Source organism: Telmatherina bonti, assembly GCF_933228915.1.
Source record: "Telmatherina bonti genome assembly, chromosome: 19".
Taxonomy (NCBI): domain Eukaryota; kingdom Metazoa; phylum Chordata; class Actinopteri; order Atheriniformes; family Telmatherinidae; genus Telmatherina; species Telmatherina bonti.
In genome coordinates this window covers 28,988,855-29,133,033 of record NC_136617.1, presented here as the reverse complement: position 1 = coordinate 29,133,033, position 144,179 = coordinate 28,988,855, and the positions used below count along the sequence as shown (strand labels likewise).

At 41.1% G+C, this 144,179-nt stretch overlaps 5 protein-coding genes across 5 annotated transcripts; 3 read left to right on the top strand and 2 right to left on the bottom strand.

The window, feature by feature from the left end:
* Window positions 1-48,506: 48,506 nt before the first annotated feature.
* On the top strand, window positions 48,507-65,067 carry kpna6 (karyopherin alpha 6 (importin alpha 7)). The gene is made up of 14 exons (XM_079258661.1): window positions 48,507-48,610; window positions 51,147-51,280; window positions 52,282-52,374; window positions 52,526-52,625; window positions 52,762-52,856; window positions 55,249-55,380; window positions 55,498-55,586; window positions 55,675-55,774; window positions 56,261-56,424; window positions 56,509-56,587; window positions 56,830-56,955; window positions 59,065-59,192; window positions 59,493-59,674; window positions 60,447-65,067. The coding sequence occupies exons 1-14, from the start codon at window positions 48,607-48,609 to the stop codon at window positions 60,632-60,634; spliced, it is 1,614 nt and encodes a 537-aa protein (XP_079114787.1). The 5' UTR covers window positions 48,507-48,606; the 3' UTR covers window positions 60,635-65,067.
* A 1,027-nt stretch (window positions 65,068-66,094) lies between these two features.
* On the top strand, window positions 66,095-81,243 carry txlna (taxilin alpha). The gene is made up of 11 exons (XM_079259093.1): window positions 66,095-66,184; window positions 66,610-66,804; window positions 69,528-69,791; window positions 69,864-69,955; window positions 70,317-70,487; window positions 72,951-73,145; window positions 73,233-73,352; window positions 73,422-73,496; window positions 73,592-73,684; window positions 73,765-73,860; window positions 79,398-81,243. The coding sequence occupies exons 2-11, from the start codon at window positions 66,618-66,620 to the stop codon at window positions 79,725-79,727; spliced, it is 1,623 nt and encodes a 540-aa protein (XP_079115219.1). The 5' UTR covers window positions 66,095-66,184; window positions 66,610-66,617; the 3' UTR covers window positions 79,728-81,243.
* Window positions 81,244-81,595: 352 nt separating this feature from the next.
* Window positions 81,596-90,060, top strand: eif3i (eukaryotic translation initiation factor 3, subunit I). The gene is made up of 11 exons (XM_079259104.1): window positions 81,596-81,700; window positions 83,028-83,120; window positions 83,209-83,296; window positions 83,397-83,462; window positions 83,578-83,727; window positions 84,527-84,654; window positions 84,730-84,840; window positions 89,116-89,205; window positions 89,275-89,348; window positions 89,445-89,537; window positions 89,650-90,060. Exons 1-11 carry the CDS (start codon window positions 81,698-81,700, stop codon window positions 89,729-89,731), a joined length of 978 nt encoding a protein of 325 aa, XP_079115230.1. The 5' UTR covers window positions 81,596-81,697; the 3' UTR covers window positions 89,732-90,060.
* A 1,751-nt stretch (window positions 90,061-91,811) lies between these two features.
* On the bottom strand, window positions 91,812-103,685 carry hdac1 (histone deacetylase 1). Its single transcript, XM_079259311.1, has 12 exons — window positions 103,608-103,685; window positions 102,638-102,750; window positions 98,951-99,068; window positions 98,793-98,867; window positions 96,908-97,046; window positions 96,521-96,662; window positions 96,348-96,440; window positions 96,027-96,135; window positions 95,147-95,527; window positions 94,890-95,045; window positions 94,767-94,812; window positions 91,812-92,538 (listed from the first exon to the last, which is right to left on the bottom strand). Exons 1-12 carry the CDS (start codon window positions 103,654-103,656, stop codon window positions 92,511-92,513), a joined length of 1,449 nt encoding a protein of 482 aa, XP_079115437.1. The 5' UTR covers window positions 103,657-103,685; the 3' UTR covers window positions 91,812-92,510.
* A 4,491-nt stretch (window positions 103,686-108,176) lies between these two features.
* marcksl1b (MARCKS-like 1b) lies at window positions 108,177-110,821 on the bottom strand. Its single transcript, XM_079258378.1, has 2 exons — window positions 110,581-110,821; window positions 108,177-109,615 (listed from the first exon to the last, which is right to left on the bottom strand). The coding sequence occupies exons 1-2, from the start codon at window positions 110,665-110,667 to the stop codon at window positions 109,064-109,066; spliced, it is 639 nt and encodes a 212-aa protein (XP_079114504.1). The 5' UTR covers window positions 110,668-110,821; the 3' UTR covers window positions 108,177-109,063.
* Between the last annotated feature and the right edge of the window lie 33,358 nt (window positions 110,822-144,179).

Genomic DNA, 144,179 nt, shown 5'->3' with positions numbered 1-144,179 from the left:
TTTTTTTAATAATGTCCTTTTGGTTGCTCTTTTCAAGCAGTCGCTTTGTATTCAACACAGCCAGTGCTTTGATATCCAGTTGCTAGCGGTGCCATAAAGCAGAATGCTGGTGTAAAGTAATGTGGCAATTCGTGGTGCAGAAAGTAACAGTCCTGTCCCGCAGCTGTTGTTTGGTGACTGGTTGGAACTGAATTTAATGAGCAGAGTCTATTTGACAGATAAACAAGCCTGTTAGTGAAAACACCTGTTCTAAATGTACAGGTAGATCCAAAAACATGGCAGGACTTTTACTTTCTGGACCAGGAATTGCCACCTCTGTGTACCGGATATTTTGGTAAAGTTTCCTTAGGAAACTGCTGGGCAACGTCGATTCCAGGAACGTACATAATAAGTATCACTGGTCTAAAAATGAGTCAGAAACATGTGATTTTAAATTCACAAGGTTACTTTAACCCTTTTACAGCCCTGTGTGATGCGATGCATTGTAAAAGAAATAACCGAATACCTTGCTCTTTATGTCTTAGTATAGATCAGGGGTGTCCAAACTAATGCTTTGAGAGCCGCTGTCCTGCAGTTCTTGGATGTTTCAGGCTGCAGCCCAGCTGAAACAGATTGCTAGCTCAACATCATTGGGTAGAACTAGACAACTAGCTGTTCAGAAGAAACATCTCATTTCAATCAGGTGTTTGATCCAGAAACAACTAAAACCTGCAGGACTGTTGGCCTTGAGGACCGGAGCTGGACACCCCTGCTGTAGATTAATCAGAACATTGTCTCTCTTAAAGGTAAAAAACAGCTCAGTTTTCTTCCTTATATATATTCAGAATGGCATCCTGAGGTCATGATCCATCTGGCAATACCCTGAAACAAAAGAAAAAAGGGATGAGTAGAAAATAAAAAGGCAGTCCAGGCAGGTTAGATGAGGGGAGGGGGGGGATTGCTGCTGTCAATGCAGTAAGGAATTCAGGGGTAGGTCAAGGGTTGGAAGCAGGAGCTGCAGGGTGTCCTAAATAGTGGTGCCAAATTAGCTTGAGGCCCTACAGAGGTGGCACACCTCCTTCCAGCCTCAGTTGATCCCTCTCCCTTCCAGGATGACACCTTGCCAGAATTAGCCCGTGTTAGCAGTCCAACCTCTGGACTAGCAGCTCCAGGTGGAAACCCTGAAAGTAGCATGGACTACAGGATCCCACTGTACAAACAAGATGGTGCATATACTTTACAGTATTTTAGTAGAATCATTTTTAAAGAAAGAAAATCCTTTGGAATTCAACATAAATGAGTGGAAAGATTAATAAGATGCTTAATGTTTCACTGTGATGTAAGCCGTGACAGCAGAGTTATTGGTATCATTTTTCCACAGCAAACTATGTCATGAAAAATTACTTTTAGAACTGTTTATCCAGATTTATATTCTGCATACAAGTAATTTAGCTCCTTTTCCAGAATGTTTTCTTTCTGCTTTACAGATGCAATTTCTCTCCATCAACACGGAGCTGCTGTTTAAGAGTCAACGTTAAGTAAAAACGATGAGAGGGAAGATCTTAAGTGATTCTCTTCTGTTCCCTCTCTAAAAGGTTCATTATAAAAGATACTGAACAGTAATATAAGAGCAAAGCAGTTTGGAGAGATGCAGGAGTATAACAGCACTGAGAGGAGAGAATGAATGTCGTCTGTGTAAAGTGGACTTTTGTTATTTGAGTTTCTCAGGTCAAGAAAGTTTATCCAGCCATATTTAGGTTTATACATTTGAGTCATTTTCAAAATCCTTTGAATGGGAAGTATGCAAAGCCTGCTAAGAGAAAAATTCACTTAAAAATGTCATTTTTATTGGAGATGTGCAAAATTATCGGTATGCCTATTATCGGCATACTGATAATATTGTCCGATAATGAAATTATCTTTAACGGTTTTTACTTTTTAATAATGACATAATTCGGTTTGGTGGCCTCAGGATTGGGTCCCTGCTTTTTGCAGATGACGTGGTCCTGTTGGCTTCATCTGGTCGTGATCTCCAGCTCTCACTTGAGCGATTCGCGGCCGAGTGTGAAGCGGCTGGGATGAGAATTAGCACGTCCAAATCTGAGACCATGGTCCTCAGCCAGGAGGAGTTTAAATATCTCGGGGTCTTGTTCACGAGTGAGGGAAGGATGGAGCGCGAGATCGACAGACGGATCGGTGCGGCGTCTGCAGTAATGCGGACTCTGCGCCGGTCTGTCGTGGTGAAGAAGGAGCTGAACCAGAAGGCGAAGCTCTCGATTTATCAGTGGATCTACGTTCCTACCCTCACCTATGGTCATGAGCTGTGGGTCGTGACCGAAAGAACGAGATCTCGTATACAGGCGGCTGAAATGAGTTTCCTCCGCAGGGTGGCCGGGCTCTCCCTTAGAGATAGGGTGAGGAGCTCGGTCATCCGGGAGGAGCTCAGAGTAGAGCCGCTGCTCCTCCACATCGAGAGGAACCAGTTGAGGTGGCTCGGGCATCTGGTCAGGATGCCTCTTGGACACCTCCCTGGTGAGGTGTTCCAGGCACGTCCCTCTGGGAGGAGACCCCGGGGAAGACCCAGGACGTACGCTTGAGGGATTAAATCTCTCGGCTGGCCTGGGAATGACTTGGGATCCCTCCCCCACAAAGTTGGCAAATGTGGCTGGGGAGAAGGAAGTCTGGGCTTCCCTGCTTAGGCTGCTGCCCCCGCGACCTGACGGCAGAAGATGAATGGATGGAATAATGACATAACCTTTACACAACATGCACAAATGTCAAACTCTTAAACTAAGTCACTTTTCACTTAAAATGACAAAATATATAAGATGTCATGTTAGTTTTCCGCCCTGCGATGGACTGGCGAGCTGTCCAGGGTGTACCCTGCCTGTCGCCCAAAGCCAGCTGGGATAGGCTCCAGCTTCCCCGCGACCCTGAATTGGAATAAGCGGTTCGGAAAATGAATGAATGAATGAATGTTAGTTTTCCAGATATTTTTCTTTGTTTGGCACAACTCACTCCAAACAAATCCGTATCGGTTGATATAGGAAATTAAGAGTTGGACAAAACCAGTCAAAATCGAATAACTGTAATTAAGCTAATGTCCAACATCCCTAATTTTATTTATTTATTTTATTTAACCTTTAGTTATCCAGTTCCTTGTGATCACTGACTTTTTTTCAAAGGGCAATAGGCTAAAGCAGATGACACATATCAAACCAAACACAGGTGAGTAAAAACAATTTAACAAATAATATGTAATACACATGAATCTTTACATTGACAGGAAGAGACTAAGTTGCTGCACTTTAAGGTGTCCTGGAGAGGACTCCAAGAACAGGGTGTGGAAAAAGTATCATTTTTGGTGTTAAACAGCAGCAGCCTGGATGTTATGAAAGCAGTTTTATAAAAGTTATTGACTGTTTAAGAAATACAGATGATGAAGTGTGCATATGAAAACTTTCACTTTGGTTGCTTATCTTTTAATAAAAATAATGTTGAAACAAGACTTATTTTAATAATAAATTACAAGCCAGATTATCAGGTTGTCTTTATTTGTTTGTTTTTTAAATCATGTTTCATATAGCCAGAAAATAAAGTTATTTTCCACTCAGATGCCAAAATATTTTTAACATAGCACCTTTTAATTGTTACCCAGATAACGTAACAATAGAGGATGTGAGCTGACTGAGCCTTAGAGAAGACAATAAAAGTTAGTTTTCTTTGAGAACTAAATTTGTTTTAAACAGAAAAACAAGCAGCTAATTAAATGCAGTCTGTAGATCATCAATAGCCATACGGCAGGGGGCAACTGAGTAGAGAATGCTGTAGAGGATGCCAAAGAGGTAGGGTGGCCCATGACACAAGGAAATTAATATTCATCCACTGTTTCCATGATGAAGGCAGTGCAGTGATAAACGCGTCCCAGACAACAATGGACTTCTGCAGGAACTTTTACAGACGATGCAGTTTGGACTGACTGTGGTTTGAAGATAAAGGACAGTTTTATGTGAGCAGAAGTAAAGATGGCTGCATTTTCAATGTGTCGGCACTATACTGTAAGGCTGTACAAGGATTAAATATCCTGTAATTATCTTATCATCTGTACAGGATGATGAGAGAACAGGGGAAAATCTGATCATTCATGTAGAAAGAATTAAAAGGAATATCAATATATATATATATATATATATATATATATATATATATATATATATACTTTCATACTTTTACTGCTCCTTTTGCTAAAAGAAGATGTACTACATTAATTAGTTATACATTCATTTATTCATTCATTTTCTGAACCGCTTATTCCAATTCAGGGTCACGGGGAAGCTGGAGCCTATCCCAGCTGGCTTTGGGTGACAGGCAGGGTACACCCTGGACAGCTCGCCAGTCCATCGCAGGGCCACACAGAGAGATGAACAACCACTCACGCTCACTCCTAGGGACAATTTAGAGTGACCAATTAACCTATCATGCATGTGTTTGGAAGCTGGAGTACCTGGAGAGAACCCATGCACACACAGGGAGAACATGCAAACTCCACACAGAAAGGGCACTGAACCAGCCAAGGATTGAACCAGCAACCTTCTTGCTGTGACGCCACAGTGCTAACCACTGCGCCACCGTGCAGCCTAATCCTATACAGTACCAGTCAAAAGTTTGGAATCACTTTTCCATTAGATTTAATGGGAAAGTGTGTACGATACCTTTGTGTATAGTTAGACATCTGATTTCCTCGGTTTTTATACATGCATTTTTCAGAAATGAATCCACGTAAATGAGCAGATAATGTATTTATATGATGTACAAAGGTGGTTTAATGAATAGTTTCTACATTCATGACAGATGTAGGAACTAACAGCAAACAGAAGGTAAAGACAGATGTTTGAGTCTGGAACAGGCAACGCATCCAAATATTCAGCAGATTGTCTTGACTTAAATTAATAATAATTTGTGCTTCTGTATCTTTATGAATCTTATTTTTTAGCTTATCACCGTTGTTTTTCAGTATGTTTGACATCTTTTTGAATATAGTTTACTAGTGAGAAACCTGAAAGTGCAGCAGAGTTCCCCAAGAAATGACTGCTGTCTACATTTCTGCTGCACTGGCAGCTACGGTTACAGAACTATGGCAGGACTCTTTATCAGCACTACCTCATTTATATACATTCCTACTTTTGCTGTGCCATTTCACACAGTTTACATGCAAAATTATTAAAGGTACAGGAAAAGTACAGTGTGTGCTTCTCATCCTCCAACAGTGCATATTAGGAACTCCTTTATTTCTCTGAAGCTGGACTTATACTCGCCGTCTGTGTGCGGTTGGGATGCTGATCAACTTGTGATTGCTGCGTCATGTTTACAACCCAACCGGAAACACGTAATAACAAACTGACCAATCTCAGGGGAGTACTTCTGTGTTATCGCGCTGTAAGCAGGTGTGTGCGTCGGGCCTTGGAGCATACAGCAGTGCTGCCCTTACCGACCTTACACAAACCTTACCTAAAATGAGTATAAATCCAGCTTTATTCTTGTTAATTTGTACTCCTGTGAAGATGCTATTGTGAAAAATGATCCTGCTGATATTCAGCAGCTTCCAGTACTTCCCTTCTTATCATAAGGTGTGTTTCCTTTACACTTGGAATTGCACAAAAACTAAATATTGCAATAAAATAAACGCTAATGGAAACGCCTGCATTTAAAAAATAAGTCTAAAATATTGCTAAAGAAGTTTTTACGCTCATGAGGTGGTTTTTCAGATGTTTCAGTAGAGAAATATATGGCAAAAGTTGAATGGAAATGCCTTTTTTTGCATTTACGTGTCCCCAGACGTGACGTGGGGGTCATGACCAGTTAATTTCTGGTAAAGATGGCGCAGTGTGGAACAAACAACAGCAAATTTCAGAGTTTTAGAAAATAAAATAAGGAAGAAAAGCTTCGAAAAGCCGTAGAAAATTCTTCACAGCAAATAGAAAACCCCAAAACAACGCCACGTGGCTACCTTGCATAAGCTGCAGTTCTTGTAAAATCTTGTGAGTCGGACAAGATTTTACTAGAACTGAGGCTTATGTGCTAAACACTGTTCAATGGAAACACCTGGAAATTGCAATTGTTACAAATACTGCTTTTATTTTGCGAAAAAATGTAATGGAAACGTAGTTAAAGGGAACTTTTATGAAAGTTAAAAGACTACTAACCTTTTGCCATTTTCCCCATCACTCGCCCCCTATTGACGGCTAATCCAGCATCCATCTTGTGTCCTGTTAGCTTGAGACCTGTTAGCTCTCTCCAAATAGAAAAAGGCAATCTTATGAGCTTGTTTTGTCCCTTTTTCTCTGGTAATCTTCTTGTGTTTCTTTGCTGAATTAGCAACATTGTGTGTTTAAAGCAGCTAGCATGTTTTCTAGTGTGTGAAGCAAAACTCTGCTGCAACGTCACACAGTGTCCCATATGAAAAAGTTGTTGTTTCTCAGCCTTAAAGTGCTGCTGGGCATTGAACAAGTCTGGAAGATAAAATTCTAAAGTCAGAAAGTCACATAAAGCGCCTTTAAAGCATAAGAAAAAATAAAATAGTAAATTATTATATAAATCATATATGTGTCTCATAAATTCAGAAAATGTTTTTTTTTTTCCAAGAAAAATTTTGGCAAATCAGGAAAACAGGAGAAAAATTATTTGTTCTATATAAATGTCTTTATTTCTCAGTAAACATGTTCCAATAGATTTAATATCATTCAAAAGGATTTTCTGTTCTCACAGCTAAGGTTTAGTGTGGAGGCTTTCACAGAAGGAAGCAGGATTGCTTTGTGTGTAAATGAGTCCTGTTTAGTTTTTATTACTGCCGTTCCTGAAAGTGTTTCTGGAATGCTTAAGATATAGTTCACAGCCTCAATTATCATGATTGTCCTGTAGCTGGTGAATGATGGAAAGATGGGTTGTAACATTCTGTTTCATCAACCTTACACATGAAAGCTGCGGTTGTAATGAGATGACGGTGGTTCTTTGAAACGTCCAAGCAGCCGTCCTGCTTTGATCTGCACCGTCTGCAGCGCTGATGTATTTCACTAGCGAATGCTCACCCCACATTTTACCCTTTCCTGCGAGCTCATCTAAAGAGGAAAGAATGTGAAGTCTCACCTTTCCTCTTCTACCTGTTCACCACTTGGGGGGTTTAAAGCGCTTAAGTGCTCTTGTAAAAAAGCGTATGGCCAACTAAAGCACAGTGTAGTGTATTGCTATTACCCTAAACAGGTTTTTGAGCTTAAATGATAAGCTAATGTATCTTTCTGTGTATGTGTGTTAATGGGAAAGTGCATGCGGGTGGCATAGCAGGTGAGGAAACACTCAGTTTCGTTTATAATTCAACCAGTAAATGAGCACTCCGAAGAAAGTGTCCATACCTGAGGCCCCGGAAACTGCCAAACAAAGACTCCAAGCATTGGCTGTGTGACTGAAGAGATACACAAGAGAAGTTGAGGCCAGAGGAATGAACTGGCTTTTCCTAATTAACCCAGCTAAAGTGTACTCCCAGTGGCATGGTAATACGACACAAGCTGACCCACCAAGGCTGGAGCCCGAACATTACAGGAAAGATATGGGAGAAGGAGGCATCACATAACAGCAAAGCACAGTGGTTAAAAGACCTCAGACTAGACCACAGCTACCTCCATGAACAAGGTCCAGTTACCATCACAGTGGTAGATATCGAGCATAGACTCTCAGGTATGAAGAACTGGTCAGCGCCTGGCCCTGATATGATCTATGCCTACTGGCTAAAAAGGCTGACTTCACTCCATGAACGCCTGGCAGCACAAATGAACCAACTCCTGAGGGATGGGACTCACCCTGAATGGCTGACCAAGAGACAAACAGTCCTGATACTGAAAGACCCCCACAAGGGATCAGTCCCATCCTACTACTGGCGAATAACCTGCCTCTCCACGACATGGAAGCTCTTGTCGTCATAGCGCCTAAGGTAAGTGGGCACATGGATCAATACCTTGCAGAGACACAAAATACACTATCAGCCACCTCCTGTACATGGATGGCATCAAGCTGTACACTAAGGGTGAGCAGGACATTGACTCACTGATCCACACAACCGGGATCTACAGCAGAGACATCGGAATGTCATTCGGACTGGAGAAATGTGGGCAGATGATAACAAAGAGAGGGAAGGTAATCCATACAGAGGGCAGGATAACAGATGTGGAGGAAAGCTACAAGTACCTGGGCATCCCACAGGCAAATGGCAATAATGAAGAAGCCACAAGGAAAGCTGCCACAGCCAAATACTGGCAACGAGTGAGGCAAGCACTGAGAAGTCAGCTCAATGGCAAGAACAAGATCCGGGCAATTAACAGTACGCCCTGCCAGTGATCTGATACCCTGCTGGGATAATAGGCTGGCCAAAGGAGGAAGCTCAGACCACGGATGTCAAAACACGGAAGCTGCTCACCATGCATGGAGGGTTCCACCCCAAGTCCAGTGCCACTATCCAAGATGAAACATCCAAGCTCCACAAATACATCAGGAAGAGGGCACCAAGGGATGAAGCACTTATTGAATGTCTCAGACAATGGAGTCTGGAGGAACACAAGATGGAAGAACCATCATGGGAAGAAAAACCTCCTGCATGGGATGTACCATCGGCAGATCATCCAAGTTGGCGACGTAAAAAAGTCCTATCAATGGCTGGAGAGGGCTGGACTGAAGGACAGCACAGAGGCACTAATGGCAGCACAGGAACATCCAGCACAGCAGGGTGCAAAATACTGGCAGGCAAAGAATACATGGAGCGCCATAACCAAGTAGCTGGCATAGAGTACAGGAACATCTGTGCAGAATATGGACTGGAGACCCCTAAGTCCCAGTGGGAAACTCCCCCCAAGGTGGTGGCGAAGGAGAGGACTAAGATCCTCTGGGACTTCCAGATCCAGACAGATAAAATGGTGGTGGCCAACCAACCGGACATAGTGATCATGGATAAGCAGCAGAGGAAAGCCGTAGTGATCAATGTATCCATCCCCAATGATGGATATATCAGGAAAAAGGAGCATGAGAAACTGGAGAAGTACCAAGGCCTCAAGGAAGAACTGAAGAAGGCCTGGAGGGTGAAAGCAACAGCTGTACCTACAGTGATCGGAGCACTGGGGGCTGTGTCCCACACACTGGAGAAGTGGCTCCAACAGATACCTGGTAAAACATCAGACATTTCCGTCCAGAAAAGCGCAATCCTAGGAACAGCTAAGATACTGCGTAGGACCCTCAAGCTCCCAGGTCTCTGGTAGACCTTCTCTGGAAGAGAACCCAAGCTTGTGAGATGAACAGCCACCCGCCCTACCAGGTGTGTGTATGTATTGTGTATATATATATATATATATATATATATATATATACATATATATAACCACTGCGCCACCGTGCAGCCATATATATATATATATATATATATATATATATATATATATATATATATATATATATATATATATATATATACATATATATATATATATATATATATATATATGAATGAATGATGAATAAAGGATTTAATGTAAAGCACGGGCTGCACGGTGGTTAGCACTGTGGCCTCACAGCAAGAAGGTCACTGGTTCGATCCTTGGCTGGTTTGGTCAGTGGCCTTTCTGTGTGGAGTTTGCATGTTCTCCCCGTGTATGCGTGGGTTCTCTCCGGGTACTCCGGCTTCCTCCCACCGTCCAAAGACATGCATGATAGGTTAATTGGTTACTCTAAATTGCCCCTAGGAATGAGTGAGCATGTGTGGTTGTTCATCTCTCTGTGTGGCCCTGCGATGGACTGGCGAGCTGTCCGGGGTGTACCCTGCCTGTTGCCCAAAGCCAGCTGGGATAGGCTCCAGCTTCCCCGCGACCCTGAATTGGAATAAGCGGTTCGGAAAATGAATGAATGAATATATATATATATATACATTAGATAGATAGATTTGCTGTGTCCTCTGGATTTATCAGGAATACAGAAAATGTTTTTTCTCATTGTTATTCAGGATTCACACTTGACATTTCCCTCATTCATTCTAAATGTGACTGAATCGTGTGCTTTGGAGCCTCAGCTGTAATGTAAAGATCAAGTTGGTCATTTGCTGGCATAAAATCTCCTTTTCTCATCCAGGGCACATGAAAAAAAAATAATTTCACTCATAAATATGTCCACATTATCTTATCAGAAGTGTGTGATTTCACCTAATAACCCTCAGATTTACATGCTGTACAAATGAGAGAGCTTGGTGATGTATGGGGAGAAAACAGTTTGTATGTGTTTTTAAAGTGCAGTTTGCCTTTTCTCTGACCTTGGATAAGGATCAGAGAAAGCATTGTATCAGTTTGCATACGGGAAATTTTATCTTGCTAGAATAACAACTGAGATGAGACATTTGGATTGATGCACATCGGTTTGCAATCTAATGATCAAAAACATAAAATGAGTACATCATAATACAAATTACCCACTATTGTTAGTCACATTTTCCTTAATTATTTAATACTCATGTTCTGGGTGAGTTCTGTTGGTGAATGCTTGATAAGTTTCATCAAGATTTATTTGATCAGATGTAGTTGCAGTAGGCTCATTGTAATTCTTCTGAATTTTAATGAATATGAAAGAACATGATTAAGTCAAATCTGTCACCAACGTTCCTTTTTTATTTTTATTATATCCTGTGAAGCATTATGACAGAATGACTTGCTTTGCCACGAGAATATAAAGCACCCCTTGATACTTATATTCTTTATGCGTTAAATATGTTGATTGATGAATTTGCATGTTAATGCTGCATCTACTGTGATGGACTGACTGTCTGAGGTGTATCCTGCCTCTCGCCTGCTACTTGCTGGGACAGAGTCCAGCTTCCCTGTGACCCTGAATTAGACAAGAGATGAAGAAAAAAAAGCAAAAAAGCAACAGCAATAACTGTACAATCAAACAGAAAAAAACGACAACCCCCTGTTACACAAGTAAAGACACTAAACAGGACAAATCCTAAGATATATACTCAGCACAACAGACAATCATCAGGAGCACCTGTTGGAACACCGATTGAAAGACAAGAACGTCAACAATGACAAGTAGATGTGTGTGTGTGTGAGTACAAGAGACAAGGAATGAAGCTTGTTACAAACACCATGAAAAGCAAGAACATGAAAAAAATATTTTTTTATCTTGTTCTTTTATACTCCACTAGCAGTTTTGTGTGCAATGGGGCAGGGATCACTTCTGGTGGTGATCTTTACCTTTATGTGCAATGAACTTGGTTCTTTTATATTTAACAAGAAACTTAATCTGCAGTACAGTGGGCAAGGGAACATTTATCCCTATGGTCGTGATCAGCAGAGGGGTCTCCGATGTTGATTACCTCCGCCAAGGAGGTTATGTTTTACCTGATGTTTATCTGTTTGTCTGTTCATGTTCAAGATAACTCAAAAGGTTGGACAGATTTTCATTAAATTTTCAGGAGCTTTTGTAAATCTGAAAAGGAAGAACTGATTTAATTTTGGTGGTGATCTGGATCAGCGTTTGGATGCAGGAATTTTTTAAAGGATTCTTTTACATTGTGAGGTAGAGCCATTGGCCCTTGGCGGAGGTTTGCACTCTTCGAGTGCCATTCTAAAACCTAACCTAATCCTGGAAAAGCACAGCTACTCGCAGAGAGATACACATTGTGGGTAAAGTTCTTGTGCTTTTACCTGTTGTTGATTCCACATTATCACCCAAATAGACTGAGGGTCTATGTATTTTGGAATACATAAGAGATTACAACTATGTAACCAGAACGGACGACACAAGTCTTGTGTATGCCATGTAAACATGTTCAAGTTGTATATCAAAGAGGATGTGCAAGCCTTGGCTACCATAGAACCGATCCTAGAAACCCCTGAAGATGGTCATAAAGACAATGGCCTAACTATTTCGAAAACCTGTTGTTTGAAAGCATGTCTTCCAAACTCAGAGATGCTAAACCCCTTGCCTAGTTTACCTAGTCATTTATCTGTGGAACAGAAAAGTGACCTCATCTTTTTCTTGGAGATGTTTGTTGAAGATGTACCATTGCGTACGACTGTTTTGGCACATGATACTGATGTACAGAACGCTAAACCTCCAAAACAACTTCTGTACAGAGCAAATCCTTTTAAACATACTTTTATGAAACATGAAATTGAATACTTGATATAGAATGATTTAGCAAGGCCTAGTCAAAGTCTGTGGAGTTCTTTGTGCTCAGTTGAAGAAAAATTTGTTGGCACACCCGGATTTATTACTGATAACCAAAAAAAACAGCTCAGTCACTGTTGGATTTGTTTCCCCAGGATTGAGGATTGTGTAGACAATGTTGGTGCTGCTACTTATGTCAGCCAGTTGGAATCATAAGTAGGATATTTGCAGGTTCCTTTACTGGACCATACCTCTGACATATCTGCTTTTGTGACTCCAGCAAAATTCTTGCAATACTCGGTTATGGCCATACACGGCATGTGTAATGCACCCGCCACCTTTCTGAGGTAAGTCAACAGAGTATTGTCTGGTCTGCCTAGCTGCTCAGCTTATTTACATTACCTTGTTGTGTTCACCAGTACTTGGCCCACCCAAAAACAAGCCTTAAAACAGGTATTTGACATTGTAGCTTAGGCATCGCTCACACTAAACCTCGCCAAAAGTGATTTCGCCAAAGCCACTTGTAACCAAGTTCTACCTGTACTGATGGTGTAAGGATACAGTAAAGTGCACCAGCCTAAGTCACCATCAGTCAAAACCTGGAACTGATTATGTGAGCAGGTAGGTGTGACAACTGAAGTAACAGGATCAAGATAATAGTAGTAAAATATGTTCTATTTAACAAACCATATTTAAAAATACTTTTTAATAATGTAACAGTTCTTTGAAAAAAATAGTACTCAATTCTTCAAAGCATATAGCACCAGACAGACCTAAATCAAATTAACTGTGACCCAAGAAAATAAGATAACACAACAAACCAAAATTCGTAGCAAAACAAATCAAAAATGTTAGTAAAGAAATAAATGGTACACTTAAAGGTGGAGTATGTAAGATTTTCAATATTTTCAAAATAAATTATCTAATAAAATAACTACAATCATTTTTTGAACATGTAGGTTCCAGTCTGTTTATATTTGATGCGTTATTAAATTGCAAGTTTAATTAATGACAAATGACAAAAAGCACATTTTTTTACTGGTAGGCAAACATTTAAGAAGGGTCTTTGTCATTAATTGAACTTGTAATTTATTAACATCAAATATGGACTGACTGGAACCTACATGGTTAAAAAAAATTATCTAATTATGATTGTAGTTATTTTTTAGTTCTTTTTTTTTTTTTAAATATTGAAAATCTTACATACTCCACCTTTAACCCAACAAAAGGCCTGACTGCAATATGAGCCCAAAACAATACAATTAACTAAAGTTTGCAAGCAGCAACACTGAAAAAAAGTGAGGACTGTTGAAAGCATAAACTAAACAGCAGCTGCAAATAGAAAAAAATGCACACATTAACCTCATGCCAGCATCAACCATCTCACACAGCAACATGTGTTTAGCTACTCACTCGATTAGCAGCTCAAACCGGAGCTCAGGACACCATCACCGACCCTCGTTCCTCTCAAACACACCATCGTTTCCAGCAGTGGCATAACCACATCACCTTTTCTGTGCACACCTTTTTGCATTACTAATAATGGGCTGCCAGAAGTAACAGGGAAGGAGCGGGTGTGTCGCCGAGGGTGTGTTCACGTACATCACCCTAATGGGAGATCCGACCACCAGCCACACATGGAATCCATAACCTGGTGACACACTATTTTACTACTCTCTTTCACACCTCGGTTGTGGACAAGTGCGTCCTATTAACAGTAAGATCAGTGCTATTGTGGAGTATCCTGCACCTGCCAACAGACGTGAGCTGTGGTGCTTTTTGGGTATGGTGGGGTACTTCTCCTGCAACTTTTCATCTGTTGTAAAGCCCCTCACTGACCTACTTAAGCCGAAAATGCTTTTAGGTGAACTGTCCAGTGCCAGCAAGCATTTGATGTCACAAAAGTTCTCTTGTGTAATGCACCTGTACTGGCTGCTCCAGACATGTTCCATCTGTTATAGACTGCGTGGCCACAATGGCTAACAGATGGCAGAAAGTAGAGGTCCTATAATATGATGAGAATTTATTGTACAACGGTGCATCTTGGAAGAAAACATAGAAAATCAGAAAGGAAAGATAATATAACTTAATAATTATCTTTAACCAGGCAAACAAATCAAATCAAATAGACCTAAAGTAATCGAACATGCACCTAGCCACATCAGTATCGTTCCTCATGGACAGACAAAATGCCGGCTTTAAATATCCTCACACCCTAATCCCAAAATGGCCATCCTCAGTACCTACCACTTTCCAGGTAAGCACATTCAATGAAGTCATTCTTCCCTAGAAACCCCAGACAACCCTTTAAACAGTTTTCCCATGCACTGACATGCAGTTAAACAATTCCTGTAACACAATACAACTCTTCCCCCTCCCCATACTTAATTGAATCCAGTGACGTCACTAATCGGATAAACCCTATAAATACAGGAAATGAACTGCTTTTCCTCCCTTTGGTCCTGGATCACAATGAAACCATGGTGAGTAACTCAATAAAGCTAAATTCTTAGTTAACAAAACACTAAACAGAATATTAAACAAAATTAATTATTACTATTGGTTTGAGTCTTTATTTTACCAGGAAGTTATTATGTATTTTAACTCAAATAGAAAGAAAACACAAACAAACCCAGGATATTTGGTGTGTGCTGACCACTGTGCACAGATGAAGATGACAAGGATATATCAAACAAGGATATAATTAGCTGTTTTTCTGTTGTGCAATGGTGACAAATGGTGGCACCTTACCCACTTTGTCACACCGTCCCTTTACACTCGAAATTGATGCAATCACTGTAGGAGCTGATTTTTTTTTCTTTTGCAAGAAAGTGCTCAAGGTGTCAACAATCCTATTTGTTACTTCTCAAGGAAACTTCACAAACACCAACAATTGAGCAGGAAACCTCAGCCTTTCAGCTAGCTGTTCAGCTTTGTAAAGTACACCTCAGGTCAGCCCCTTCATCGATTGTAGTCTATACAGATCACAACCTATTTGTTTATCTACTCCACATGTAAAATATAACCAGTGTCTCCTGCAGTGGGCTTTGTTACTGCAATTACAAATACAGTTTCACAAGTCCTCAGAGTTTAAACCTGGATTTTCTGAAAATTTACAATTTAATGACATTTACAAAAGCTGTATTGAGAGTGATCAGAATCTGTATTCTGTACAGAAGTTGGCAATTTAAAGAACAATATTCATATAAAATGATTTAAAAAGAATTAAACACTGAAATCTGGAAAAATGCTACTATTTATATGTATGTGGTAAAAAGTGGATGTATAGACATTTAACAATATTCTTTAGTATATAAACATTGGATTAAACAGACCATTCTGCCAAACCACTAAAATAGTGCTTCTCAATGGGGGTGGGGCGTTCAGAGACCGTCAGGGGGCGCTGGAAGCATGGGGACTCTGAATATAAGATAGGGGGGTGCTGGCACAAAATAAATTGACAAGCACTGCTCTAAAGGAATAATGTCTCAACTACATTGTGATCTGTAACATTCCATTCCATTCATTTCTGAACCGCTTAATCCAATTCAGGGTCGCGGGGAAGCTGGAGCCTATCCCAGCTGGCTTTGGGCGACAGGCAGGGTACACCCCGGACAGCTCGCCAGTCCATCGCAGGGCGATCTGTAACATGTAATTTCTAAAAAAAAAATGCAATCAAAAGTGACGTAGTGACAATATTTATTCAAAGAATTGCTTATGTTACGTATATTAAAGAAAACATTTGCCGTAAGTCTTGTTAAAGAAAAACTTTAAGCAGGAAAATATTGGAAGACTTCTGTAATAACCAAGTGAAACACACATGACATTCATCACAGCTAACACAATATTACTGGCACTGATTTGTGCTGATGCCACAGCTCATAAAACAGAGTCCCTATTGGCGAAATACACCAACTCAAGAAGAGGGAATGCGGCAAAAACCTGCACTGAATTCTCCAGTTTTGCCTTTGTGACTCAGATAAAGCGGAGAGAAGTTCCGCAAAGCCATTACGTTGTTTTGCAGTTTCAGTGATAAAAATCGAGATTATATTCAGTACGGTACCTTCTGATCTTCAAAGAAAATCCACTAAAACATCAACACTTTCCTAGGTTTTTTTCTCTTTTCCATCATGAAGTCTTGACACTTTTACTGGAAAGGTATTGGTTTTGAAAAGGAATGTATGGATGAACAGACTTTAATTTATTTTTTGCTCAAAGCGTGAGATGTGGCTGTGATTGACCATCAGTCTGCACTGTTATTGCTTGGATAACCAGACCAGGGGAAATTGCCGTCTCCTCATGGGGCAAAAGGAGAGTGTGTTGTCTTGTTGATGTGGCATAGGCATCCAAGATTCATGTTCATCTCTGACCAACTGCAGTGGCTTTGACAGCATACTAAATGAAAATATGAAGATGTGATGGATGTAAGAGAGAAAAACACTTGAAATTTGCGAAAGTCAAACTGTGAAAACTGCAATATGCAAGAAGGTATACCTTCTCTGCTACCCAGTTGGACCCACTCTTGCCTTTTGAGTTCCCTTAATTTTTTTTTTTCTAAATATTTTTGTAAACATTCTTCTGATGCCAGAGAATTGTTGCATGTTTATTTTAGACTTCGACAGGCTTTATAGTTCAGATATGTACAAGTGTATCCAGAACAAAATTTCATGGCATTCAGTCATGCGGCCCAGGCATCGCCCAGGACAGAGGGTCGCCCGCAGCGCCCCGTCCCCAACCCCCAGGCCAGCACCAGGCCCGCCCTCCGCACCCCTAGTGCTCCCCACAAAGAGGGGGCATAGGAACACCCCTGCTCCCCCACCCGCCCGCCTCTGTAGTGTGTGCATGGGTGGGTCGTGGTTGTAGTGCAAGTAAAAAAAGGGGTGGCCGTGAGGTGGTGGGACCAGCTGCTGCCAGACAGCCAGACCCACCCTCCTCAGCACTCCCTTGTTTACGTGAGTGTCTGTGTGTGTGTTAAGTGTGTGTGTTGCTTGTGTAAATGTAATAGTGTCTAAGTTGTGAGTAAAGTCGGGGGGTGAAAAACCCCAATGGGAGGGGATGGGTAAGGGCCACCACTGTAGCTCCTGTCCACCCCCCATGGCCAAGGCGCCTGTCCCCTCAAAACCGTAAATGTATATTGGTGTCTATGTTGCAATTAAAGTTTAGTGGGGCAGGTGGCCGCCGGGGTCCATCGGGAAATGCCCCTTAGGGTTCCCGGGACCACCGACTTCACCCGCCCCACCGTGCCCTATATGCTGTATGTATGATGTCGGGTGGCGGAAGAGGAGGGGGGCATGGGGAGGGGCACAACCAGGGGAAAAGGACTCCTCCCCTGGGCGACCAACTCCTCAGCTGGCCGCAGTAGGTGCCCCCACCTCACCGGGACAGCCCCAGGGCAGAAGAGCAAGTCCCAGCCCGCCAGGCATTGCAGGAGGCAGCATCCCGGTCGTCCCCCCATCCCCGGCGGCCCAGCGCCAGCACTCCAGGGGCCGGAGAGTCCCCGGTTCCCACCCGACATCCATTCAGGGCCGGGGCCTGGTGCCACCAGCAACGCCAAGACTGCCGCCGATGGGAGGAGACAGAGCCAGAGGGAGGATCCCCTCTGCCATGGACCCTATTCCTACCCCACCCATTCCCAACCATCCCTCTCCCTCCCACACACACACCCCCGTCCACCCCCTCCCCTGCTGCCAACCCCCAGATGTGATCACGAGACTTATGTGTTCCAACAGGAGATTTTTGAAGTGATTAATACTTAGACTTCTTTTGGACTTCCAGTTTAATAGGATAGTTTTTTGTCGTGCATGTGAAGATGGTATTCTTTATATCCTGGTTGTACCCAGTGCTTATTGATTTTAACTAGTCTACCCATTGTCCTGACCTTTGACATCAGCAAGGTATTTCAGTCCAGGCAACTGCTGCTTACTGGATATTTTCTCTTCCCTATAAACCCTACAGATGGTTGTGTGTGAAAATCACCGTAGATCAGCAGTTTCTGATGTACTCAAACAAGTCTGTCTGGTACCAGTACCAATCATGCCACATTCCTTGTCACTTAAATCCCCTTTCCTCCCTGTATTGACCATGTCTACATGCCTAAACTCATTCAGTATCATACCATTTAATTGGCTTATTAGCTGTTTGTTTGCTGTTTGTTCAATCAAATAACACATCAACGACAAATTGAGCATGTGTACTTAATAAAGCGGCTGCTGAGTATATAGATATAATGAGGCAACCTTGTCACATCCTGCCAAGCTGTCAAAGGAGATGTCATACGAACAAGGGTAGCCATTTTCCCAGCTTAGTGACCTCCTTTCTCAGCCTGATACAAAATGTTTTATTAAAATCTGTCTGTTTAGAAAATGTCATGCATGCCTGTGAAAATAGGAGCTGAAAATAGATGAGAAAAAAACACCAGAGGTTGACAAGCTGAGTGGCAAGAAATCCCTGCACTGAAATGAATTCCGAACCACAGGTACCCCACAGAAATGACCTGCGTTTATAAGAGAGATCCGTCACTCTGATATTTTTCAAATGAACACATCTCTTATGAATTTCTCAGCAAGGTCTTGTTGGGTTTAGATGCAATCTACCTGCCTGTTTATAAAAGACAGTGCCCCAGTTTCACAGAAAAGCTGCAAATATGTCAGACAGTTGCCATCTGATAGTTGCTATGAGGAATGGGAGATAAAACATCGTTAAAATCTTGTTTGTCACATGTACGTGTGCAGGGGCTTTAGATTGTACTTTTTGTAACGGCAGCTGGATGTGCAGCTAAGACTGCCTGCTCATGCACAAATTCCACAAGAAGTTAATGTTCCCAATAAATAAATTAGAATTCTGCAAGTGCTCTGAACTGACCCAGTTAAATACCAGAGTATGGATTCGACACCTGTCCCAATTTCCAAGTGTACTAGATGTTTGGATGTTTCGCACCCAGGGACATGTGGAACAAGATCAAACTGAGACACCCTCAGTTTTTTCTTTTTTGGGGAGTTGGGGGGGATTGATCTGTCAAGTCAAGAAATAAGTTTGTTTTCAGAATATATTATGAATTTATGTAAGAAAAACATTCAATACTTCCAAGTAACCATTTCCCTCAGGCTAAAATTCTCTAATAACTGCAATGTGAACCTTCAGGTGCCAGGAACTCACACATGCATATATGCATGTGAAGACCTTTATGTTGCTCACACCCACCACACCGTCCACCACCACACTGAAGAATATTTCTCCAGAGAGAAGCAGCAGAGTGCAGCAGCTGAACGCCCACAGAGTCTGCTACAGCCGAGGCACTGTCTGTTTAGCTAGACGGAGCAGAAAGCAGAGAGTTCCTCCAGCAGAGAGCCAACCTTGTTATCCAGTGGCCGAAAAAGTAAGATCCACTGCACGGCAACAGCAGCAGGCGTGTAACGTCTAGTTATTCCACCCAAGGACTTTTACAAATAAAGCACACAACCCAAACTCCAACTTGATCACTGGGTCAAAATACTTAGACTAATATAACCCGGAAAGAACTCGAGGGACTAGAGCGAGAAACATGTCCCGGGATTGGCAGTCCTGGTGGGACCCAAGTGGCTGAACACACACTCGTACACACTCGAAAGGTTTGACAAGCTGGGAGCGAAGTATATAATAGACATGAGAGATAAAGGGAGCTTTTAATGAAATCTTTGTGGAGAAATATCAGCAAGCGATGCCCTACTCAATCGCAGACATCCAGAAGCAAAGTCTGTCATGTAATTAGATGCTTTTCATTCTCGCCTCCCTCGCTCTCATCTGCTCCTGCATATTCAATGAAGCACACACTCTCTTCGTGCACAAAGCTGTGTACTCCAATAGAAGGCTGTTCGTTAATGAGAATGCCTCACTCTCCATTAGAATGGGCGGACCCTTGTTGAGCGACCCCTCAGGCCTCTGTTGTGCAACGAAGGAAGATGCCCTCCGCCTCTGCGTGACAGCCGTGACTGTTGAAATGTCATCCGGATCACAGAAGGGGACCCACACAGACATGGAGGGATGGGAGGAGATTTGGGGAAATGAGGTAGGGACTGTGGCAGATATGTAAAAGATGCAGAAGTGCCTTTATGGCCCTCAACAGCCTGTTGAGGTGAGGTGAGGGCAGGACTAGGAGGCAAGCAGGGTTGATATAATGATTTTAGAAAGTATAGAATGATGGTAAAGAGAAAAAGTCAGAGAGGGAAGTTAACACTCTCTAATGTCAATGCACGCTAATTGGCCATGTAAGTCAATACATTCATACAGACCAATCGAAGCTCATGTCTTTATCTTACAGTGAGAAACGGTGGGGATATTGGAGCCATTTCTGGAAAAAAAAAAAGGCCGAGCTCCATTTGGGTGATAAAGCCAGAAAGCTGATTATTTCTCTCTGGGAAACAGTCGGCATTCTTTTACTGTAAGAAGTAGGAGAGGAACTGCGGGTGCTCAGATGCATTCATGCATGGAAGCAGTCACCGACAGTCTATTTCTGTGACAGTCGCTGTGTGTTTGTGTGGCACAGGGAAGTGAGCGCGGCCTCTGCAGTTGTCTGATTTACCGTCGAGGGCTTTTCAGGGTGAGACTCTTCCATTCCGCCTGCATGGTACTTCCCTGCAGAAATGGCCGTCTATTTCTGAGACGACGCAGGGATAATAACAGTGGAGGTTCCAGGGAAATGGCTCTGGGTTATTTTTTTTTTGCTTTTGTCTCAGTGCTTTCCAGCTGGCAGGGTTTCTGCTGGAGCCATGGCGCCTTGTGCTGCTGCTTCTTTTGTGTATCTCCAAGTAGTCTAGTTTGCCTTGCTGCTTGGAGATGTACTGCTTTTATATGTGTGCATAACTTGATGTGCAAAATATTCGACGGGCAAGTTCGGCACTAGTTAGCTACTGTGAAATATGAACAACTACTGATTAGATCTTAATAATTGAAAAACTTATAATTTACCAATAGCAAATTACATTCATTAATGCAATTTCGCTTCCACACTTGCGTGTCATGTGTTCTATAGCATTTAAGGCATGTTGAATTTTGCCAGAAGCTACTTGACTAAAAGTGTGTATTGACAGCTAAATACTACTTTATACAACATAAGTGGGAGCACGCCTTTGCAATATCATTTAATTGATCAGAAAAAATCCAACTGCCCTCAGTGATTGAATTATTTCGTCGTTGAAAAGCCTTTTTTCTCCTATGAACACATCTGAACTTCAGGTTGTATAATTTAAAAAGAACACAAATGAGTTTTCATGAGATTAATACCTGCTAGAATGAAAAAGAAATGTTATTGTGTGATTTTATAAAATAGAAAGGTGAAATTATTGACCAATTAGTGCAGCAGCAAAGAACAGAATGAACTCACAAAAGCCCCAATCAGAGCTACCCTGGCCTCCCTCCTCAAATCATTTTCACAGACACCAGATAACACACTACTTGCACAGTCTAGCTGTGAAAACTGGACGAGTGCTTTGGATTAGTTGGTGCAATCAGATTCTGCCATAAAAACTTATTCTGTTAGACAAATTTAATGAAAATGGACAAGAAAAACTCCCTGCTTTGCAGCATTAAACTGAAAGTTTGAAATATAACCTGGAGCTTTTACATTTAGGTTTTTTTCCCCACATATCATATATATACATACATATATATATATATATATATATATATATATATATATATATATATATATATATATATATATATATATATATATATATATATATATATATATACACACACATTTAAGCGCTTACGGGGAAAAGTTTATCTCATCCTCCCTTGTTAAGGATTAGGATGGCTGTGTCTCTCATCCCCGTCTTTCTCACCCGCTCTCCTCAATCAAAGGGAGGCGTAGGTATCAGAGGCAGGTTCAGCAGATAGTAAATTTATTTGAAGTCCTCGTGGAGGGAAGAGAGAATATTTTTTAAACACCTTGCTTCCTTCCTTTGAGCTTGGAAACACACCAGGTCAGCAGTTTTCTAAATGCGCCAGGCCTTGGCGACACACGCCTGGAATAAAAACATTCCATTCATAAGGGGGGAAAATCATACCTTGGGCATTTAAAGGCAGCATTCGCACAGAAACAAACACTGCAGGTTGCCTTGGAGGAACGTGTTCGTGGTATTAAACTTTTACCTCAATTTTCAGAACATTTACACCCATTATTATTTAATGGCCGATTTAAAATCAGCCTCAGAAACCAAATTTCCAACCTTTAAATCCCAGAGTGTATTTAGTGAGTCGTGAATTACAAATGTATTTCATGTTGAAACCTTTTAAATTCTAATCATATTCAGATTGTTTTCACCAATCTGTTGGTTTAATTTACTATCAAATGTCTGTGAAATTTAGCACTATTTGAAGTTAATGTGGCAATTTAGAAAAAGTATTGCTTTTAAAAACATTCACTGCATGGGAGCACAGAGAAAAAAAAACATGGAGGAAAAGGATTTTCTGGTTTTGCAATGATTGAAGAAAGAAGTTGTGCAAAAATGCAAAGATGTTTCCAATCCGGTGTGGGTGGGATGATTTACCTGTTCTTGTCTGTATGGGTTCAGATAAAATAATGCTGATCTTCCTCAGCACCAGACTTGAATACAATCCTGGACCTCTGGGACATCATGTCTTATTCCATCCACCACCAGCACGTTGCACTACAGACTGTCCAGCGGTTTAGTGATGCCCTGATATGATCCTGGGAGAAGATCCCTCTGGAGAACATCCACTGGATCTTAAGGAGCATGTCCAGAAGATGTACTGAGTGCATATGAGCATTTGATGGCAACACACACTACTGAACCCCATTCTGAATTGTCTTGAAGAATTTCCACAGCCACAGAATTGGCTGACCCAATTCCACAGAATTGGGTCAGCCTGCGACCTGATCCTCCAACTTGGACTTTACGTATAATTTTACGTATAATTCTGAAATCAGACTTTCATGGGTTTATGATTTTAGCTTTTAGCTTCATATTGATCATATGTTGTTATTTTAAAGATATTAATCAAGATATTTCATCCATCATGATCTAAGATGCTCTATTTATATACATATATATATATATATATATATATATATATATATATATATATATATATATATATATATACTACCAGTCAAAATGTAGAAGTATAGAAGTGCAGTGGACAGTAGTTTATAATGACAGTAATTACCATTTGTTATTTCCATCTTTGCTGTCATGAAACTCATGTAAACACATTGTGTCTTGTTCTCAGAAAAGATGAAAAGAAACATATAATCATTTTAATTTCATCTCATAAAAAATTGACTATTTGAAGTCATCATTTGTTGACTTGGTTCAAAGTTTTCCCCGAAGAAAAGTTTGTATGTAAAGAATGCATATGTTTACTTCATCTTCGGCTTTTGCTCTAAATGCATCTTTATTTTGTCAGACAGAAGTTGATTTCACATATCTATTATTTATTGCATAACTTTGACAACTCATTTCTTTTACATTGTGTCTTTTTCAGCAACAGATAAGTCTGTCTTTTTCTGCTTTGTTTGCGATCTGACATTCTCAGAAGAAAATAAATCAAAGCCAGCTTTACAGATCATGTTAACAGTAAAATAAAGAGCTTTTCTTACACAGACACAAAGTTTTTTTTTATCTTTTGCATTTATATTTAGATCAGAAATGACAACTGTTTCAGCTTTTCTCTGTCACTGAATATTCTGTAATATTTTTCCTGCTTTCCAGTACTGAGCAGCATATATTTCTTACCGTAGGCTCCCACACAGGAATTAAAAAAAATTAAAAAAAATAAAAATAATTTAAAAAAAAAAAAAAAATATATATATATATATATATATATATATATATATATATATATATATATATATATATATATATATATATATATATATATATATACATACATACATATACATATATATATGTACATATATATATATATATATATATATATATTTTTTTTTAATATTTAATATTTAGATTTTAAATATTAGTGGAGGATTGTTATTCTTCTGTTCTGTTTTGTAAATCTACATTTAGTAATGTCTTTGCTAGTTTTACGTATTTTTAGATAGTTTTTAATATATTAGACCTTAATTTCTGTGTTGTTTTTAAACCTGGATATTATGGTGTAAAATTCAAACATATCCTAAAAGAGGTCACAGCATCATAAATTACAGTCATTTAGGAAATAAAAGTCATTAATACTGAAGAGCAAAGAAATGTCTCTGACATTGTCTCTGCTGGGTCTGCAGGAGGAACATGTTTGCTGTTTGTTCTCAATTCATCATTTTGACATATTTTTTCTCAACAAGAACTTTTGTTTGATTGGTCTGAAATTTAAAAGCAACATTATATTAAGGAAAAACGGGAAGCAAAGAAATTGTCATTTACACTTTTTGCTAAAGATTTGAGACATTTGAACAGACAGCTGTGGAAGAAGAATAAGACAAGGCACGGAGAAACAACACCTCTGTCTTCTATCTGATCCTAGAATCTCAGAAGTCAGAAAAACAATGGTCAAAGGGGAGATGGTGACACATGAGGAGGCTGAACTATTCCAGCTGCCAATCAGTCAGCTACTCCAATGTTTCAACATATTTGCAATCTTTTTTTAACATGTCATAAGCATCCATATAAGTTTGAGCCAGAATCGGATCCTGACTTTAAAGGTAAACCACCTGACAATTCACCAAAGATCACAGAAAAAAACACCTAGAAAGCATTGCTAATAGCTTCCATTTGTACAAAATGTGTGAAATGTGTGTGGGTTTGTTGCTTGTGTGAGTAGTTTTTTTTTTTCCACACGTTGCAGGTTTTCTATGTTTTTATTGTTGTGAAGCACTTTGTGACCTTGTGTCTATGAAAAGCGCCATATAAATAAAGTTTATCTTTTCTTATCTAATAGCTGCAACAAATAGACACTTCTGGATGACGAGTGAACAAATGCATCGACACAAAGTACTGTAAGCTTTTTAGGTTTCTTCACTTTATCTCAATCACCATGAGGTGAGAGCCTAAAACAGGCTGCAGGAGGAGGTTAGCTCAGGCGGGCAGCATTTAGGCTGTAAATTCTATCTGGTTTAAGCTAAAAGATGTCCTGAAATAAAAGTTGATTAGCCACTTCCAGGGTAGCCAGGCGTCTGCATCTGTATGTACTCATCAAACAGTGGTAACTGGAGTTAAACTCAATCCATTCAGTTTGTTAAAAGCAATAGAGAGATTACCGATGACTGTTTTGTACTTGGTAGTAATAAATATATACTTGGTAATTAACGTCTGCAGATGTTCATTCAGATATCCAAATAAATTATTTCCCTGTTTTCAGCTTCTCGTCACATCAACACCTGGAGCTCCATTGTTGGCAAGACATGTTTCCAATTAAACGGCCTTAAGGCAGATGTTGTAATTAAATTAATCCACAGCCAGAAAGTGCAAAAAATAATTAGTATTCCCTTGGTAATAGTGAATATTTTTGACAGATAATCAGGGGAATATTCTGTTAAAACATGATTTGAGAAGTGTCAAACTTTTTAAAAGGTGATTGTTTTCTCAGTTTTGATAAAGTTTGTCTCAAAAACTTTTCTTTGTTTGTTTGTTTTGTTTTTATTTTAAAAGTTTGCACACAGATTATCATTTAAAGGCAATGATTGACCAGCTAGTAAGCAGTTGCTTAAACTTTGATGCACCAATGCATTTATTTTTTCCTGGTGTACTTATTTGTCCTGGTTCCATGCAGACCTCTCTGTTACATTACATAAAATCCTAAACTGGAAGTTTTTGTTTAACTTTTTTTGTTTTTTTACACTGTAAAAGGAGAATAATTGAATCAACTTGAACGTATTGTTTCAATTGCTAATAAGTGATCTAATGAACGTTATCCAATATAAGTTTGTTTACCTTGGCAGCACTGAGTCAGATTTACTTAATTTAGTTTCTGTCTGATGCATAATCAACATAACTCAAAGAAAGTAAACTTAAAAGTTGTCCCAAATAAAATATCTGATTTATCTCAAAGTAACTTAATTTTCAAACTATACTTGATAACATAGTTAAGTTGTATATTTTACATTACTTTCACATTAGATGTCAGTCAATATTATTTCTGCTGCTGGAATAACTCAAGCTCTGTTGACGCCACATTTCTGTGCAAAATGGAAAACATTTTTCCCTTACAAATTTGGAAAAAAAAAGCATTTATACAACAGCAGAATGACGACCATCTCCATGCAGGAGAAAACACAGATAGAACTAGAAACAATGCAGTGTGCATGCCAGGCCTCTAGTGGGCAGTGAAACTTTGTAACAACACACTCACTTCCTCATAAGACAAGAAAACACAACAGAAACATTGCGTGACATCCACTTCATAATTTGGCCCATGTAAACTACGTTTGTGTCTTTGCAGACGGCATAAATGTTCAACAGACCAAATACATTAAAAAGATGCAGCTGCACAAACATGACACAGGGGTCCACCATTGTTGTTGTGCTTTTTCGAGGGTTAAACAGGGTCTGAGTAAAAAGTGCAAGATGAAATGAAAGAATTCATCATCGCCAAAGTTTGTGATTCCAGTTTACAGTGACAGGACGCAGCTTGTGTTGCAAGACTGGAGACCGTTGTCAAACTTTGGCAGTTTTATCCAACCAAAACACTGTAACCATGTAAACGAGATGCTAGAATGCAACTCACGTTTCACTTTCTCATTGTTGTGATGTAAACAGGGCCTCAGTCAGACTTGCTAGGTTATGGGTGTCCCACCACCACCACCACCCTCTAACCTATCCCAAGCCCCACCACCACCCCCCCATTCTGTTCTTCACAATAATGGCACCAGCTATAGCATTAAAAAAGGACACAACATTCCAACAGCATGGTCTAAATGAAGAAATAACACAGGTAGTAAAGCACAAAGACGTTAAAAATAGCAGTCATAAAAGCTTAAATTCCTCCTGAAGATACACATTTCCCATGAGGCTTTGCAATCTTTCTACAAATGGTACTAAATTATTTTTGTAGGTCTGGCTGTCAAATTGAATTAACATAATAAATTAGCTTGGATAAACTTGTTGTCATTAGCCATGTTTATATGGAGCCATTTATCCCATTTTATTTGAAATCACCCCAATTTAAGATTTCAGGGCAGCCTTTTACATGTGAAATGATCTATTCTGATCTTCTGTGTACATTCACTAACATTTAAACAGAACGTTCCTGTCAGACACGTACAGGATGCTGTTTACATCACGGGATTTTATTGTAGGAGAGGTCGTCGCAGTTGTTGTGGTTTTACAGTTTTTTCAAGTAGCAGCTTAATACTCATGTGTTTCTACCACAAAAAGGCCTACGGTGTGTTCAGACCAAACGCTCAACGCTGGTCACTAAACTGCCACTTCTGTGTCCGACACCCAAAACGCTCCCAACACTCCAGACAGGCGGCAAACGCGGAGGAAAAGAGAGGGGGAAAGGCGGCGCTTTTCTTCCGGTCAGTCTGAATGATGGCGGATTCAGTAGAGAGATGGCATGGTTTTATTTAATAAATAAAGCTAGAGAACGTCGAAAGCGGCGAAAGTTCAGCTTTGTCCATCTCTGGCTTTTGACACGCGTTGAGCTTAAAAACCTTTTTAAATTTTCAGCACGCTCTGCCGACGGCCAAAACGCTCAAAACACGACGCCCCCTTGCCGCGCCTCCACATAGACTTTACATGGAAACCTGCTGCTCTTGATGCTCAAAACGCTTTTGGTCTGAACACACCGTTAGAGACGGAGTCTGAATTAAAAACAAACTTTCTGATGATTTGTTCGTTCCCATCTCCCCACCGTCATTTGTTGCACATTTATGTCTAGTTACAGCATGCACTTAAAAACACAACCTGACAACTTTACGATTCAGTTTTTACATGATACCACCATTAGGGAAATGAAAGATTCTACCTCTGTGAAACCAAATGAAAATCATTACATTTTGACATTTTTCATTCAAAATGAGGTGAATACATGGATTATTGTTATTCTAATAAAGCTTTCAAACCAATTGCAATCACCATATTTGGCTCTTATGTAAACGTAGCTAATAACCAAAAGGATTTGGAGGGATTTGCGTAAGAAGGTGCTGTAGATCAAATGCAGCCAAAGTACTTTTTTTTTTTTTTCCCTGAATATTTGAACCTAGTAGCCTTTAACCATTTAACACCTGAATTTACTAAATGCATTATGACAAAAAAAAGAATAAAATAAGTACAATTTACTGTAAAATGAATAAATACTGACAATGATTAAATAATATGAAAACAAATTCCCAAATAAGAGTGAATAAATATATAAAATAGATTAACTACATATACAGAAATCAAATAAACAAAACCAGAAGTAATTTGATGCAAATTTGTGACACCAGGCATTAATGGGTTAAACAACTTGACAGGAAGGGAGCAGTGTTGCCAGGTCTGCTTGTTAGAAGAGACTTTGGGCTTTTTGTAAAGTTGCTAGTAAATATCATAAGTTGCCGGGTGATGCTTTTGGGGCTTTATTTCAAAAGACCTGTTGCTTATTTGGCCTACTTTATTCCCTGTATGAACCCTTCCTGAATCTTGTTGAAAAGAGTCACAGAATAACTTTTCTTTCTCTTGGATCTGTCCAAAAACCTGTTTCCTTGGTAACAACGCTGGCCCGAACTGGTACTCGTTCACTCCACGCCAGTGTTCTTCATCTGTGTGCATGCAAATCAAGCACACCTGATATAGCAATAGAGTAAAGATGCTTGGGAAGTTGGGAAAATATGGGAAAAATTATAACAAAGATTGGGAGACATATAAAGCCCTCCTTATCACCTTTTAGATGTCTGTATACCCTTACGCACCCAACTTCAGAGCGACCGAGTGACGTACCCTGCAGCAAACTACATACAACAAAGGACCGCAGGCAGGCATTTGGATCTCAGCCTATAGTGATTTGGGTACACCTAATTGCCCTTTTCAATTCGCACCTACTAAGCTTTACCCAATTTCAGCCGACACCACATCACCTGGTTTCAGTCATTTCCATTACACTAGAGGTGCCCTCATTTTGGGCAGGGTTGCCATCGCAAGGCAACTTGTACGTATCACGAGGTCATCTGTTTGCAATCCACACAGCACAACAATTGATGTTGTTGAGGTGATGCTTTACTTGCTGCTCGGTCTATGGATTGTATTCAGGAAAAGATTTCATGAACACAGCCAGAGGAAGCTGTTGGTCGAAAAGCCGTTTTGCTGCTGCCTGCTGATACAACCCGAAGTTGTAATAGGAGTCGTGCTAATGACTCATCCTGTGATATCAAATTCTAGCCAATAGTGGCCTGAAAACTGTACGCATAACAATTTCAGCTCGAGTCCACGCAGACAGAACCCCAACAGAGTAGGTGCTAAAAATGTGTATACTTAGTGGATCCTGATGGAAACACCTACAGACCAGAAGGAGTGGTGTTGGGTTGTCAAATGGTCAAGCTGGTGGAAACGAGTCAGGCACTTGTTTTCTGCTATAAACCACTAGATGCATTTCACTTTATTAGTAATAATTAATCAAGTAATCGTTTCATTCATTGACGATCAAGCTATTTTATGTCACATTAATTCGCCACTGTCTGCTGCCTTCACATAGGAAAGGGCGCAACATTGTAGGACATGGCAAAAAATCAGGTCCATAACATAACAAGCAGTGTTCGTTAGTTTTTATACCACTGTCAGTGGTATAACACAGCCAGAGGTGGCAATTCCTGATCCAGAAAGTAAAAGTCCTGTCCGGCTGCTGTTCCGACCAGTCTCCAAACGAGCTGAATTTAATGAGCAGAGTTTATTTGCCAGGTAAACAAGCCTGTCAGTGAAAACACCTGTTCTAAATGTACAGGTAGATCCTAAAACATGGCAGGACTTTTACTTTCTGAACCAGGAATTGTCATCTCTGAACACAGTTGATTTAAACTAAGGAGTCTGTGTAGCACCTGATAGGTTGTTAAATCCATTTAATTTGGTTCAGGTTGGTTGAAGGAGAAATATACTGGAAACCTGCTGGATTGCGGCCCTCGTAGGACCCCTGCTCTGGAGGGTCAAACTCAACTTTAATAACTGACTTCTTTATCTTAAAAGTATCATATGAGTTGACTTCATTGGCCTAATGATTCTACAAGTTTCTAACCAAATTAATCTTGCAAATATTTTCAGAAACAGCCTTGGAGTAAAACCTCTCTTGTGACTTTTGTTTTTTGGATAAAATTGGACCCTGGTACGTTCCCCACTTAAATGAGTTTTGCATCATTTGACCTTACTAAACACACTCCAACGTTGGTCCAAACCTCACTATGCCATATGGCGGAAAATGATCAAAGATCCTATATTTGACTTTGAGATTTCCTCAGAGGGGAGCAGTGCTGCATTTGAAGGGAATTCACATTAAAATGTCTCCAGCTGAATTTAATTGCTCCCTTGCTCCCCTCATTTCTTTAAGACGGAGCTCCTGCCATGCTGTTCGTGTGCTGGTAACTGAATGTGAGGAAAAAAATGGGGAGTTGGGAGACGAGGCAGAGGAAGCGATAGACAGAACCCTAGAGGAATATTGGCCCAGTGGTATGGTGGATATTACATCTCTTAATAAAAGGCAGATGCTAGAGGCACAGAAAGGCCGGACAGGGGGGGAAAATGGAAGAAGAGGGAACAGGAGGCGACAGGAAAACATTCCTCACTTTTAAGATGATTTTGTCTGCTTTCATCTGGATGATAGAAAAGATCTAATTAATTAGAATATCTGGCGACAACATTGGGACACTGAACAGTAGTCTCCGATGGTAAAATAATTAATTACGCAGGAAGACATGCAGAGATGACACAGACAGCTTCTTTTGTGAAAGAATGATTTCATTTATCACACCAAGGAGTATCTGAAAGACACATTTTAATCTAATGGACAAGCAGCCGTAATGAATTCTTCCTTGCTTTTTTAATAATACTGCCACCAACTTATTACAAGCTTTAAATCAAGTAGACTGACATATTTTCTTTTTATTATTTCCAAAAGAGGATGCAGGAACATCTGACAGCAAATGTTCTGCTCTTCCGATAAGTCATTTAAATATTAAGAGTACAAAATCTCATCATCCTGCAGACAGCTGGAGATGCGGGAGTTTGATCAATTTTTCAAAAATCCACTGTGTCACATCTGTTTCTTTTCATGAAGATGAAAATCATAACTTTTTCACTTTCTTTTTTATAAGAAAGTTTCTTGATTAGTAGTTTTCCAAGTGGTTATATTTTATGAAGCATGAAAAGATTTTCCTTCTGCAAAAAGCCAAGATCACGCATGTTTAATAATCTTTACATGTTTGGAATTGTTTTAGAAAACCCAACAATTAATCCCACTCATATTTAACCAAATCTTTGTACAGTTTTAGCCTTTACTAATACAAAGACACCTTTTGAATTAATTCAATGTGTTCTGTTGAAAGATACACTGGGAATATTTTACAGTATTTTTAGCAATGTGACGACTACCACCAGCTACCTCTGCATCCATCCTGCATCCTGCCTGTACTGTGAGCTCTCTGCAGCCAGTACAACTCTCTTATCCTGTTTCTTGCCTTATCTCTTGCTTTGTCTCTTTCTTTTCCTCTCTTCCTCCAATAATGTCTTTCTGCATTTCTTTGCTGCATCAGCCGTGGTGTGTGTTCAAAACAGCCATTGTTGACATTGTCATGCTGGAATGTTGCACACCAAAAGTTTGATAAAAATTTCTGTCATAGCAATTTTTTTTTTAAAATTTCAGATGAGTAACTTAGGCATGCTCATTGTGACATACAGTTTGCATTTTAGCCCTGTAAAGCCCAACATGACATTTGTGATACATATAGTTTTAGACATTTTGCATCACTTCATGGTAAAAACTTTCCTCAAAATGCTGTTGAACACAATCTGATTCTTGTTGTGCTAAATGATGCTAAATGGTAACAAAAAGAAAGGTTATTTTTGGTACATTTTGTTAAAAGACCAAATAAATAATATAATAATAATAAATAATAATAATAATAATAATAATAATAATAATAATAATAATAACCTTATACTTAAAAACAGGAGTTTTCTAGCCATTTTTTCAAGGGTTAAGCCTTAAAGCATTAATGTAATTTAATAGATTGATGTATTTAATCCTTGGATGGATGACCTACCAATACACTCTTCCATAACTAGGGTCAAAAATGGCTCCAATTAGAATCAATGCATTTTTTCAATAAACTTAAGTTGTTGTTTTTTTAAAAAATTTTTGATTAAAGATGATTGTATTCATTATGTTTAGTTCAACAGAAGAGTTATTTAATTTTTGACAAATAAATTTATTAATTCTTAATTCACATTCCATCACAAAAAAAATCATTCAGGTATTAAAAAATTTTCAAAATCCATTGTTTGTGTTTGCATCGATCTGTTTGACTATGGAGGACAAACAGAACATTCAGACGGTCTGGAGAGCATAAGACTGTAAATGTATATATACAAACATCTCTCATCTTACTGCATGCAGCCGTCATAAAGTACTTGCTTCTGGCCGTGATCATTGCACACAGCCATACTGCATTTGCAACAACGTTTGGTTGATTTGTGTTTTTTGTTTGTTGGACAAATCTGGATCTCTTTCTCTTCTGTTGGTCCTGTGTGTTTCTCTTCTATGGCAGGACTGAGGCTTTTTTCACTCCACACCTTCCCAATGCTTCAGTGATGTGGGTCCAGGTAACCTTCCAGTGGACTTTTAATGTGAGGATCAGAAGCTCCTTTGAGAGCTCTGTGAGGAAGCGTGGCTGTGCATTAGTGACACTGGTGTAAACTTCAGAGTGATAACATTTCTACATGAACCGACATCTCCAAGTGGACAATGATCTGGGTCCTCTACATCTGAGATGTCAGAGTAAATCCCTCTGATGGGCTGTTTGGCCCACCCAGACAGGATGGCTTCATTTGTTGGGCAAGGTCCTCAGAAGTCTTAGCTGTTTTCCTGTGAGAAGAAAAATAAAAAGAGACACTGTTTGAATGGCACACAGAGCAATAAATCAATATACTATGACAAGTTCATGAAAAATGTGGAAAAAATGCAGATGGCCTCATGTCACAAACATGTTTTACCATACCATACCCTTACCATACCATTTTTATCTCAAAAGAACTTTAAAAACAACAAACAGCTGACCAAAGTGCTGTACAGTAACAGCAAGTGAATAAAAACAGCATAAAAAAAATAAAGATAACAATAAAATGGTAAAATAAACTAATACATAAAAAAAGATGAGGAATACCCAGAATATGTTGACATATAAACTTTTAGTTCCAAAGATTTGAGTAAACAACAACCCATGGGATCAGTTTTTACTCCACTTTTGAATCTAAGGGTAACTTAAATATTTTGGAGTTCCTGCTACCATTAACAGAAACTAGGTTTGGCTCTGACAATTCAGCTTTATTTGTATAGCGCCACTTCACAACAATGTTGTCTCAGGGCACTTACAGACACATCATTTCAAGTCAATTCATAAATAGTTTAGCTAATAAAAACCAACTGATTGCATCAAATCATGACTTCGATCCAATCCCCCATCCTGAGCATGCATTAGGTGACAGTGGGAAGGAAAAAACTCCCTTTTAACAGAAAGAAAACGTCCAGCAGAACCCGGCTCAGGGAGGGCAGCCATCTCCATGTACAACTAGGAGTTAAAAGTACTCGGTGAGGGTGAGAACTAATGTATATGCAAGTATACAGCTACAAAAATTACCATAGTTACATATATTCCTGGTCAATTCTTTCCAGTTCCCATCATGTTTCAATATGTCATGTAAACACTTCCTGTCAGAAAACATCTGAATATGTCGCTTTCCACGGCGGTTACCTAAAAGGCTGAGCATTTTAACATTATAGGTTAAATACTTCTATTTTCAATCATTCATTCAGTCATTTTCCTAACCGCTTAGTCCGGTAAAGGGTCACGGGGGAGCTGGAGCCTATCCCAGCAGTCTTTGTGCAGAAGGCAGGGTACATCCTGGACAGCTCGCCAGTCCATCACAGGGCCACACAGAGACTTTATATTTCCGATCAAATAAAATAAATATTCACCACCACAACTTCCAGTTCCAAAATGGAAATTTTAAGTTTGTTAAAACAGGTAAACATGTCTCTCGTGACAGAAGAGTAAAATGCTGGTGTTCTTAATTGTGTAACACTTTCTCACAAGAATAAATAAAGGTAAAATTTTCTTCAATGACACTAAATCGATAAATTAGGTTCTATAATTGTTTCACAAACTGCCTTGAGACTGTGTTGCTCTATCTGTCAGGATTTTATTACTCAAATTAGGTTATTTTCTCTGCACATTATCTCAGTGTAAATAATTAAAGAAGGCCACATTGATTAAAAATTCGGTGCCGCCGGTTGATGCTGCATGTGTTGCGGCAGAATCAAAGTCAAGTTTCATTTTTCTTCCTTTTTTTGGATCTATCAGGACTCCCCCTTTGCTGATCTGCTTTGTGAACAAATTGGTTTGAGATACAAAAATAGTGCCAGATTGGTCATGAAAAACAGTCTCAGGGTTAATCATAATTTGTTTTTCTTTCCTCTGTTTGTTATGGAGGTAAGAGCATACTGGAAAACACTGCATGTAAGCGGCATAACTGGTGATCAGCTTGCTATTCTTATTTTAAGTGAAAACTCACTGTTTTGGTTTCAAGTTTATTTTTTGTTTACGTCTGCTGTGTATTTGATGAAGTTCAGACGTTTAGGCCAAGACGATGGGAAAGAAATGGGATTTAATTGACTTTAAACGTGACATGGTTGTTGGTGAGTATTTCAGAAACTGCTAATCTGCTGGGATTTTTACACAGAACCATCTGGATGTACAGAAAATGGACTAAAAACTAGAAAATATCCAGTAAGCAGCAGCTCTCAGGGACCAAAATGTTTTGTTCAGAACGGACAGACTAGGAGGAGATGATAGAAAGGTATATGTTACTCAAATAACCACTAGTCATGACCAAGGTGTGCAGTATATCATTTCAGAACACAAAGGCAGCCAAAAACAGGAACCTGAGTCTACAATTCACACAGACTCACCAAAACTGGACGATAGAAGATGGAAAACGTGTAGTCGGATGAGTCTCCATTTCAGCTGCAACATTCAGATTGTAGAGTCAGAATTCAGTGGAAACAACATGAACAGATGGATCCATCCTGCCTTGTATCGACAGTCCAGGCTGCTGGAGGTAGAATGGTGTCAAGGATATTTTCTTGGTGCACTTTGGAGCTCTTTAGGGATGCACCAATCCACTTTTTGGGAGTTCCGATCCGATACTGATATTTGAAATTTGAACATCTGCCGATACCAATATTTGCAGATACCAAATCTGTTTATGTGAACATTATTGTGACTATGGTTGTTATTGCTGTTATAACTGTGTAAGATTTCATTGGGTTGTAATAAATGACCCATCCTTTCTGAAGTTACTTCACCAAATTTATTAATATTACAGATCTAACAATTTCAACAAGTTTTATTTTGATTTTGCACATTTTACCTAAATACAACTATAAATGTGTGGTTTTGAAACAAACACCTTGCTTTTAGTGTAACAAAAAATGTCATATTTTAATATTCAAGGCATTTATTTCTTTTAAAACATGTCCGAAGCATGTCATCAAATACATCCGCGCTGGCTTGACTAGTGTGGTATCGGATATCGGTTGTGGTATTGGTACACTTTTATTAATACCAAGTACGAGTACACATGCTTGGTATTGAGCACCCCTTGCATCCCTCTTAGTACCAACTGAGCATCATTTAAATACCACAGCCTACCTGGGTGCTGTTGCTGACCATGTCCTTCCTTTTATGATCACAGTGTAGCATCTTCTGATGGAAACAGCAGGATGACGCACCATGTCACACAACTAAAATCATCTCCAACTCCTTTCTTCAACATGACAATGAGTTCACGGTGCTCCACCAGTCTCCACATCACCAGATCCCAAAGACATACCTTTAGGATAAAATCATTGGCCAAAATCTTTAGTCTTACAAGTCATAAAAAAGAAATCAAAGAGCATGGTTCCTGTCCAGCAGCACTAATACGATACATTTACATTTGTACATGCTGGATGTTTTTCCAGTGAATCTGAACTGTATGTTGTCTGGGATCTCTTATGATGACATTCATATACATGTATTCATTGTGTACTTCATGAACCAACTTCAAGTTTTGGGTGTTTTTTCCCCCATTTGGAAATAAAAACCTTATATTCTTGACATATTTGTAGAATCCTGGAACAAAACCAGACCTGCTTGTGTGACAGGAAAAAAAAATGCCATTCAACTCTCCTACATTCTTAATAAGTAAAAGAAGAACAAATATAAAGCTTTCTGATGCGCAAGAAGTCTATTCTGTCATTTCACCAACTCTCCATCATCGTGTGGTGATTCGATTTTGTGACTTTCACATATTCTAAATATGTCAGAAGAATGTTTTGCTTGTGGTAATCAAATCCCATTGTCATGGAGGTAATGAGGCAGAACAGCAGGTAACAAAAGCTTGCATGATACACACACATGCATACACTCACACACAGACATGCTGCAGATGAAAGAGAAAGTACGCCGACGAGGATCCCGTGTGCTGAGCCTGCCAAGTGCTCACCCATAATTAGCTGGTGATGTAGTGGCTTTTGTTCTATCTGATTATTTATCAGCAGCTCTCAGAGTAAAGAAAACAGCCAATTAACTTTATCCAGGTTCTCATTCAATTACTCAGATGCTACAGGCGAAAGGTCAGCAGGGGCTGGGTTTGTTGTGGCTGCAGTCGAAAGTAAAACACTGGAAAGTTTCTTTTTAGGTCTGCAAAAAGGGCAAAGAGGCAATTTTCTAATCCAATTATCATCGCTCCTTGGTGTTTTTCCCATTTTCCACTCAGTCTCCCTGTTGCATCAAAACTAGACGGCTTGGAAAACAAGCGAAGGCAGCGCTGTGTTACGCACAGTACAGGAATGCATCCAGCTAAGTGATGTGCTGTCAGAGAAAATTAGCTTGTTTTTGAAGTGAACTTAATAGTTGTTTGTCCGTCTTGAACCAAATAGTTTTCCGTGCCCATCACATCCGTATGTCCAGCACTTTTGCTAAAAAAAAGAAGGAAAAAAAAGCACTTAATACTTTGGTTTGAACATGTTGACTAAATTTTGCGTCCTGCCAGAAGCAGTTAAGCTGCAGCCGCTGCTGACTGACTGGAGGAGACCCTCGTCGGCTTCAGCTGTGGAGTTAATTAGATAGATTTACTGTGGGAAGGTGATTGTGGCAGGCCAAGTTGATCAGACCGCTGTCAGGGTCAGTGGTGGTGTTATTTACGGAGAAATGTGTGCGCGCTTTGATGTCTGTTGGTACATGTGTGGTCGCAGAGTGCACCAAGCCCCTCATTACCTCCTCTCTCCAATCACAGGGTGAATTTAATGCCGCCACGGGGAGGCCGTGAAAACCCTGTTGTGAGGTAGTTAGGTGCTCCAGCACATCCACAGCCACACACATCTCCTTTAGCGGTCATTCCTTTCCCTCCTCCGGCTGTTGTGGGACTTTTGCTTGAGAGCAAACATCAAACAGATTTAATTAAAGAATCCTGCAGGCAAGGTCAAAGTTGACTAATTTAAGCTCTATTTCTATATTTTCTGCAAAGGAAACCTGACAGGAATTTTGGGGATTACACGTTCCTCTGTTAATCTGAGAAGGCGGCGCACAGTCAAGACCTTTGTAGCACTTTGTTGCTGTGTGTGTTAAAAGAGGCGCCTTGGTAAACCAGTGTTGATCTGCATCACAGGTAAATAAAAGCTCTTTGAGTTAATAGGCTTTATTGAGTCGGTTCGATTGGGATGAAATTGGCTTGTCAGGTGTGGAAGCAAAAAGGAAGTCCTCCCAAGCCACATGCTCATCAATTACAGTGTGTGTACAATAATTGTGCCATATTGATCTTTTTTTTTTTTTTTTTTGCTTCATCTAGTCGACTGGCATCCCAGAGCGGTCCGCCTCTGTCTGTGTCCATCTCTCTCATTTTATGCCATCAGACTTTCGCAAACTGCTGCCACTTCAGCTCATGCCGTGACCGATGATGATTTATTGCTGATGAAGAGCAAACCAGCTTGTAGACATTGATTAGGATGAAGGGAATGGACAAGACTTTAAAGCTTCTTCAGAATGTAAGTTGGGATGTGTGTTTGGTGGTGATATTTTCATTGCTGCTGCTTTAAAGACACACTACAGAACTTTGGCCGTTTTCCTCGTCACGCCAGCCCCTATCAACGGCATCCATCCTGCCTCCTACCTGACCTGTTAGCTCTCTCCAGCCAGTGAAAGACGATCTTATGATGACTTTTGTTTTGTCCCTTTCTCTCTTTTAATCTTCTTGTGCTTTTTTGCTGAACCAGCGACGTTGCGTGTTTTATTTTACACCCGATGGGCTGGCGAGCTGTCCGGGGTGTACCCTGCCTTTCGCCTGATGATTGCTGGGATAGGCTCCAGCTTCCCTGCGACCCTTCATCGGATTAAGAGGTTCGGATAATGAATGAATGAATGAATTAACAGGAAAATGAATGTTTTATTTTACACCAACCCTTCAGTTATAGATGTAGGTGGTTTTTGTACATCTTTACCCAGGAAAGGTAGACATTTGTGGAAACTCTTGGTATACCAAGAGCATTGAAATATGGCGCCCCTTGTTCTGTACATGCAAATGACAAGTCGACATAATGGATATTTTAGAGCGCTTTAGTTGAACGTTATGGAACAGAGCTACAGCATGATGCTAAATTGTGGTGCAAACATGAGATTTTATTGTGTTTTGTAGAAGAACATTAGGAAGCAAAATTCCAACAGCAGTAGCTGGAAGACTCCATTTCCTAGTAAACACAGTTACACTTCTACTTGTTCTCACTGTGCAGGACTAATGTTATCAGTCTGCTGAAAACAGTTTTTATGGTGGCACTAAGCTGCTTTGTCTTTGTGAAGAACAAACTGTAGGCCCAAACCATGATGAGTCCACCCCCATGCTTCCTCAGTCTCATCTAAAGACCCACTTTAACACTACTCGAGCTGTGTCTTTTTATCTATTTTATTTGTTTATCTTCTTCTTTGTTTTATTATTTTGATGAAGGTTACACTTGGTTATTGTTTTTGTTTTATTTATTGATGTTTTTGGTTTTTGACGTGCAGCACTTTGGAGACATTGTGCTTTATAAACAAAGTGGATCGGACTGGATGGTTAACAACTGGAGAGGAGTTTTGCTTCTGCATCCATCAAAAACACACAAACACTCCTGTGTTCACTTATTCAAAACAAATGGACATGTGTATTCTGACATTTGAGTGTTACTAAGTTTGTATGTAACCAAAAGATCATATTTTAACTTTACCTGTCAGGGAGACGTTTTTCAAAAAAAAAAAAAAACTCAGATTGGCAGGACTTATCTTCATGTTTAAGGATTTTAGAATACTTAATGAGGAAAGAGTCAACTTTAAGTAATTTCAAGGCAAATACAATAATTTTAATGATAAAAATGTATTAAAAATTTAATTCTAGTGGGGTTTTTTTTGTTTGCTTTTCTTTTCATTTTTAAATCATTTGGAAACTTTCAAAATGTCAACAGCATTTCAATAAAAACCTGAATTTGCCTTTTCAAATCACTGTAAACAAGCAGGACTTTGAAGTGAAGCCTCGCTTTAAGCTGAAAGAAGTCAGATGTCTATAACAAACCTCACATGTTTTGCTGAACATGGCATAAAGCCTCGAGCCTCAGTCCTGTGCTGCAAACTGTAGACACTGAGACCAACCACAACACTGCAATCCTGGTAAATGAAAGGGGAAAAAGTGTTTTCCAATTACTTTTGACAGAGCAAAGGAAGAAATTGTGATAGATGTCTGAAAGCAGGCCTTCACCTTATTTTACCCCTCGACTCAGATGCTGTTCTGCGAGCTGAAAGCTGGTTCATATCATATGATCAAAGGTGCAAAGGCAAACGTGTTTATACATTTTATAAGCCTAGTGCTGTGATATCATTTCCCTGATCCCACTTTGCGATCCAACAATGTTGCTTAAGGCGTCCAAAACTCTTTACATAAATCAACGTATCAGCAGAAGGTGGGTTGTAGTTTAAGGCAAATGGATGGTTATGCTAGGAAAGCGGTAAAAAGAATGAAACAATATCCCACACAATCCACCTGCTTCATGTTAGCCCCAGATTTATCCCTTTGACTCCGTTACCCTGCTGGGTAAAAAATAATACATTAGCATTCAAGTAGTTCCCACAAATCTCCCTTTCACACCAGAGGAATAATCGAATGATCCACAAGAATATTCTAAAAATCACCGACTCAGCGTCTTACTTATCTGGGCCGCCACCTGGTAGATGTCAGAAAGCGAGCGGAAGACGGGAAGAGTAAGAAGGTCCCCAGTCGCTAGATTAAAAAAAAAAAAAAAAGTATGAAATGGACGACACTGGAAGGATTGTCAACACTATATTATGAAGACATATCTGCTCTTTTTCATTCACGCCCCACATACACTGACACACTGCTCGCTCTACACACTATCCTCCCTACAGCGTTATCTCTCTCACCGTCTATTACTCTCACACAAAGCGCTCAGCACAGGGCCTTGCAGATGTTCTCCCTCCCAAAGGCAGCCCTACCACGTTCTCACATTTCAGCAGACTAGCCTTATTATCATATTTGCAGTAATTGAATTAAGCAGCAAGTCAGATTGGCTATTTGCACTATCAAATAAGCACAATGAAAAGTAAACCGCTGGTGACGTTTCATAATTGAATTTTGACTCGGCTAAACTGCTCCTTGATGATATTAGCCAAGTTGTGTGGCACATTTTTATTTATGTGGAAAGGAAATTTTGGTTTTGTTGCCGTCTCCACCGGCAGGGATCTAAATCCCGGTTGTTGGGTTATAGGGTAGACAACGAGGGGTGTGATGCAGATTGGGCCAGACATTTGCCAATGAAACCTCTTCACTCGAGTAAGTTGTCTCCATGCAAATTAGGAGGACTTCTGCCATTCATTCAGCATATAAAGAGATGTAACTCTGCAGACAGTTTTTATTCTTTAAATGTTACAAGAAATGACTTCATGGTAGAAATTCAGCTGTCAAATTTTATATCTTCTTTCCAGTTACATTTACATTCAGTTTTCACCTCATCTTGGTGCAGCGGGCTGGGTGTTGCCGGAGGTGTAGAAAGTAGAAGTAGAAGTAAAAATAAAGTAGAAGTCCTGCCATGTTTTTGGATCTACCAATGCATTTAGAACAGCTGATTAAATTCCCCTGGTTTAGTGACTGGTTGGAAAGATTGACACAATTTCTTGGTTTCTTTTTATGGTCTTTTTCTCCTTTGTCTTTAGTGATCATTTTAGTTGTGCTGTGCGTGTAACTTAATGGTACTTTAACTGTAAAAGACAGTGATCTCGTTGGAAAACCAGAGTATAATCATGGTCAAAATACCAATAATTAAAAGTTTTCCACTCAGCACAGCAAAGTGGTCCATATTGTCTCAGTGTTGCAAACCAGACTGTTTTCTAACACAAACAGTCTGATGCGGAAATGACGTGCTGTAAATATCCACTTTACAGCTTTTGCTTTAACTTGTATTAATGGTTTAGATTATGAAAAATGTATTCTTCTGGTGACCCTGTTCAAGGTCATTTCAATTTTCTTTGCACATTAAATAGCTGATTTTCTCGAGAGGGCTCTGGCTGTCCGCTGAAGGTAAAACACTGAGCGTGCCGAAATGTTTCATATGATCCTTAATAATTTCTTTTCTAAATGTGTCTTTTGCTTTGGTCAAACATCACAAGATGGTCCTTCATCCACCATGACTTTGCACCTCTGTTGGCATTGACCTGTTACATAACAGCCCACTCACTCGACTACTCTTGTTCTCATGTTCTGCTTCTTTTAAAGCTGAAAGTATTCAACCTGTTAAGCAATGTATACAAAGTAAACTGTAAATAACTGGAGAACACACTCAGCTGTCATGATGCAGCAGTGGTGGGGACCCAAATGCAAGCCAAGGAGGCAGATGAGTGTTTAATATGTGGGACTCTCTGCAAAAACCAGGAAACAAGACGAGACATGAAACAACTTAGAATGTAACTTACGAACCCAGGAAATTAGACAAGCCGCAGTCTGACTCAGAAATTAGGGAAGCAAGACGTGGGATGATCTGGCCTGAAACAGGAGGATTTAATTAGCTTAACAAAACCCAGAGAACTAATGACAAAACAAAACACATGAGGAAAGAAACTACAAAATAAGACAGGAAACCAAACCTAAACATGAAAACAAAACCCTGAGATCATGGCAGTGTCCAAATGTCCACACTATTCCCTAACTCTCCATTTACTACATGAGGCTACACTATATAACACGCTATATCGTGCACTCATTCTCAATTCAGAAACGCTGCAAATCACGTGACTACCAGCTGTCACCACAGCAACCACCACGCGTTGCTTTAAATCTAATGTGATAAAAAAATTATGCTGTGATATTGTATATATTTTTTCTTTCTTGTATATTTAAAAAAAATTATATAAAATTAATCATCTAAAGTTTTTTCTTAACCTACTTTGACGTTCGTGTCATTTGCGCCACTTTGATCTCCTGCCCACAATGCATTGTGGTCTATATTGGTGGTATATATCGATGATCACAACTTTTCAGAAGCATTGTGGGTATTTTTGAGTGCACTGCTTTTTTCTCACTGGACATTCAAACACCTCTAGAAAATGGCGTGACCACTATATGGGGCACTATGTAGGGAGTGGTGTTGTGATTCAGAGACAGAACAGCGCAGACTGTAACCCACCAAGGTGCTAACTAATCAGATGTCCTCATCGGGATTCAGAATGGCCGGATATCAATATTTAGGAGTGGATACTTTGATATTTACCAGTGAAAATACTGGAATCAATACTTTAATAAATATTGGTATAGCGCTTTTTCTCAAGATACAATTTGTTCTCACTTCTGAGAGTTTTGAACAATGAAAGTACAAACAAAACTCTGGCAGTGTATTTCCTCCATCTCTTCCTCATCACCTGATCATGTCTATCCAATCCAATCCATCTTTATTTGTTAAAACATGAGCAGCGTGACACATGAAGCATACAAAGGCTAAATTAGATAAAACATAAAAGATTTCTAGAGACAGAGAATAAAATAGACCAAGACCAAGAAATGGGCTTCAGGAAAAGACTTAAAATCATGCAGAGAAAATGTTTTATGTGGAGTGTCAGGTTATAGCACAATTTATTCTAACTTTCCACTTTTGGAGTCTAAAGATCAGCTGATCTGAGAATATAACCGCTTAATCCAATTCAGGGTCGCGGGGAAACTGGAGCCTATGCCCCATGGGGCTGGTACACCCTGGGCAGCTCGCCAGTCCATCCCAGGACCACACAGAGACAGCCACTCATGCTCACACTCACTCCTATAGGCAATTTAGCTAATTAACCTAACATGCATGTTTTGGATTTGGAAGAAGCTGAAAACCCCACACATACACAGGGAGAACATAAAACCCATGCATACACAGGGAGAACATGCAAACTCCACACAGAAAGGCCACTGTCCAAACTTCACCCCAGCTGGGGAATGAACCAGCAACCTTTTTGCTGTGAGGCCACAGTGCTAACCACTATGCCACTGTGCAGCCCCCTCTATAATATATAATATATCTAATAAAAGTTTTTATGGAATTGGTTTTTTTTTTTTTGGTTTTTTTTTTTTTGCCAAATGAGTTGAAAAATATCTGAATATCAGTAATTGGACAAAATTTCAACATTGTTCATCTCTGTTGTAAATTTTATGCTATAACATCAATCATGATCTAATGCCAACTGGTGTGCATTATTTTTTGTATATAGGCACACGTAGTTGATAATGGGTATCACCATAGCAACGTGTGAGTTGTTTAATCCTTACTTATCATATTCATTTTATAAACATTTAAATAGTTTTATTTTCTTTTATATTCTAAATATTATATGATCATCTTTTAAAGATTTAATTTCATCATATTTTCACCTCATTAAATTATCGATTCATAAGCTTTCCTTTCAAATATTTCTGTTCATTAGTTTTTTCCAATTTCCCTTGCAGTAAAAATATGAATCCGCACTGTGCCATAACTTTCCTTAAAGGTGCCAAAGGTGTTGATAACTATATTGCTTTGGTATATAAGTAAAAAAGTAGCAGTGTAGAAGAATTGCATCGAAAGGATAAATGTTGTTATCACCTACTGAAAATTGTGATGTACAACATCATACTGAGTATTGGTAGAGCTTTTTTTCCAGATTTAATTGAACTAAATAGGTTATTTTAAATGATTTACTATTAGCAATGCAAAAATTAAAAGCAAAGAAATGTAACTCAAAAATTAGAAGCTGGACATTTCTGCTCTGAGATGTGAGGATGAGGAACACAAAACTACAGAAAATCCAACCTGCTCTTTTTTTTTTTTTTTTTTTTTTTGAGTAGTAGATTGGATTAATAATTATATTGCTGACTCAGCGCGTATAGCTGACGTCGACTAATGAGGCAGGCAGGAGGGGTCTTCACAATGCAATTTTACCTTAATTTACAACTTTTTCCATTTAGATGGGAAAAACTATATTGATTGTAATGTTTATCTTTCCATTAAGGTGTGATGATGAGTGGGAGATGGCAGCTGAAGTGACCACTTTGCTCTAAACTACAGTTTAAAACCCCTCAGTTACACCTTTCTTTGCTCTTATGATTCCATTACACAGGCACTCTTCACTCCGTGGCTTTGACTAATGGATAGCCTTTGCATCTCTGTAAAGTGTCGACCGCTGTATGATGTGCTTCAGCAGGCCTAGAAATGAGGAAAGTAAAGAGCTCGTGAAAGAGGCCATGTAAAATCAGACGTGGTAAGCACAGGAGAATGCTGCTTTTCTAAATCTGAGCATTTGAATGCTGACTCCAAAGCTCAAATTGGTCCTTTGTGGATTTGTTATTTGATCCAGGTGAAAAGCAAGTGCTGTCTTTTGATTTGTATCAGCACCAGCACACCTGCTGAAAGCCGTGACTTCTCAGGCCTTAATGCTCTGCTGAGTCAAGCACATTCCAGAGCCGATGCCTACTCTGAGAGAGCGTGGATGCCTCAGCTATGTTCGCTCAAAGCTGCAAAAGAAGCTGTAATCATTGGAAACTGTCTCACTTATGCTATAGCTGATATGACCTCCCACACCCTTTCAAACAGGGGAGGGGTCCTGCTTGACAGCAGTGAATGCCCTCTTATTTCTGTTTCATTTGTACAACATTGCCCCCTAAAGTTTGTTCCTGGTGCATATCAGACTCCCTTAGGAGCCCATGTCAGAGGACAATGCTGCATCACAATATAGTGCAGTAATTTACCACCGCTTGCTCCCAGCTAACCGACCATGGACGCAGCTCACCTAGATTACTCTGTCACTTTTAGTTTGAGAAAGACACTGGGGAACCATGACTATTCGCATTGCGCTTGGAAACCAGAGGGGGATATGCAGATGCAGGATAAACAAGAGTGTCAGAACCAAGCCAAAGGGTTTGTGAAATGGAGGGATTGGCTGCTACCTGTAATCCCGTATCCCATTGCTCTTCCATAATAACCATTGTAGTTGTGTCGTAATGAGGGAAACAACGGGAACTAATGACTCATTGGAACCACATGGGAGTCATATATTGCAATGTTTAATACATTTAAAGCAGGTTTAGATCATATGCACCCCACCACTGCTGCCTCTTACCCAATGAAAAAAGTTATAGAAACCTGTAGAACTACAGCACTTCATCTTAATGAATCAATTATCCTTTCCCGCAGGTGTTATTATCACAGCATCACTTCAGTCTTAAAACCACAGAAGCTGAGAGCCACGTAATGAATTTTAAGTTCATGCCTGGAAGTGTTGTTTGCGTATTTGCTGACAAATCTTAAAGTAGCTTGTTGTGACTAAGTGACAAAAGATTCTACTGTTCTCTAAAAATGCTGAGGTGTTCATACACTCATATTTGCTTTAAAAGAAAAATCATAAAAGAATTTGCTATCTGTGGGCCACAAACAGAAACTCAAATGCATATTGACTTTAACGCACCAAGCAGACAATGCCCTTCAGACATATCTAGACCATCTAAGAACATCCATCTCTATAGTTTCAGTGTACTCTTTGAAATTCTGTCAACATATTATTTGACTTGTTTTTTTTTCCAATCGTAGAATCACTATTGCGATTTTCAATGAGATGTTTATGATTGATCACTTCATGTAGCAAGTGAATGGTTGCAGTAATGTCCAATGACTAACAGCCAGCATAATGTCTCACATTCTTTTCTCCAAAACAAGCAGCCAAACACAAAACCAGAAACAAAAGCCCAGCTCTGTTTGAGGTCACCAAAAGTCAAAAAGTACATGCGACCATGTTTACGTTTTTAATCTAGGCAGTCTTGCAGGTTCCCTCATTATAAAAGTTACTTTCAACTGCCTCCTGCTTTGGAAAACTATATCTTCCTGGTCAGGTGCAAGTCGTGCGTACTGTATGACAGTCATGTGCTGTATTTCCTGTTCAGACACTGGAAAACAAGAGGACGAAACATGGGTCCTCCTATTGCCACCAGTACTTCATGTTGGTTTGTTGTATAAGAGCGCTTTGTGATACTTTGGGAGTTAGCACAGAAGGGATAATTCTTGAACAAGTAACAATACCATAAAGTGCTTTTGAGTGCCTGAACCCTTTCATACATGCTAATAACTATTGGAGACAGAGACTCTTATTTTTGTATATGCTCCACAGGAACTGCCAATTGTAGTTCACAGAGCTCCTTTCATAAGGTCTTTGTTTAGCTTGTACTTCAGAGCTATCCTTTACTTTGACGGAATGTTTCTACCCTACATTATTTTGCTTCAAAGCTTTTTCAGCCAGAGGAGAACCATATGTGAGGTAAAGGCTCCTTTATACATTTACAGGGGTATCTCTTTGCTTTGTTCTCAGACCACATAGAGTGAAAGATTACTTTATATTTCAATATAGACACAGTTAAGTCCTAAGTTTCGAATGATCTGATATGGTGATAGGTTGGATGCAATGGATGCAACGCTGGAACCCACCATTACTAAGGACAACTTGTAAACATCATCAAATTGTCTACTTCTTAATGTAAGCCTCTGTTTAACTTCCCTCCCACCTGCTGCCTTGCTAATTCACCTCTTTTCAACCCTGTCTTTAATAGGGATGCAACCAAAGAAAACTCCTTTACACATTCCTCTACGTACCTGCCAAGTCCCCACAGATATGCCGATTTATAATTTTTCTGGCTTTGTTCCTTCCAATGTGGTGCAGACCACTGTGACTCTAATGGGGAGTAGACATTTCAGCCACCCTTTATTCTCCAACAGTTATTTCTAAATCAATACCAGGTTCTCCATAAACACTCTTTGCATACATTGGTAAAAAAAAAAAAAATGCAGCTCCTGTCTGACACTGTTCTTAGATTTCACAATACGCTGAATGTCTGGACAGCACACATTGGCAGGCTTGTAAAATGGTGCTTACTGGATGCTGCTCACAGTACCACAATAGTTTGTGCGTTCAAGTACAGAGGCCCAAACACAAAAATCTCTTGACTTAATGAAAAACTATGAAAGGCCTACTTCAGCGTCTGTTTGCCCAACCCTGATGGAGTTTGCAGGTCTTCAGACAAGGAATAACCTTCCAACAATGTTTAAGTGAGAGATAGGAGAGCTCACTAAAAGATTTAAGAATTCTTGTGTAGTATTGTTAAATTTAGTACTTTTTCATTGTTTAATTGTAAGTGCAAAAAATAAGTAATTGCTTTAAATGGCAGTTGTTATAATGAATCCCCAGCAGTGCCATAAAGGAAATAAACAAAAGAAAATAGTGTCTGGAAGCTTCATTTCATTGTGTTTCATCATATTACAAAATGCAACATGCTGCCTGAATTTCTTTTCCACTAAATCAAAACTATGCTCCCACAAACTAATGCAGATATTTATCAATATTTTCTGTTGAGTCCAACTGACACCTGCTTAATATTGTTTCCCAACGGTAATCAAACGTACATGTTTATATGTTAATGAACATTTTAAAAAACACTCAAAAAACAGCTCTTGATACGTTTGAATATTTTCTGAAGGTGAGTAAACTAAAAACTTTCATGGGGTTGTGGCACCCTCTTGTGGCAGGAAGTGGGCGTTAAATTTTGACGTTTCCGGCTCCGGCCGACATATTGCTTACCCGAGCATATTCTGGAAAAGCTAGCAGTGGGCAAGGATTTGAAACAAATTTACGTCTTTAAACAGCGATACACTCAAAACACATAGGATATAATGGGTAAGTTAATTAGCTAATTAATGGATCTCCTACGTGTTAAAACGATTGAAGATTATTCTTTGTCCCGAGAAGTAATAATTGTGAAATCATCATGTCACTGTTGTTTAGCTCGTTAGCTAGTTAGCTTGTTAGCGTTGCGTCTGTACGCAGTTGACTAGTTGGGTTGTTTTTGCGCTTGATGACCTCTAGTTTACAAATATGTCACTTATTTTACTTACATATAGTGTATAATAGGTCATTAATGTCACCAACCAGCTATTCCGATCGTTCAAACAACAGAAGATTGAAATTGATATTTGTAAGCTAACTTAAAGGAAACTTGGCTAATTGCTAAGTCTGTTAGCATGGCGCTGTTTCTTTTGCCTTTTCGCTTTTAGACTCGCGTAGTTTTGGGCCAGAGTAAGACTTTTCCCCCGTAATATTTACAACATGACATTCGCCAGTCGCTCTTACCAAAATTTTTTGTGCTGGGGATTACATTGTTACCAAGTTGTTCAGCTACGTTCCTGCCTTTATTTTTATTTAATAAGTATATAATATGTTGCAGGTTGTCTGCGCTGTTCGGTCTGTGTGCAACTATAAGTTGGCAAATTCATCCAGAGACTTTACAAACGCTCAAAACAATTGACAAAGTATGAAGGTGAAAGTTTAGTTTAGATCGCAGAGTGTCAGTAAATATGTTAGCTTAGCTCTCAGCTGTGTCATGCAGCTCCACACAACAAACCCACACAGTTACACAACGATGACGAGACCATCTGACAGAAACTCAGCAGAAGACGGTGATCATTCAATAGAAAACCACCTAGCTGACCATTTGTGTACAAATAAGCAAAAGGTCTGCCTTGTTAAGTCTTTTCTTTTTTCTTTTTTTTTTTTAATCTTAAAAGCTTTGTGAGTTTCATGTTGTGTTAATGTGGCATTTGTGGTCCCATGTTTTCCAGACCATTCCTGGACAGGATTATTCATGTGTGTGTGTTCTATACAACAGCATTGTTAGTAAGCTGCTGGTGTAAAGAGATATGAAGGTTGTACAGCAGGGGTGTGAAACTCCAGCAGGTTTTTGTTGTCTCCATGCTCCAACACACCTGACCGAAATCTATAAATATGTTGACAAGAAGCGGCTGGATCCATTTGATTTGAATCAGCTGTGTTGGTAGAAGGAAACAACACAAAACTGCCGGATACCAACCCTTTAGGAATGGAGTTTGACACCCCTGGTGTACAAGGACTTTCTATATACAGCCAGTCAAATACCTCATTAATCTTAGTTGCATATTTAATAGTGATGTCAAACCAGAAATAAAGCCATTCTAGATTTCTCTTTCAGCATTTACAGAAATCACATTTCTTGCATGTATGTGTTCTTTTTCTTCTCAGTTTTAGACATTTTATCTTGCTTGAGTCCTCACTTTTCACTGTTGCTGGCTGGTGTGTATGACTCAGTCATACTGCAAGAAATGAGCTCCGTCTGTGTTGTCATGGATATTAAGTTGAGATTCTCCCTAAAAGGTTTTGATGGATTTGCTGTTGAAATTTATGCCATCACTGTACACCACAAAGTTATCACTCCATAACTATTTCTTCGTGGGAGTCCTGAACTTTGCTAAAACAAACCAAAGTGTAGCTAAATTACATAAAGAGTTAGACCAATCTGTTTATCATAACTTCCCCCATTCTGCTTTCTTCCCTCCCAGAAACAACATGCTGTCAGTTTGGTCTCCTCTGAAATGCCTATTTAGACATGTCCTCTCAGCCATGCGATTTTTGTTCCACCTAGCACAAATAGCCAACAGGCTGTGGGGTTGACAAACGGCATATAATCTGACTAACACAGCCGAGAAAATGAGAGCAACCAGCTGCAACCTGTGTTTGTCCATCCCTGTGGCTTCACCATCTGTACACATTACACACACACACACACACACACACCCATTATCTTTTCACATTGCTGCTTGTGCTAATGTCCTCCAACCATTACATGACCTCAATTTCCAATGCTTGTTCTAATATTTAACCTCAGGAACCTCCAGCTGATACATCTGAGGGCTTTTTGGCACAGAAGGTTGGCACAGTTCTGCAATGGTGGCAGGTTTTTGCCCCACCCTCCTTTTGCTCCTCTGTATCCCCCGGGTGACTCAGTGATATGGCTGGTGCCCTGTGCTGGTGGATGACTGCACAAAAGCTGGCCAGTTTGTCCTGTGTGGGCACCAGTTTATGCTAACGCTGCAATTTAACTATGCTGTTCAGCCCACCAGTTGAATGGTTGATGAATAGCATAGCTGTGTTTGCGAGCAAATGTGTATTATTAGGTTGTGTTGTGTAGTGGTTTTTTTTTTTTTTTTTTTTAGATAGTATTTATGCAATGCCTTAATATTTAGACATGCTGTTTCTTTATCATGGCCCATTATTAGAGATGTCAGGGAATGTGGATGCAAAATGAATCTGTAGTGCACTTGTCAAATGATTGCATTTGTTTCCTACTTTTCTTGATCGTGATATGTGTGTGTGTGTGTGTGTGTGTTTCTGGCCCCATCAGAGCCGTCAGCCAGTCCGGCCAAGGATAACTACAGGATGAATCGCTACAAGAACAAAGCACTGAATCCAGAGGAGATGAGGCGTAGGAGAGAAGAGGAGGGCATTCAACTCAGGAAGCAGAAACGAGAACAGCAGGTATTGTGTCAAAGCTGTCTGCCCTCAGCACCGTTGCCACCGCCAGAACTTCTTTCATTTACCCAGAATTTGACTTGGAAAATCTTTGCGCACTTCCACTGACATTGTCCGGGTAAAAATGAAAAAAACGTTGCTTTGCCCCCCAAACTTTCCCTGAAGAAGCTCGTAGTTGGGAACTTTTCGGATTGCTCAGAAATCTTGAGAGGCGGTGGTGTACGCTGAAGAGCGCTGATTGGTGGAACGTAGCTGAAGCGTTTCACGCTTCCACTTATAAGCTGGCGCGGGGCTTCAGACGTGTTTGTTTTACTTCTACATACTTCAGTCTACATTTTGATCAGATGAAAAACGAAGCTGTAAAAAGTAGATGGATGATAAGATCCAGTTTTTTTTAAGCATATTTTCAGAGGATGACATTTAGCACACTTTTAAGACAGAAAATACAGAGACAGTAAGAAAGGTTTTAGTGGTGGTCTGGAAATACCACATTGTCACCTGGCTGGGAGGCTTGAAAAGAACAAAAGACAGTTTTTTTTTCTTCCTAATATTAATGAAAAACTATATTTAATGTTATTTTAATAAAAAAAATAAAATAAATAAAAATTTAAAAAAAAGGAAAGTTGGACACATAAACAAGTTTGGGGGGAAGGTTAAAGAAAATGAGACAAGATTAAACAAGCCAACAGCAAAAGTGGTTCCGACCGTCTTATGAGCAGTCGGTACGTAGAATACAAAACAATTTAGATGTCATTGTTAGGAACTTTGTGGTGCGGTGAAAATGTAAAGCATGCAGATCACTAGGTCGTCTCTTCCCCTGCTTACTAGATGCTGGGTGTTTAAAATAAATCAGGAAATGTCGGTGCAGAAGCCTTTCATCTCGGCAGGTTTTCACCTCCCTGTTTGCTCCTTATGCCTGAGATGTAAACACGTTCTCATTTTCACACCTGCGTGTTTCTGTCATATGCATACACTGACTATTTGCTTTCACTGTTTTCTACTCGAAGCTTTTCAAGAGGAGAAACGTGGACATTCTCAATGAAGAGGAAGCCCAGTTTGAGAGTCCACTGGTGGACTCGTACCTTAGCTCTCCAGTAACGGTGAGTGCTTATTTCTCTCATGATTCTTGAACAAAAAGTCTGAAGGTGCGTTTAGGATCTTTGGTCTAAGCAGTTTGTGGTTTATGTCAGCTTCCCAGCTTGTGGTTTTGTGACGCCTGTCCTCAACTGGATTGTCCATGTTCCTTTACAGGAAGGAGTTATTACCAGAGACATGGTGGAGATGCTTTTTTCAGAGGACCCAGAGCTGCAACTCGCCACAACACAAAAGTTCAGAAAACTACTTTCCAAAGGTACCTATTGGGTGTTTTTATATTAAGATGAATCATGCATGACAGTGGAATTGTTGGCAGAGGGCTTTGCAAACTCCGCAAAATGCCAGCTTGTGTGTTTTTTTTAATCTTATTTTTCCATCTCTGTTCATTTCAGAGCCCAACCCCCCCATTGATGAAGTTATAAATACATCTGGAGTTGTGGAAAGATTTGTAGAGTTCCTGAAGAAGAGCGTCAACTGCACACTACAGGTCAGTCAGTGAAAATATGCTCAAACATCTTCGCTAGAGGCTGAGATGCAACGTACTGCAGTCCAGTAATGCTAGTCTGCTAAAAACACAGATTCATTCCCTTCAGTCATTCACAGAACACTGTGTTTGTAACCACAGACCAGAATATGATGAAGTTAAACAAAGCAGCTCATTAGACTGTTAGTAGTCCTGATTCTGCACCAATCAGATGTCACCTTCAGTGCTGCAAGGATTTAATAATGGTAAAATTATTCTTATTGTATTCATACCAGCTGAGAAGTTTAACTCTGCATTCGACCCATCTCTAGATATACCAGAGTAGGGGTGCCTGAAGTCGGTCCTCTAGGACCGCTGTCCTGCAGGTTTTCAGCGTATCCCTGCTCCAACACACTTGGCTTCCATTAAATGGATCCAACAGCAAATGAAGTTCTGCGCAAGCTGGGTTGTGTTGGAGCAGGGATACATGGAAAACCTGCAGGATTGTGGCCCTTGAGGACCAGGCGCCTCATTTATCAAACTGTGCGTAGCAACGATGACTACAGGTGGCGTACGTATGGAAAACAGGAAATGCGGCGCAAAAGCAACTTCCCGATTTACAAAGCAGTTCGCACGCACTTCCCACGCCTGTTTCGCTTCATAAATTAGGATCGAGACTAAATGTTGCGCACATCTTGTCACGCCCACGTGTTTGCCATAAAGGGTCAGGTGAACACCCCTGATAAATATTCATCAAGCTCATTTCCATGACGATTCAGCAGGAAAAAAGCCAAAAAGTGGAATTTTGTGGAAAATGAGGTAGAAATTCTAATCGATGAAGTTGTGAAATGTCAAAATATTTTATCTGGTGGAGACAGGAGGGACATCAGCACCACCAGAAAGACAGAGGAGGTCAGCAGGGGACAGATGCTGTCAGTGTCCACCTTGTGTCCTAGCTGCGGTGTCCTCGTGGAGGACACAATAACTGCCATCAAGGAGGAAGTGCAGGAGATGGAGAGAAATAAACACCACCCTGACAGAAACGAGACTAAAGATAAACGTGTGAATAAATCAGAATTCTCCATCTCTGATGTGTTGCATCACTTCTAGACGTAAAGCAGCAGCGTTTGGTTCCAACGTGAGAGGATGATTGACAACACAATCATTCAGATTGGATGATTGTTCAGGTGAACGCAGGTGAAGCGCTGACGCCATTTAGTAGCATGTTATGTAGCGTCTCCACTATCTGCACACATCTGCAGCTGTACAACAGGTTTCCTCCTGAGCATGGAGGCCTCCACCTGCCTCCACCTGCCTGGAGGCACCTCCACCTGCCTCCATCTGCCTGATGGCTGCTACACCACGGCGTCTCTGGTTGTGGAGAACATAGTTCTGATCTGCGCTCTGGGTTGGAAACAGGAGTGAGCAGCCGCAGCTTGACAGTCACTTTCCTTTGGAAGGTGCCGGCTCGACTCCAGAGTCTCCATGCGCCATGTTCACCCGCGGGGACAGATAAGCCACTGTGCGCCTTTACACATCTGGGTGCCTTCAATATCCAACCATCACTTCATGTTTTGTATGTGCAGGTGGAGGAAACACCCTGATCAGCCTAATGATGGGCGACCACGTCATTTTAATGCAATTATTCATTTCGGCTTGTATTATTATGGCAGCTTCTGTATGACTTAACTGTGTGAAATGGTTTTTATAACATGTAGAACTGCTTCATTTCAGAGCAGATTTTAGTGGTTGATGTTTTACGTGATGGAGGAACAATATCAAATGTGCGTTATTTTTTTATTTTGTTTTTTTTTTTTTGCAAATGCTATTAATGGACGGCATTCTGCGAAAAGGTTTATATTTGATTTTGAACACATGTATCAAATTTCACACCATTTCTTTGGTTTTATTTTCTGCCTTTGTTGTCGCCGTTTCCTGTTTCTCCAGATTTTATGCGTACGCCAGGGTCAGAGTTGGCGTGGAGGTAGGGACGTTTTACCGCCAAGTCGTGTTTTAATAAATCCCAAAAGTTGACTGTAATTGGCGTACACCAGGTTTTGTGCGTGCGACAGCTTCATAAATGAGGCCCCAGAGCTGTACTGAAGAGCAGTGGTTTGTTATGTTTTGGTACCTGGGGAGCAGTGGGAGGGGTTAAGTACCTTGTTCAAGGCGCCACAGTGGTTCACCTCTGGAGACTCAGGATTTCCAGACCCAAGTCCACCTCTGCAACCACTAGGCTACCACTCCCTCACTCATTTACAAATACAGAGGGAGTTAAAAAGAAGCTGAAACTGAGCTGAGCCTGTGAACCGTCAGGCATCTTAAGGTTTCTAATCATTTATTGTTGAACGTCTCCTGCTTACATTGTAAAATATCTTAAAAAGTCGTGGCTCAACCTCGTTTTGCATGTCTGCAGTTTGAAGCCGCCTGGGCTCTGACCAACATCGCGTCAGGAACATCCCTGCAGACAAAGACGGTCATTGAGGCCGGAGCTGTCCCAATCTTCATTGAACTACTTAACTCGGACTACGAGGACGTCCAAGAACAAGTACCACAGTTTTCCACTTTTACTAACGTCACAAGTTGGATCTGTTGGTCACAAAGTTGTTTCTTTTTCTTTATACACAAAGCTAAATTCTATGTGTGTTGTGTTTTTATTCTCCAGGCTGTGTGGGCCTTGGGTAATATTGCAGGCGACAGTGCAGTGTGCAGGGACTACGTGCTGAATTGCAACATCCTTCCACCTCTATTAATGTAAGCAAACACACCGACGCCAGCTCAGAAGTTTCTACCTGCGACGTGTTCGTCTTGTCATCTTATGTTTTGGTTCTTCTTGTTTTAGGCTTCTGACCAAATCCACCAGACTGACCATGACTCGAAATGCCGTGTGGGCCCTGTCTAATCTCTGCAGAGGAAAAAACCCCCCACCTGCTTTTGAAAAGGTAACATTTATATTGTTGTTGTTGAACTGCAGCTGTTCATCGTGACATAAACAATGTTACATGTTGATCACTGCCAGTGACCATGGCAACGAGTTACTATTATTTAGATTTTATTAAAATAAACGGAGTACTTTTCTTTAACAGCTGTAACAAGCCAGTCGGTGTGAGTTATGTCATACTGTTGCTGTCTGGAAAACTGCGAATATGCAGCCATTTTTATTAAGGTCTTCTGATGTAACAAAAGAAGTTTGTTTTAAATCTGTCTGGTCGCTGAGAGTGTTGCTGCTATAAGACAACAGATTCTGTGGTGGAGAAGCTATTGCTATACCTGTAATGTTGTGAAGAGAAATGTGATGGTGCCAGGATGCGTCACCCCTCAACTCGTGTTTTGCTTGAACAATAACTGACTTGATCTATCTGGTTGTCGCTTGTGATGGCAAGTTCATGTCATCTCTGGTCATAAATATGTATGTTTGCGGTGTCTAGGTGTCACCTTGTCTGCCAGTGCTGTCCAGGCTCTTATTTAGCAGTGACCCAGACTTGCTGGCAGATGCCTGCTGGGCTCTATCCTACCTCTCAGATGGCCCCAATGACAAGATCCAGGCTGTCATTGACTCTGGTGTCTGCAGGCGCCTTGTAGAACTTCTCATGTAAGTTTTAGGCTTTACCTTGTTGTTTCATTTGACGTGGGAAATGCTTCGTATTTCTGACTTATTAAAGCCTCCGCTCTGCAGGCACACTGACTATAAGGTGGCCTCCCCTGCCTTAAGAGCCGTGGGGAACATTGTCACTGGAGACGACATACAAACACAGGTGAGTTTATCTGGTTCTGCCAGTCGAACAAGTTCAGAACTTGAAGGAAAGATAAAAAGATGTTCATTGTTGTGATAAAATTCCAGAGATCTCTGGCAAACTCTCTTATTAGTTTTGAAGAATGAACATGGTTTACCGTGGAGTATTTCCCCCAGTGCAGCAGGAGAGTTCAGATGTTTTAGTGGGATAAATTCACCGTTTGTGTCGGTGTGCAGAGAAATGAATCTGTTTGTTGTGTTCAGGTGGTGTTGAACTGCTCGGCCTTGCCCTGCCTGCTGCACCTGCTCAGCAGCGCAAAAGAGTCCATCCGCAAAGAAGCATGCTGGACCATCTCAAATATCACAGCAGGAAACCGAGCACAAATACAGGTGATGGAAAATTTCTAAACCGATATGGAAGCTCTGTGTTTCTATACTTTATGTAGATGAATCTTTTTTTAATTAAAAGTCTTTTTACTGTTAGATTATTGAATGTTTTATCTTTGTTTATGTCTCTTTGACTTGTTAATTATCAGAAATGATGTTGATTGTGGCCAAAAAACATCAATTTATTGTATCAGAGGTTTAATTTGTTTTACTGGAGGGTAATTTATTATAGATGAGGGATGGGGAACCGTGGTCCTGTAGGGCTGGAATCCTGCTGATTATCATGTGTCCCAGGCCCAGCATGCCTGATTCAAATCAAGATCTGGTGTGTTGGAACTGGGAGATGTGGTTAACTATCAGGACAAGGGCCGAGGTTCCCCACCCTTGTTACAGATGTTGCCTCTGAACTGTTTTTCTGGGACTGTTATATCTAAGTGTGTTGTAAACCAATAACATGTACAATCACCAACCTGCTGCAGCCCGTAATGATTGACAGGAAAAGCAAAACCTTTTTCTTTTTTTTTTTTTCCATTGTCAATGATTTATTTTAATTTTAATACTGTTTAACCCTTTGACTATTTTCATTTTCTTTCATATTCAGCATGAAGCTATTTTTTTTCTCATTATATTAATGTAACAACAGAATGGAGGTCTTGGTTCATACCAGAAGGACAATTATACGTTAAAATGTCTAATTTCAAGGTATTTCATTCCCTACAAAGGGTTAACAATGAAAATGTCTGGTTAAGACCGTTTTATACTGATCAAAATACCGTTTAACATGAAATTACAATGAAAGTGTTCATCAGCATTCAGACCTGCATGAAATAATTACAGTAGATGTTATTGGGGCAATGCAGGAACCAAAGCTCATTGTCACTGATGGTGTTTCACTCAGGGCTACTGCTTGTTTACACGTTGTTGTCCAGCAGATCATGTGGGCTGAACCCCCACATGGAGTGTGTAAGCTGCATGGAGTCTTGGACTGGGCTGGTCAGATTTATGTCTGAATCGTAGGGAAATACATGTGCAAGACATATTTCACCCTTAAGGATCTGTAAAATAATTATGACAAAGAAAGCAACAAAGGCTTTATATTGTTTACCCAAAACAGCCACGGGGAACTTCACAGAGGTGACATTGCAGTCAGGATTCAAGGTTTTCTGCGTCCTTTAACTGGACATGTAAAGGTCCAAAACATATTCTTTAGATTAGAAAATCATAAACATCTTTAAAATCAGGCTTATATTAGCTCCAGAAGCCTTTTCCTAAAGGTTCACAATTTAGTTGCTGGACTTCCCCGTCTGCAGGGGAGTGTTGTGGTTCTTCATCTGACCTTTTCCGAACTGTGTTTCAGTTTGTGCATGAAGAACATGTTTGAACAAACGTGTTCATGATGTATACAGACGTAAAACGCATCACCTGTCTGCTCAAATCATTATACAGAATCAGATTGGTTACCTTCTACTGGTTAACAAGGGCATGTACAAATACATCAGGCGGGTGGAAAACGTGGGATAAAGTTCTTTCCAACGATGGCTGGTGAGTTTACCAAAGAGAGACATCCTGCTGCATTCGTTGCTGTGGGTTGCTGTTTTCCACTTTGTTTTCAGGCTCTGATTCAGGTTCCAACATGTAGGGCTGTATGCTATGTGTTGACATTGTATTTTGTTTTTTTATTGAGTTCATATGAGCCTAATCCTTCTGTTTATGAGATGTTACAATGACGGCGAAAGCAGGTGCGGTGCGCGCTCCCGATGTAGTGCAGTGCCGGGAGGCGGGGCTTAATGCGGAAGAGTCTTAATCCACTCGTTTTGCCGACAGGCTGATCTGACAGCCTACGGAGAGGGTCAGTCTGAAGTAAATAAAGCGATTTGTGACAATAACTCGATCAATCCCAGCCCTTCTGGTCTCAGAAATAAAAATAAATTAGCCTGAAATGCACAAAATATTTCCACTTTATTTTTAAAAAAAACAACAACAAACAAAAAAAAACCATCACGTAACCGTATCTGTTGTCTGATGCTGATACTGTAAAAGAAACGTGTTGAAAGATTCCCACACGGTGCTGATGCTGTTTCATGACCACATCTCTGTTCTGCTTCTCCACAGACGGTAATCGATGCCAACATCTTCCCCGTGCTGATCGACATTCTGCAGAAGGCTGAATTCAGGACCAGGAAAGAGGCCGCCTGGGCCATCACCAACGCTACCTCTGGAGGAACACCAGAGCAGATCAGGTTAGACTGAGAGGAAAACAAACCAGTTTGCATCATCCATTCACTGGAAAAGGACAGTTACTGGGATGAGATTTCTCATTTTATTTCTGCTTGAGTAAATTCATCTCATTAGCGCTTCAGAAAACAAATCGAAGACAAATTTGACGTGTTCAACAATGTTCTGAATGAGTTGATTAAAAGGAAATGAATCAGTGTGAGACATGACAGAAAAGCTGTTTTTAGGAAAAACAACAGCATTTTCCTTCCTTGTTGTGAAAATCCCTGCAGCACATCAGACGCGTCTTCTGTGTCTGCTTTTAGATATCTGGTGAATCTGGGCTGTATTAAACCTCTGTGCGATCTGCTCACTGTGATGGACTCCAAGATCGTTCAGGTCGCTCTCAACGGGCTCGAAAACATCCTGAGGCTGGGCGAGCAGGAGGCCAAGCAGGAGAACGGCACTGGCGTCAACCCTTACTGCAGCCTCATCGAAGAGGCCTACGGTACGGAGCACAGAGCTCATCCCAACAGGGGGTGGAGCTAATCACATCAAATCCAACTTTATTTCTTGAGCACTTTTCATGCCACGGGCAGCACTAAGTGCTTTACAAGATAAAATCAAGTCATAAGGATTAAAACAAACAGTAGATAACAAGACATTTAAAAACAATAAAGACACAAGCTCTTTCCACACACTCACGCACACACACACACAAGGACATAGAGCAAACAACTCCTCCCCCACACACACACAGACACATTCCCCGAAAAACATCATTCCCTGCATACTGGCTCTTTAACCGAACGCAGGTTAATGAAACAACTAAAACGTTAACTACCATAAACTAGTTTTCATCATGTGCAGCATCCTTTGACATGATGTGTCCTCAGACTGCAGTTCCTTTTAGCCTTTCAGACTTCAGACTTTGTCACGGGAGAAAATGTTATGAAATCTGTAAGAAGATACAGAAACAGTGTTTTTTTTTTTGTGTCTTTTTTTCTCTCAAGTTGAAATAAAAGTCATAAGATTCTTTGTTAGAGCACCTGACATGGAAATCATTCATGTTGGACAGTTTTTGGAGTTTATTTACTTATTTGTTGGTAATATTCTATTCAGACATAAACCTACCTTAGTGATATCATTAAAAAAAACCTAAACGTTTATTGTGTTTACTGTAGAAGTTAGACGTGTGTCGAGGTGGAAGAGCCAGAAAAACGTCTTCACTGATCAACTTTCAGCATTCCTTTAATCTGACTGTTTACCTGCTTTTCCAGGTCTCGATAAGATCGAGTTTCTCCAGAGTCACGACAACCAGGAGATCTACCAGAAGGCCTTTGACCTGATTGAGCACTACTTTGGCGTGGAGGATGAGGACAGCAGTCTCGCCCCTCAGGTGGACCAGGCCAACCAGCAGTTCCTCTTCCCCCAGCAGGAGGCCCCCATGGAGGGCTTCCAGCTATAAGTCAGCGACCCTGTCCTCTAGATTACTTCACTTATCCCCTCTAGACTTTTCCCACAGAAGCCTAACCCATCCCACCATAATGTCCCTCCCTCCCTTCCTCTAAACACTGCAACACACACCCCCATCCTATGGAGGAAAGCTAAAACTGTCGCCATCGTCAGCCTCAAATCCCCGCCTTCCTTCATTCTCTCCAAGCAGCCGACTGACTTCTCACAGGGTTCTTTCTGATTCCTTTTTCTTCCTTTTCCTGGTCAATGGGGGCATTTCATACCGACTGCATTACACCTGGCAGGGGAGCTGATTGCCTCACGACCCAAAGTGCCAGCCTGCCCTAGCTGACAATGCATACACACACACACATAAACGCAGACATCTTCCTGCCACGTCACACCCTGTCACTGACAGTAACCATGGTTAACATTTCTCTAAACGTTTCGTTTCCAATGGGACGTTCCTGTTCTGGATCGTCCAAGCGTTCCCCTGCAGAGTTCTCCAACTGGGCCGTGTGAGGCGGCGTGAGCCCACTTCTTCCTGTCAGTTTAACTTTGTGCAATTCAACAAAAACAACTTTATTTTATTTCATTTTTAGTTGAATAATTCTGCTCCCCTAACCCTTATTTATCTATTCCTCTCTTTCTTCTCTTCCGTTTAGCTCGTAGTATTTTTTGGTTTCTTCTTCTCTCATGCAAAGTGCTGATTGTTTGGCTCTGGGCTGGTCCGGATCCGCCGCCCGAGCAAAGAGGTGACTCTTTCTTTCCTTTTCTTTTCTCCTGTTTTTGTTTTGGTTTCTGTTTTTTTGTTTCTTATAACTGGGACAAACTTTTGGTGTGTGGGGACGGGTGAGAATTAGTGTAAAACTTTAGAAAATAAAACATTACAAACTTCGGAAGGGCTCTGAAGGGGATATTGCTGAACGTATCGGGTTTTTAGAGGATTTATTAAATAATCTATTGAAAACAAATAAAAAAAATAAAAAATAATCCAGGTTTCAAGGGTGGAATAGTTAGAGATCCAGTGTTCATTGTGTGCTGTGTTATTAATAACAATACATCTGAATTATGAAGTGATCTAACTATTAAAATCAAGGCAGAGTTGGGGATTGAGGGAGAAGAGCCAGCAGCAGCAGTAAACCAAACTTGTCTTTATATTTAACTGCATTCAGCCGATCGCAGTAACGGAAACTTATTACGTTTGGGATTTGACTGAACCCCAACGTAGTCGGGTTTCTGCTGGGTAGCTAAGGCCCTGTTGCTCCACCCCCTCCCCAGCTGGTCTCTGGCAGGGTTTTTGCATGGTGTTGTGTTCTGCCTGCCTGCAGTCTCCGAGTATCCCTGGCCAAACACAAAGCACTTGGCACAGAGGTGGAAAACACTGCCAGGTGTTTCTTTGCCACAGCATCGGGGCTATTATGCAAAGATTTCTGCTGGTGTGAATAGTGGTCGTGTAGTAACCATGTTGGTGTTCTGTATAGTGGTAGAGTTTATAAATAACCTATTCTATATCACTATATCTTTTGAGGAATGGACATGGCAACTGCTAATGGTTTTGCATGGGTCAGTTGTGACGTGTCTGGGTACTGGTGTAAATATCCCATCATGGAGCATCTGCCGTTTCCGCGTCCCATCGCGGCTCTAAGGTCAGCCAGAGTTTGGCTGGGGATACGTCTCAGATTAGCGTCGAGCCTAAGTGCAACAAAAAATTCAAGTATCAAGAATATATTTGAATTTGGATGTATTTGCATTATATATATTTGCGCACACTTCATACACACTTGCATACAACACCAGCAGACACTGGACACACACCTCACACAGATTTGTGGCTAGTAGCAAGAAATCAGTTTCCGTTGTCCTCAGACTCAAAGTTTCATTTTCAGATTTCTGTGAAGGATAAAAATTAATTTTGAGCTATAAAATGTTTCCTTTGGTTCTGTTATCATTTCTTTTTTCTTTCTTTTTGGTTTTTGAGACGATGAAACTAAACGTTAGGACGGAGGAAGTCAACGGAAACTTGTTTTCGTTGTTTCTAGCCGCAGGCTTGTGGTGGTTTAAATGAGCCTGAAAGTACCCTGACCACAGCGCGGCACTGCCTCTGACAGGGACCCGACTCGGGTCAGGGTTCAGGTTCTTTGTGGGTGAAGTAGAACTGTGGTCGTGTGATGTTTTGACTGACAGGCACTGTGTGAGGGAGAGGTTGATTGACTCTTTAAAGACTGTCCCAGTCCAAGTCTGGAGCCGCTGTTCTGTGGGCGACTGAAGCAAAAAGAGAATCAGGTTTCTTTTTGCAAAATATTACATCCAAGAATGTCCCTTTATGTGGAAGAAACTCCTGTAAACACATGGATGTTTGTCTGATCAGGGATTCTCTTTAGCTGAAAGCATTAATTTACAGATAAATAAGTGTCCAGTTAACCACAGAACATGTGCTCCTGGCTCCAATCACGAAAAAATGAACAATTTACCTCTACATTACCGAGGTGTAGAGCAGCTCATGTCATCAATGTCCTCGCTCTGACTACAAGTAATGCCAACATTTCAAGATTTAAAATAAATAATAACAAGAAAGCGCTGCATTAACCGGGAACGAATATTTATATTTGCAGAAAAAAAAAAAAGCGAAGATGCACTCCTGCTCACTAAAGTGCCAATCCGACCAACAAAGACTGGAGGTTCTTATGTTTCTGTCTTTGACTTCTAGATAATTTCTTTATATCTTTATTTACTTGAATGTGCACACATTTGGTGCAAAACATTGCTGCTCTATTTTCCTTATCTTTAAAGTTACATTAGTTGCCATGGTTTCTTGGGAAAGGTGGCGTTCTTCACTGGGGCACCTAAATGATGATTAATTGTCTGGGGTAGAGAAGAAGAAGAAAAAAACTGTTAAACTGGTTTTTCCAGCCTACTTTTGATTGATGTGATGGTCCCTGCTCTGAGTCTTTTCTAATGGTTTTCACTGTGCGTAGCTAAGCTGCAAAATGTTTGGATTAAAAGAAGTGTTTTCATGCTGTAGAAATTGGTGTAAATTGGTGTTACATTTTTCTTTCTTTCTTTTTTTTTTCTTTTTTTTTTTTATTTAGGTTAAGGCCTGCAGTCATCACTCTTTGTGCTAAAAAGTCTGTTCTGATATGAACATTGTGGCACATGATGCATCTTAGATAAGTATAAGTAACTACCATAACAGACAGTTGCAGGTTTCAACCTTATTTTAGTTTATCAAACGTTTGTCATCCCGAAGGCTGGTTGATGTTATTTACATCAGTTTTTCGCTTTTTAGCTGATGATGTAATCAGTTGATGCAGAAATTGCTTAAACCTTTTTTTTTCTATCTTGCTTTTTCAATCCTTTTCCCTCAGTGAGAGAAAAAAGTTTTTCCCTCACATTCAAGTTCTGTAAACTTGCAAAATAATCCAGAAGACTGCAATATAAGTAAAAAAAACAAAACAAAAAAACAAAAAAAAAAATCAGTTCCCCTTCCCCGGGCTGGGGTGGGGGTGGGGTAGAGATCCAACTACATCGACTGCTCTCACAGGTGACTTTCATTCCACTGAGTGGAGCGATCGGAGGCAACAGCTAGACATTTTTCTAAGTTTAAAATCTGGGATTCAGAAATAGTGCAGTTATTTACATTAAAAAGTATTATAATTTAAACTATATGTATGTTCTGATACATTGATAGGGATTAAGATGCAATTCTAATCACTTCTGAGAAGTGGAGAAAAAAAAAGCCTCAATCAACTTGTCACAGAAAAAAATCTTTAAAAAAAAAACAAAAAAAACACAGGTGGTGAGAATACAGCCTTTTCTGCTATGCTTGATCCTTTTCCTGATCAGGATACCGTTGGCTATATTTATGGATTATGGTGTTTAGACTACAAGTTTGTCCTAGTCAGGCTGCATGATCAGGAACCTTGTTCTCTACACGGGAGCGAACATCTCGAAATATCTCAAATCTGACTTGTCTTCCGTCCTAGACGCTTGTTGGTGTCTTTATCAGAACCTAAAGCCGCGCTTGGCTCAGTCAAGTAATGTCTACGCTACAAATGTTTACAGATGCTACTTGTTTGTAAAATATTTTCATATGCCATCATTGACCAGTCCTGATATGTTCTCTGCTCTGGTCTTCTCATTTCTCTTATTCGTATTTATTTTCTCTTTTCCAGTTTTTTTTTCTTTTTTCTTTTTTTTATTTTTCATTTGTTCCAAATTGCCCATCTTATACTGTGACTGGACTTGACTTTACCGACGGTATGAATGCGTGACGAAGAACTTACACACTTCAGCTGAACATGACACACAAACATGAACATGAAAGAAAACTTCATACAAGAAACTGCAACAATATAAATATAAAAAAATAATAATAAAGAAAATATATTGAAATTGTTGAGAGGAAATACTGTACAAAACAAATAAAGTTATGTTTCAACCCTTTCATGCATGTTTCTTCTTATTTGTTTGTATGCTTTGCACTTTTTTTTTTCCGATGGGGAGAGTTGTGAACCTGACCTCCCAACTGCGGTGGTTGTGGATGGATACCCGCCGAGGATAATGTCCTATGTTATCGGTTTCAATTGACACCTCAAATAGATTACTTTATTAATCTTCATGGGGAAATTCAATTGTCCAAACAGTTTGGTAAACTGCACAAAATACACAAAAATAAAGATGAAGTAAACAAGTAAAAAAAAAAAAAGTAAAATGGTTACCGTTAAAGGCACTTGTGACATGAATATAAGTGACTAATAGTATATGATTGTAGCAGAAACAGTATTTGCTCATTAAGACTTAATAGAAATAGTTATTTTATTGCTGTTGCTATTCTAATTATTTCTAATAATTACAGATGTATAATTTTTTTTTCGAATGATTATATAGCAATGATAACTAAATTTGACTTTAAGCCTTATGTCAGCAAGTGAAGTTCAAAAGCTAATTTACATTTACTTAAATTCGAACAAGCTATAAACACTGATTTTTATTCTTTAAATGAGTGATCTGTTTTGGATTTATTTTGCTCAAATTTAATATTTTATTCATGTTGATAAATGTATGTTTGCTTCATAAAGTGTTTTTCTCATAGGAAGTTATAAACATTGTAGATGGCAACACGAGTAAACTGGGAGGCGAACTACAGTTATAAACATTGTAGATGGCAACAGAAGAGTAAAGTGGGAGGTGAACTACATTTATAAATATTGTAGATGGCAACAGAGGAGTAAATGGGAGGTGAACTACAGTTATAAACATCGTAGATGGCAACAGAGGAGTAAATGGGAAGCGAACTACAGTTATATGGCAACAGAGGAGTAAATGGGAGGTGAACTACAGTTATATGGCAACAGAGGAGTAAATGGGAGGTGAACTACAGTTATAAACATTGTAGATGGCAACAGAAGCGTAAACTGGGAGGTGAACTACATTTAAAAAACAACGAAGAAGACGGCAAAGTTATGACCGGAAGTTAGTTTTTCTCCTCCAACCAGCCTCACGCTGTTAACGAAACCTTCTGTTCACTATAACATTAGCTACTGCCTCCCGGACTGTGAAGGTAAACAAGTTTATATTGTGTTAAAGGGCATGACATATTCCAAAAAACAAGCAGATTGTCAGTCCGGACTGGTTTTTATGGTTTCTACCCTGCACACAAGCTAACAGTGTTTAGTTAGAGCCAGTTTAGCTGCACGTAGCTGCTAACGAGGCTAAGCTAAAGGACACTGGAAACTATTAAATTTCAGCTTCTATTGTTTTTGTTAAACTTCTTGTTTTTACAGGAAGGATAATGTTACTGAAGCATATGCTTGCAGTTTATTCCCAACAAATAATATTTAGTTTGTCAGTGCGTCATTGTATCAGCCCTGAAGCAGGTGACTCAGGCGAAAACAACCACGTTCACATATTCCGATGTCATTTGAAATATACAGCTCCGTGTTTTTAGGTTTAGGTTTTAGTAAGAAAATATCTGCTTGTTAAAAGCTTTAGACATGAAGAAAGAAGACACGGAAGAGTGTGCCACCCCGGGCGGTGAGGATACTCCACCTACAGCTGGAAAGCCTGAGACACCTGCAGCAGCAGCTGCAGACAGCCCGGACAGCAGCTCCTCCAAAGAGTCCGGCTCACACACCCCCCCCACAGACCCATCTCCACAACGTCACCAGGGAGAACGGGATGGTAAATATCTTTGTGTTGTTTATTTTCTGTTTCTGGTTACATAAGGAGCATTTCTGACACGTTCAGAAGGGGGTAAACTTGAGTGTTGCACCATGGTTAAAACAACAAAACATCTCCAACAATCTTTCCTTGACCTTGATGGGAAACACCAAGAGAATACGGAGCGATTTTAGGAGCAATTTCAAGAATTTAGAAAAATGAAAACCACAGCAACAGAAATCAGACTGTTGTAGTAAAGATGCAGCTATTCCAAGCATCCGAAAAACACCAAAGACCTCTGGTTTGGTCCAGTAGTAGAAACTCTGTATGACAATCATACAAAATGAATAAAATAAAATAAAAATCCAGAAAATCAAGGGGATCATCATACCAGTAATGCTCCCCTTGACAAAGTAAATTTGCTCAGCAGAACACAGAATCCAGACCATCATTCTGCTTGCTTAAATGCTGGACAAGACAAACAAAAAAACACCAAAGATGTTTGTCTTCACCTTCACAGGATTAAAGTTAAGAAAATAAAAAAATTAATCGTTTTTTTTTTTTTTTTTTCTTCAAATAAATACAAATAATTCATTATAAAATTTGGGTCATTTTCATTGTTTTTATTGATCTTTTTACTTGTCTTCTTGGGCATTATAGCAGCAGAATGATCGTCTGGCTACTCTGTTGGTTTTTCCTCATTGAAATTAAGAAAAAATGAGGAGCAATAAAAAGTATTGGAATTTCTTTTTTTGTTTTGTTTTTGTCTACAAAAATAAGCAATATCAAAGAATCATGAGAATCGTAATTTAAATCGACTCGGCACCCAAAAAAATCGAACTGAATCGGGACAAAAGCATATCATCACAGCTTTATTGTTTTCACTAACAGGAGCTGAGCTAATTACATTCACCTGGTTTAATGACTGTTTGGAAAGAGCTGCCGGACAGGACTTCTACTTTCTACTTCTACTTTATGCACCTCTGTAGAAATGAGATATATTAATCACCATTCCATTCTTATCAGCATGAGACTTATCAAATTAGCATGGTATGATAGAAGAGAACATCATCATCCTCTGGGAGGTAAACTGGGAAAAACCAGAAAACACTGGAGGGAAAAAGAGAAAATATCCAGAAAACAGAAGCTGTTTTTCCAAGATGCCTTGTTGATGTCAGAGGAGAACGGACGGACTGGTCAGAGATGATGGAAATGCAACAAGTAGGGCTGGGAGATATGATGATACATCTATCCTCTGGATTGCAGAAAATGTCTGTTTCATACGAAGCTCTATCGTTTACACCATGATAAGCTGCTTTACTGCAGTATTTTATGTCAACATGCGCTTTAAGGCATGCACGCTGCAATATGTAAACAAACATGGAGGAAAATAGTAGCAGATGCGTTTCAGAGCAGGATGATTCTCTAACAAAAGACCAGCCAACCCAAACTGATGAGCTTGTTCATTAAAGAGGGGAAATTTCTGTCGCATGGATGCAGTTTGGATATAAAAAGACCGACGTGGAACCGACAACAGACTAGCTGACAGTCCCAACAACGGACTCTGACACAATTTATTTTATCACCTGCACAAGAATCAGGATAAATAATACAGAGTCAACAAGCAAAAGCAGCGTAAAAACCATCGCAAAAGAGCTCATAGGAAACTCCAGATACAAACACTACAGCAGGCTTTTACCCGGGAAACGTCATATACAGCTGTTCAGCCACGTGGAACGTTTAACACAGAGAGAAGTAACTTTCTATCATCTGCTGTTGCCTGGTTTTCTTTTATTTCCTCAGAGGATAGGTTTGTTAAAAACTGTCAAATATGATGGAAACAGTTAAGTTAACTAAAAAGTTACAAATCCTAAAAGCTCACAAACACTTAGAGTGGAACATCCGTTCATTCATCAACCGTTTGTGTCCAAATCTGACCTGCTGTGGAATCTGACCTCTTTTTCTTTGACCCAAGTTATTTAAGTAAACCAGGAATGAAACTTCCAGATATATCCAACCACATTTTCAGCCTGACAGGAGGAGATTTTAAACTTTTTACTTTCTGTAAACTGTTGTTTGACATCTGGAAAAGACTAAGATGTGATCCGATCAACATAGCATGTTAACACAACGATCACACCCCACCTCTGAAATCTGTGCCTCAGTTTTATCATTTTCTCTGGCCTGCTGAAGGCCTAGATCAAGTGTGTGTAAAGGTCTTGGATGTTTCCTGCTGCATTACATCCGAATCAGGTGAATCCGTCGACATGCTTGGGCAGAACTTAAAAACAGAGCCATAAAAATATGATCAGGTGCGTTGGAGCAGGAAACATCTAAAACCTGCAGGATTGCGCCGCAGCTGCACACGCCTGACCTACATGTTCCAGATGTGAGCTGATTGTTATCCGAACTTTCCTGGAAATGATATTCATCATATTTTTCTGCCAGTTATTCAGGTTAAAACCACTTTGAATGAACTAAAACATGTTGAGACAAGAGCCTCACATGACTCCCATAAACCTGCTCCTCCCACGTTTCATTTCCTTTAGCGACTGAAACATCGGCATATTATATGACAAATGTCATTATTTACATCCTTTTAGACACTGTGAACACACACACACACATAAACAGAACATAAAAAAAGCACCACTACATGTCGTTATTGACAGAACACACACTCTTTTACTCTTCAGTGCTGGAAGACACATCGTTCAGCTCTGTTCTTGCCTTTCTGTGTCCAGTAGCAGAAGCTCCGCTGTCTCAGCGTGACATGGCCGAGGAGCTGAGCCGCCAGCTGGAGGACATCCTCAGCACCTACTGCCGGGAATCCATCTCGGACGCCGCCGGTGCCTTGCTCAACGGCCAGTCGCACAGCCTGGAGCTTAACGGGGTGGCCGGTGAGAGGGAACACGACAAGCCAGAGGAAGGCAAAGTCAACGGCGGGGACAACGGGGCGGAGAAGGAGCAGAAGAGGAGTCAGGAGAAGAAGAAAGTGAAGGGTCTGGGTAAGGAGGGAGGTAAAGACGGATTTCATCCTTCGTGCAGCAGAAACCGCTGATCTGCTTTGTTTTCTGCAGGGAAAGAGATCACCCTTCTCATGCAGACTCTAAACACACTGAGCACGCCCGAAGAGAAGCTGGCAGGTCTCTGCAAGAAGTATGCCGATCTGGTGAGCACATCCTGTCAAGTTGTTCTCTTTTTCCTTAAATTCTCTCATCCATCGTCCGTATGAAATCACATTCGGAGATTTCTGCTGGAATGTCACCTGGTTTCTGTAGAAGGAGCTCCTCCTTTCTGGAGCATTCAGGGTGGAATATGTGTGTGTTGAGCCTTAGAAAAGTCACGCTGCTGCGTCTGAGCCGGTGTGTGAAGACGGGTCTGCAGAGTTACTGATGGGTGGATTTTCCTCCATACATTATTTCTAGTAGCTTTAAGCTGAACTCTTCACAACAGGAAGGAAGCTGATTGATGACAAACAGATCAATAAATATTACTAATGTAATGTGAAGGTGTTGGTGTGTGTGTTTTAGGTGGACGAGCACCGTAACACCCAGAAGCAGATGAGGGCGCTGCAGAAGAAGCAGACCCAGCTGGTCCAGGAGAAGGACAACCTGAGGAATGAACACAGCAAGGCCATCCTGGCCCGCAGCAAGCTGGAGAGTCTCTGCAGGGAGCTGCAGAGACACAACCGCACACTGAAGGTACGACACAACGTCTGGAGGTCTGCGCTGGTCAGGGTTTGTTGCTAACCAGGCAGAGGTCTGACGACCAATCCAGCGGCTTGATGTTTAAATACTAGGGGATTGTAAGGATGTTCAGCCAGCCTTCTTTCAGCACCGTGAGACATCAGTCTGCTCTGTGGAAGCACTGCTACACGTCTCTTGTGGGTTTCTTTTTTGTTTTTTAATGGACCTAGAGTCTGAATAAAGTAAGTAAGTAAGTAACTAGGGCTGTGACAATATGCTTTCGTCCTGATTTGATTCAGATTTTTTAGGTGCTGATTTGATTTAAATTGCGATTCTCACAATTCTTCGATATTGCTGATTTTTGTAGATAAAAAAAACAAAAAAAAGTTTTAAAAAAAACAACAACTTTTTTTTGGCTCTTCATTTTTCTTGATTTCAATGAGAAAAAAACAACCCAGTAGGCAGAGCATCATTCTGCTGCTAAAATGCCCAAAAAAGACGTGAAAAGATTAATAAAAACAATAAAAATGACCAAAAAAATGGATTATTTTTTTATTTATTTGGAAAAAAAAGTTTGTTTTGTTTAAAAAAAAAAAAAATTTTTAAATTGTGAAGCAAAAAAAATCCTGATATTCAATATGATTTTCCCATCCCTGATTAACATGAAGGCAAAAACTGGATCAATTTTTTTTTAAATTTCTTGATAAGAAAGTTACAATAAAGCACATTTTACAAGGATAGAATACAAACAAGCCGTGCTCTTACTCTTCTCTACCAGCATGTGAAATTTATAATAGATTATTTTATTTATTTGAAAAAAAAAAAAAAAACTACTTTAAAATTGTGAAGCAAAAAATCCGGATATTTGATTTTCTGATTCGATTTTCCCGGCCTTACTAATTACAACTAACAGCTAAATACAGGATAGGTAGCATCTGCAGCTTCATGACGTCCTTAAAGAGCAGCACGTAGTCTGACAGGAGCCAGAGATGAAAAGTTTTCGTCCTCTTTTGGGGCAATCTCAGGGTCACGTGACTGTTGCATGCTGGGAAGTGAATGAAGTGAAACGAACCAAAATGGCAGATGTACCGCGCAACGTATACTTTACCACTTTAAAGCTGCTTTTTTGACTCCTCTGATGCCACAGTGACATTAATTCTGCACCTATCTGGAGGAGAGACCCCCCCCCAGCAACGAGGCTGACAAACCAAACTGAACTTTTTCTTCCGGGCTGCTGGTTGTTGCAGCTGAGATTCACTTTAGCAACTGGATATCCTCACACTGGCCATTTCCAACAGGAAGGATGGGTCACTGGGCAAAGTAACGCAGACTGATGAGAAGAGAGAGAGTAAAGGGCAGAACACGGGGCGAGTCAGCGTAGGACTGACTTAGTGTTTGGACATTATCCCGCTTATACCATGGTCACTCACAAAGGAAATAATATAAGATCAATTACTAATGTTGTTTTTGCTGTTAAAATAATGTTTTTCACAACAAAGGGCAGAGCGGACTATTTAATATCTTTGGTCGTGGCGTTTCCAAGGTAACCGGCTTGGAGAGCACCTGTTCGGCAGCAGATACTGTTGCAACAAATACCTGATGATGCGCCTCAGTCTGCACACTGCAGCCAGGGGTAAATGTGGGGAGCTCAGTGTGTATGAATGTCTGTGTGTGTGTGTGTGTGTGTGTGTGTGTGTGTGTGTGTGTGTGTGTGTGTTTGTGTTTGTGTGTGTGCGCACGGCGCGCCATCAGTTGATCGAGTCTGAAAGATTAGAGTGTTGAACAGAAATGCCGTCCCCCTCCTCTTAACGGATTCCAGTGAAAATATGATTATTTTCTGCCTGAAATGCATATTTCTTCACAATATGAAGGATATCGGGGAGGATGTTTATCATGTGATGTCTGACGTTGTCGGTCCAGATATTCTTTCTGCCCGTTTGTCGCCAACATTTCTGTTGCCACGGTTACCAACTGCTGTTTGAGCCAACGCACTGATTTATAACTATTGGGCTATTTGACTGAATTTTTTTTAACTGGTGTCCAATATCACTTTAGACGACAACCTGCAGCCAATCAGAATCGAGTATTCACCCGGACCATGGTATAAAATACAGTAACTGTTTTGGTTGGTGCATGTTTCATTGTTATCATGTATGGATTATTGTGGAAGGGTTAGAAGTCTTGCTATTTTATTCTGAAGATAAAAACGGAAGTGGTGGACGGAAGGTGGGTGAAGATGTGGTGAACATGGCGACAGTTAAATAAAGTTAACGTTCCACTTGGAAAGTGAGGCCTGCAGTCGTTATAAAGACCCTGATGACAAACTGCTTCGTTTCTGTTGGAAATAAACGGCTTTATGCCGTCTGTCACAGCTGAGATCCTCTCCGATCCTCGTGACCTTTCAGATGTTTCCCTGCTGCAACATACCTGACATGAGCAACCATTTACACCTTCAACATCCTGACTTGGTCTCTGCAGGAGGAAGGGATCCAAAGAACCCGACTGGAAGAGGAGAAAAGGAAGGAGGTGACCTCTCACTTCCAGGTGACGCTGAACGACATCCAGACTCAGATGGAGCAGCACAACGAGAGGAACGCCAGCCTCCGACAGGAGAACACCGAGCTGGCAGAGAAGCTCAAGAAGCTCTACGAACAGTACAAGCTACGGGAGGAGGTGAGCGGGCAGTTTGGAAAAGATCCAAACCATCCAGTTTGACTTCCTTTTTTACGAGCTTTTCATCATCTCATGTTTTCCAAACAGCACAGAGACAAAGTGGTGAGACACAAAGACCTGCAACAACAGCTGGTGGACGCCAAGCTGCACCAGGCGCAGGAGCTGCTGAAGGAGTCTGCAGACCGCCATGAGAGAGAGAAGGACTTTGTAAGAAGTTTTACCGACACACACGTAACACAACAAAGTCACATTTTAACACAAATCCTTGTCGTGCAGCTGCTGAAAGAAGCCGTGGAGTCTCAGCGGATGTGTGAGCTGATGAAGCAGCAGGAGGTTCACCTCAAACAGCAGGTGAACAACTCCGAACATGTGTGTTTCTGACTCGGTTTGTTGTTTAAGGTGGAATAAAATACCGAAGCTGTGTGTTGTTGTGTGTTTTTTCCCAGCTGTCACTGTACACGGAAAAGTTTGAGGAGTTTCAAACCACTTTGTCCAAGAGCAACGAGGTCTTCACCACCTTCAAACAGGAGATGGAGAAGGTCAGGGGGGTCAGGTTAGCAGGAACCATTTTGTTGCGTTTATCTGCTCACACACAAATTTTTTCTGTTTGTGATCACAGATGACAAAGAAAATCAAGAAGCTGGAGAAGGAGACGGCCATGTATCGCTCCAGGTGGGAGAGCAGCAACAAGGCGCTGCTGGAGATGGCCGAGGAGGTAAAGCCGCTGCAGATTGTCTCCTTCTGTTTCTCTACAAATGTTGTTGGGATTTCTTTTCGTTGCATCAGAATCTTGCATCTTATATGGAGGGAGAGAGGAAGCACCATGTGTCCAGGATTTTGTCATGAATAGCTGAGGAGATAAATGTGCTGATGATATCTGGGAATCCGTCACTGGTCATTACAGCCTGCGGTGACGTGTAATCATCCGTCGTCTCTTTCCACCAGATTCAACAAAGTTCTGAGTAAAACAACAAATGTCTTTTAGAGTCTTAAGAGTTTTGGAACATAGAAATATTTATGGAAACCTGCATATTCACCTGGGTTGTCAGAAATGTTCCTAGGGCTGCTCGATTATGAGAAAAATTATAGTCTCGATCATTTTGACTGAAATTGAGATCTCAATTATTTAACACAATTATCCAGTATTTTTAAACAACGCTGCGCGTCGTGGTGTTCTTGACTCCGTGTCGTGCATTATAACCGTCTAATGGACGGTTCCGAGTTGTTTAATCTGCTTTTACCGCTTATATAGGAACTATTTTACGTCAGCCTCGATGTACGTTTTATACCAAACAACCGCTGTCAGGCTGCAGCGCGTTTCTCTCATTCACCTGTTAGAAGACCAGCAGATTAACGCGTTGCTATGGTAACGCCCCGTAACGGAGGGATATTACAGTGATTTAACTGGCCGAACTATGTATAGGAAAATAATGCAGCCAGTTGTCACTGACAATGGTATAAACTATGTTTAGGTGAACTTCCACAACCTACTGCAGTTATTCTACATGGACCTGCAGCCGGAGCCGACTGAGACTGGCCGCCTGGGAGTGCTTTAGGACGGGAGAGGCTCCCGCTGCTCCTTCCTTACAGTAACTGCAGAACAATATGTGCCTTCAAGTCAGTCGCCAAAACACCAGAAACGTCTCTAATAACTCCAGTAAAAGCTGCTAGATTTGTCGCTAGACGCTTTTAACAAAAAAAAAGTCAGCAGATTTAGCGAGAAAGTCGCCAAGTTGGCAACAGTGTCTGAATGAGAGCAAAGCAGCTGTGGGAGGAGTTTACAGCACAGCGCTGCAATGCCAGAGACGCTCGATTAGCAGCTGAAGACAGCTGGAGAGGAAACTGCTCAGAGAAAAATAATCAAACCCTTTTATTTTTATGATCATTGAAAACCTAGATCGTAATTGAGATTAAAATCTGATTAATCACCCAGCCCTAAATATTTCACCCTATTAATAACAGCATAGCTGTGGATTACTGTATTTTAGCGACCATAAGGCGCACCATATTAAAAGGCGCAGTCTCAGTTACGGGTGTTATTTCTGTATTTAACACATACATAAGGCGCACCGTATTTTAGGGTAAAACATACCGGTACTCTTGCTTAAAACATGCTTGCTTGCGTGTTTTAAAAAAAAAAAAGGCAGCAGAAGAAAAACTGAGTCCAGTTGTACTTTATTGAAGAATTTAGCAATATTTTCATGTTGTTTTTTGATCGATCCTCATTTACAAACACATCAAAGTCCTCATCTTCTGTATCCGGAATGAACAGCTGGGCTAGTTTTCCATCCAACACGCCGGGTTCCCGCTCCTCTTTGTCCGTCAGTCTCGTCGCCGTGCGGCTCCTCATAAATGATGCCGGCTTTTGCGAAAGCTTGAACAGCCGTGCAAGCAGACTCGTTAGCCCAAGCATCCGTTCACAAATTGTGGCGTAACTCGCCTGGCGCCGCCTCCCAGTCTTAGTAAAACTGTGTTCGACTTCTGTCAACCATCGCGCCCGCGCCGTTTGCAACTGTTAACACCGATATCCAGTGGATGGCGTTCCTTCGTCAAGCCCGAATCGGCTCCAGTCGGTCTTCCAATTCGAGCCACCTCGCCTTGTTTCCACGGAAACTTGGCAAAGCTCGTTTTCTTGCTTCCTCCACTTGCAAACAATTGAATCATTGATCTGGATTCTCTCACAGCTGCTCGATTCCCATGTTTGTCCGCGTAGCTGATAGCTTACAGTTTGGACTGCGTGTCTCTTCGCAGGAGCCATTTTAATAAGGGGTCATTAACCAAACCGACGTTGTTTTGCATAATTCACATCCTGGCACTATATGCCTTCAGCGTCTTCTTTCACGCCCACACTTCCCCCCTTTAACCTTCTCATGGTGCCCTCTGTTACGTCCTCCTTTTATCTACATAAGCAGCGTGTCGGAAACGGAAATCTCAGTCAGTCGAGCGGAGCGCTCATCAGTCACACAACAACATTTATGTATTTTGGAACTCAGTACAAACAGAAGGCGCACCGCATTATAAGGCACTCTGTCTGTTTAGGAGAAAATAAAAGACTTTTAAGGTGGCGAAAATACGGTAATCATGATTCATCACATTTGGCTCTGATGGGAAGAGAAAGTAGTGCACCTGCACCCACGCTCGCTGAAGCTTCCCAGCAGATTAAGAGAAAACTGGCCCCAGTTGGTCATTCTGGCCCCAGTTGGTCATTCTGGCCCCAGTTGGTCGTTCTGGTCCCAGTTGATCGTTCTGGTCCCAGTTGATCGTTCTGGTCCCAGTTGATCGTTCTGGTCCCAGTTGGTCGTTCTGGTCCCCGTTGGTCGTTCTGGTCCCCGTTGGTCGTTCTGGTCCCCGTTGGTCGTTCTGGTCCCCGTTGGTCGTTCTGGTCCCAGTTGGTCATTCTGGTCCCAGTTGGTCATTCTGGTCCCAGTTGGTCGTTCTGGCCCCAGTTGGTCGTTCTGGCCCCAGTTGATCGTTCTGGTCCCAGTTGATCGTTCTGGTCCCAGTTGATTGTTCTGGTCCCAGTTGGTCGTTCTGGTCCCAGTTGGTCGTTCTGGCTCGTTCTGGTCCCAGTTGATTGTTCTGGTCCCAGTTGGTCGTTCTGGTCCCCGTTGGTCGTTCTGGTCCCCGTTGGTCGTTCTGGTCCCAGTTGGTCGTTCTGGTCCCCGTTGGTCGTTCTGGTCCCAGTTGATTGTTCTGGTCCCAGTTGGTCGTTCTGGTCCCAGTTGATCGTTCTGGTCCCAGTTGATCGTTCTGGTCCCAGTTGATCGTTCTGGTCCCAGTTGGTCGTTCTGGCTCGTTCTGGTCCCAGTTGATTGTTCTGGTCCCAGTTGGTCGTTCTGGTCCCCGTTGGTCGTTCTGGTCCCAGTTGATTGTTCTGGTCCCAGTTGATCGTTCTGGTCCCAGTTGGTCGTTCTGGTCCCAGTTGGTCGTTCTGGTCCCAGTTGGTCGTTCTGGTCCCAGTTGATTGTTCTGGTCCCAGTTGGTCGTTCTGGTCCCCGTTGGTCGTTCTGGTCCCCGTTGGTCGTTCTGGTCCCAGTTGATTGTTCTGGTCCCAGTTGATTGTTCTGGTCCCAGTTGATTGTTCTGGTCCCCGTTGATCGTTCTGGTCCCAGTTGATCGTTCTGGTCCCAGTTGATCGTTCTGGTCCCAGTTGATCGTTCTGGTCCCAGTTGGTCGTTCTGGCTCGTTCTGGTCCCAGTTGATTGTTCTGGTCCCCGTTGGTCGTTCTGGTCCCCGTTGGTCGTTCTGGTCCCAGTTGGTCGTTCTGGTCCCAGTTGGTCGTTCTGGCCCCAGTTGGTCGTTCTGGCCCCAGTTGATCGTTCTGGCCCCAGTTGATCGTTCTGGTCCCAGTTGATCGTTCTGGCTCGTTCTGGTCCCAGTTGATTGTTCTGGTCCCAGTTGGTCGTTCTGGTCCCCGTTGGTCGTTCTGGTCCCAGTTGGTCGTTCTGGTCCCAGTTGGTCGTTCTGGTCCCCGTTGGTCGTTCTGGTCCCAGTTGGTCGTTCTGGTCCCAGTTGATCGTTCTGGTCCCAGTTGGTCGTTCTGGTCCCAGTTGATCGTTCTGGTCCCAGTTGGTCGTTCTGGCTCGTTCTGGTCCCAGTTGATTGTTCTGGTCCCAGTTGGTCGTTCTGGTCCCCGTTGGTCGTTCTGGTCCCAGTTGATTGTTCTGGTCCCAGTTGGTCGTTCTGGTCCCAGTTGGTCGTTCTGGTCCCAGTTGGTCGTTCTGGTCCCAGTTGATTGTTCTGGTCCCAGTTGATTGTTCTGGTCCCAGTTGGTCGTTCTGGTCCCCGTTGGTCGTTCTGGTCCCAGTTGGTCGTTCTGGTCCCAGTTGATTGTTCTGGTCCCCGTTGGTCGTTCTGGTCCCCGTTGATTGTTCTGGTCCCAGTTGGTCGTTCTGGCCCCAGTTGGTCGTTCTGGCCCCAGTTGGTCGTTCTGGCCCCAGTTGGTCGTTCTGGCCCCAGTTGGTCTGGTAATAATATCAGCAGCATCACTATAGTGACAATAATGTTCCCACAAACAAGGTTTGGTCTGGGAAAATGCCAGTATCGGCTGTTATCCCAGTTTCCGATGTCAGAACCAGACTGGAACCCCAAAACCAGTACATCTCTGTAAGTCACTGATCGACGCCGACTTCATATTTAAGACGTAGCGAAGGATCTGGGCTGGAAGTCGACCCGTTCCAGTCTGGTGGTCGATGACTCTGGTGACAGCCAAACGACACTAAAGGTCCCTTACGTACGTAACTGTTTCTAATGTCAGACATCGTCCGCCCTCACACTTCCATCCATCTTTCACGTTGTCATGGCAACGCCGAGTTCAGAGTTCACGTCTGCATTTTGACACCAGATGGTAGCGGTAATACACCACTATAACGTTGTTTATAAGCCTCCAAAAACACTTGAAGTGGAAGAAGGAAACAGTCTTCTTCCACTTCTCACACACTCCAAATTAAAACCAGCGTCTTCTTCTGGTGCTTTTTGTTTGGCGGTTTCTACGTAGTCTTCGTCCCGTTCCTCCTCTTCTCTGGTCTGTTCCTTCTGCTGGTTGTGTGTCAGCCTCTCCAAGCTGCAGCTTCCAGTTGTGTTGCTCCATTTTCTGCATCGAGCAACTGAGAGCTGAACCTCTTAAAGACGCATTATGTAACTTTCTGACCTTAAAACTCTGCCTTCCGGACCTGTTCGATGACACAGCGACGTGCATTTCTGGAGTCCCGAAGATGAGAACCGGCTCTAGACAACTTTATAATGCGGGACGTTGCAGCAGAGTTTCACTTCACGCTAGAAAACACACTGAACACACAACATGTTCTTAACACGCAACGTCGCTGACTCAGCAAAGAAACAAGAAGATTAAAAGAGAGAGAGAGACAAAATGAGTCGACGTAAGATGGTCTTTTCCTGGCTGGAGAGCGAACAGGTCAGGTAGGAGGGATGCTGAATCAGCCGTCGACGGGAAAATAGAAGTTCTGGTCTGTTTAACGAACCACAGAACTGTCCGTCTGTCTGCATCAGGCATTAACTGGTCTAAATGGAGTAACTGGAACAGACTAAAGGTCTGGAGTGTGAGCCGACCCTGAGCTTCATGAGGGTTTAAACTTTTACTTCCTCTGAAAATTTAAGTATAAAACCAGAAACACTTTGTGTTCATCACTACGTCACATGATCATGCTGCTGAATCCTGCTTCTCCTGCTGCCTCTGGTGGGAGCTGCTGCTGCGTATGAATCCACAGCGTGTGTGTGTGTGTGTGTCTGCAGAAAGCTGTTCGGGATCGGGAGTTTGAGGCTCTTCAGGGTAAAGTCCAGCGGCTTGAGAAGTTACGGCGGGCGCTCAAAGTGGAGCGAAACGAGCTCAGCAAGAAGGTCCAGAACCTCAGCGGGCAACCCAGCAGCACTTCAGGAGCCGCCACGTCCGACCCGGGGACCGACTCCCCGTCTCCACCTCCTACAGACTCTCTGCTGGAGCCTAGCAACCATCCAGTCCCGGACGCCACCTCCTGCTCCCACCGCTGCCACTGCGACTCCCCGCCGGACTCAGAAGCTCCAGTAGGAGCGGTGAACACCGAGCCTGTCGCTGCACAGGAATAAAGCAGCGCCGCTCCCGCTCGCCGCCTTCCCCGCCAGCATCCAGATGAACCAGCAGCCTGCAAGCCGCCACTCCTCCGCTGAGCAACACGGATCCATCACACCTCTACGCATCACCGACAGAATATCTGATCAGATTTTAACAGAAAGGTTTACTGGTGTCCTCCCAGCATCCTCTGCAAACCTTATTAAATAGGTGAGATACTGATTGTGTGTGTGTGTGTGTGTGTGTGTGTGTTTACATGCACCCTGACAGGTCAGTGTGTATGAAAGCATTTAAAATGTTTGGAGGGGGGCGCAAGCCGACCAGTTTGTCAAGAGGAGTCCTCAAAGGTCGGTGTGTGTGTGTGTGTGTGTGTGTGTGTGTGTGTGTGTGTGTGTGTGTGTGTGTGTGTGTGTGTGTCTACTTACACAAAGGGTTTCAATGTTTAAAAGCCACTTTTAGTGCATTAAAATGTGTTTTTCAGATTAAGTCTTAACAGTAATGTCCGTTTTGTTTAATTAAAGTCACATTAGATATAGTTTTTCATGAATATTAGGGGAAATAATCCGTCTGTGTTTCTGTTTGTGCCTCCCAGCCAGGTGACAATGTGGCGTTTCCAGATCATAACTAAAACCTTTCTTACTGTCTCTGTATTTTGTATGTATTACTTTGTTTGTGTTCATCTTTGGTCTATATTTATGATTTGAAGCACAGCCTTTAATATGTCGTATAGCCTGGTGTTGAAACGTGTCCTGTAGTACACTGTTGAAGTTTATTATTTCTGTTCATTTTGATCATTTTCACTGGTTGAACTCATGCGACCGGCTCTTGCTGAAAACTGTCGTCTGCAGCTAATTTTGTTTATTAAATCACCTTAAATAACGACGTTATAAAGACCAATTTCAGTTCATTTAATTCCATCCGTGTTTGTATGCGTGTGATGTATCTGCTAATGATTGTCTCCTCTTTATCCTGGTAACTGCAGCAGCTTGTAATCAGGTTTCACCAGAGAATGTTTAAATACCTCTATGCAACGCTTCCGGTTTGCTTTTCATTCAGTCTGAACTGACAAAGCACTTAGCTGAGAATGTATAGTCATTAAATCCACTGTTCTGCATGGATGTACTGCAACAGTAGATGACATATCTCACAGCCGAACGCCTTTTCTTCTGGGAGGTGGGGGAGATAACCTTGGACCGTGTTTGTTAAACTGTTTTTATTTTACTCGTTATATTTTACATCTCAGATGTTTATAAGAAGGTGCAGTGATGGAGCCAAGTGAGGAAGCAGAGGGGTGGACTTGTGGAAACGTTACCCAGCTTGTTTCACTCTGTCTGCTGTTTTCTCTTCATGCTTCTGCTCTACTTATTATGTAGCACTGGTAAAAGCACCGACAGCTGAAACAGAAACGGATGGATCCATTGGACCACAGTTCATAAGAAGGAACCAAAGATGCTTCCTTGTTTTTTTTTTCCCCTTTTGTTTTTTTGCAGTACTTTTATCCGGGCCTGTATATTTTTCTTGTTAAATAAAAGATGTAACAACGTGTTTCCAGTTTTAACAAATTAATGACACCTTTGGGTTATTGTATCTATTAAAGTGGTTCTATTCTTCCTCTATCTGGACTTATTTTAAAATGACTACTCTGGTGATTTCCAAAAGTCCCATTTTTAAAACAAGTTTTACTTTTTCTTTTCCTTTACTGTAGTCACTTTCTATTCATTCAACCTCAACCACATGAGTTTATTTTTCATTTTTATTCGAGGTTTTCAGTTTTAAAGTACAAAAAGTACACAGACTGCTTTACTTTGACTATAACAGCCGGGGGCGCTGTGGCGTCATCTTTCTTTTTTTCTTTTCACGCCGGAACTACGTCACCATCCTCTTCCGTCGCGGCTCCGGCGCCTGAAACACGAGTCTCATCGTTTTTCCTAATTTCATGAGGCATAGTGGATATACTGGACCGAGTGGCCACACCTAGCTGACAACAATGGTTAGTTTAATTCTTCATTTTGGTTTCATATGAGTTGCGAATTGATCAACCTATTTATTGACCATTTTTTCACCCGCAACTGTTGGCTTTAGTTCAGATAGCTTAGCTGCTCTGGCTAGCGTTAGCTTAGCATAGCTAGTAATTTTAACAACAATGATAATTTATATATATATATATATATATATATATATATATATATATATATATATATATATATATATATATATATACACATATATATATATATATATATATATATATATATATATATATATATATATATACACACATATATATATATACACATATATATATATATATAATCGTAAATGTCAGTAAGTGCCAGATTGTGGAATTAAATTTGTGTTCTGATCTCTTCCTGTATTGAACCAAGTTTTTTCATTTGGTTTGAGCATATATTGTCTGGCTTCATTAACTACCCACCTGAGAAAAACAAGCAATTCTTTATCATTAATCTTATTATATACTTGACAAAATGGCATAGATATAATAATCAAAAGCCCCTTTTCTCTATTTTAGATAATGAGGGCAAGCAATATATTAATTCTATCAATTGTTCCACTAACATGAAAGACATTCAGACAATTGATTTGTGCACTCTTTTTGTGTGTTTATGTGACTATTGTTATTTATGTCATAGCTACCCCACAGAAATTATAACCCCCTGGCGTGTGTATTGTTCAGTTTTGTACTGCTCTGTTTTACACTCCATACAGCTTGTATAATAAAGAAATAACAACAAAGAAATGTCAGCACGTGTTCAGTAGCGTGTTTCTATGTGATGAAATATGTTTCATCTGTCCCTGCTCGTTAGTTAGACTGTAGTTTGTAGTTTACTAACAGACATAAAACCCTGTCTTGTTAGTGTTGTATTGTTGATACTTGAATGACGACCCAATGATGTCTTTTCTTAACTTACTTTATTGTGTTACCATGAAGCAAAACTGAATAATCTTCCATTTATAAACTACGAGTACCCCTAAGGCCAAACCTCATTACATTACAGTTTTTGTTGTTTTTTTTTTTATTCTGACAATACAGAAATACATACAAAGAATACAAAGTAAATAAATAATTCATATTCAATAAATTTATTATATCAAATCTTTGTAAATCACACCTCTTCTTAAGTGTCTTTTGAGATATTTTCTTCGGAACCCGTGAAAATAATTGATGTGGAAACAAACACGTCCATTCACTTACATTACAGTTAGCACAGAACGCGTGTTTCCCATTAAAAACAAGAACCACCTTGATGGATAAACTGCTAAGTCTTAACACTGAACTGAGCCTTTGTTTTCCCCAGAAACCCATCCTGCTTCAGGGCCACGAAAGGTCCATCACTCAGATAAAATACAACAGAGAAGGAGACTTGCTCTTCTCTGTAGCCAAAGACACGGTGAGTCCATGCCAACCAGTCATCTATTCATCTTGCAGGTTTGTTTTGAAATGAATAACTCATCTTGCCTTGTGACATCTTACTGTAGGTCGCCAACGTGTGGTACTCTGTGAACGGCGAGAGGCTTGGCACCTACAATGGACACACCGGAGCTGTATGGTGTGTTGACTGCGACTGTATCCTCCCTCTGGAGACTGGAAATGCACCTGATCCTGCAGTGTGGTGTAAATGTTTCCTAATGTTGGATAGCATTGGTTTCTTAACATGCTCTCTCAGGGGACACTAAGAACGTATTAACAGGGTCTGCAGACAACAGCTGTCGACTGTGGGACTGTGAGACTGGTATGTACAAACAAAGAAGTTTATCTAACAATTAAAAGTCCTGATGGTCCATCATGAACACATTCCCCCGCCAGTGGGAGTCATGTTAGACTTACAGAGTTTCTGCTGGTCCCAGGTAAACAGCTGGCTCTGCTCAACACCAACTCTGCCGTCAGGACTTGTGGCTTCGACTTCAGCGGCAACATCATCATGTTCTCCACAGACAAGCAGATGGGCTACCAGTGCTACCTAAACTTCTTCGACCTGAGGGATCAACAGCAGATCGGTATCCACCAATCACTTTTCTCTGAAAGCAATATAATGCAACTTTTTTTTTTTTTTTAAATAACCTCTTAGAAAATGCATTTAAACTTAATAATTGCACTTACACTCACTGTTTGTGTGTTTGATCATTTGGGATGCAAACAAGTTGCTTTGTAAGTTTAATTTAATTTTAAAAATTTAGTTAAAAAAAACAACCTAAATCCAAATTATACTAATATCAGCATGTTTTTAATCACATTTTCCACTTATTGACAGCGATTATATTGTGTATTGGCTAAAAACAACCTATTCCACTCTCATGAGCTTTGTGCATTATACATAAAAACAAAAACATTTTAATGTCCACTGTGTTTTTATCACAGTGAGACCATCTGTCTTTGCAGAACCACGTATTTGGTTAAATAGGGAGATTTCTCCTTCGCAGTCCTTCAAACAAATATGTCTACAAGGAACATTTGACTTGAGGTTTCTCATACTTTTTCACTTTCACCTGAGGATGTTTAGGCTGCTGGTCTTAGTTCTGGGAACTCCACCGCATGTTTGCAGCACGTTGCTGGTGTCTCTACCTTCAGGAAAGAGTAGCAGATGTTTGCAGATCTCTGTAAACAGTCGGTCTGCCAGAGAGAGATTGTGACAAATACTCTCCGGCAAGACCTCATCATGTGGTGGAGAAGAAGGTTCTGCTGAAGAGGGTATGGCAGCAGATCACGAAAGGAAACATCTTAAGTACCGTTTGCTGGGGCTTCTTGGACAACGTTAGGATTATTTTCACAAAATGATGAAATGATCTGTGTTTGCAGAGGACAACCAGCCATACCTGTCCATACCCTGCAGTGAAGCCAAGATCACCAGTGCCGTGTGGGGACCTCTGGGGGAGTTTGTCAATGCTGGCCATGAAAACGGGGAAATCAACCAGTTCAGTGCCAAGGTTTGACTCATCCAGGGAACAGATTCCCGTCATGGTGGAGTTTTTAGGATAACTTTTTTTTACCGTTTTTCCCAGTCTGGAGAAATCCTGAAGAACGCCAAGGAGCACACCAAGCAGATCAACGACATCCAGACATCAGTGGATCTGACCATGTTCATCACCGCCTCCAAGGACAACACGGCTAAAGTAAGAGTTCCTGTCTCACACTGAAACTCCAGACCGAGTCGCAGTTTCCTGAAGCTTGGCCTCGTTTCCTGAAGCTGCGCCTCGTTTCCTGAAGCTTGGCCTCGTTTCCTGAAGCTGCGCCTCGTTTCCTGAAGCTTCGCCTCGTTTCCTGAAGCTTGGCCTCGTTTCCTGAAGCTGCGCCTCGTTTCCTGAAGCTGCGCCTCGTTTCCTGAAGCTGCGCCTCGTTTCCTGAAGCTTGGCCTCGTTTCCTGAAGCTTGGCCTCGTTTCCTGAAGCTGCGCCTCGTTTCCTGAAGCTGCGCCTCGTTTCCTGAAGCTTGGCCTCGTTTCCTGAAGCTGCGCCTCGTTTCCTGAAGCTGCGCCTCGTTTCCTGAAGCTGCGCCTCGTTTCCTGAAGCTTCGCCTCGTTTCCTGAAGCTGCGCCTCGTTTCCTGAAGCTGCGCCTCGTTTCCTGAAGCTGCGCCTCGTTTCCTGAAGCTGCGCCTCGTTTCCTGAAGCTGCGCCTCGTTTCCTGAAGCTGCGCCTCGTTTCCTGAAGCTTGGCCTCGTTTCCTGAAGCTTGGCCTCGTTTCCTGAAGCTTGGCCTCGTTTCCTGAAGCTTGGCCTCGTTTCCTGAAGCTGCGCCTCGTTTCCTGAAGCTGCGCCTCGTTTCCTGAAGCTTGGCCTCGTTTCCTGAAGCTTGGCCTCGTTTCCTGAAGCTTGGCCTCGTTTCCTGAAGCTTGGCCTCGTTTCCTGAAGCTTGGCCTCGTTTCCTGAAGCTGCGCCTCGTTTCCTGAAGCTTGGCCTCGTTTCCTGAAGCTGCGCCTCGTTTCCTGAAGCTGCGCCTCGTTTCCTGAAGCTGCGCCTCGTTTCCTGAAGCTGCGCCTCGTTTCCTGAAGCTTGGCCTCGTTTCCTGAAGCTTGGCCTCGTTTCCTGAAGCTGCGCCTCGTTTCCTGAAGCTGCGCCTCGTTTCCTGAAGCTGCGCCTCGTTTCCTGAAGCTGCGCCTCGTTTCCTGAAGCTTGGCCTCGTTTCCTGAAGCTGCGCCTCGTTTCCTGAAGCTGCGGCTCGTTTCCTGAAGCTGCGGCTCGTTTCCTGAAGCTGCGGCTCGTTTCCTGAAGCTTGGCCTCGTTTCCTGAAGCTTGGCCTCGTTTCCTGAAGCTTGGCCTCGTTTCCTGAAGCTGCGGCTCGTTTCCTGAAGCTGCGCCTCGTTTCCTGAAGCTGCGCCTCGTTTCCTGAAGCTGCGCCTCGTTTCCTGAAGCTGCGCCTCGTTTCCTGAAGCTGCGCCTCGTTTCCTGAAGCTGCGCCTCGTTTCCTGAAGCTGCGCCTCGTTTCCTGAAGCTGCGCCTCGTTTCCTGAAGCTGCGCCTCGTTTCCTGAAGCTGCGCCTCGTTTCCTGAAGCTGCGCCTCGTTTCCTGAAGCTGCGCCTCGTTTCCTGAAGCTTGGCCTCGTTTCCTGAAGCTTGGCCTCGTTTCCTGAAGCTGCGCCTCGTTTCCTGAAGCTGCGCCTCGTTTCCTGAAGCTGCGCCTCGTTTCCTGAAGCTGCGCCTCGTTTCCTGAAGCTGCGCCTCGTTTCCTGAAGCTGCGCCTCGTTTCCTGAAGCTCGGCCTCGTTTCCTGAAGCTGGGCCTCGTTTCCTGAAGCTGCGCCTCGTTTCCTGAAGCTGCGCCTCGTTTCCTGAAGCTGCGCCTCGTTTCCTGAAGCTGCGCCTCGTTTCCTGAAGCTGCGCCTCGTTTCCTGAAGCTGCGCCTCGTTTCCTGAAGCTTGGCCTCGTTTCCTGAAGCTGCGCCTCGTTTCCTGAAGCTGCGCCTCGTTTCCTGAAGCTGCGCCTCGTTTCCTGAAGCTGCGCCTCGTTTCCTGAAGCTGCGCCTCGTTTCCTGAAGCTGCGCCTCGTTTCCTGAAGCTGCGCCTCGTTTCCTGAAGCTGCGCCTCGTTTCCTGAAGCTTGGCCTCGTTTCCTGAAGCTGCGCCTCGTTTCCTGAAGCTGCGCCTCGTTTCCTGAAGCTGCGCCTCGTTTCCTGAAGCTGCGCCTCGTTTCCTGAAGCTGCGCCTCGTTTCCTGAAGCTGCGCCTCGTTTCCTGAAGCTGCGCCTCGTTTCCTGAAGCTGCGCCTCGTTTCCTGAAGCTGCGCCTCGTTTCCTGAAGCTGCGCCTCGTTTCCTGAAGCTGCGCCTCGTTTCCTGAAGCTGCGCCTCGTTTCCTGAAGCTGCGCCTCGTTTCCTGAAGCTTGGCCTCGTTTCCTGAAGCTGCGCCTCGTTTCCTGAAGCTTGGCCTCGTTTCCTGAAGCTGCGCCTCGTTTCCTGAAGCTGCGCCTCGTTTCCTGAAGCTGCGCCTCGTTTCCTGAAGCTGCGCCTCGTTTCCTGAAGCTTGGCCTCGTTTCCTGAAGCTGCGCCTCGTTTCCTGAAGCTGCGCCTCGTTTCCTGAAGCTGCGCCTCGTTTCCTGAAGCTGCGCCTCGTTTCCTGAAGCTGCGCCTCGTTTCCTGAAGCTGCGCCTCGTTTCCTGAAGCTGCGCCTCGTTTCCTGAAGCTGCGCCTCGTTTCCTGAAGCTGCGCCTCGTTTCCTGAAGCTGCGCCTCGTTTCCTGAAGCTTCGCCTCGTTTCCTGAAGCTGCGCCTCGTTTCCTGAAGCTGCGCCTCGTTTCCTGAAGCTGCGCCTCGTTTCCTGAAGCTGCGCCTCGTTTCCTGAAGCTGCGCCTCGTTTCCTGAAGCTGCGCCTCGTTTCCTGAAGCTTCGCCTCGTTTCCTGAAGCTGCGCCTCGTTACCTGAAGCTTGGCCTCGTTTCCTGAAGCTGCGCCTCGTTTCCTGAAGCTGCGCCTCGTTTCCTGAAGCTGCTCCTCGTTTCCTGAAGCTGCGCCTCGTTTCCTGAAGCTGCGCCTCGTTTCCTGAAGCTGCGCCTCGTTTCCTGAAGCTGCGCCTCGTTTCCTGAAGCTTCGCCTCGTTTCCTGAAGCTGCGCCTCGTTTCCTGAAGCTTGGCCTCGTTTCCTGAAGCTGCGCCTCGTTTCCTGAAGCTGCGCCTCGTTTCCTGAAGCTGCGCCTCGTTTCCTGAAGCTTGGCCTCGTTTCCTGAAGCTGCGCCTCGTTTCCTGAAGCTGCGCCTCGTTTCCTGAAGCTGCGCCTCGTTTCCTGAAGCTGCGCCTCGTTTCCTGAAGCTGCGCCTCGTTTCCTGAAGCTGCGCCTCGTTTCCTGAAGCTGCGCCTCGTTTCCTGAAGCTGCGCCTCGTTTCCTGAAGCTTGGCCTCGTTTCCTGAAGCTGCGCCTCGTTTCCTGAAGCTGCGCCTCGTTTCCTGAAGCTGCGCCTCGTTTCCTGAAGCTGCGCCTCGTTTCCTGAAGCTGCGCCTCGTTTCCTGAAGCTCGGCCTCGTTTCCTGAAGCTGCGCCTCGTTTCCTGAAGCTTCGGCTCGTTTCCTGAAGCTCCGCCTCGTTTCCTGAAGCTGCGCCTCGTTTCCTGAAGCTGCGCCTCGTTTCCTGAAGCTCGGCCTCGTTTCCTGAAGCTTCGGCTCGTTTCCTGAAGCTGCGCCTCGTTTCCTGAAGCTTCGCCTCGTTTCCTGAAGCTTGGCCTCGTTTCCTGAAGCTTCGCCTTGTTTCCTGAAGCTTCGCCTTGTTTCCTGAAGCTTCGCCTTGTTTCCTGAAGCTTCGCCTTGTTTCCTGAAGCTGCGCCTCGTTTCCTGAAGCTTGGCCTCGTTTCCTGAAGCTGCGCCTCGTTTCCTGAAGCTGCGCCTCGTTTCCTGAAGCTGCGCCTCGTTTCCTGAAGCTGCGCCTCGTTTCCTGAAGCTGCGCCTCGTTTCCTGAAGCTGCGCCTCGTTTCCTGAAGCTGCGCCTCGTTTCCTGAAGCTTCGCCTCGTTTCCTGAAGCTTGGCCTCGTTTCCTGAAGCTGCGCCTCGTTTCCTGAAGCTGCGCCTCGTTTCCTGAAGCTGCGCCTCGTTTCCTGAAGCTGCGCCTCGTTTCCTGAAGCTTCGCCTCGTTTCCTGAAGCTTCGCCTCGTTTCCTGAAGCTGCGCCTCGTTTCCTGAAGCTGCGCCTCGTTTCCTGAAGCTTCGCCTCGTTTCCTGAAGCTCGGCCTCGTTTCCTGAAGCTGCGCCTCGTTTCCTGAAGCTGCGCCTCGTTTCCTGAAGCTTCGCCTCGTTTCCTGAAGCTCGGCCTCGTTTCCTGAAGCTTCGGCTCGTTTCCTGAAGCTGCGCCTCGTTTCCTGAAGCTTCGCCTCGTTTCCTGAAGCTTGGCCTCGTTTCCTGAAGCTTCGCCTTGTTTCCTGAAGCTTCGCCTTGTTTCCTGAAGCTTCGCCTTGTTTCCTGAAGCTTCGCCTTGTTTCCTCCTAGCTGTTTGACTCCACGTCTCTGGATCACATCAAGACTTTCAAGACGGAGAGGCCGGTCAACTCTGCTGCCATCTCCCCCATCATGGACCATGTAAGAGATGAACTACAACACACGTTGATGCGATCACTCCTGCGTCTCTGACCTTTAATCATTACTCAGGTGGTGATGGGAGGCGGGCAGGAAGCGATGGAGGTCACCACGACCTCCACCAGGATTGGCAAGTTTGAGGCCAGGTACTTTTTTTTTTTTTCTTTTCTTTTCTTAAAAATGAGCTTGGAAGAAATGAACCCGTTGCTATGGCGATAACCCGCCTCCCCTGTTGTTCTCAGGTTCTTCCACGCTGCCTATGAGGAAGAGTTTGGTAGAGTCAAAGGTCATTTTGGCCCAATTAACTGTGTAGCTTTCCACCCTGATGGCAAAAGGTACAAAACATGGTTGAACTTTTTTATAAATGTTAAGTTTTGTTGAATGTTTCATTCGAATCGCCGGCTGACTCTTTCCTCCTCCTCCTCCTCCCGGCGATGTCGCCTCCAGTTACAGCAGCGGCGGTGAGGACGGATACGTCAGGATTCATTACTTTGACCCACAGTACTTCGACTTTGAACTGGAGGCATAAACATTCAGCTGGACCCAACGGCTTCGACTAACACCAGAGAGGAAGGAGAGCAGAGTGCATTCAGCTACAAGGGAAAAGTTTTCCATTCTAACTGCGTTTCACCAGGATACTTCAGATTATTCCCCAATAAAAGTTACAGGAAAGTGTTTGTCGTGAATGCATGTTTGTGACGGGTTGAGGTGGTTTCTGTAACGACTCAGGAGCTCCTGGTGGAATCTGCGTTTCTGTTTCTGTACCTGGAAGAGAAGCGGACTTAAATCCACATCCCTGAATCCTGAAGTGTCATTTTATGTTGCAGTCATTCCTCCACAGATGATAAACTTATTTACCAGTTATTAACTTGTTTGTGATCATTTGCAGTCGTAGCGACTGGTCTGTTGGGTCTCATAGCAGACCGTAAACTGTCGGGCTGTACGATATGTTGCCATGTTTGTCTGCCGTTACATGCATGTGAACTTCAGCGACACGCCGTTGTTGATCCACGGGGTTTGTTACATCAGCGCACCCTCTGTTCGAAGTTAGAACAGCTTCAAGGTTGCTGGGAAACTTTCCACAAGGTTTAGGAGTGTGTTAATGGGAAAATTTTAACCATTCTTCCAGAAACACACTTGTGAGGTTAAACACGGAGACCTGCAGTCTTCACTGTAATTCAGGATCCTGTGCAGTTCTTCCACACACCCGCTCTTCCGAGTGTTTATGGACCTAGCTTTGTGTCCTGCTGTGCAGAAACTCCATCAAGCTTCACACTTTGCAGAATGCAGGGATACGGGTACTGTTGTCCTGGCAACCACCAAACCCAGGCTTGTCCCATTAGATCTGCCTGATGGAGAAGTGTGATGCGACTCCAGGAAACGTGTTTCCAGTGGTGGCGGGTTTCACATCACAGCATCCGATGCGTTGATCTGCCTCAGCTGTAGGGAAACTTAACCACCAAGTTGTCGTGGAGCTGATCTGAAGACCACGTTAACCCTTTCATGCACAGTGGCCCTGCAGTGGACGCCTATTTACAAGCTTTTTTCCTGCATTTTCATGAACAAGGATGAAATTATTGTAAATAAACCACTTCAGTGGATGTTAGAGAGTAAATACGTTTCCACTCCCTGGAGAATAAATACATAATAGAACTTAATGTGATTATGCAAGTTTGCCTTTCAGATAAATAGGAAAAGAAAATGATACACCTGCATTTTATAGATTTACATGATATGATTATATAATATGATTGTCAATTATTTACATATTTTATAGAATACATAAAAATAAATTCTAAATATCACTAATGAAAGTATCATTGCATATGTATGTAGAGGTAAAATACTGCATTTAAAAAAAATATTGCATATGTATGTAGAGGTAAAATACTGCATTTAAAAAAAATAACGCATTTTTTAAAATTCATTTGTGCATGAAAGGGTTAAGTTTGGACGTCTGTAGCGATTGAAAGTTGGCGACTTCAACATCTGCTGGACCCACACGGTCCTGGCTGAGCTGCTGCTGTTCTCTGCTGCTTTAGCTGACTGTGGAGTATTCAGAAGCAGGGAAATTTACTGGAGGCAGCATCCGACCACAGTGACATTCACTGAGGCCGTCTGCATGTGGAGGTGCTGGATGTGAAACACCACAAGCCAGTAGAAGAGATCAGAACACCTGAATGCAACTGTCTGGATGGGTGAGTGAATGTTGCTGTGTATTATCCTGAAATAGTGCATTAACAGGGTGGTGATGATATGCTTTTGTCCCGATTCAATTCCAATTTTTTGGGTTTCGATTTGATTTACATTGCAATTCTCACATATTGTAGATTTAAAAAACAGAAGAAAAATGTACTAAATTTTTTCCCCATCATTTTTCTTGATTTCAATGAGGAAAAAACACAGTAGCCAGACTATCATTCTGCTGCTATAATGCCTAAGAAGACAAATAAAAAGATCAATAAAAACAATAAAAATTACCAAAAAAAAGGATTATTTTTAGTTTTTTGAAAAAAAATTTGCTTTCTTGTTTTAAAAAATTAGATTTTAAAATTGTGAAGCAAAAGATTTTTCCCACCCCTAATTAACATGAAGGCAACAACTAGATCAATTTTCTTTTAATTTTTTTTATAACAAAGTTACAATAAAGCACATTTTCACAAGGATAGAATCCAAACAAGCGCATGTAGAAAGCTGTGCTCTGGCTCTTCTCTACCTGCATGTGAGATGACACGATATCTAAAGTAAGTTCATTCACCAACATCAGCCTCGGGAGGTTCACATCCACACAGACATCCAAACAAGCAAAAAAGAAAAAAAAATAATTAAAAGATAAGCTGAAGGGACTGGCTACTCATGATTTTAAATAACTTAAATCAGGAACTGGGGAATGGTGGAGAATTATGTACATGCTAAAGGCAACATCATTTAAACATGCATTCACTGATGAAATAACAGCAAAGTGTGTCAATGTCATAAATAGATAAACAGGAAAGCCTTTTGCATGTGAGCACTGGTAACCATGTACATCTGCAGCTTCGTACAGTGAACCGTAACACTCCGGGTGGATCCTGGTTCACGCCACAGCTCAGGGATACGGAGCTTCTCTTTACTTCTAACACTGGTGTGTAGTTTTACATCCCACTCAGTTGATTCTTAACTGGGACTTGAAGTAAACCAGGACTGCCCTAAAGAATAATATAAAAGAGGAATTTAAAAGTTAAAAAAAAAAGAAAAGGGTCCTTTTGTTGCAGTAGGAGAACCAGGAATCTGTGAGGCTTGAAAATAACAGTAAATCCATTTCAGCTTCAAGTCGTCTTCGCCTCCTCCTTCGGTCTGAAAAACAAACAGCTTTTATTTAATAATGACTCTGTTGTGCAGATGATAAGAAAGAAGTCTAAAATATTTCATTTCTTTATTTAATGGCGCCGCAGTGGATCCGTGACCCTGCAGAATGTCGTGCCTTTAGTCCTTCCTGGAGTTTGCAACTGGAACATGAAAGCAACTTTAGTCCTCTTGAACTCTGCAGGCTAAAAACATTTTTGTTCCCTCACCTCGACTTTAATGTAAGTTTGTTAAACGCCATCGCTCCTCTATCTCAGAGAGGGCTGTCTGTTAGGCTTCCTAACCGCTGGGATCAGCTCCACCCAGCTTTCCGCCCGGCGTCCTGCTCCTGTTCGCATTAGGATTGTCTCATCGTACCATAGTTGGTGTCGGCCTCCTTAAAGTGCTTCATAAAAAGGCTTTAAAGTGAAGCATAAACCAGCAGACAAAGTTCCACCGTGTCTCATGTTCTGCTGCAGGGATGTCTGATCTCAAAACAACAGGGAACAAAACGGCGCAGCTTTCCACGTCCAAGGTGTCCTTAACGAAGTGAAACCCTCTCTCTCATAATGACTTTGTCGGTAATAATGAGCAAATGTTGAACTTTCAGAGCAAAATGCCTCCAAAGAGGACATGTAGTCCTTTATTGGGAAAATCCACCAGATCCACTGGTTTGATTTCCTGCCTGCTCCTGTCTGACGTGTTTTTAAAGCAGCGTATTTACAACCGACGTGTATTTTAGACGAGCAGAAAGCGGCAGCGTTTTTACAACCGAAGGGTTGGGGTTCAGGGCGGAGTCGAGCGGAAAACATAACTAACACCTCCTTAGATGCACTTAGCACCATGTCACCCCTCCATTTCTCTCTGACCTGCTTACCTGTTACAGCTGTCTAATAAAGACCCCAGAACACACACACAGACACACACTTTCCCAGTGTTGAGCATGAAGACGGAGGTGCTGCATGCTGGTGGAAAACAAACACAAACCTTCCTTTTGTTTTAAATGAAAAAAAAAAAAATTCACTGGGAAACGTGTGAAACTTGCTGTAACACACAGCTCTGAAGAAAGTACTGAAAAGAATCAGTATTTACATAAAAAGTCCAGATATTCAACATTTAGAGAAAATCTGAACACTGCTGTGAAACTCAAAATACTAAAAAGTCCATTAATTATAAATGATAAATTACAATATTATTTCTTATTAATTATAACAGTCAGTAAGGATTGTATTGACAGCTGCCTGGATTATTTCCGTATCTACGTAGTTCAGCGAGTTCAATCACTGTAATATCCCTCCGATATGGGCGTTATCATGGCAACTGCAACTGATTCAGATCAGCTGGTTTTTAACAGGCGAATTGTTGAAAGGATCCATGAGGTGGATTTTCAGGTCAATTTCAATATTTTTTGGCCAAAATAAAACATTTGATGAATGTGGAAGATGAGGAGTGGTGAGCGGGTGTCACCGTAGCAACGCTTTAATCAGCTGGTTCAGGTCAGGTGTATTTTAACAGGTGAATGAGAGAAATTTGCTGTAGCCTAACAACAGTTTGGCATAAAAAGTACATGAAGACCAACATGAAATAGTTCCTATAGTTTAGCATGCTTAGCAAGTGTTGTAAAAAAGAAATAAAGTTATTAAATGTTTACTGTGTGGGACCAGGGTATTTAGACTGGTAATTAGACTGTTGTAATGCTGCGAGTCGTGCAATATAACTATGTAATGCACGGCTCCTCGTTGTTTAATCCTTACTTATGACATTATGTTATTATAATTATAAATGATAAATTATTTACTAGTAAAAATGAAATATAACGGGTTATTTCAGTAGAATCACGCGATTACACTTCACTTGTCTGGAACAAAAGAGTGGTTGGGATGCCGCAGCAGAAACGCGTCACTGTCTCAACTTGTTTTGTGTAAAGTCTCGTCCTGGTCTGATCACCTGCAGACGCCAGCTGGATGATACATTAATAAATTTGCTTTATTAACCCCAATCAGGAAGTTATTCTCTACATATATATTATTTTAGACAAATTTCAGATAAAATAAAAAACATTTTTTAGTTCAATTACTCACAAAAGTTGCAAAAAGAACAAGATGCAGTGAAATCCTGACGGGATGAATTAACATAGCAAATATAGGATGATGATTAAAGTTTCATCCATCCTATGCTGCACCGCTGGTGGGTGTGGTGTTCATCTCTGACTCGTGTTTCCCAGTACAAACGTTTCTTACCCTGATGTGTCCATCTTCTCCTCTTCTTTCTCCTCCTCTTTCATTTCTACAGAGCAAACAGGACGGATTATTTCTGGCACATCTTGGCCATCTGGTACAGCTCGCACATGGGAACAGTCTCACCTTTCTTTTCTTCTGCTTCCTTCTCCTCCTCCTTTTTCACACGTTTCGTCTTTTTGTGGTTGGCTGCATTCCTGCGGCCTCCCCCCTGCCCCTCTGCTTCATCCTCGGAGTCTGAGAACTCCTCTTCACAGGCTATCCTCTTATCATGAGCCCGAACTAAAACACACAAATTGTAAAAAGTTCATTTAATAAAATCAAGCAAATAAAATGATAAAAAGAAGGTTAAAAAAAAAAACCCAAACTGTTAAATGTCTTACTTGAGACACGTTTATCAGAGTCTTCCTCATCCTCATCTCCGCTATCGGGGTGAGGAGCATCTTCAGGGATCGCCTGCATCTGGACACCAGGGGCGTGAGGAAGCATTCGGAGGTTCTCAAAAAGCCTTTGTTTGATCTTCTCCAGGTACTCGTTGGTGTTCTGGTTGGTCATGTTGGACGGGCTGATGTGCAGTTTGAAATCGGGTCCAAAGTACTCAAAGTAGTCGTTGTAGGGCAGCTCGTTGGGGATGGACGAGTCCAAAGCGACGGCAGTTTCATACGTCCAGCAACGGGCAACGTTTCTAATGGTGTAGCCTCCTCCGCCCAGCATCAGCAGAGGCAGGTTGAAACTCTTTATGTACTCCACACACTTGGCGTGGCCTGGAAGAAACGACACACACACACACATTAGGATATTAATATTATAGGCTATAGGATGGTCATGAGCTGTGGGTCGTGACCGAAAGAACGAGATCTCGTATACAGGCGGCTGAAATGAGTTTCCTCTGCAGGGTGGCCGGGCTCTCCCTTAGAGATAGGTGGGAGGAGCTCGGTCATCCTGGAGGAGATCAGAGTAGAGCCGCTGCTCCTCCGCATCGAGAGGAACCAGTTGAGGTGGCTAGGGCATCTGGTTAAGATGCCTCCTGGACGCCTCCCTGGTGAGGTGTTCCAGGCACGTCCCTCTGGGAGGAGACCCAGGAGACGCTGGAGGGATTATATCTCTCGGCTGGCCAGGGAATGTCTTCGGATCCCCCCCCGAAGAAGTCAGCAAATGTTACTGGGGAGAGGGAAGTCTGGTCCTCCCTGCTTCCCGACCCTGGATAAGTGGCAGAAGATGGGTGGATGGATGGCTATAGGATGAGTGGGAGGTGTTTTATACCTTTGATGGTGAGGTTGAAGCATCCCAGTCTGTCACCAGAGAGAGAATCTGCTCCACACTGCAGAACCACAGCGCTCGGCTGGTACATCTCCATGACTTTCGCCATGATCTAACACACACACACACACACACACACACACACACACACACACACACACACACACACACACACACACACACACACACACACACACACACACACAAACAAACAAACAAACAAACAAACAAACAAACAAACAAACACATTACTCTGGTCAGACTGTGCTGTAATGACATCGCCATTTACTTTAATGAATGATGTTATAAAGAATATTTGCTTACGGGTTTAAAGATGGCTTCATATGACTCGTCGTCAATGCCGTCTCTGAGAGGATAGTTGACGGCGTAGTACTTTCCTTTTCCTGCTCCAATGTCCTGTGGACGACGATTTTACAGATTAAAACCGCACTGCATCTTGGAACACAATGTTAAAGAGGAACAAAAGCAGCACAAACCCTCAGGTCTCCAGTGCCAGGGAAGTACTCCCCATACTTGTGGAAAGAAACAGTCATGACCCTATCTGTGGTGTAAAAGGCCTCCTCTACTCCGTCACCATGATGGATGTCAATATCTATGTATAAAACTCGCTGGTGGTATCTGGAAAAGGCAGAGAGTTCAGTTAATGACATGCAGAGCTTCCAGCTGAAAATTGAGGGATTTTAAGGCTTTTCAGTGGTTTGTATTGTGAGTGTATAAAACCGTGTTAAATGTGTCACATCTGGGTTAAAACTTCATACTTTTACAAATAGTGTAAAACCTTCAGAAACAAAATCGAGAATAAGTTTAAGATTTATTGATGTCCTGTACAAAAGAAATCAGGGCCTGGATGAGGCTGGGCTTACTTCAGCAGCTCCAGGATGGCCAGGACGATGTCGTTGACGTAACAGAACCCAGAGGCCTCGGATTTCTTGGCGTGATGGAGACCGCCGGCCCAGTTGATGGCGATGTCCGTCTGCTGCTTGTTCAGCTTCACTGCTCCAGCTACAAGAAAACAAAAATGACACAGAACCATTAATTGATCCACCTGAATAGGGATGCACCGATCCACTTTTTAAGATGCTCTGCTCAGATACCGATATCTGAAATTTGAATATCTGCCGATACCAAATCTGTTTATGTGAACATTATTGTGACTATGGTTATCATTGCTGTTATAACTGTGTAAGATTTCATTAGGTTGTAATAAATGACCCATCTTTTCTGAAGTGACCTCACCAATACAAATATAATAATATTACAGATCTAACAATTTCAACAAGTTTTATTTTGATTTGGTACATTTGACCTAAATACAACTATAAATGTGTGGTTTTGAGACAAAGATCTGGCTTTTAGTGCAGCGCTCCTCATCGCATGCGGCTCACTGACTCTTGACTTGTGGCTCGTGAAGCAGCCGTTGGCTTTCTGAAAATGCAATCTAAACAAGTCATAATGATCCTCAACGGTGCAGTTCTCTCCACAAACAAGAGCTGCAAGCTGCTTGCAGAAACTTTGCTGTCCTAACGGCCCTAACTGACCCTGTCAGAGTTGCCAGTTTTGGCTCATTTCAGCTGCACCGAACTCCACCAAAGAGCTGCTCTGTCGGTAGCGCCGTGTATATAATGAAAAAGAAACACCCACATTCTGCAGGCATTATTGTATTTTCACCATATACTGTTGCATCAGAATGCCGTTACTTCATGCAATATTTAGGATAACCATTCCTTGCTAAAAAGCTGAATGTTACTGATTTGGCAAAGTAGCAGGATACGTAGCGTGGGCTCGTTTTTGGGGAGGTGGCGGCTCTCCTCTTGTCTTAAAATATTGAGTGTGGTTCTTGTTGAATTACCAATGAACATCACTGTTTTAGTGTAACAAAAATGTCACATTCTAACATTCAAGGCATTTATTTCTTTTAAAAACACGTCCGAAACATGTCATCAAACACATCTAGGCTAGCTTTACTGGTGTGGTATCGGTACACTTTTATTAATACCACATACAAGTACACACGCTTGGTATTGAGCAGATACCGATACTGGTGTCGGTGCATTCCTACACCTGAGGTTACCTTTTACAGAACTTTACAGTAAACAAAATCACAAGTATGAAACCTATTTTACCCTTTACTGTTAACTTCTCTTATTCCGTAAGTGGAGAACTTTTCCCTCTATTAGACACACACTGACTAATATAGAGGACAATGTAGGCTGGTAAACACTGCATGAAGACATTAGATAACATTGATTTTAAGAAATTGTTTATTAAGGGTGGGAAAATCAAAGAATTGTTGCTTCACAATTTAAAAATAGATTTTATTTTGTTAAAGAATTGATTTTTTCCCCCCAAATAAATAAAAGTAATCCACTATAAAGTTTTTGTCATTTCTATTGTTTTTATTGATTTTTTTACTTGCCTTCTTGGGCCTTATAACAGCAGAATGATAGTCTGGCTACTGTGTTGGTTTTTCCTCATTATAATCAAGAAAAACCACGAGCAAAAAGAAGTTTATAATTTTTTTTTGTTACTAATCTGCAAAAATCAGCAATATTGAAGAATTGTGAGAATCGCAATTTAAATCGAATTGGCACTCAAAAAAATTGTAATCAATTTGGGACAAAAGCATATCGTTACAGCCGTACTTTTAACAATAATTGACGAAATTCCAGTGGTTTAAAGTATTGGCTTAGCATCTTCACAAAGGTTAAGACCTCGATGATTATGTGAAGGGTGGTAGAACTAACTTACCCACAGAGCCGCCTGTTGAGAGCTGGCAGAACTCGAACAGACCATCAAACACTGGACAGTCCTCTCCGACATTAACTGTGTGGAAAAAGGACACGAAAGACGAGTTGGAAACAAAGAAAGCAGAAGCACAACGTGGATGAGAGAAACAACAAGCTCACATCGCTGCATCTGTTTGCTGTACTCAGACATGTTGTCGGGACGGATGGACCTCAGAAACTTGATGTAGTCGTCACTGTGGTACTTTGTCATCTCTTCGCCGCTGGCTTTGTGCGGCCTCTGCAATCAAAACGAGAGAAAATGAGCACTGAAACGTCACCATCTGTAAGCAGCCTCTTCAGGTTGGTCTTGGATCGCCGTGTAGGCAATGTCTGCTGCAAATTAGCCTCCAATGCATGTTCACAGCTGACAAGGAACAGGAACCAACTGACAGAGGATGTGATTTCGTTGCAACAGACTGGATGAGTTACTCAGTTACTATTCCCAATCTTCCCTCCCTGCAGCGTTAAAGCTGGGGTAGGTAATGTTTGCTCTTTCTCAGGTGTTTAGCGGGAGGAGGCAAGTAAACAGCCGGGTCGGGAAATCCTTCCTGCATTTTCTCAGCTATGTTTTCTTCTTCACAACTTTGTATTTTCATCCTAACGCGCTATTTATAAGCACGGTGTGGCTATCAGGTATGCGCTGCGAGAGGGGGAGGAGGGGAGCTGAAAGAAGAAGCTTAAGAAATATAAGAAATGAACAACTTCAATTAGGTCCGAACGTTTGGATTGGTCAGTTTTTACAGATTTACAGTAAACTGAGGGGTCTAACTATATTTCTTATTGTTCATTATTACAAAATGTGTAGACTACTATCAGGACGAGGAACCACTTCACCCAGAGTAAAGAAAGAGAAAAAAACAGTCTGAGCAAGATTACCAACTATAGCTTTAAGGGACAGGGCACATTGATCCGTCTCCCCTGAAGGGATTTCAATATTCACAACAGATGTTCTGTCATTGCACAAGACCTGTGTGATGTGATCTGAGTTATTGGTATTAGGCCATGTTGGTCTACCAGGTTCATCTACAGCATGAACAGACCCACAAACTATGAGAACACACAAGGCGTATGTGTCCTTGTGCACCTGGATCGAATTATTGGTCCAATTAAATGAAAAATCACCCTCATAAACATGGAGGCTTGTTTTGAAGAGGGACTGCAGGAGAACATCTGTTATCCAGTCCTCTACAATGCTTTGTCGTGAGTAGGGATGCACCAATACAAGTATCGGTCGGTACTATGTGCATTTGCTCATACTTATGTTTATTTTTTATTCTAGAAGTAGGATTGGAGGTAGAGGTTTTAGTTTTCAGGCCCTTCATCTGTGGATCCAGCTGCAGGTATGTGTCCAAACCAAAGAAACTCAGGTTTTCATGTCCGACTTAAAACAAAACTTTTTGGGAAGCTTTTTTTCTGATTCGTGTCTTTTAGGTGTTTCTGGTAGTGGTGGAGGTGATATATGATGTTACTCAGGGATCCTCTAAGTGTCCCAGCTGGAAAACACCTGACTCAGACAAGCCCCGTCTGCTAAATACACACTGCGTTGAAACCTCAAGGACCAGGATCGAGGGTCCCCGACGTTATGCGTTATTGCATTATCATTGTCTGTCTTACAATCTTTTCTTATAGTAATGTGCTTTTATTCTTGTCATCTCTCACATCTTATTGTTTGTACTGAGCTCATGTTTTTAACTTGTTTTCTATTTTTATTGTTGCCTTGTGTGATGGGGTTCTGCGTGGTACAAGAACGATGGCGATGTCAGTACTCTGTTGAAGCGGTTTTTATTCCCAGGTGCAGCAGTATATCAGTGATCCCGTCCAAATATGTACAATATTTACACTATTTAACTCTTTATAACAAGATTAAACCCCACAATATGCTGTGATGCGGCGTTTCAGGGCATCACTGACGCGTTGCAGCATGCATCTTAAGCGCAGCCTTACGTTTCTTTGGGTTTTCCCAGCAAGCAGTGAATGGGGCAACATGTGGTAAGTTAACAACCCCTCATTGTGTGTGTGTGTGTGTTTGTGGCTGGATGTAGAGACGTTGGTCGATCGGCAGCCAATGTGACGAGGCTACTTTGTCACACCTTGCTTTAGTTCACTTTAACGTTGTAAATCACGTTGAGTTGCTCTTATATGCTAAAAATAAATAAAATTTTTACAAATAAAGCAGAGATGAGTTAAAAGTGAGTACTACCATGAGTACTACACAAAGAAATACCAATGTGCAAAAAAACAGGACTGTCAAAATAAACACAATAATGCAAAAAGATCAATAATTTTAAGATTATTATTTTAATTTTAAGATTAAGAAAGCCATTTAAAAAAAAACTGAATTTGACATTATTTTTGCAGGAGATGCTGATATTTGCCATTTAGTGGCGAACAGAGCAGAATCCACCAAAATACACTTTATCCTCTTTATTTATGAACATTCTGAAATTTATCAAACTTTATATTTTATTAACAGTCTTTAGTTGTCTAGAAACAGTTATTAATAATGCAATTTTTAAAAAAAATTCAAAATCTTGTATTTTCTCTAAGAGTGAATCTGAATTTGAGCATAAAGGGGCCTTGTCAGGGCTGTGAACACCCCCACCCCTCCTTAACCTTTTATCCTCATTATTTATTAAGGTTCTGACAGTTTCCATGCCTTACATTTACATTATATCACTTTATCTTAAATCTAGCTTTGTAGTTTTTATTCTCCTCTGTCCTCACATTAAAAATGATAATAAACCAAATGCATGAGATTTATGTAGCGCTTTTCACGGTACCCAAAGCGCTTTACATTCATTCATTCATTCATTTTCTGAACCGCTTATTCCAATTCAGGGTTGCGGGGAAGCTGGAGCCTATCCCAGCTGGCTTTGGGCGACAGGCAGGGTACACCCTGGACAGCTCGCCAGTCCATCGCAGGGCCACACAGAGAGACGAACAACCACTCACGCTCACACTCATTCCTAGGGGCAATTTAGAGTGGCCAATTAACCTATCATGCATGTCTTTGGACGGTGGGAGGAAGCCGGAGTACCCGGAGAGGACCCACGCATACACGGGGAGAACATGCAAACTCCACACAGAAAGGCCACTGACCAAACCAGCCAAGGATCGAACCAGCGACCTTCTTGCTGTGAGGCCACAGTGCTAACCACCGTGCAGCCCGTGCTTTACATTAAATCCTTTATTCATCCACTCTTCATTCATACATCTGCCACAGCTGCCATGGGGCACACTGATAGAAACACAGCAGCCAATGCACGCAGACGGCCTCTCCGACCACCACCAAAACATTCATTCACATTCTTTTTTTTCACATTTGGTTTTTATGGACTTCACATTTTGAAGAAACTCTTAGGAAACTGCAGATCTGCTGAAATGCTCAGATACAATCCAGGCTTAAACCTTTCTATTTGTTACTGCCTTTTATAAAAACACCAGATAATTCCCCACGCTAAATTTTTTAATTTTATTCCATTTAAACATTATCTGTCTTTATGTAATTTGCTTTATTTTATCCTAATAATGTCCCCTTAGAAGGTCCTTCTGCACCCTGCTGCAATGCTTTATGTTTTATGTAAAGCATTCTAGACAGTCTAGTACATAAATGTTCCATACAAATATACACGATTTACAGAGTTTTGTGGTTGTAAAGGTGTAATCTTTAGTGCAACACCAAGTGAATAAAATGCCAAATAGCAAAACAACAAGTGGTGTTATAGTGAGCTGGTGGGGTCACATATGAAACTTCACATATAGCTGCTAAAACTATCCAAGGTTCGAAAATGCAGTGGTTTGACTCACATAGATCTCCATTTTTCTGTACAGTCCATAGTTGAGGAGGAGGTTGTGTGTCATACGAATCCTGTGGGGTTTCATGGGATGGCCTTGGCCATAGTAGTAGTTTCCCACATCACCTTGTAAGAGAATAGAGTACTTTAACAAGAATAAAGTCACATCAAGCCATGCATTTCTTTATGCTTTTTGGCTACACTTTCAGCTTAAAATTGTGTTTAAAAAAAAAAAAAAAAAATGTGTTTGGATTTACTTGCATTTCCTATAAATGAATGTTAATGTGCAAATATTAGAATACATAATGCACATGTCTATCCAAATGCATGAGCTTTTGGTAAGCGCTAACATGCATCTTAACCTGTGTGGCACACAAGATAAGGAGACAATGATGTGAATAATTTTGCATCCAGTCAGAAACAGCTTATTGATAATAATGTAACCCGTGATGATGGTTTTAATTCAACGCAACACGAATCATCAAGAGCGACAACATACTCTATAACTTATGTAGCATGGTATTCAATGTTTATATGAAGCAGAAAAAGGCACTTAGAGTCTACTGTACTTGGCAAAGTGAATGCCAGTAAGTCACGCTTCACTTCTCGGAAGTTGTTAGCAGGTTAGATGAACACTGATGTGATTAGCGCCGGGTAGCTTCCTGCCTCATATAAGCTCCGAGACTTGACCTTATAATCTCACATTCGCAAAACAAATTAATAATGCTAATATGCTTGAATTAATTAAGGTACTTGGACTGGATAGGTAATGTCTTAAAACTTAACTGGGGGCAGGTGAGACACTACGTGCACATCTAGGCTAATAGCTAACCCAGTTAGCCAGTCGAGCTAACGTTAGCTAAAACACCGGCAAGCTAACCGGGTTTAATGAGACGTCATAGGCTAAAATATCCCCGAGCGCTCGCGCCTCAAAAGTCACTCCGATTATTTGGAAGTCCATTGTAAATGCGATAAATTTTTACCGTCATAGTAATAGCAAACTTTTCTCTTTGTTCCTTGAGACAGCGCCATTTTATACCAGTTACCCCACTGGTTCGATTTCACCGGTTTCTCTGGTGCGGCGTGGAGCTCCAGTCCACCAATCAGAGGCTCAGCCACCCGACTGGGAGGTCCGGGTTCGCAAACCGAGGACCGCCGAGAATAGACGAACATACAGTCTATATCAGCGGTTCTCAACCTTTTAGCAACACAGTACCCTTTGTAAATACTTTTCCAGCCAAGTCTACCCCCACCACTGCAAAGTACTTTTGGTTAAGGAAGAAACATTAAAAACATCACTTTGTCATTTGTGTTTAGTTTATTAAACTTTAATCTCTGCTATGCCTCAACCAGGACTCTATCTTTTGCGTTGTCAAGGCAACAGTGACTGACGGATAAGATTTGGCTAGTAACGGGTGGGGTTCAATTCATGTCAATGTGGGATTTTGGAGGAATAAAATGATGTAAGTCTAAATGAAAATTCAGTTTATAAATGTACACTTACATTTATTAAAACATATTGAATGTTTATATAATTTTACATTATTTTATTTGATTTAAGGATGTTTTAAAGAAAACATAAAAAGGTATATGTTTTCAAAAGATTTCACGTACCCCCTGGAATGCCTTGAAGTACCCCCAGGGGTACGTGTACCCCCATTTGAGAAACAGTGGTCTATATGGTGTTAGATAACCAACCTGAGAGAAAACAGTTGATTATTTGCATTTTGCATTTACAAAAAAATGACAAATATAGCATCATTTCTCAGATATAAAGTTGTAGTTTACTCCAACAAGCTCTACAGTGAGTCGTTATCTTGAAACTCAGTGTGTGGAGTGTCCAGGGCTGCATTAAAAGTGCACAGGCCCCTGGGCCCAGAGTGTTCCAAGGGCCCCCTTCCCCACCGCAACATTGTAAAAAAATGCAAATGATACACTGTAAAACAACAATTCTAACATCTCTAAGCCAGTGGTATCAATAGCAATACACTATTTGTAGTGGTGTAACTATCTGGCTTCTATGTACATTTTATTTCATATCCAAACTGCTGGTGTTTGCCCACATGGCCCCCAAGTGGGCTTGGGCCCCTGGGCCTGTGCCCATAATTCCCATTGGATAATCCGGCCTTGCCAATTTCCATTTTGCATTTACAAAAAAACTGACAATAGCATAATTTCTCAAACATAAAATAGTATTTTATTCCAACAAGATCCACAGTGAGTCGTTATCTTTAAACTCAGTGTGTAGTAGTGTGTCTCTAGAATGACAGATTCATATTATCTGAAAAGGTTGCCCCTTCTATAATAGGGAAGAAGATAAAGCCGGATTATCCAGTGGGCATTATGGGCCCACACCCACCTGGGGCCCAAACCCACATGGAGCCCACGTTGGGCATACACCAGCAGTTTGGACATGAAGCAAAATGTAAATAAAAGCCACATAGTTACACCACAGTGTCTAGTGTGTTGCTATTGGTACCACTGGCTGAGAGACGTTAGAAATGTTGTCTCACAGTTTATCATTCACAATTTTTGCAATGTTGCGATGGGGAAGGGGGCCCCTGGAACACTCTGGGCCCAGGGGACTGTACACTTTTAATCCGGCCCTGGAAGAAGAAGCTTCTGACTGAACACACTGAGGGCTTGTTTCTTCTTCTCTTTCTCGGTCCATTTGAACTGCCAGTTGTTTGCAGGCCTACCACCCAGCATTTAAAAAGGGTTTTGGTTTTGCCCTTGATCTACAACAATCTCTTTTGTTTGTCTTAAATTGAAGGCCTTTTTCACCACACCATCCCACAAACTAGTGTACCAGTTCTCTGAACTTGGCTCATTATTTCTGCAGATGTCATGAGTTGCATTGTAAGTCTGAGATGTGCATTGTGAAGCGGAATGGTGGGAATACCTTCCCATTTCCTATGCTGCTGATCACCTCTCCAGACAAACAACTTTTTAGTCTCTTTGTTTATTTAAGTAACAATTTATCCAGGTGGTGACATTCTTGAAGACTACTTAACCCTTTAACTTCCTGCTCCACGGTTTGGCAGATCCAAAAATTTCAGCGTCTATGATTAATCTTATTTAAAATTTGTGGAAATAAACCTGCCTGGATCATGTCTATCACTTAGTTTGGATATGTGATTCCATACATGTTTGTTTTTACATTACTGTTTCTAGTTTTGATAATTTAAGCATTGGTATTTTATTATGAACAGCTGAATCATTTCACAATAAAAAACAAAAGAATATAAATACAGATATGAAAAGAAAAACTGGAAAAAAATAAAAAAGAAAGACTGGAACAAAATACAGTATTTTCATAATAAATATACAAATAACACTAAATAATAATGAATAATTATGAATAAACATTATAGATAAACAATACTGTATGAAAGCAAATAAATAAATGAAGTAGAATAATGACATATAGAATTTAAAAAAAAGAAAAAAAAAAAAAGGCCAAAAGTGGTTTGATGCAAATTTGCAACACCAGGCATTTTGTGTTTTTTAACAATTTTTTGAAAAACATGGAATTTTAATGTTATTGTCCCAAAGAAGTGAAGAAACATGCTAAGACACATTTTCATCAGTGTGAACAATAAAAAGTGAAATAAATCCCAAATAAATTTGTATGAGAGGCCACAGGGAGAAAAAAAACCCTAATTTTAAATGCACCAACTCAGTATATAAAGAAAGAAAGAAACAAAGAAACAAACAAACAAGCAAACGAACAAAAGAAAACATTTCTAATCAACTCTAGAAGCTGTAGCTTTAAAACCACACAAGTGATTATTTTTAAATATAAATTTTGGACATATTTTGGACAAAACATGAAAAGTAAGTAATAGTCACTTATATATATTTTGTTTTTTTAAAAACTGTTGTGTAATTAAACTGGATCCTCAAAAACAAAAGATGCATCCCAGATGAGATAAAATGCTTTTTTTTTTTAAAAATCTAGAAGGAAGTTCTGTGACACCAGCTGCTGAAATATGGAATAAAAACCTTCATATAACACGTATATGGAACAATAAGAAAATAGCTGAGTAAAAATCAATTTAAAAAAGTCAATAAATAAATAAATAAAAATTCACTAAACAACAATTGCCAGCAGGTGGCAGCACGTGCTCATAAGAGTCTGCAGACGTTCAATGAGGACTGAAGTAGTAACTGTCAAAGTGGCCTGTCAGACTCACACACATCATGATGTGCAGATAAAACAAGACGCAGAGTCAACAAGAAACTGGGAATGAATGAATAGCTCGTTAGTTTACAGTCCAGTTTGAATTAGTCTGGTGTGTCTGGCCGACCGGCTGATAATAAAGAAAAATCTCCAGAGTAAATGTTAGAAATGCTACTGAAAGCAAAGAGCCGTCATCCGGAAGCTCCAGCTTCAATAATTCAGAACTGGTTGACGACTGGATCCAAATGTAGCTCAGATCTCAACTCATCAAATCAGCATGTGAACTGGGTCAGTTCAGCCAGAGCCGGGCTACTGTGTTCACCATTTTCAGGAGGCTGCTCGCCTTCAACTGGAAGCAGTACTGGTGATGTGGAGGCAGGAGGGGTGATGGTGGCGGTGCTGATTTCAGAGACACGGCTGACAGAGGGGTCAGAGGTCAGTGGAGCTAAAAGACTCACTTTGGTCTCAGACAGATAACAGAAAGTGGAAGAGGGACCATTTTTTTTAATAGCATACCACAAATTATGACCCATCTGATGTGTATTTTATTCATGTAGTCTTTAGGAATAGCTCTGCAGGCTCCTTGGAGGACTTTCCAAAGCCCTGCTTTGGTCTTTTTCTGCTGTTCCCAGACTGTTTCAGCCATGTGGCCTCTGACGAGGATTCATCGCTGCTTTAGACCTGAACTGATTTTTACTTCAGTTCTTTTATCATTCGACATACCTCAGCCTCCCCCCCCCCCCCCCCACCCCCCCCCCCCCCCCCCCCCTATGAAGACCACTTCTGATGAGGCTTCGCTAAGCAGGAGATGAATCAGCTTAAGATGCATCTCTCTGGTTGGGTTAGGACTGATCTGGAAATACACTACCAAAAGTTTGGACACACTTTCCCATTGGATTTAATGGGAAAGTGTGTCCAAACCTTTGACTGGTAGTGTAGGTTAACTGCTGCTGGAGATCACCATGAACGTAAGAGTTAAGCTTGTTGGAAGCAAAAGATGAAGAAGTGAAAGGACTCTCAAGACTTCTGAACACCTCTGAATTCAGTTTATGGAGGAAATGTGAGACATAAAAATAAAATACAGCAGCGAAAATAGACTCAATGCCAGATGGGACTGAGTTGTAATCCATTGATTAGTAATAACTACAAGCATGAATTGAATTCAGAGTCAAAGTTTGGCTTTTTCAGGTTTATAGCCCTTATGGAACAGTCTGGAAACATCAGATTTTGCATCACGCCAGGTCACAACGTCCCTTTTTTTTCCTTCTAATGACTGCCAGAACCAGAAGGTAAATTAGCAGAAGTACTTCATGGAACGTCACAGGCCTCCTATTGGTGAATGTATGGTGGAAATAAGCATGAAGACACATCAACAGGCAGGTAACCAACATTTATTTACCATTATCAACTTTACAATAAACCAGTAACATCTGTCAACATTAGCAAAATAAAGAACAGAAATCAATCCAATGTATTTACAGAGACAAAGCAGATTCAGGCTCACACACGACAGATAAACAATTCTGCTTCATATCAAACCGCAACAGTGAACATAGCAAGCTTAAGTGTTCTTTTTTTCATAGTAAGGTAAAAATCAAAATCGTCTATTTTTTTCTTTTTCTTTTAACAAACGAGACGTTTCTTCTCTGAATCTTTAAGATGGTTCTCTATAATACACCACAAAATACTTCAAATTTGGGTTAAAATATAGGAATGTAAAAAGTTGGCGAGTCTCTTTAATTTTTCTGATTTAATTTTTCTTTTCTTTTTTTTTCTCTTTTTTTATTTATTTAACAGTCATTTCAAGTGGTGGTGGTGTCCTAGTACTTCTACCATCATTCCTTCAGGCCAGGAGGCATCTTCATCTGAAGATTTCTAAGGGAAAAGATGCCTCGACTCCCGTCGTTCTCCATCCGTCCATCCTTCATGGTGTCACTAATTGGCGTTCTAGCCTTTTAATCCATTTCCCACATGGCGACCAGCCCACAGCCTAAAAACTCAGTCCGGGTCCAGATGTCGAGCAGTAACCAGGGAAGTGATCTAGTGAATCTAGTCTGTCGTCTTGTTATCATGACGAAAAGTGGCACGTCAAAGGAGTCTTTCACATACATGTATATATTTACATATACATATATCCATATACATATGTATACATATACACATATATATATAAATATATATATATATATACTCTTAAATTTTCTCTCACTCTCTTGAAAAACAGTTCACCCAGTTCATTGTGAGTTTCCGATACAATCACTCTTTCTTTTCAGAGGGAGCGGTGGTCGAGCTGCTCTCCTCTGTTGGTTTCGTGGCCTCGGGGGCAGGAGCAGCTGCCTCCTTGGCCTCCTCCTTGGGGGCTTCCTCCTTAGCCGCCCCCTCCTCTGCCTTTGGAGCTTCGGCTGCAGGAGCAGCAGCAGCATCAGCAGCAGGCTCCTCTTTCACCTCCTCCTTCTTTTCCTCTGCTGGAGCAGCAGCTCCGTTCTCAGCAGGTTTCTCCTCAGAGGGGGCGGCAGCTGCCGCCTCCTCTTTCACAGCCTCGCTCTTCTTGCTCTTCTTCAGATTAAGTTTAATGTTGAAGGACTTCTTCAGGGAGAACTTCTTCTTCTTCTTTTTGGGGGTCTCCTTCGCCGCACCGTCGCCTTCGGGTTTCGCAGCCTCTCCATCAGCAGCGGGCGCTGGCTCAATAGCGTCGCCTCCCGCTCCGGCCTCTGGCTCCTTGGCTGCCTCGGCCGAGCCGTTGGTAGCAGCAGCATCTCCGTCGGGCTTTGTGGAGACATCGCCATTGGTCTTCACATGTCCATTCTCCTGAAGGTTGAGATAAAAATGTCAGATGGAGTCATCAATTTTAAGCTTTTACTATTCAAAAAGAAAGGAAACATAACATAAGTATGAAACAATATAGAATTATTCCCCTGTCATCTCCATTTAGATGATTTTTGTGCTCATTAATTAACCACCGTGCAGCCTGGCTCAGAGGCGACGCCTTGCAGTACTCCGACCTGCCGATAGGCGGCGGCAGCGCCTCGCAGACCGCCTTGGGTACCAGACAGACATCGGCGCAACAAAGACATGGCTCGATGGAGGAATAAAAACACATCATATCACATTTCCCCCCTTATTACCCTCACTTTAAAAAAAAAAAAAGAAATATAAAAACAACAATATATATATATATTTTTTTAAATGTCTAATGACATTTTTAAACTACATTGATTGTGTAGCTAATTCATATTCATAATAATGTAATAATGGTAATAAAGTGTAGCACTTTGGACTTGAACGTGGCCCAGCCTGTGTAATTTTTTAAGAAAGTTTAATTTAATAAACCAGACGAGGACATGGCTTGTTTTTTAAAGGGAGGAGTAGTAGACTGTCTACGTGCTCCAGGCTGCACCCCTCCCCCTTTATCCCTGCCTCTGTCCAACACGTTGTGGGGGTTTGGGCTCAGACTTGCTTTAAAAAAAAAAAAAAAACAACAACCTAACACTCATAATAAGCGTGTAAAAAGGAGAAGAAGCTAACTATGTAAACGTAACCCACCTGCTTAATGTGGGATTTTGTGGAGCTGTGTGAGAAGGAACCACCAGCGCTCCACCTGACATGCCCGAGATGTTTTCACATTCAACTTTAGTCGGCTCAACGTCGACGAAACGCGCTCAAATCGGATTTTCATGTGAGAAACGCGACTTAAATCACTCCCCAAAAGTCTTCCCAATTGATGAAAACGTTTTTTTTTTTTTAAAAAGCGCAAGCTAATTGGTGGTAATTACCTGTCCATTGGTTTTGACAGCTGCAGCATCGGCGGCAGCAGCGTTTGCCTCCGCGGCCACCTCTCCTTTGGATGACTGGGATCCCATTGTCTTCGGTGAGTTTGTGGAGTCTTCGAAAGCAAATTAAAAAGAAAAAACTAAAAAAGAATGATTTTAGTTAATCCAACCCCAGGACGAGTTACGTATCCAGCGGTAAAGCGATGAAAAGTGTGGCTTTTGTCTTTAAAACAGCGACTCCACCTCCCGTTGGTCCAACTATGTGACTTGTCACCCCGGTGGTGAGAGACCCTCTAAACTCAACACTCGCTGGACGCAACGCTTCAACATACAAGGGGCTCGAGGCACCACCCGTAGGCGGGGTTTATCCATGCCCGACCAATCACCGTCGAGCATAAGGGGCACGTCTAGGCTGCTTGACCAATCAGCTCCAACTCCATGATTCCCCCCCACCCACCCCCCCCCCCCCCCCCCACACACACACACACACACACACACACTCTAAACAGGACTCCCAGCAATGAAATCAATTCAGCTTAGCTAAATTCCTTTTTAAAAGGCAGAAAACACAAACAAATACAATTCTATCACTTCTAAATGAGAATTATATATTTTTTTCTCTTTTTGCATTGTTTTTAATTAGTGTACTTTTACCTTAAAGTCAAGGATATTGTCAGAACCTGAAACATTTCCAAAAAGACAAACCAATGATTAAGTTTTGTTTTCTTTTCAGTTCCACTCAGTTAACAGTCTTGTTTTATTGCATTACGTAATTTCACTTTACAGCATTTCTTTAGTCAGCAAGGAAGTTTTGCTTTAACTCTTTTGGTTTCAGTATGACTGAAGATGCTCATCTTAATTCCTAGTCTAATTCAGCACTTCAGCGTTTTGGGGAATTTTCTAATACAACATGTTTCCAGAAACTCTGTCTTTCAGATTGAAAGACCCTGATTTACATTTCCTGTAAGGTTGTTATAAGAATGACTTAAGTAACAGAAGCAAGATCCGGGTAGTGGTCTCTCAGATATAAGTACGTGTGTGACAGAAGATCATTTCTATGTAAATGCACCAGTGACAACCTCAGTAAGAACAGAGGGATATTTTTTGGCTTTCCTCTGCAAATGCATAAATCTCCTCCTGGTTCTCCCCATCAGCAGGACCAGCTGAACAGTAAGCTGGACCTACTTTCGACACCCAACACAATGGTGAATGAGAGTCTCATCTATTGTCCAATGTTGTGCTCTTGCTGAGAGTATGGGAACACATCTTCTGTTGGTGTGACAGGACAGCAAGCTCTGCGATTGGCGTGTCACGCCGTCTCCTCATGTCTCCATGGCTGGATTGGTTGTTCATTTCTATTTGTCAACAACATATCAGCAGGAAAACATGTCAATGTGATGATCATGCACATTCCATCTGATCATTCTCCTCCTAAATGCAGCTGTTAGGGCTAAAAATTCCAGTTATGGGAGGAAAAGACTTCAGTGTTCAGTGATACAAATTGATTCTTCCTGTAACCAATCAGCGTAATTGATTTTGCAAGACTTGGGGAACAGTGAAATGCGTGTCAGCAGCCTGTCATGGTGCTTAACTCTCCATCGCTATTGGTTGCGTGTAAAGTTAAGGCACACTCTGTTGACGTACCTCAGCCTGTGCAGAACAAAAGTTGCTTTTGCACACTTGACACGTTATGTAAATAATAAAAAATGCATTCATAATGTGGTAAAATAAAACAATCATGAGAGGCAGTTCACATTTACAATGTTGCACATAATAAATTATGCAAAATTGCAAACTCCATATTCATATGATAATAGAAAGAAGTTTCTGCTGCAACTTGATGTATTTCACAACTGTAGAGGCCAGTGTGGGTTTCTAGAAATATGACCATATAAATAAAAGACAAAACCAGTATAATACACGGGGTGAAAAATATTTATATATATTGAATCTAATGAAATCTTAAATGAAAGCTAAACACAAGTAAAAATGCTTTTTATTCTAGTTTTCTTAAGTCTGTTTTTTTTTTCATAATAGGTTTATAAAATGTCACAGTTAAACTTTTTGTAACTTTTTCAATGTTTTTTCTCTCCAGTTTCCCGTTAGCAGGATGCATCTTCAGTCTGGGTGCAGAGCAGAGGGGATTTTATCCACTCACACTGTTCCTGGGTGGGACTGGAGTCTCCAAAAGTCTCCAGCAACAATAACAGAAAATATCAGGTTAGATGATAGGTACTTAAAAAAAAGTTGCTTAAGGCCTCTGAATGCTGCATAACGACAAAGTCAGAAAGTTGGCAAAGCTGCAACTGATCAGCTTGTTTCATACTCGCACAAGGGCATGTGGTCATAATTACATGCACTATTATATGTGTACATGCATGTCGTGTTTTGAGGTCTGAAACTCCAGCACATACTGCGTTAAATATTATAATGTCATATTGTTGTTACACTCCTCTTGTGTATGAAGGCACAGCTGGTTTGCTAATCCTCAACATTATGGACACAAGGTTAACCTATGAAAACCTGAACAATGGTGAACTTCACCTAACTGTGCCAAAATGGCCATTTTAGAGACCTCTTCTGAATCTGTACTAAAATGTCTCTAATTTTAATCTGTTTTCACTCCGAGTTCTTTTTTTCCTGCAAGCCCACACCTTTTGCATTTATGCTATGTGCCATCTTTTTTTATTCCTTACCAGAAACACATTTCTGATATTTACACAACTTAACAAATCTCACATTAATATAACTCCAAAAGTACTTTTTTTTTAGCAGTTGCATAAAAGATAGGTGTGAGCTCAAAAGGGCAGATGGCGTCCATAACTTTCTTGACCAGGTTTAGTGATTGTCGCTGAGTTTCTGCTGATGGAGATTTCTCACACTTGCCGTAAACTTTAGTTCATCATCTTCTCTCGCAGACAAAATCCCTCTAAGACAACCTTGAAAGTTACATCTTAGGTTATGTTTGCTCCGTCATTACTACCACCCCCGTTCATGCACACTTATTGGCAACATTGCTGATGTTGCATTAGACTCCAAAAGTACAGCAGAGGATCATGTTTCCAACTGGCAAGGGTCCTTACAGCGATAAGAAGGAAACATGTTGTGTTATCTACGGAAGTCTCCAAATTCTTCCTTTCTTTTAGAATATAAACAAGTGTGAGTGCTCCATGACTCAATGCTAGATGCTATCAGTGAGTTGTAAGCAGAATAAAGGCTGTATTTAAAAAAAACAAAAAAACAACAACTTTATTTGCCATTAAATCGAAATTACAAGCATAACCTTTTCTGCTTTGCTTTATTCTGTGTTAGTTTGCGGTTTCCCTCGCTTCACGGCAGTCACACGGAGAGGACAACCTTTTCCTCATTCACACATCACGCTGTATCTATCGAGCTGGCCATGTAAATGTCATAATAATATGTCTACTGTGTGCTCAGGAATGCCTGGCACGCAGGCCCTCCCGTCTCCTCAAGCCATCTTCTCCTGTGAATGGGCTTCTTCACAACGCCTGAGGTAACTCAGGCCTGGGGGGTATGGGGCAGCAGGATCGACGCCATCAAGGTTAACTTTAGCAGTTGCATCAAGTGCTCCTTTCTTCTTTTCCCATGAAACTCCAGCCTCTGTGTGATGCTAGTGACGACGGTGTTGAGGGCAGTGACGAGGTGCAGGCTCATCGTCTCCTCGTCTCTCTCTCACACCACACTTGACACTTTCTTCTGTCTAATGTGCGTCTGTGTGTTCGCACATGTGCGTCTGTGTGTTATGTGCATATAAGGGAAGCATTGTCATGGGACCAGCGAGCATCAGGGGGTGAAAGGCACAAAGAAGCCCTCCTTTACACATTGGCACACATCATTCGCCTGTATGCACACACACACGCACACACACACACACACACAAACATGAAGCATTAGGGTGTCAACTGTGGCAGAGTTCATATAGATGTGCTCAGGGTAGGAATGCAGAGGTTGGGGGAAGGGGGCGGGTGATCTTTATGATAGAGCAACAGCCTAAAGATAAAAAGGAATTGATGACAGGAAGGACAGTCAGAGCTGGAGAAAGTGCTGGCAAAGGAATGATAGTGATAGGTGTGGCTACAGAAGGTGATAAGATGTCATCAAACAAGCATTACCCCCCCCCCCCCCCCCCCCCCTCCTGAATCCACTCACAGCCACTTTAACACATCTCAGTAAAGGATGGGTCATGGGAATGGCAGGTGGAGACAAAAAGTAGTAAAAAATGGCTAAAGACAAGCGGAGAATGGTGGCGCATGCTGGAAGAAAAGAATCAGGAGCAAGGATGCATTTTAAAGACCGACACAGACCGTAGTGTTGTTTATTATTATGCCTATTGTTCTATGGCTTTTTAAGTTTAGGACCTGAAAGTGTGTTTAAGGATATAAAAATATGTCACAAAAATCAGTTTTTATAACTACTGGAGAAAGTACCCCTTACTTTTTCTATATAGGCTGCAGGGTCTGACGTCAGCCACAGCTCATACAGCTGGGAGTAGGTACTGTACCAGCATCTGTCTCACCTGCACATCAAATGTTGACACATACAGTGGAAATTAGCTGCCGGTATGAACGTTGTGGTTGATGTTAGCCTTTAAAAGAGTGAAAAAACTGAAATGACTCAACCAACAGTCTGAGTGCTTCGTACATGTTGACAAAAACGTATTGATGATGTTAATCTGACTGCAAATGAAACCCCTGAAATTCAATTCATTTCAATTCAACTTTATCTGTATAGCGCCACTTCACAACAATGTTGTCACAGGGCACTTTACATACACATCATTTCGAGTCAATTCATACATATCCCATAATATAAACCAACTGATTGCATCGCGTAATGACTTTGATCCAATCCCCCATCCTGAGCTGCACGCGGCGACAGTGGGAAGGAAAAAACTCCCCTTTAACAAGAAGAAAACCTCCAGCAGAACCCGGCTCACAGAGGGCAGCCATCTGCCTCGACTGGTTGGGGTGGAGACGACAGGAAAGACAGATCAACATGTACAACTGCACTTATTCAGGAAGACCTGCGGAAAAAGGAGAAATAAGTTAGAGACAGCAATTTTGGCATATATTGATACATTAATATATTAACATGTAAACACGTTAGTCTGACTGCGGTGGACTGGCAAGCCGTCCAGGGTATATCCTGCCTTTTGCCCAGAGACTGCTGGGATAGGCTCCAGCTTCCCCTCAACCCTTCATCGGATCCAGTGGTTAGGATAATGAATGAATGAATGAATGAATGTTAGTCTGAATGAAACCATACTGAAACAAAACTCTTAAAGGTGACCATATGCTTCCAAATTAGGGCTTGAATCATTCTTGCATGCCTACATTTAATTGGACTCAAAAGCCTCTTTTCTACAAAAGCCCCTTAACTCTACTCAGTTTAGGCTGTTTTCCATTTCAGCTGAATACTACCTCAATGTGGGTGGGGTTGTTAGAGGAAGGAAGCCCAAAAGCCCTGTGATGTCATTTATATGATAATACAACACAGCAATGGTGGACATTGGGTATGGTTACATGATGTTTTTTAATGCGAAATTACAAAAAAAAATCTGCTTTAACAGTATTCTCTGAGTTTACATGGAAAGAATAATTCTGAATGGACGTTTACATTGAAGCACGTCTTTACTTAATTCCTCTTTAGATCATTGGGCCGGGAAGGGTTCTGATTGGACAGGGGGCAGACCTGACGTACTTACGTCTACCAGAAATAAACAAAGTTTGCTTCCTGCTTGTTGTCTTTTCACTTGTAACATGGAAAACTACTTAATAAGTACCAAATTTGCTGTTATTTTGATTTTTAATTTTGAAGCACCACATCGAAACGAATATAACTTCACTTATGTTCAGCAGCTGAGAAGGAAGTTAGGCTACCAAAGACAGGAGGCAAAACAACGCGCGGGGACAGGACAAGGTAACGAGCATGTGCAGAACAAGAGGAATTAACTTGGAGTCAAATTAAGGTTTACGTGACTTAATGAGTTTGGATTTAAAATGCGAATAAACCAGCCACTAACTTTGGAAGTTAAATTCCCAATTGACTTTTTCAATCGTGGTCATTTTTCACCGGTTTTAAGCGGAAATAACTTTTATGTGGAATTAAAGAGGAATTAAAACTCCCATGTTAATGTGGCCATTGAGGTGAAGGCAAACCTGCTGCTTGGTCTACAGGAGGAGAGCAGCTTTTGTCAGTCTCAAAAGAAAAATGTAGGTGGTGAGATGAAACACTCATAAAAGTCAGTCTGTGGCCTGGAGTCTGCAAATGTCACATTTTTGTCTTGAATCAGTTGGCCAGGTACTTTTTAGGTGCTCAAAAAAAGTACCTGGTACAAGGTTCTCCTAATGGAAATCCCTAAAAACTGAGCTGAGTCAAGCCAATAGGTGCTACCAAAGGCCAAACCTGGCTTGGACACAGTGCAGATGCTCCACAGCTCCCATCATGGGATTTTCCATAGAGGTAACAGAAGAGGAAGCTGGAAAAACAGAAAAATCCCATTGTAGCATGCATCTCAGTTGTTTGCCATCATGTTACTGATCTGCTACCAGCTACATGGTTTTATAGTTATTCTTGTCTGTGATATTATATGTCAATCAAACTGGAAAAGGGCCACATCACCAACTTTTGTAGCAAAGTCTCATTGTCTGTGGCCTTTGCTGTGCTTGAATACTGGGACATAATCAGTAGTCCAGTTAAATGCTTGTCAAGCTGGAGCTTCAGCATTCATACCTCTAGTGTGAATTCAGTCAGCAAAAAAAGCTCTTAAGGGTGATTTAAGGAGATATACAGTTTTAATTACCCTTAGGGCAAGGGTGTCCAGCTCTGGTCCTCAAGGGCCACAATCCTGCAGCTTTTCCATGTATCCCTGCTCCAACACACCTGACTCAAACTAATCAGTCATTGTGCAGAACTTCATTGGCTGTTTGATCCATTTAATGGAAGTTGGGTGTATTGCAACAGGAATACAAGGAAAACCTGCAGGACAGTGGTCCTCGAGGACCGACTTTGGGCACCCCTGCTTTAGGGAGCCTCTAAAACTGCTTGATCAGAAAGTATCTTTTGACTTTTGTTACATAAAATAACAACAAACCTATTGTCCTTTATAAGTTTACTTTTTTTGCAAGTGACTTTTTTGAGTAAAACGTATGAAATCAGCACTACTCAAAGATAACAGAACCCGAAGAAATAGGACTGACATGCTCAGATAATGTAGAATGACGGTCTTGTTTTGTCTGCTTTGCCATTTAAGGATGGAATTGCTGGCATTCAACCTTCCTCAGGGGAAATTATCTGACTCTGTCATACCTGTGTTTTTTCTTGCATAAAGCGTGCCTGCGTGAGGAAGGTACCTTCCTATAAGTCAGCAGTGTGGTGGTGAATAAGAAAGTGGAGGAACTGAAAGGGTGATGTCATGCTCACTGTGGCAATCACCCATTAAAAAGACAACAACCCACACACCTGTCATTCAGATCACATTGGGTTACCACAACAGAAGGTGTCATTATTCATTTTTCTGGTTTATATAATGATATAATTCACCTTAGATTTGAACACATCACATTAAGTGAAAAGATACAGGTTGGGTTTACTTGATAAAGTCAGGATGAGTGGGTGAGTCACAAGATGTACTGGTAAATCCAATGGTGTGTCAAAGCATAAATGTCTCATTGGTTACCCAGCATTTAAAAGTCAGTTGCCACCTCACATTTTTGGTAAGTGATTATTAGGAATATTTTTCTTCTAAATGAGCCAATTAAAAATCAAACCTTTTTTTTAAAAAAAACAAAAAAAAAAACAACCCAAAACATTAGTTATTTTAACTTTGTCATGCTGAGCATCTCAGCTGAGCCTCTAGGGAACCTTTAAGTTGTCTCTACCCTTTGCCCTGGACCGCTTTGATCACATGATCTCCAGGTTACCTGCTCTGCATCTTTTATCCCACAGTTGGCGTAATTTATCTTCATGGCAGCGACTTCTCTTAAGGTATGTATGATCCCCACCCCCTCTCTCTGTTTTTGTCTTACCGCAGTCAATGAAGCTTTGTATGTTTCTGGATGTTGAGCTGAGGCTGAGCCACGTCTCCCAAAGGCTCCATTGTTTTGCGCCTTTTTACCCTATGGATGAGCATCACAAGTCTGGCTGGAGGGGTAGAGATGAAGTGAACTGGGTGGATAAGGACAGTGAAGGAAACAGACAAAGAGACTAAGTATTCTGAAAGTTCATGAAAGGCTCCCATCCTTTTTGGTATGTGAACATCACTGTCCTTGCAGTGCTTTTTTATTTTTATTTTTAGTTTTTAAGAAAAATTTTAAATAGCATCCGGTGGCTGCTCTGGATTATAACGAGTTGTTTTAATCAAAGCCAGCTTAGCTGTGGTCAGTATCTCACTCAGTGCTCATTCAGTCGTATAAGCACCGATTTCTGGACAATAGATAGCATATGGCTTAGCGTTTGAGCTGACAGATGTCAAAGCTGGACAAACAGAGAACAAAAATAATCATGACTAGCTTTGGGCTGCTGCAGTGACTGGCTATCAGAGGAACTGGAGGGTGGGAGGGTGTGAACAACAAAGATGCAAGGAAACATTGAAGTGGAGAGTTGTGTGGTACTCAAGTCCTGATAAATGCCGGTTTAGTAGGTCACATTAAAATGTTGTTTGGTGTGACAAAGAGGGGAAGTGTTTGGGGCTTTCCGTTTATGATCCAAATATCACTACTGAAGAATTCAAAGCAGTCATAATCATGACATTTTACTTTCACTTTCGCCTCCTCTGACTACGTCTGGTTTCTGGTCGGAGAGAGGGAATCTCTGGGGATTTCCTCTGAGTAGGATGTTAATATTTACCTATCACAATGTGAATAATGCAAATAATGAGCTACACTGAGACTTAAAAAAGAATATTCTTTTCTCATATTGTATTTGTTAATGTTTTAAACAATGAAAATAGGTTTGCAACTTGGAGAAATTAATCCTAAATATGGAATTGCAGCCTCATTGTTACTCACTGACGAAGGAATTACCACATTCAAGCTTCCAGTCTGTTGTTCCCCGACATACTGCACACACACACACACACACACACACACACACACACACACACACACACACACACACACACACACACACACACACACACACACATGCAGCACTGGAAATGGTGTCAACCCAGTATAAATCCCTTTTGACATATGAGCATGGCTGTGACCTTATTACCATGACAACAGTTTCTGCCATATAACAACACTATGGCAATGCTGACACAATATGACACAACGTGGACGCTTATTGTGCAATACTGAGGGGTGAACCCCTTGCTTTTCCTTTTTTTTTTTTTTTTTTTCCTTTCTCTTCTGCTCCTGCGTCTTGTGGTTAGTGGTTTCCTTCTTCTTGTGCTTCCCTACATGTGCATGAGTTTGTAATGAAGATAATGTGTAATGCATTTGGAGAACTCAGGTATGAGGAAAAAGACCTGGAGCTAAAGAGAAAAGCATCCTTTCCAGCTGCTTTCAAACCAAGATTGATATAAAGGTAGGTCAGGCCTATTTGAGCTTGCGAGCTCTCACTTCTCCAGTAAGAGTGTGTATGTGTGTGTGTGTGTTTCAAATCTGTGTACACCCACGCAAGAGTCCTAAAATAAATGCTTCTTCTTTCATACATGTGAGCACATTCAGTAGAGCTGAACAACACATCCACCCCCTCCCTTTTCCTCTCCTGCCTCCTCTTCCTCCTCCTCTCTACCTCACTTTCCTGCAACCATCCAGCCAGAGATAGAGAGAACATGAAAATTTAGTGTAGGAATTGCAAAACCAAAAAAACTGGGAAAATTTTATTTCTTTTATTTTAAATATTATTCCCAAGCTTGGTTTTTCTTGTGTTGATCTTATGAATACATGTGTGGCAGGCAGCTTCAAGGGAAATGAAAACTAAATTTAATATTTATTACATGTTGCAGGTGGAGATGCATATTTAATACTTGATCTATGTATTAGACGTAGACCCTCCCCACACAAAGCAGACCAAAACCTTGTTAACTGCATCCATAGAGCAACATTCCTGCAGGTTTTAGGTGTTTCCCTGCTGCAATACACTTAATTAAAATTAAATGGATCAATCGGGTGTGTTAAAACATCTAAAAATGTCAGGATTGCAGCAATTGAAGTCTAAACTTACCTACCCCAGAGTGTCAAAACTAAGGTTGTGTTTGAACTGTACAGTAATTAATTCATTTATCTACTTTATAATGTTATCATACAGACTTGCAAAGCAGTACCGCATACCAGGCTGCTAGCTGAAAAAAGCACTGTTTCATAATTCATCTCTAAATATTTAGTCTTGTGTTGCATAAACAAATGCTAAATCTAAGGTAAATAACACATTTCAATTAATATCTCTATCCACAACACAAAGATAAACTTAATCATTCCAATCTGTGCAAGCGGCAGCTCTTTTTAGTTTTAATGTATTCACAAACACAAACATGGACTGCAGTAGTATTTATATAATGATCTCCAACATACTTTTTTAATATTATTATTATGATTATGACTTAAAAAAAGGGCTGAAAAATGTCAGATGAAAACCACTGCTGCTGTAAACAGTTGTCTTCAGAGCTATGCAGCTCTCATACATATATTCCAAACAAGAGCTACATCACAACATTTCTCAGATGTTTACGCTGTTTAGCCTGAAAACCTAAAGCTTCAAATACAATTCAAATACATTTTTTTACACAAAATTATGAACATTATAAGACTAGCAACCAGAATATTAGGGATAATGTAACATTATTGTGATCAGGTTTTTTTTTTTTTTACTTTGTAAGAAAATCTAAAAATGCTGCACAAGCTAGCATTAGCATGACCCATTAGCCCTTGTTGGCTCTGGGATTTAATGTTCATTAGTCCATCAACTGGTGTAGCAAAATACTTATATACACTGCTGTTGGTGTGCCATAAAAAGTTTGATTGACAAATCAGAGAAGAAGAAGACACAATTTAAACACTGATGAAGAGACAAATGTGGACCTGAAGTAACTGCTATATTCAGTATAGTGAGATGTTTACAACTTCAGTGCTACAATACCTACATATTTAGAAAGTATGTTCACTGCGGCTGTGTCCATATGTCCACACTATTCTTTAAATCCCTCATTTACATCATAGAACTACATAGCAGACAATATGGTGGAGTCATTCTGTCTGCGATTCAGACACGAAGTTGGCAGCTACAAAGCACGGGAAGATGTTTTTACAAATCCAATCCAAACTTGTGTATAAATATTTTATTTCTTATACTTTATTCTTTCTTTGTTGTATATCTATCAATAAAAAAGGATTAAGTAATCAATGGTCTTCAGTTTTTATTTCCGACCAACTTTGATGTTCATATCACCTTTCAAGATGCAGTGTGGGTAATTTTGAGTGCACTACTTTTTTCTCTCTGGACATTTGGACAGCCCTAGAAAATGGTGTGACCACTATTTTTAGGGAATAGTGTGGATGCAGCCTATTTCCTACAAATAGGCTGCATTTGTAGGGAACTGGCTGCATTCCCTGCTAGTTTTGGTTGCTAGCAAACAAATGTTTGCTAATGAGCGATAAACATAATGTAAAGGAAAGGCCATTAATTTCTCTAACAAATAATCTAATAATATTTACAAATAAATCATCAGTATACAACAAGAATCCCTGTGAAAAACATCACTACATACACATAGTCTATTCAATATTTGTTTAAATATTTCAGTTCAATGACTGGAGGATTTTACGTAGTAAAATAGTGTAGTAGTGGTTGGTAAATGAGTGTTAATAAAAGAAAGACCAACAATTTTGCTAATCTGAACACAAAACAATGGGTGAAAAACTAAGCACTCATATGATGTGTTCACATCACAGACAATCAGAGGTGAAGCAGTAAATACCGACTGCTGCAAAGACATTTAAACTAAAAGGTAGTTGGTATCTCTCATATTGTGGAGGGAAAAAATCCCAGAAGTAAGTTGGTTTAGTTGACCAGTATGAAAGACACATCGTTGTAGAGCATCTTTCTTAGGTCAGACAATGCAAATGGGTGAACAATTTTAGCTCTTTCAGGTAATCTTCAACACAAATTTACCATTTTTCTTCCCCAGCTCTTAGGCTGTCAAAATTATGCATGAATACTAATTAAATAAAATTTTATTCCTCAACCTGCAATGTGAAGGAATCCATTCAGAACTGATATACACTCTGTATGTGGACACTTTGAACTCTGGAGCGAGTGGGAGAGAGAGCGAGCTGTAGGTAGAGATGGATGGATGGATGGGTGGTGAGTCAGAGGGGAGATTCAGACTGAGAGAAGAGAGGGAGAAGTGCTGATGAATGGGTTGATGGCACACTGACCCACTAATGTTGCAGCTGTACTGCCAGTGGCTCTGACTGGCCTGGTGAGCCACACACACACTCACACACACTGACACATGTGAATTAGTAAGCTCCTCCTTTGTTAAGTGGACTTACTACTTCTTTACTCTACAAAAAGTGCCTCTTTTTAACAAGACTTACTCACGCATCATGTCCATTTTCGTTTTTACAGAGCTGGGCATGAAGTGAGTCAAACATGGAAACCGCACTTTGTTGCCTTCCTGTTGTTAAAGGCCATAATAGTGAAGAAAACCATGTGGAGCGAGTGGCTTCTAATATGTTTCACAACTTTTGATGAAGGAACTCAGTGAAGACAAGCGTCAAGTGTGAGTTTCCGGATGTGAGCCGGGCAAAAGGAACCTCAGCTCATGCATCACACTTCATGGGAGGATGACCATCATGTGATGTGTTCCAGTCATTTGAAAGGTCTTAACCTAAATGTTAAAAGTTTAAGCTCCATAGACAAACTGGGGCATTTAAAGAAGGAATGACTTGTAACTAAAGAAATAAAACACATTAAAAAAAAAAAAAAGAGAGAAAAGGAAAATATGCAGCTTTGAGTGGGCAACAATCATCAAAGACCAGGACAAGATTTAAGGTCTTTAAAGTTAATTCAAAGTCAAAGTCAGCTTGATAGTCAGTCCTACTGTTCATACAAGATACACAAAGAAAGCCAAATGCTGTTACGCTTTTGTCCACTACGGTGTAAACTTTGAAAAATAAGAAATAATAAAAAAGACAACATAGAAAAAAATACAAAATGGAAATGTTCATGAGCAAATGCATCATAAAAACGGACCTCATTGAGGTCAGATGAGCATTTGAAACATTTTAAAAGGTAGAAAAACAGTTATTTCTACTTCACTGGAAATAAAGACACACTACAGAAGTATTGCAAATTTTCTATCGACTAATTCAGCCTCAAGCTTCTACCTGTACTCTAAATGTGGCTGTCAAACTAACGATAGAGCTGGTTACCTTTGAGCAGATCTCATTGGTTTTACTTGGATTTGCTGCCCTGACATGGTCATGCAGCAGCTAAACCAGTGGTGCCCAAAATTGGTAATTGAGGGCCATTGTCCTGCAGGTTTTCCATGAATCCCTGTTCCAACACACCTGGCTTCCATAAAATGGATCCAACAGCCAATGAAGTTCTGCATAATGAATGATTAGTTTGAGTCAGGTTTGTTGGAACAGAGATACATGGAAAACCTCAGGATTGTGGCCATTAGGACTGGAGATGGGCACCCCTAAGCTAAATGAGAGGTTAAACCATTAAGGAAACACAATTGTCAACAGGATTTGACAATGCAGTGGAGAAAATAAAATAAAAATGCAGAACGTAATCACCTTTTTTAAAAACAAGAAATAAAAAGGTATTTTGCGATGGACTGACCTGTCCAGGGTGCACTCTGCCTCTCACCCAATTATTGCTGGATTAAGAAAATAGATGGATGAATGGAAATTGCATTGGAAAAGACATTTACAAATCACAATATTTAATAATGAATTAACAAATCAATTTGCAATTCCTTTTTCAATATTTCAGTTTAAAATCTATCTTTTTATTGTATGAATTAATTGTTGAAATTGAAATTATTTTAAACTATCTTTTTTTTGTTTTTGCAACTATCACTTCTCATGAAAATGCTGTATTGCCTTCCAAAGACCCTCCTGGTCCTCCATACTCTCCAGACTGTAAAAGTCTTAGCGTGTCTTAGAGTGTTAGCTCTTGCTCTATCTCTTTTTCTGTTTCTATTCATCTCTTCCTCCTCTGATAATGACCACTTAGGGTGCATTCACATCAAGATAGTCCACTAGACTCGGTCCAATTGAGGACTCGGCTCAGTTTTACAGGGGTGTAGATTGTGAGATTGTGTTCACGTTGCACTTTGGTCAAACGAGCCAAATTTGTTATGATGTGGTCGTTTGTGTTTTTTCCTTGGTTCAGGTTTCCTATTTTATTTTGTAGTTTTTCCTGTTTAGTTCCCTTGGTTCTTGTTTAGCTTCTTAGATTTTCTATTGATTTAGTTCACCTGGGTTCATTTAGTTAATTTGTTTCACCTGTGTCTCGTTTTGTTCTGTGCATTTATACCCTTCAGTTTGATTCCTTGGTTGCTGGATCATTTTGTTGCCTTACCTAGTTTAGTTAGTCCCTTGAGTGGTTTTTGGGAATAAACTTTCTGGAACCTACATCCCTGCTTCCATCATCTCTGCGTTTGGGTCCACATCTCCACTGCCACCATAACATAGTGATCCAGCCAAACGAGGACCCAGCAGAGATGGACCCAGAGGAAATTGAGTTCCTATTAGTCCATAGAGCCACCAAGGACTTCATTGACTCTGCGGCCGGGCACTACCCCACTCCTGTGCAGCTTCGAGCTGCAAAGAAGTTTTTGGAGGTAGTGACCGTTCACCCCTGGTGTCTGGATGAGGAGGGGATGGACGAACTGTTGGAGCAGGCCAGACGGTACGTGGCACCTTTTTCGCCTAGCCCCAGGGCTATTTTTGTCACTGGGTTCAAGTTACAGCCCACGTCTCCAGTGTCCCCGCCTGGTCCACAGTCTACGCCGCCCGCGTCCCAGCCCTGGCCTGCGCCGCCCGCGTCCCAGCCCTGGCCTGCGCCGCCCGCGTCCCAGCCCTGGCCTGCGCCGCCCGCGTCCCAGCCCTGGCCTGCGCCGCCCGCGTCCCAGCCCTGGCCTACGCCACCCGCGCTGCAGGCTCCCACAACAGCGCCCAGAACCCGTCCACATCCTCTCTCCCGAGTTCCCGAGGGGTTCCAGGTCGGGACGCTCCTCCTTCGACCCACGTTCCTGAGGAGGTTTCAGGTCGGGACGCTCCTCCTCCGACCCAAGTTCCCGACGAGGAGGTCACTCCTCCTCCACCGGCCCCAGTGCCAGCCCCTGTGTCCGAGGAGGTCGCTCCTTCTCCTCCGTCTCCAGTGTCCGGCGAGGAGGAGGTCGCTCCTTCTCCTCCGTCTCCAGTGTCCGGCGAGGAGGAGGTCGCTCCTTCTCCTCCGTCTCCAGTGTCCGGCGAGGAGGAGGTCGCTCCTTCTCCTCCGTCTCCAGTGTCCGGCGAGGAGGAGGTCGCTCCTTCTCCTCCGTCTCCAGTGTCCGGCGAGGAGGAGGTCGCTCCTTCTCCTCCGTCTCCAGTGTCTGGCGAGGAGGAGGTCGCTCCTTCTCCTCCGTCTCCAGGACCCACGTGAAGAAGAGAACTGTTTCCTCCACATGCGAGCTAAACATGGAGACAAAACTATCGCTGTTTTGGGTTTTTATTTTGTCTTATGCAAGAATACTGCAGAAATACACTGAGGCAGTGTATGTAATGGACGCAGTATGAACAACAGGCAAGGCAGAGGATCCTTCACGCGATTATGTATTTACCTACAATGCAATGCTATTCCAAATGCAGGAAGTGACTTTTTTTGTATTTCTTGTATTTGGTCCACTTCAAATTGACTGAGACCTGCGTTTGTAGGCGGAACAATCAAATCAAATCAATCAAATCAAAGATATTTTATTTATCCCAGAGGGGAAATTCAAGGTTCAAGCCAAGGTTAGACATGCAGACATTTACATTTGACAAGTTTACAGAACGGAACTGATACTCAGGCCCTGCTGCCAGTTTTTACTGGCGCTGCCTTATAAATGAGGAAAAGATGACATGAGGAAGGATAGGTGGATGTTGCAAAAAAAAAGAAGTATCTCTACACTTAAAGGGGAATGATAAAGATGCAACAAAAAAACACACCTCTAAGCATAAGCACAAATTCAGACAATAGACAACACACAATATAGGAGAGGAGGGTAGGGGGGGGTTGTCTCCCAGACAGCCAAGTGAGGTCGCAGTCAGCCAAGAAGCACGCCCACCCAACTCGTCGTCCGTGAGTCCGCTTCTTTGATCCGAATCTGAATTTGTTTGGCACATTCACATTTCTCCAAGCTAGGCTGATTTTCCAAGCAAACGCACTAGGATTCGAATCAAAAAGGCTGATGTGAATGCCCCTACATATATGTGCTGAATCAGACCCAGTCCAGATTCAAAATGGCCAGTGTGTTGATATCCACATGCCAGCGTGTGATGCAGTGCAAAAGGCTAAACTCAGCTGCAACGTCATGCGGCCTCCCAGAAACAAAAGTTGTGAAGGGTAGTTTCTCAGCTTCAGGATGCTGCTGGGCAGCAATGACTCCAGAACTATACATAGACAGTGTCATGTGCCACCAATTCAGTCAGGAATGCAGAGTTTTAAGGCTTAAAAAGTGACATGGTTCATCTTTAAGGCCAGTGCCTTGAGCCAGTGTTCCTAAATTCTCAATTTTTAAACAGCAGTTTAAAAAGTTTAATTTCACAGTCTGATGAAGAAAGTTGCTCAACTAAATATGTAATTAAAATATAAGACCCAGCTGGAGGTTTTAGGAGATGTTTTGAATTTTGTTGAATCAACACCTGAAGGCAAATTCATTTCTTGTTCTTTACAGAATCAGGTGAAAAGATAGACACCAGTTGTTTTTGTCGAGGGCAAAAAATAACAGTTTCTTCTTTATTGGTACAGCTTAGTTCAACAGTGCTTTCTCTTTCCTGAGCCTTGACCCTAATTTTCATACTGAGTTGTTTTCTATATGTTGTTTTCCACTGAAGATAATATGGCTTCGATGTTTTCTTTCATAAAATACATGAGATCACAGCTAAATATTTTCTGTGTTGTCCATGTTGCGATGAGCTTTGTTGCAGCAGTATTGTAGTAATGAAACAAAGACAGGTTGTGAAAAGCTAGAGTTTACATTTTTCATATGGATAACATTATGAAATAGCAGCACAGCATGTTGAACTAATCAGCTTGGTTTAGTTTAGTTAGTTAAAACCCCAACGTTTTTAAAAGACATTACTTCTGTTTGTACAGGATAAAATATTTCTAAAAGACACAAAACGACTCAGGATGACAAAAGGAGAAGGAAAAACACTGGGCCATAATAACATAATTCAACTGGGTGCCCGCCTCTCATTCCCAGAAGAGTCAAATAATACAGTTTAGAAGAAGCCAGAGGCAGTTTTGTCTTTTGGTGCAGTCCTATAATAATATTCACAACAGCAGCAAACGCTGCTTTATAAAACCCATTTCTATCCACTTCACTCTATCGCTCTGATTTGCAGTGCTAAGTTCTTTCTTCTCTTTTAAAGACGCACTACAGAACTTTTACCATTTTCCCCGTCATGCGCCCCTTTCGACGGCTAATTCGGCATCCATCTTGCATCCTACCTGACCTGTTAGCTCTCTCCAACCAGCAGAAGACCATTGTACGATGACTCGTTTAGTCTTCCTCTCGTTTAATCTTCTTGTGTTTCTTTGCTGAATCAGTGACATTGCATGTTCGAAACAGCCAGTTTCTTATTATACCACGAAGTGAAGCGTCACGCAGCGTCCCGGTTTGAAAAGTTGTATAGTGTCGGTTTCTCAGCCTTGGGACGCTGCTGGGTAGCAATGGCTCTAGAAATGCACATGACAGACGTCACTGTGTCATTAAACAAGTCCAATACACAGAGTTTTAAGGTATAAAAGTAACGTAATGCGTCTTTAAAGTAACATTATATAAGTTTTGTAATTTAAAAGTATGTGCTTCTGACTCATTTGATGGAAAAATAACATTTATTATGCACATATGGAACCATCATTTTCCTTTAGCTTCCAAAGGTTGAGAAACCACACTGCAAGACTTCTCTTTTCAGTCCAGAGCATCATGTTAAAGCAGCTTTTCACTTTACGGCACCACATCACATGCCATCAACTGGATATCAAATCACTAGCTATTTAGAACCGGCACCATTCAGGATTCAAGAATCAAGAATTCTTTATTTGTCCCAAAGGAAAGACATTTATAGCACAACAGCAGCAAAGAGAACACTCAAGAAAAAGGACTTGGCATTGAATAAAATGGAAATAAATATAAATCTAAAAATAAAAACAGATGAAAGATAAGTAAAAAAAAAGTCCAGATAACTTGATTCAGTAGAGAAATACACAATTGCATTGTGAGAGAAAGCAAGGAAGTAAAAGAAAAGTGACAGGACAAGAGTCAACAGTGAGCTGACTTTTACTGGGTGGAAAGAGCTCTGAGAAGAGACAGGATTCAAGATAGTTGCTGTAATAGTCCTCATTCGGGTACACGACTGTGGAAATCTGCCAAAGTTTGATAATGTGGCCTTTAAATAACCATGGTAATCAAGCCTTTCAACAAAAGGCAGCTATGTGGATGACTATGACCAATATTTCTTATATTTATTTCTAAATGAAATGGGGGTACCTTACCTCAGCTAAATGAGGAAAGGCCAGCTTCTCAGACAGTAGCTAACTAAGAGGTTCCTAGGTTAAAAAAAATGCTCAAGTTTAACTCATGAAAACATTTGCCTTAATTTGAACCTGACAATTTTGTATACATTTGCACTTGTTTTATATTTGGTTCAGTTTAGACATAAAGCCTCATTAAGCCTAACTAGTGGCTTTAAAGACACCCTTCTCGCAACGCTAGCTCTGCACATTCAAGAAGTGCGTTACACAGTGAATCCAAGAGCTTTAGAGAAAGCAATGTTCTGCGTAAAATTAGGAATGAGACCAGGCTTAACTGAGAGCTAGTGACAGGTCTTTCAGAAGAGGCTGGCTGGATGTGTGGTCTTTCAGGGTGACTTAACACTGGTCCTTTAATATCAGCATTAGAGATTTTTTGCACAATGAAAAGACATACCAGCGGGATGGCATCTCTCTATAAAAAATAGGCCAGACAGAGTGTTGGGAGCTCTGTGAATACAGGTTCTTTGTTTGTATCTGTGCACAAAAAATTTTATACTTTCATCTGGTGTGCACAAACAGAAGAGGAGGGTGAGGGAGATTTAATGCAGGCCTTGTGGGGTTTTAGCAGCTCAGTGCACCATACCATTTAAATAAGAAGACAATTAAAAGATTGTGGTGAAGGTTAAAAGTCTGGTTGTAAAGCCAACATATTAAATCATACTATCCCTAGCAACAAAATGAGTTACATCCGTTCCAAAGAATGTACAAAAATCTGTTGTACTGTGAGGTGAATTTGTTTAGCTTGTTGGCCGCATGGTCTGCGAGGTAATGAGGTCAAACATGGGTGACAGAGGATGACAGTATTGGAGGGAAAATGCAGACCTATAATAAAAAGGTCAGTGATCCCAACACACTGGCAGCAGAGTCTGAAAAGCTACAGTAGCAACACTGCCATTGGCATCGACACACACCCCTCACATGCACACACAGGCTTTGCCCTCCCAGCACACCCTCTAGGCTGGCACATGGAGCGGTTGGGGGAGGGAAGCTGCATGCCCAAAGATGAGATGGAAAAGACAGAGTGATCGGGGGATGGCAAGATGGCTGCAACACAGCTCAGCCTGTTTCTCATGCTCCTGTTAAAACTGAAGACCACACACGAGCCAGACTTTAAAGGCTAGACATGGAATGACGATCTGTGGAGATCATAACGTCCACAGCATCGCCATTAGCGATCGGACAATCTCTGAAAAATTCCTTTTCAAAGAAACACACACACACACACACACACACACACACACACACACACACACACACACACAAAACACACTGAGTAAATCCCAGAATAATTTCTGTTGGATCTTTTGTTATTAGAAATGCTTTAAGTATTAACCTAAAAAAAAAATTAGCTCTAAATGCAGCTTGATCCTTGCAAAAGGTGCACGGTATTGCTACGTTTTGCGTTGGGGGGGGGGGGTTGCTCTCTAACCTGGTGATTATGTAAATCACAGTAAAGAGAGCTGATAGCCAGGAATCGAGGGGAAGCAAATGAGTTGGTAATCAGCAAAGACAGAGAAAGAGAGAAGGAGGGGTGATGTGTGGAGAAGTGTTGACCTAATTTTGGTCAAATGGCTGTTCATGTGGTAGACAGAATTGTTGGTGCCATTCATAGTAATGCCTAAATGTAGGGTTAAACCAGGCTGGAGGTGTGCTCATGGTTCTACACACATCCAGTGTGTAATCTATGCAGGTGTTCAAACATGATGTGGTGTACAGGATATATTTTTTGCCTTGCTGTTTAAAAATTCATGGATCCACTTGGTGGGGGAGGAGAGCCAGTGCTGCATAGTGGCGTAAAGGGAGAAACTGGAAACAAATTCATGCATTTAGTCAAACAAACTGTACACTAAAAATTGGGTGGTTTAAATCCCGGGTAGAGAAAAGGAGACTAGACGGTGGGAAGAAATTGTTTCCGTCTGTAATGGATCCCAAACAGTTGATTTTTAAAGAAGAATTTTAGTCATTCTAATCCTCAAACCGCTTTTTATATGTGAAATATAGAGGAATCTTAATTCATGTCGCACTTGAAATACCATTTCAATTAATGTGCTTTCCCATAGGGGGATTTAAATAACTTTTTCTGTGTGCACGTCTTCTTATCTTTCTCTGTCTCTTGTTACCTGCTGTCCGAGGTGACAGAGTCATACGTGGCACCAATTACCTCTGTCTCTGCCTGTCAAGTGGAGAAGAGCAAAGCAAGAGCAAGTCAAAATGACAGCAGAACAGCACTTTAAACTCCACTGGGGGGGTTAGAAGTTCAGAATACATCTTTCTCACCTGTGCCTTTGTGTGTGTTTGGATATTTCTGACTTTTACAGAAAAAGTCAATGTTATTAGTTCCCAAAAGATGACCCCTCCCCGCCGGGTAATAGTTAGGCTATATCTCTACTGTAATCATGAGAAGAAAGTTCTCTTTAATCATGAGAACTTTTTGATACACAAGGCACTACTGTTAAACAAAAAGTGTTTTAAGGAAGGCAGCCATGTCTACAGACAAGTCATCAGTGGCAAATGACTGAAATATGCAAGAAATGAAAGTAGAGAATGAAAAGAAGGTATTACACATAGCGCATGAATGAGCCCTAACAGTTGTGTAATGATGCATTAATGTAAATATTGATTCATTTATCATCCTAACCGCTTTGTCTGACGGATGATCGTGGGGAACCCCTAACCCTAACCCTGGAGCCTAACCCAGCAGTCTTTTGGGAGAAAGGCAGGTCACACCCTGGACAGTTTGCCAGTTCATTGCAGGGCTTGATGTAAATGTGGACCATCATAACACATCATGGTCTACAGGTCCATTTATGCTCCCTTTTATATGTAAATGAAGATGTCCATTGCCATTTGTTACTTCAGAGTTAACTTCCATGTTTAACACCAGTCAGTTGTGGTAATTCACTGCTATAAAGTTGTTTACAACCATCCAAAAACACAACAAGAAGTAAAAGACAAAAACAACATGAAGATTTTTTTTGGTGTTCTCAACTTCTTCATTGGGCTGCATGGTGATTAGAATAGTGGCCTCACAGCAAGAAAGTCACTGGTTCGATCCTCGGCTGGGGTGAGATTTGGACAGTGGCCTTTCTGTGTGGAGTTTGCATGGGTTTTCTCTGGGTTCTTCCCACCATCCAAAGACATGCATGTTAGGTTTGGGTACTCTAAATTGCTCCTAGGTATGTGCATGAGTTTGTCTCTGTATAGCCCAGTGATGGACTGGCAAGCTGTCCAGGGTGTACCCCACTTTTTGCCCAAAGACTGCTGGGATAGGCTCCAGCTTCCCCGCAACCCTTCATCAGATTAAACAGTTAGGATAATGAATGAACTTCTTCATTTTATTGCTATTTATATGACAGTTTCGGTGTCATCTTCTGCATGTTGCTCTTCTTCTTCTCTGGTTTGTTCCTTTTGCTGGTTCCATGTCAGATGTACAACTCAACCCTGCCCCCTTGCCATTTCTGATGATATTGCTCCATTTTATGTCAAGCAATAGACAGCTGAGCCCCTTAAAAATGGAAGAAATTACAGACCTAACCAATGCAGGAGACAAAACTGACTGTCCATCCGCGTGTCCATCTTGTGCGTGGAGCATAAATGGGCCTAAACAGGTTTATACATTCAGGCCTAAAATAATTGGGCATTGAAACAAGTTTTGACATTTTATGTGCTTACTAAAACATATTTACAGTACAGACCCGGGGTATTCACATCCAAATTGGAGGAAAGGTTTAGGAATTACAGATCTCTGATATGTAGCCAAATCTTTTTCAAGTGACCAAATGTAATTGGACTCAACTCTTTGAGTTGAGAAATTTGATGAATTTCACTAGCTATTGTCTCATTAATGAATCATCAGTCAAGCACATAAAAGGTCTAAATCAGTATCTAAATCTACTTTAATGAGAAGACCTCATAAGGTCAAATACTGAGGGGTCCAACACAAGGTGAAAACCATTAATGGCTACGGTTACATGATGTTTTTTTAATTTGGAATTAACGTATTCTCCTACGAGTTTACATGAAAATAATAATTCCGAATGGAGTTTTACATGAAACACGTCCTTACCTAATTCCTCTATAGAGCGCAGGTTGGAAAGGGTTCTGATTGGACAGACAATGCCTGCTTCTCGTCTTTTCAGTCGTAACTTGTAAAAACTACATAATAAGCTATTTTTATTATAAATGTGAAGCACCAGCTCAACACGAGCATACTACTTCACTTTTTGCAGCAACTGAGAAGGAGAAGAAAGATAGACCACCGAACACGGGAGGTAAAACAACGCGAGTCATCGGGACAGGACAAGGTAACGAGCATGCTCAGAACGACCGGAATCAAGGTTTACATGACAGAGGAATTAAATAGTTTGGAATTAAAATGCGAATAAACCAGTCGCTTACATCGGAATTAAGTTTAATTCCAAATAGAAATTTGCATTAGGAATTAAGTGTTTACATGGTCATTTTTCATCAGTTTAAAGCGGAATTAACTTTTATTCGGAATTAAACAAGAATTAAAACTCCCATGTAAACGTAGCGACTCAGCCTCAAGAGTAGAAAGTCCAGATTAGACTTTACAAAAAGCTATCTAACGAAACCTGATCAGTTCTGTGAAAACGACGAAGTGAACTCTAAACGCAGTACTGACCTTTAGTGAATGAACATTATCACATCGTAAAAGATGCATGGAAGCTGTTTTTTTTTACGATGTACGATGCAGTGTTTGCTCTACGCAATAATGTGTTTTATTACTAATGTAAAGATGGAAGTCAGGGTTGCATTATCTTGATGCTGCAGCAATGTTTTTTTTCTGTTCTACCAAGAATAATGTTGAACAAAGTGTAATTCTGTTGCATTAACCTTGTCTCAATAAGTGATGCTGCAGGAAACATCATCTGCTGGTAGTTTAAATTCATCACCACACAGCATGCTTTTTTCGTGTATCTCTGTGTAATGCTGAAAAATCTACCGGTATATCTGTATTCCAGGCACATAAAGCCTAAAAGTGAAACCAAACCAATCCTTTTTCAATGTGTCTATATTTGAAGCGCATCCACCAGAAGCGAGGAAACGGCCTTGATCTGCTGTCTGCGATCAACAGATGGCCGATTAGCATTTCCAAATCTGTAGTCAAACTCTGGAATGGCTGGGGTATGATTGGAATTCAGCTGGAGACTTTATCTGATAACACTCAGCCTCTCTATCTCTCGCCTCTTTTGCTTTTGATCAGCCGGAAAACATTATTCTGATGGCTCATCGATCTCTTGGGACTTTTACACAGATAGACAGTATTTATGGCGGCGTGCCCATGGAGAAACACACAAGAGAGCAACGCTATTTATCCGTCCTTTCGCTCACCCCTCTCTCTCACTTTCTCTTTCTATCTCTATCTGGCTCTCCTTCTTCTATATCACTTTCCAATCAGCTAAATTCCCCTGGCACAGCTGAGTAATGTGTCATCATTCACTATAGTGGGAGCACTGTGAGCACATACACATCCTTACACACAAACACACTCACCGGTCCTGTCTTATAATGTCATTACGGCACCCACTGAGTCAAATTACACTGAATCAATAGGTCTTGTTTATCTGTTGGGGGCCTCCCTGCTCTCAATTACAGCCCAAGAGAATATGCACAGAGGTGGGGGGCAACTACGGAGTGCATGTGTATGAGGTTACTTCTAGGAGGGTGCTATCACCAGCTGACGTGTCCATGCATGACTTTTTGTAAACTAAACTGCTCTGAGTTTATGTGTAAGTACCTTTTGCCGCCCATGCATAGGGACAACACCAACATCAAGGCAGATATTGCCAAAAGCCAGATAAGCTAATTGACTGCCTGACTGTCTCAATGGAAAGCCCATTGAGATGCAGCCCAGCGTCTGAGAAGCGGCCCAAAACAATGAGGAGAATGTTAATGACTGCAAGGTAAACAGCTCACCAGAACGAATGCCTCTCAGCATTGATTCTGCCACATTATCACATGGGACACAATGCAACTGTTACGAGATTGAGTGATAAACATTCCTGGAATCTCAGACCGGCTTTTGTACAACACGGTCAAGACAGTGTTGGTGGCAACATGGGGTGGCTCCTGTATTAAACCACAGATGGGGATGCGCATATAAAATATTTATCTTACTTGCAAGATTTGTCTGTTTTAGGAATAATAAACATTGCTTGATTCTAATATAAACAACAGGAACATTGATTTTGTATGTAAGCTTTAACTTAAAGCCAAGTTCATACTGCAAGATCGTTTAAATGTGCTTGGCCATAAGATACAGCTTGAACTTCAGGTTAGGGCACACAGTGTGGGAAAGGGTTCACAGAGCTCGCTTACAGACAAACCATACCTGAAAACACCTGTTTACATTGGATCTTTGGAGGCTAAACATGGTTGAACCTGGTTGGTGGACAGGAAAAAGTGCCCTGGCCCGAACTAAATCCAAATTCTACACTAATTGGCAAGCCAATGCCACTTCATTCATCAAGATTTGCCAGCTGCAAACATGGACACAGCATGTTAGTCAAGTTATCAGAGGGCTAGCTTGACATTTCTGTTATATACTGATGATGAGGAGACAAGCAGCAGCTAAGGAGCTCTAAGTTCAAAGTATCCTTCAGGTAAGACGGGAGTTTAAAAAAAAATTTATTTCTGTGCAGGAACTCCAGTCAGACAACATCCACTGGCCACGTCTACTTCAGGATGTTGGGGAGAGTTGCACTGAGACTCAAAAAAATGCAACAGAACTTCAAGCTGCCAATCGCTTCAATGGAAGAATCTGACAGAAGAGGCAAAGTTTTTTTTTACTGGATGTATAAAAATGTGTTGACAGGATGCTGCTTTCACGCTCAACTTGCTCTAACGACAGAGTGGACATTAGCTTGGTGTAAGCTGATCCATTGTCCCATCGTGTAACATATAGGCATGTATGAGTTCCCAAAAAGACAGTGGCACTAGTGACTTTCTCTGTGGAGAAAGTCTAAATCCTGATTTGCATTCTTGAATGCAGAGTGACTCAGAGTTGAAGTACATGGAACAATCATCAATCCCTCTGCATGCACGATACAAAGATATGATTGGCAATCTCAGTGTCAAACTAAATTATTGATATGTTTGATATTTTGGACCATTTAGATGGATGGAATTGGTCAATTAGAAAGTTAACGGAAATAAAGACATAAGATACAATTTCTGCACATCACATGACAATGGAAGAGGAGAAACCTGGAAAATAAATATACTACAAACATAAAAAAGATCATGATGAAGGAGTTATGGTCAGGTATTTTAGAATAACTTGACAAAAATATGAAAAGAACATCCATTTGTTTCCAATGTTTCCAGCGTGTAGGATCATAGCAGACTCCAGATAGAGAAGCTGTGAAGTAAAACAAAGCAGTTCTCCTCAACCAGGTGAGGAAAACAGACTGAGCTGCTACTATTATTCTGTAATGGTAATCGAATGAGAGAGAAACTTGTCTTTATGCCTGCTGATAAGTTAAGGGTCAAGTCTGGGGAAAAATCTTGCAGTGTCCTGAAAATAACCGCAGTGTGAACATGCTGCAGCTTAAAACAACTGAATCACAAAACAAACATTTACGTAGCAGGCAGTGATCTGACACAATGAGAAGCCTGCAGTGTAAGCTTTGCTTTAGTCACTATCTGATGAAATCCATTGTATTCCCCAACTGAAGTTGAGCAAAAACAAACTGTTTGAACTGCAAACAAAAATGTATTTGAATATGTAAATGAAACAATTTTCTCCTTAGATTCTTAACAAATCCCGCAGTGCAGCAAATTTGCAACCAAAGAACTTGTCTTGGATCATTCACATTTCATTCAGTGTGACCAGTAGACACCTTGATAACAGGGACAGCTTAAAACTGATTTTCAAACTGGAGGACAAACTTTGCTTCCATTTTATCAGCAGTATACAATAATAATAATAATAACAATAATAATAATCATTATTATTATTATTATTATTATTATTATTATTATTATTATTAATAATAATAATAATAATAATAAATAAATTAATTAATTAATTAAAAAAAATAAATAAATAAATACGCTGCACGGTGGAATAGTGGTTAGCACTGTGGCCTCACAGCAAGAAGGTCGCTGTTTCAATCCTTTGCTGGGGCAAGGTTTGGTCAGTGGCCTTTCCGTGTGGAGTTTGCATGTTCTCCCCATGTATGCGTGGGTTCTCTCCAGGTACTCCGGCTTCCTCCCACCGTCCAAAGACATGCATGTTAGGTTAATTGGTTACTCTAAATTGCCCCTAGGAGTGAGCGTGAGTGGTTGTGTGGCTCTGCGATGGACTGGCGAGCTGTCCAGGGTGTAACCTGCCTGTCGCCCAAAGCCAGCTGGGATAGGCTCCAGCTTCCCCGCGACCCTGAATTGGAATAAGCGGTTCAGAAAATGAATGAATTAAATAAATAAATAATTAAAAATGAATAATGATGATACTAATAATAACACTTTTTGATAATTCCAGAAATTCAATACGTTGCTGAAAGACATTTTCATATCTGTTGCAAAGCAGTAAAAAAGCTTCCTTGTTAACCTGATGGTGTTCTACACATGCAATGGAGAGGTAGCTCAACACAACATGAGTGTGTGCTTACATACCAAAGCTGGCACTGAGGAAGTAATTGAATCACAAGAAAATTGTTGATCAGAAAGGTGTGTTCTGCAAAACTGTTTCTTCCTTAAAAACTACCATTTTGCCCCAGTTTTTATTTCCTTTGCCTCCTCATTAGTTCATCAGTAGTGGATTGACCTCCACCCCTTACCCTGCCTCTGTATTTTCACACATGGCACTAATACACAACAAAGGCTCACTGGTCCCAGCATGAAAGTGATCTGAGAGTTCAGATGTCAGCACTAAGAGGCAACCATGCTTTAGGTTATTATTTCATATATCTGCTGTTCATAGCTCTGCATCAGGCTTTACAGACCATTTGCTATTGGGACTAAAGACATCGGGGACTGCATTATGATGACTGAAAAAAGGTTCAGTGAACATATGTGACCTATAAATACATTATTCTATATCCTTAGCTAAAATCTTTATTTATACACCATGTATTTCATCATTTTGAGTGTCTTTTCAGTTCTTATTGCCTGAAATATCAAATAAACATTCTCCATGGGTTGCATTGATTGACAGCTAAGGATAAAGTCCTCCCATGGGGGGGTCAGTCAACCTCTGCATGGACACTTTCACAGACAAGCAATTAGCACACTGAATGCAGACCAGACAGCCAATTAGAGCCACATTGTTAAATCCCCCTGTATGTAAATCAGAGCAGGAATTTGTAGAAAAGCAACTCAGTATGCTTGGAGATGACAAGGTTTCAGACAGAGATTTGAAAAACAAATGCCAGCATCATTATGAGGTTGTAAATAGTAGGATAAGACAAGGAATATATACCATGTGTGATTAAAATAGATAAATCTAGATTAAGAGTGTGGGAAGAAGGCAGAGAAATGAAGGGAGGTTGTGGAAGATTAAGAGAAGAAGAAGCAAAGGAAAGGACATGAGGGTGAGGGGGTGGAAACAGAGCAGTGGAAGAAGAGAGATTGGGAAGAGACCAAATACAGGCCCACATGAATGTTTAAAAAATGTCGTGAAAGAAGCTTCCAGTCATCTTGCATATTAAAACAGCTTCTCTGGATTTACAGGGAATGTGTGTTTGAGTGTCAAGCAATATATTCAGGTGCTGACTCTAAGGAGTTCTTTGATCATATAGAAAGTATTTTCTGTGCAAGAGAGTAAGCCACATTAATGCATTTTGAATGGAAACATGCTAACGTGCTTCTATACTGGACAGTGTATGCAACAAGATCTCATAACCATCTTAGCACAGCTCTGTTCCCCTACAGTTTAACGAGCTTTGTTAGTGTGTAGTAATGTGCTATAATGATTGTACAGACGGCCAGAGACACCCATCACGGTATTAGGCCATGAATTTAGTCCCTCATCATGACTACTCATGTTCAGTAATCTCAACATGTCATACTTAGCTGCTTGTGTTGAGCGGTGGCTTAGCATACACTGAGCATGTGTAGTAATGGGATTGAGCTCATGACGGTAAATCCAGTCACATCAATGATATTTCCCTCTTTCCATTTTCTAGCACTGGGGTTCTTCCAGTTTTATTACATTGTCACAAGCAAAAATCTTACTGGGTTGCAACAAAATGTAATGTTCAAATTATCAGCACATACCGCAATGAACTAACATGCCCACGCACACAAATAAAATTAATAACATTAGTTTGAGCAAATGGGAAGAGTTCTAATCTTGGTGAACAGAAACACCATGTTCAAGCTGTAAACTGTGTATAGAAAACCTGAAGCGGTTCATTGCTTAAAATTAATTTGAATACCAAACTTAGTGTGGCTAACTAAGGCTAAAAAAGACAAAGAGACAATGGATAACACAGCATGTAATATTATCACTGTTAACTGGATTTATAAAGTTTAATTTTTCTCAAAACATAAAATATGAAAACTTAAAAAACCAATATCCATAAAGCAACATAAGTTATTGAGTAAATAATTAGCACATAAGCCAGAATAGCTACAATGAATTTGGCTAGTTTAGCCATTTAGCTTTGATCTACGGTGGCTGGGAAGTGCAAAATGAATTAAAAATTTAAAAACACATGTCAAAATTTAAAAAAAAACAAAAAAAACAAAAAACAGATTTCAATTTTTAAAACCAATTTTAAATTTTAATAAACAAATTTTAATTAAAAAATTCCATTTTTGGGAAGCAAATATTTTTTTTTTAAAAGCAAATTTATATTTCAAGAAACATTTTTACATTTTTAGGAAACAAGTATACATTTTGAAAAAAAATAAAATAAAGAAAATGAAATGATTAAACAAATGATGAAACAAATTTACATTTCAGGAAGCACTTTTAAAAGAACCGAGACAATCTACAAGTGGCAGAACATTTTTACAAATCCCAAAACAAATTAATTTATTTTTTATTTTAATGTATTTACAATACAATACAACGGATATGCAAGAGAACGCCATTACTCACAACTCAAGCTCAGGAACAGCATCATAGATTATTTTGGTTTTCACAGCTTTTGAATTTGTCCAAAATTTCAATGACTTCATTTACATATGGACATAAAAGGATAACTGACATATTTGGTTTTTGCTTCGCAAATTTACTACAACATATGTGAAATTTAGAGTAAAGAGGTTATTGACAAATCTTATTTTGTATGGGAGGTGACAATTAAAACACCAAAATAAAGCTGGTTCCATCCTCCACGAGAATCAAGAATTGAGTTCTTGCTCTTGAGGCTGCAAGAACAAGAAAAAAATTATTTTTCATCAGATCCATACATACTCCACGAGAAGTACGTCTGGCGGGGAGGGATCACTGCGGGTGGCAATGTCTGCTTTTATGTGAACCAAAGAACCCAGTTGTTATCTCCGCCAAGGAGGACGGTTTTTCCTGTCCTTTTTGTTCAAGATAACTCAAAAGGTTACAAACGGATTTTAATGAAAATTTCAAGAGTTGTTGGAAATATGAAAATGAAGAACTCATTACATTTTGGTGGTGATCCGGATTATCATTTGGATCCAGGAATTTTTTAAAAGGATTCTTTAACATTGTAGCGGAGGTTTCCGCTCTCCAAGTGCTTTTCTAGTTTCATATTTAACAAGCAACTTCGTCCGCGGCAGGGTGGGTTGTGCACGCGGCTGGATCCAGGTATTTTAATGCCACATTTAAAATGTTTGTACTTTCTCACCACCTCGATCAGCTGTTTTATTAAAACCTGCAACAGCAAAAACACGGAAGCAGCAACTCCCCTTCATGCTTTCTCCGTGTTAAACACGCCCACCTCAAATGTGCGACTAATCACACGATACTTCTCGAAACCCCAATAAAAACTCTTTATACATCTGCAAACAGTTCAATTAAATTAACCACATGGAACTACCAAAAGGTTTGATTTGAACAGACGAATATGTACCGATATCTTTTTCTCCATATCCAGTTTCTCCATATCATCATCAAATATGTCAGTTATCCTTTTATGTCCATATGTAAAATGACGTCATTTTCTTCTCGGAGCCTCGAGAACAAGAAAAAAGTCCTCTCTTCTCGTGGAGTATGGAAGAAACTTAAAACATATTCAGGCTTCATCTTAACTTGATACTTCAGCTTCCTACCGAGGAACAGATTAACATCATTGCGAAAGACTTGACAATAAGAGTACTCCCAGAAAAGATGTTGCTTGTTGACAGAAGGAACAGAGATGTTCAACATTTTTATGGATTTTTGCCAGGAAAAACATTAACCGGATAGCATCTGTGGAGAATTTTCAGACAATTCTTGCACCTTGTTGGTAATAAAAAATTGTCTGGGAAGTGACCATTCCTTTTTCCAGTTTATATCAGGATATTCAGTTTTCCAAATAAAAACAGAGGCAGGTTTACAACTCAGATCTCTTGAAATTAATTCTCTAATGCATCTATTATTAGTTTTTTTTTTTTTTTTACTAAGAAAGGGCTCAGAGTTCCCAAATAAAAAGTTGTGGCAGGTGGAGCAGTTCTAGGTGCAGATGACACCAGATGTTAGCATCCTGATGGAATAGCATCATTAACAATGGTAAATTGTCTAGGAGTAACAGGAAAATTAAAATTTTCAAGAAACTCATAATATGTAAGTAAATGACCATCCCTATTAAGCAACTGATTAACAAGCAGAAAACCACGTTCCACCCATGTTTTTAAATACAGAAACTTGTGTTTAAAACAAATGTCCTGATTATTCCAGATGTAATAAGAGTGTGGAGTAAAGTTATATTTGTATATTAGAGACCAGGATAGAAGCATTTGTCTGTTTAAATTAGATAATTTAATGGGAATTTATCTATGTTGTAATTGCACCTTAATAGAAAGTTCAGACCTTCTAAGGCTTCACATGCATGGATTTAACAAATACCTTTTGATCCAATTTATTTTAAAGGAAGAATGCAATATGTCAAAATCTAAAGCATTAAATCCACCAGAGTTTAATTTATTAATCATTACATTCTTGCAGATTTGATGGACTTTTCTTTTATAAATGAAATTAAAAAGGGTTTTGTGAACAGTCAAGCACACATCTTTTGGGACATCTAATCCCGAGCTGGCATACACGAGTCTGGACAACCGTTTAGCTTTAGACAGCGGGACACAGCCGGTTATGCTAAGATCACTCTGGATACACATATTAAATCTTTGTTTAAGAGTTGTTTTTAAGGGATTAAAGTTTTCACGAGTCCTCAAACTTTCATCTTGGAGAATAGATTCTCCCAGGTATTTAAATTTATATTTTATAGGAATTCCAGAAATTCCTATTTCCTTGTATGGTTTTATGGAGAACAATTTACACTCGAATAGTTTAGTGCCAGAAGCTTTAGAAAATGCAGTAAGAATTTTCATAGCAACATTTACTTGGGTTTTATCCTGTAGAAAGAGTAGTGTCATCTGCTAGCTGGCTTAGAGTGATGACCCTCCCTGCAACAGAAATGCCTTTTACTGGTGTTTTTAATATAAGTGACCAGTATTTGCTTTGGGATATGGAGATATGGAGAAACTGGATATGGAGAAAAAGATATCGGTACATATTCGTCTGTTCAAATCAAACCTTTTGGTAGTTCCATGTGGTTAATTTAATTGAACTGTTTGCAGATGTATAAAGAGTTTTTATTGATTTAATGAATTGTTTCCCAAAGCCAAAAAAATGCAAGTGCTGCAAACATAAACTCATGTTCTATAGAGTCAAATGCTTTGTGGAAATCTAAGAACAAAATAAAACTGTCATCCTTTATTAAATCTGAGTAATCTAGAATGTCAAATACAAATCTAATATTGTCAATTATGTACCTTTAGTAACTTTTGTTTTTTAAAAAAGCAAATAGCAAGGATTTTGTAATCATTGATTAAAAGAGAAATAGGATGCCAATTATCCAATAACAATCTTTATGTAGTTTAGGAATTAAAGTAATGAAACTTTGACAAAGAGAGGGAGGCAATTTTCCAGTTTCAATGCTTTTAAGAAATACTTTTAGGAGAAAAGGAGCTAGTTCCTCTGAGAAGTGTTCATAAAATTCATAGGATAAGCCATCTGTGCCAGGAGATTTATTTGGTTTGAGTTTGTTTATTGCTCGTTTCACTTCATTCACAGTTATCGGGCTGTCACACATTGATTTATTTCCTTCACCAATAACATTTACATTGCCCACAGCACCAAAGAAATGGTAAACATCTTCTAGAGATAGTGTTGATTCATATACAGATTTAAAATAATCTTCAAAATTTTGAAATATGTTTTATGACATTTTAATTTGTTTTGCACTTCCCAGCCACCATACCTATCTGTTAGCTTCTGTTTTGCTAAAATGGCAATCACAATTAACTTTTCTGATTTGTTGCCATATATAACCACTTTTAAGAGCTCCTCATAAAAGATAAAAGATATTGAGCTACATTTTTGTTTTGCCTTTGTATCCTCATTCAGAAGGAAGTCACAATCATGGTAAACCAACCAAGAAAAGCCAACCCAACGGCAACGACAACAGGTGTTTGAGACATTCTGCTATTTCTAAATTTCCAACGACATAAGTACATGTACCAGCTGAACACTTTGAGACTATGTCTATAGACTATGGCACTTGGACTTAGCTGAAGATTTTGATTCAACATTTAAATTTGATGAAGAATTTACAATGGTTTGCAAAGTCATTTGAGATTTCCTGTGTGGCTGTCAAACATACAGTACCTCTGCAGTTTGTCAATCT

Bases quoted from the DNA above. Each gene is read 5' to 3' on its own strand.
- txlna (XM_079259093.1), top strand. From the start codon at position 66,618: ATGAAGAAAGAAGACACGGAAGAGTGTGCCACCCCGGGCGGTGAGGAT. The intron at 73,353-73,421 runs GTAAGAAGTTTT...CTTGTCGTGCAG, and splicing joins ATGAGAGAGAGAAGGACTTT to CTGCTGAAAGAAGCCGTGGA. The intron at 73,497-73,591 runs GTGAACAACTCC...GTTTTTTCCCAG, and splicing joins AGGTTCACCTCAAACAGCAG to CTGTCACTGTACACGGAAAA.
- kpna6 (XM_079258661.1), top strand. The intron at 55,381-55,497 runs GTACCACAGTTT...TTTATTCTCCAG, and splicing joins ACGAGGACGTCCAAGAACAA to GCTGTGTGGGCCTTGGGTAA. The intron at 56,956-59,064 runs GTGATGGAAAAT...GCTTCTCCACAG, and splicing joins GAAACCGAGCACAAATACAG to ACGGTAATCGATGCCAACAT.
- marcksl1b (XM_079258378.1), bottom strand. From the start codon at position 110,667: ATGGGATCCCAGTCATCCAAAGGAGAGGTGGCCGCGGAGGCAAACGCT. The intron at 109,616-110,580 runs GTAATTACCACC...CTCAACCTTCAG, and splicing joins CTGTCAAAACCAATGGACAG to GAGAATGGACATGTGAAGAC.
- hdac1 (XM_079259311.1), bottom strand. From the start codon at position 103,656: ATGGCGCTGTCTCAAGGAACAAAGAGAAAAGTTTGCTATTACTATGAC. The intron at 97,047-98,792 runs GTAAGTTAGTTC...GTTTTCTTGTAG, and splicing joins CTCAACAGGCGGCTCTGTGG to CTGGAGCAGTGAAGCTGAAC. The intron at 96,663-96,907 runs GTAAGCCCAGCC...TGCCTTTTCCAG, and splicing joins GCCATCCTGGAGCTGCTGAA to ATACCACCAGCGAGTTTTAT.
- eif3i (XM_079259104.1), top strand. The intron at 83,463-83,577 runs GTATGTACAAAC...TGCTGGTCCCAG, and splicing joins ACTGTGGGACTGTGAGACTG to GTAAACAGCTGGCTCTGCTC. The intron at 89,538-89,649 runs GTACAAAACATG...TGTCGCCTCCAG, and splicing joins TTCCACCCTGATGGCAAAAG to TTACAGCAGCGGCGGTGAGG.